We start from the raw sequence: 122,618 nt of genomic DNA, 5'->3' as shown, positions 1-122,618 counted from the left end.
AGAGAGAGAGAGAGAGAGAGAGAGAGAGAGAGAGAGTTACAGTTCCCAATTGGAAATCAAAGGAAGCCCTTGGGGGACTTGGTTCTCTCCTTCCAGCATGTGGGTTCTAGGAATTGAACTCTAATCCTCAGGTTTGTGTGGTAAGTGTCCAAATCAGTGAGCCATCTCACTCCTCCCCTTTTATTAGTTTATTTTACAGATTTGTTTTATTGTCAGTTTTGTTTCTGTGTGTTGGTGTGTGCAGATGCCAGATGCAAGTGCCACAAGGGGCTAGAGGAGTGGAATTCCCCTTGCAGCTGGAATTACGGGTGCTTGTCTGATGTGGGCGCTGGGAACTGAACTTGAATCCTCCGCAAGAGCAGTAAGTACTTTTAACAGCCGACTCATGTCTCCAGTTCTCTATTTTTAAAAGTTTGAGACAGAATCTCGATCTGTATCCCCAGCTGGCCTGGAACTTGCCTTTCTCTGAGTCCCAAGTGCTGGGACGACTGATGTGAGCCACCAAACCTGGCTTTTCTTTAAAATCTTGACTTCCAATATCATACCCTCTGCTGCTAAACTCTTGGGTGATTTTTGCCTTTTTAAATCCCTTTTCTTTTCCATCTCCCTGGTTTTGTCAGACATCTGTATTTGTATAGATAATAACTGGATATTAGTACATAGTTATGTTTCTTAACCCCACTAGGTCTTCAGTAATGCTTGTCTAAGTTTTGAGTCTTGTTTTATCCTTGTTATTCAAATATTTCATGATCATTTGGGAGGCAAGGGCAGGAGACTGTTCTAAGTTTGAGACCAGCCTGGTCGGCATTCAGATCTCCAGGTCAGCCAGTGACATAGTGACCTCTTCCTATTGCTAAGGTCTCCCAGACTGGCTTTGAATTTACGAAGTACTCAAAGAGGGTCTCGAACTTGGGATCCTTTTGTTTCTATTTTCCTTGGCTTCGATATAGGTATGTATCACCATGGCAGCTTGCTGCGGTGTGTTAAGATCCAACCTGTGGTCTTGTATTTGCTAGGCAAGCACTCTACTAAATGAGTTACAGCTCCAGTCCTAGCCTGTCTTAAAAACCAAATAAAATAAAATAAAGTACACTCACGGCTTTTCTAAAACTTCAGCTCCCTTCAAATCCGTGTCCAGTTAGATCTCTTCTTTTTCAGTTGTCCCCCCTCCCCCAGTGTCCTTTGACACATTTACTCTTTAAACACTTCCCCAAAGTCTTTTTGGTAGCCTTCTCTCCTACTTAGAACTCTGCTCCTCCTGTCTTCCTAACTTTGAGCTAAGGAAGTTCATTTACCAATGGACATGTAGAGTTCATTTACCAATGGACTTGTAGATGGGTGGTGAGCTCATTCTGCTTTGGTTTCCTCCTTTCCCACCTTTTGCTGTGGCGGGCCCCTGGGGCACGGTTGCGGGTCAAACGTTTGTGGTGAGTGAAGTTGGCGGGAGAATTAGAGCAAGGGGCTTGGTTTGTCCAGGTTCCGAGCAGGCCCTGGAGCCTTCAGAGGCTGGCCTGAAGCTAGCTAACCACCAGAGGGAGGGGAGGAGGGAGGGGGGAAGGGGGGGAGGAGGAGGGAGGGAGGGGCAGGCCCATACTGTGGCCTGGGGCCAAGGGCGTCTAGAGCAGAGGGTGATGGGAGCTGCCTGTGCTGTAGGAAACACTTTTTTTTAGGCGCTTGTTTTGTACTATCGCTGGACCTCAAGGCTGCAGCACTCTCAATTTCACAACCAGCGTGAGACAGCTGGGCCGGCTGCGGGACGCAGAGGGGAAGGTGGGTGAGAAGGGCTCCTCAGTCCCTGGGGGCAGGCAGGATCGAGTGGTGACAAGAGAGTCCTAGATGCAATCCCTGCGCCCGTAGGACAGGTGAGCGCCAGGCCTGGCTGGCCACTGGGTGGAGCTGCGTGAGCTACCTTCCAGGGTGCCCTCGCCACCGCACAGGTAACACCCCCTGGGCCTCCGTGCTCAGATCGCCATGTGTCCCCCCGTGCCATTTCGGCCTTACTCGCAACCGCAATAAGGGCCTGGGCACTTTTGTCCCCTTCCCGCTGGTGTCCACGCCCAACCCATCTCATACACGGTGAAAAACCTAGGCGATCCAGCGGGCCTTGGAGACCGGGTGGGGGTGGGGTGGGGACGACGCCCACTCGTGCCCAATGCTGTGTTGGAGCCTGACTCCTGGAGGTAGCTAGTGACCCGGTGTCCAAATTGGCGCGTCTCTGGGGTGTGCCTCTCTGCGCTGGATTCCGCGCCTCAAGCTCTATTTTTCTTTGCTTTGTGGAGCCCCGAGATGGCGTTGGCGGAAGTGAAACCAAAGCAGTGTGGGGTGAGGTCCGAGGGGATGTATCGGTTTTTGAGTAGGTTTTCTGCACCAGCATACAGGTTAAACAACAACCCTTTTAGCTGGCCTCAGCGTACTTAGCTCTACCGCCTGGGGGAGGCGGATGACGTTTTCAAAACAATTGATGTGTACTTTATGCTCATGAAATGTTCCATTTCACATCAGGTCTGTGGGGTTTGACCAGATTTAGACCGGTTTCCATCAGCCCACTGAGGTCCTTGGTGCTCTTTTTCTAGTCAGTCCATTTCTCTACCCCGCCCCCTTGCACTGTTTTGATGATCATCGGCTTGGCTTAGTTTTGCTCTTCACTAACGTCATAAATCGGGCTTATCCAGTAAGTACTCTTTTGTGTCTGATTTACATTACTTTTAAAATGAGCATCATTAGAAAGGTATCTCTTGGTGTTTCTGTTGGTGTAGGCCTGCACAGTGGAGTGGGAACGCACGTGTGGCAAGTTAGAACAGAGATGTGTTTTAATGTGCCCCTCCCCCCAAGGCTTAGTACAAAGCTGTGACATATAGCTCACAAGTAAATTGTATCCATTACATTTTTTCTCTCTCCCTCCCCTCTCCCTTCCTTCCTCTCTGTCTCCCTCCCTCCCTCTCCCCTCCCCCTCTGTGTGTGTGTGTGTGTGTGTGTGTATGTGTGTGTGTGTGTGTGTGTGTCTTCTTTTTTTGTTTGAGGCAGGGTCTTACTGTGTAGACACAACTTGTCTGGAACTTGTTTTGTTGACCTGGCTGCCCTTGAGACCTACCTGTCTTTGCATCCTGAGTACTGGTACTCTGGGAGTGTGCCGCCGCCGTATTAGCTAACTTTATATTGTTGTTTTTATTTTATTTTTTGAGACTGGGTCCTACTCTGTAGCACAGTCTGGTTTGGATCTAATTATGTAGCCTGGGCTGGGTTTGAACTCAGAACTGTCTTCTTGCTTCAGTCTCTTAAGGCAGGATTATAGGCGTTGGCTATTTTGTTCAATATTTTTCAACTCTAATGCTTTTTTAAAAAAGATTTATTTATTTATTTATTACATTTACGTACACTGTAGCTGTCTTCAGACACACCAGAAAAGGGTATCAGATCTCATTACAGATGGTTGTGAGCCACCATATGGTTGTGGGATTTGAACTCAGGACCTCTGGAAGAGCAGTCAGTGCTCTTAACCACTGAGGCATCTCTCTAGCCCATCAACTCTAATTCTTAATTTGGTTGTTTCTCAGATTGCATCTGGGTATTGGCAGTCACCCATCTGCCCACCAATGAAGTATATCCTGGTTACTGGTGGGGTCATCTCAGGCATTGGTAAAGGGATCATCGCCAGCAGCATTGGGACGATTCTCAAGTCATGTGGACTCCGAGTAACTGCCATCAAAATTGACCCCTACATTAACATCGATGCTGGAACTTTCTCACCTTATGAACATGGTATGAAAAGGACTTTTTCCCTTTTAAAGCGTTAAACTTTAATTTGCTAAACCAAATACACAGAACTTGCAAGAATTTCTTCTCTATGGGTGTGCTCACGTTTTTATTTTCTGTGCATAGGTGTCTGGATATGCTGTGTGTTTGCAGGTGCCTACAGAGGCTGGGAGAGAGAGGTTCTGTGGAGCTGGGTGGAGTTACAGGTGGATGTAGCTATGGGTACTCTGGGATCTTAACTCTGGGACTCTGCAAGAGCATCAGATACACTGAACTGCTGGACTGTCTCTCTAGCCCCTTGCCTTGAGTTTTGGGTAACTTCTCTAGGATAGGCTTCCAGAAGTAGACTTGCTGGATCATACCTTAGAAAGTTCTTATGGCCATTGATCCATTTTTCAGATCACTGATGGCATACCACATAGTCAGTTCTTCGGAAATAGACCGTTTTCTATGGATTAGGGTTAATTTATTATCATAAAGGCAATACATTCCTCTTAACTTTTCCCACTGCTGGAATAACTGTTATAAATATTGACTTTATTTTTGGTGTCTCGTAGGAAGGGTATGCATGCATGAGTGTTTGTGTGTGTGAGAGAGAGAGTGTGTGTGAATGACACACACACAGAGAGAGAGAGAGAGAGAGAGAGAGAGAGAGAGGGAGGGAGGGAGGGAGGGAGGGAGGGAGAGAGAGAGAGAGAGAGAGAGAGAGGGAGGGAGGGAGGGAGGGAGGGAGGGAAGGAGGGAGGGAGGGAGAGAGAGAGAGAGAGAGAGAGGAGAGAGGAGAGAGAGAGCATGAATGAATACTGAAGACAGAGGTTGATTTCAGGTGTTTCCCTTGATCATTTCCACCTTATACTTTGAGGTGGGCTCTCATTTGAACCCAGAGCTTGCTGATTTAGCTAGTGTAGTTAGCCAGCTTCCTCCGGAGAGCTCCAGTCTCTGTCTCAGAGTGCTGAGGGTTAGAATGCTAGAATCACTGGCAGGGTGCTGTGTCCACCTGCATTCACATGGATGCTGGAGATCAGAGCTATGTCCTTAGACTTGTGTGGCAAGTGCTTCATACACTGAGCTATCTCCCTGGTCCTGACAGTTTTCTTTATTCATACTGTAGCCCAAGCTAACCTAGAATTCTGTAGCCCAGGCTGGCCTTGGATTCACATTAATCCATTTCAATTTCCTGAGTCTGGTATTATAGGGTTGAGTCACCATAGGCAGGCATTTTGATATGTATAAATTAGTTATTTTAAAAGGTCATTAATACCGCGCTTGGTAGCACATGCCTATAATCCCAGAACTTGAGAGATGAGACAGGAGAAATGGGACTTCAGGGCAGAATCAAGGCCAGCTTTAGTCAGCTGTGTAGTCAGAGGCAGGTTTGGGCTACATGAGACCTTGCTTTTAGCAACTAAAACTTCAAGGCAAGCCTGGGCTACTTGGGATCTGATCTCAAAAGAACAAGGACAAAACAAATATAAAGAAAAAACATGGGCTGGATGTCTCTAATCTGTAATGTAATTATATCATCATAGAGAAGTGAGTTTGCACCCCCCAACACTCAGGTAAAAGCCAATCGGGGTGTTAAGCATCTGAAACTTAAGTACTCATGAAGCAGAGACAGATGGATCCCTGGAACTCATTGGCTAAGCAGCCTAACAGAATGGACGATTTTCAGTTTCATCAGGAGACTAATTCAGGTTCAGAGCAATTGAACAAGACCTCTCTGGCCTCCACATGAACGGGCATGCATATACATGCACACTTTTGTGTTTACACGTCCAATATTGACAGGAAACACATACCTACATCACACACACCAAAAAAAAAAGCATTCACTTTAAAATTTTTTGCTTGTATTTTATTTACTTGTGTGCACACACATGGAAAGTATGTGGCAGTCAGAGAACAACATAGCGTAGTTAGTTCCCTTACTACCATGTGGGGCTCAGGCTGAATTCATGTTGTCAGGTTTAGCAGCAAGCACCCCTCCTTGCTGAGCCATCTTGCAGGCCCTCAAACCTTTTTTTTTCCTTACACGCCACCAGAGAAGTACATAAATGTTAAGTGTGTGGCTATGAGGGTGAATTTTATCTACATGAACCTTTTGTGTAACCAGCCCTGATAGATCACAGAACAAAAATCCCCTTTGTGGGGCTGGTCGGATGACTCAGTTGGTAAAGTTGCTTGCTACCCAAAAGGACAAGCCTAGTGACCCTAGTGATCCTCAGACCCCACCAAAAGATGGAAGAAGACAATCAACTCCATATAATTGTCCCTTTGTGTCCCTGGTTCTTGATCCTTAACTCTTAGGGTATCTATCATCCTGTTTTGTAGCATTAAAACCACACATTCATTTTACATTTTTCTCCCTCTTGGAGATGAGTTGTTTGCTTCCAACTACTGGACTCAAGCAGCTCTTGGAGCCCGGTCTTCCCAGTACCCAGAGTTATAGGCTAGTACTACCACCCCCAAAGAGCATTCTAAACTTTCATTTTAATTTTGAAGTTAGTGGAATCTTATAGTTAGACTGTTTTTTCTTTGCTTTGTTTTTAAATAAAAGCAAAATTTAACGCTTAGGCCTAGATTATGATAATCTAGGCCTAAGAGTTAATTTCTAAAAGTAAATTGGTAGGTGTCTATTTCCAGTTTGAAAAATTCGGGTGTTTTCCAAGCTTTTGATACATAATGTGCCCACGTGTACACATACACCACTCCATACACACACAGTTTTTTCAGTGCAGAGATCTAATCCAAATCTTCAAGGTGAGCTACTGCCCCAGCCCACATAATTTATTTAAGAAAATTTATTTATTTATATATTTAATATATAAACATATGTATATATTTATATATGTAATTTATAGATATGTACATCCATATATACATCCATATATATATATATATATATATATATATATATATATATTTAGATGGGATCTCACTGTGTAGACCTGTCTGGTCAGGAACTCATTGGGTAGATCAAGCTGGCCTTGAACTCACATCTGAAATTTAAGGTAAAGTACCACCACTCCTGGTCTTAAGATTTATTTTATTCTGTATGTCAGTATTCCCTACATGTATGTATGTGCACCAAATGTGTGATTAGTACCCAAGGAGTCCAAAAAAGGGACTCAGATCCTCTGGAACTGTAGTTAGAGACAGTGGGTGCTGGGAGTAGAACCCTGGCCCTTTGCAAGAGCAACAAGTGCTTTATTCTGTGAGGCATTTCTCCAGCCCTGTAACGTGTGTTTCGAAGCATGGTCTCACTATATAGCCCTGGATGTCCTGAAACTGCTTATGCCAGTCTGGCTTCAAACTTTCAGGGACCTTCCTCCCTTCACTTCCCAAGGGTTAGGATCATAGGCATACATCACTGTGCCTGTCTTTGCTAGAGTTTTTGAGGTTGATTCTTGTCTACAACTCTGAAATCTGCCAAGTTCTAAAAATGTAAAAGTCTTCACAAATTTATGGCTACTTTTTTTTCCCCCAAAACACTTGAAAATTGAAGATTCTGTATGTTTGTGCCGAGGTGTAGTTTGAGAATAAAACAAGAAAAAAGAGTATCTTGTTAGAATTTTCTTTTGTTTGTAAATAACTTATTAGGTTGTGGTAGCTTGCATTTTTTTGGGGGGGGGGGTAGGTGATTGATAGGTATAGTCACCAAACCTGAATTAGCAGTGCAAAAAGCATAGAAAAGCTACAGATTATAAGAAAAGCTACAAAGTTATAAGGTTCTCTTGGATGCAAAGAAATTGTGGAAACCTTTGGTCCCTGTTTGAGTCTTGAATACAGCTGCTGAAACTGATTGGTGAAGCCGACACACTAGTTCAGCTGCAGTTAACTATGGGTGACAGACCGAGTCATTTTGGACACCCCCTCAGCACCTGGATGCACATGCAAATGTCTTGCCACGTGGACTCCCGTCTCGATCTCTGGATGTAACTTCCGGTTTCAGATGCCTGAGCTTGAAACCTGACATATCCTTTTGGGTTTTGTGTACACAACCACCCACAGTCAGTCAAACAGCACAGGTGTGTGTGTGGGGGGGGTCACAAAGACTGCTGGTGGTAATTAGGCCTGAATTTCATACAGGATAGTAAAATAAGGGAGCTATGAAACCTGAATAGAAACTCAGGACAGGAAAGGGCAAAGTGGCCAAGTTCCGGATGGCTTTCCTCACTGGCAAGGACAAACATATTCTTACTGCAACTCTGTCCTCAGTACTTGGGTGTCACCGAACCTAGTAAAGCACAGTAGTTGGCGTTTATAACAAACTCACATCTGCCTGGAATGTATGCACACAGAACGCTGGCAGGATCACTGTTTGCTCTTCCTTTTTCGTGGTCTTTTTTCCCCCACCCAGGGCTTGCAGATGTTGGCGTCTTTTGCCCCTCTTCTTTCACTGTGGGCACAGGCAGTTTGAAACCAATTTCATTATCTTTATCATCACTGATTTCTGTCATCTGTGATTTTCATCGCTCCAAAAATGTTGGTGTGCCAACTACTGTGGGACCCTGGCTGTCCACAGACTTCTTCTTAGACCTCTTATGCTTCTTACCAAAGTTTCTGCAAATCCCTCTTTTCATCTCCTTTCACCTAGGTACGCCTGAAAGCTTTTCTCTTAGGGTAGGCAAAATCTGGTTAACCTCAGAATCCTCAGGAGTGTCAGGAATGTCGTTTGAAATCCCCATCCCTGTTTTTGAATCAGGTTAGATTATATTGTTTCACTGCCCGAAATGGTAGCTGATAAAATGGAACATCCCACTATTTAAAAAGTTCTTTATGGACTTTTTCTGGTGGCATAACTTTACATGATAGAAGTCTTCCACCAAAAGGTAGTGAGCCATTGCTCCTATCTTGGCAGCATTCTCAGACTCAAACTCCACAAAGGCACAGCCTCTGCGTTGTCCAGTGTGCTTACTTCTGGACAACCTTACCCTGCAAATAGCACCAAACTGGGCAAAGTAGTCATAGATGTGGCTTTCAGAGTGTTGAAGGCTCGGAAAATTTACTGCAGTGTTAAGTTTTTCTTCCTTCGTTTGCTTTTTTTTTTGTGTGTGCACCATTGGACTTGTGTTAGATCCTTCTGAAAAGGAAGGTCCTCCAGCGCATTCAGCACCAGACTTGACTTCTTGTGGCCTGCTAACAAGGCCATGCTGGAGAACTCTGTACAAGTCTGTCCACATGGAGTTCCTAGAAGTGATAGCTTGTATTTTTAAAAGATTTTTAAAAAAACCCTTGTGTATACATTTGTGGATAATACCTGTGTGAGTGTGGGTGTCTTGAGTCCAGAAGGAGGCATCGGATGCCCTGGAACTGAAGTTACAGGTAGTTTTGAACCTCCTGTTGCTTGGAGCCATATTAGGTCCTCTGTAAGAGTATGCATGTACTCCTTTTTCTTTAAAACACACGTACGTGCATGCATGCATGTTTGTGAATATGTGTGTATATGTGTGTGTGTGTGTGTGTGTACATTGTCGCTGTCTTCAGACACACTAGAAGAGGGCATCAGATCCCATTACAGATGGTTGTGAGCCACCATGTGGTTGCTGGGATTTGAACTCAGGACCTCTGGAAGAGCAGTCAGAGCTCTTAACCTCTGGAGCCTCTAGCCCTGAGTATGCGTTCTTAACAACTGAGTCATCTCTCCAGCCCTAGATTGTGTTTTTGTTTGAGAAGTTCATGCTATTTCATGCTGTGGGATAAATTTCCATGCATTGTGACTTTGGACTTTGGCCATTTGAGCAGTCCTACTTTGTTGGGGACTTTCTGGGTATTTTATTTCTTTTGCAGTTCTAGGGATTGAGCCTGGGATCTCACAAAAGCTAAGGAAGCATTTTACCACGGAGTTGCATCCCAAGCCTTGCTTTTCTCTTCTTAAGATAAGGTCTCTAAACATGGTCCATGTTGGACTTGAACTCTCTCTGTAGCTCAGGAAGGCCTTGAACTTGCAGTCTTTGTGCCTCATTTTCTAAGTGCTGGGATTACAGCTGTAAGTTACCTTGTCTGACTGGAAACTCATCTGTTGGGAGTAAGTTTTAATTTCTACACTGCCTTTTGATTGTAGGTGAAGTATTTGTTTTAAATGATGGCGGAGAAGTTGATTTGGACCTTGGAAATTATGAAAGATTCTTGGACATTAATCTTTATAAAGACAATAACATCACTACTGGGAAGATATATCAGCATGTGATCAACAAAGAGAGACGTGGTGATTACCTGGGGAAAACTGTTCAAGGTATTCACTTTCCAACATTATGGACCCTGTGTACTGAGCATCACTCGGGAAACATTTTAAGTGTTGGGATTATAGACATTTATCACTGCACCCGTTTATGCAGTATTATGGATCAAAGTAAGTGTTCATGCAGGCTAGGCAAGAACTCTACTAACTGAGCTATTTTCCCAGGTCCTGCTTTTATTTATTTTTTGTTGATTTTGAGACTGTCTCACTGTGTTGCTCTGATACACAAACACACACACACACACACACACACACACACACACACACACGGATGACTGGATTGGCCTGAAATTTACTTTGGAGCCCATGGTGGCATTAATCTCAAGGCAGTCATTTTACCTCAGGATCCTGGGTGCTAGGTCATACCTGGAATTGTTATTATTTTATTACATTTACCTTTATTTTGTATGTATATGTGTGTATATCTTTGCGGCTGCTTGCATGCCGTAGTGCGTATATCGAAGTCAGAGGACAACTGCAGGAAGTAGTTCTCTTCCATCATGTGGGGGGTCTAGAAATTGAAGTCTGGTCTCTAAGCTTGTTGGCAATCATCCTTACCCACTGAGCCATCTCAGCAGTAATTACTATTGTTTCAATTATTAAGTTCATGAATTGCATGCACACTTGTAATCCCCGCCTTTGAGAGGTAGAAACAGGAAGAGCAGGTATATATGAGTCCTTGCCTCAAAAAAGAAAACCAACAAGGGCTGGCGAGGATGCTCACGGGTTAAGAGCACTTGTTTTTGCTGAAGAAGATCATACTTTGGTTCTCAGCACCCATTTGGGTGGCTAACAACCATGTAGCTCTCCAGTTCCAGGACATCTAGTGTCCTTTTCTAGCTTCCAAAGGCACCAGGCATCATGTGGTACATAGACGTACATGAAGCCAAACAAATATACACATAAATTAATTTAAAAAAACAATTAAATTCATGATATTCTGGGCTGGGCACGGTGATACAGAAAGATGCAGAATGATTGCTATGAGTTCAAGTACAGCCCAATTTACGTAGCAAGTTTCAAAAAAAAAAACCCCACCAAGATAAAAGTTGATTTTATGATAATTACAGAAGCCATAGAAAACTAAAACAATATTTAGCTGGATTTTGATGTCCCCATGCTGGAGCACTGGTGAGTGGGCCTTTCCACGGATTGCTGGTACTCCCAGTTCTTAGGCTCCAGGCCTGTACAGCTGCTGCGCATCTTCTGCCGTGGATTCTAACATCTGCCTAATGGAGCTAGAGTAAGAGGTAATTATGAGCCTTGAGATGTGGGTGCTAGGAATTGAACTCAGGTTCTCTGGAAAGCGGGAAGTACTAATTGCTGGGTCATCTCTCCAGTCTAATGTTTTCTCGTCTTCACCAAAGATAGCACTTCTGCTTTCTGTTTCTTGTTCTCTGCATCTGGACTGCTTCAAGAGCAGAGACCCGTGGAGATGACTAGCCTTAGGTTCCTCAGTCCATACTGGTTCCAGAGATGGAGACAATGGTGTAAGAGCTCTAGCTGGTCTAATTTGCCTGGCGGCTTTCACATTACTTGGCTGGTGCAAATGCTTCGTTTCTTATGAACATGAAGTAACTTGCTGTGTTGTTTGTTCCTTCTTTCTGCAGTTGTCCCCCATATTACTGATGCTATCCAGGAGTGGGTTATGAATCAAGCCAAGGTGTCTGTGGATGGCAATAAGGAAGATCCCCAGATATGTGTTATCGAGGCAAGTATGGGCACTTTCTTCATAAGCTACTATCCTTCTGGGTCCCTAAGCATCCAGTGTTCATTCACTCTCCTCTCCTGGGTTTTGTAAACTAAGCTGGGAGGTGGGGTTCCAGCAGGGAACAACAGAGACGGTCCCAAGTTAGTTATTAAAGAGACAACCACATTTTCCTGAGGCACATAAGTAATGAAGTCAGTTTTGGGGCTCGAACCAGAAATGGATAGTTTTTGTCCTTGAGGGGCCTATAGACCCATTGTTTATACTAATGGAGTATATTATTTATTTGACAACAAGGTTTTATATAGCCCAGGCTGGCCTTCAGTTTGATATATAGCCAATAAAGACTTTGAACTCCTGATCCTTCTGCCAAGTGCTAAGATTACAGAAATGTGCACTCTACCTAGTTTATGCTGTGTAGGGGATTGAATTCAGGGGTTCATGTGTGCTAGGCATGTATGCTGCCAAATGAGTTGCATCCCCATCCTAGAGTGTATTTTAATTCCTTGTGTTGGAAAAATATTTGCAAAGTTCTTAGGGTGGGAAAGGTGGAGGTGGGAGGTGATAGCCGCCATTTTAGCCGCCATTTTGAGAAAGCACCATTGAAGTCGCTACTCATTGACTGACTGCCTTCACCTTTCTTCCATCCCTTTATGTCTGTATAATGTAGTGTCTTGTGCAAACTGTCTTCTACCTAGGCCTTTCTTCTTTCCTGGTTTATACCAAGGAAGTGCTTCCTCTTAAGAATAAAATAAAAGTGTGTATGTGTATCCAAGTGTGTGTTTGTGCATGCATCCCTCTGTGTGTCTGTGTCCCCTGCTCATGTAGAGGTCAGAGGACAACTTTGAGTGTTGTTCCTAAGTTAATACCTTCACCACATTTGAGACGGGGTCTCTCTTGCTCGCTGCTCTGTGTTCCTGGCTAGCTGGCCTGTGAGCTTCTGGTGATCCTTCTGTCTCCAGCCCCCATGTCCTGTTAGGTCATTTTAGAGTTATGTGTGTTTCTGTGTCTGATTTTCATGTGGGCTCTGGGGAGCTGAACTCAGGTTGTCAGGGATTGTATAGCAAGTAGTTACCACCGAGTTATTTTCTTAGCACCAGGGCTCCCCTTAAAAAATGACGTATACCCTTGGCCCCAAATTCCTCTTTGTAGCCAAATTTCTGAGCCCCCTGCCTCTACTGTCCAGATGCTGGGAATTCAGGCATTCATTACCATATCCAGTTTTATGTGGTACTAGGGACCGAAGTCAGGCCTTCAGACTATACCAACGGAACTGCATTCTTACTTCCTTCTCTAAGTTTTTGGTTACTATTGTTATTATTTTGTGAATCAATGAATTTACTGGTTCTGCTTAGAAATCACAGGTGAGAAAAAAAAATGAAGCCTGGCATAGTGACACACACCTTCAATCCCAGCACTCAGGAGGCAGGCTGGTAGATCTCTGTAAGTTGGTGGCCAGCCTAGTCTATGTAGAGAGTTTCAGGATAGCCCTCTTCTGGTATTCAAGTGTACATACTTATTAAGTACTCATATACATAAATAAATAAATCTCTTTTAGAAAACACTGGCTAATATCAAAGCTCATTTTTTCCCATTTCCTATAAATTCCCACCTAGTTACGGACGATAATGTCATGAAAGCTGCATCATGGAGTCCTCTCTTGCAGTTAACCTTCTACCCCCTCCCCAGTCTCTGCAAAACCATATATAGTACCAAACACTAAAGTATATGTCTTGATAATAAATACTGATTGTCTTAGGGTTGTACTGTTGTGACCAAGGCAACTCTTATAAAGGACAACATTTCATTGAGGCTGGCTTACAGTTTCAGAGGTTCAGTCCATTGTCATCAAGGTGGGAACATCTTCATCTGATGGCTGTTAGCAGAATACTGACTTCCAGGCAGCTAGGGCTAGGGTATTAAGCTCACACCCACAGTGACACACCCACTCCAACAAGGCCACACTTTCTAATAGTGCCACTCCCCGGGCCAAGCATATACAAATCATCATACCTATGATCAAGTTTTTTTCTTTTATTTGGGTTTGATTTTTCTAAAAGATTTATTTACTTATTTTATGTGTGTGAGTACATTGTAGCTTCAGACACACCAGAAGAGGGCATCAGATCCCATTGCAGATGGTTGTGAGCCACCATGTGGTTACTGGGAATTGAACTCAGGACCTCTGGAAGAGCAGTCAGTGCTCTTAACCACTGAGCATCTCTAGCCCCTGGGTTTGATTTTTTTTTTTTTTTTTTGTGACCAAGTTTCATACTATAGTCCAGACTAGCCTGGGATTCATTTATTATGTAGCCTAGGCTTGCCTATAACTCACAGCAGTCCTCATGCCAGCTTCCCAGGCGCTAGAATTACAGGACTATGCTACCATTTCAGATTGCATAATAGTTTAATTTAGAAATTGGGTATAGTCTACGGCCATGCCATCCTGAACGCGCCCCATCTCATCTGATCTCGGAAGCTAAGCAGGGTCGGGCCTGGTTAGTACTTGGATGGGAGAAATTGGGTATAATAAAGGTTTGAGAATAACAACAAAGTAGAACAATTGAAACAACACATTATAATGTACGTTATTAAAACTTACGCGTTATCTACTTTCAAATTGTAAATTTAATCAACACAAACTTATGGTAAGAAGGGACTATTTCAAGGCTTTCACAGCCTGGGATAATGCTGACCTAGAGGCAAAAGGAACTTCAAGTGGGTGAGAGGCTACAGTGCCACAATAGACCACACGAGGGAAGGAGTGGATAACATTTGAAGTCGTGAACAACTTGCCTCTTTCTCTAGTGACTTCTATAGGATCCCCATTGAAAACCACAAGAGGAAGCTGGGTTTGGGAGCCTATAATCTAACATTCCAGAGGCTAGGGAAGGAGTTTGAAGCTAACCTGTGCTATATCAAGCTTCAGTCCAATCTTAGCTAGAGTTAGACTGTCAGATCCCCCAAACCCACAAACAAACAAAAACAGAAGAGGGCAAGGGTTATGTAGCTCAGTAGTAGAGCACTTGCTTAGCATATGTGAGACCATGGGCTATGTCTCTAGCACCACCAAAACACAAAGGACAAAATCCTCTAGCATGTTCCCATAAGGTTTGGTTTAAGTGCAGACTTTTTACAGATGGGAACATGTTATGCAGCCATGGCTGGCCTGTACTGGTATGCTAGCTTTGAACTCACAGAACTAACTCCACCTGCCTCACTAGCCTCTATCTTGAGCACTAAGATTAAAGGTGATAGCCTTTAAGTTTACTAATTCGTGTGTGTGTGTGTGTGTGTGTGTGTGTGTGTGTGTGTATGTATTTGAATACCCGTGGAAGCCAGGGCCCTACATTGGTTATCTTTCTCAGTTGCTCACCACATTCTTGTTTGAGACAGGTTCTCAAAGAGCCTGTAGTTTGTTGATTTGCTTAGACTGTCTGGCCAGCAAGCTCCAGGGATTTGCCTGTCTCCACTCAGCACCTTCTTGTCTGAATGCAGGGGCTACAGACACACACTGCTGTGAGTCCAAACCCAAGTCCTCATGCTTACCTGGCAATGCCATTACTGAGTGAACCACTGTCCCTGTCTGTATTTATTAGGAAAGTGTTTCTCCCTGCATTTCAAGATAACCTTGAATTTAGTATGTAATCCATGTTGGCTTGAGTTTACAGCAACTTTTCAGCCTCATTCAGCCTCCTAAGCACTACTGAGATTACAGATGTGTGACACCAAGCCTCCTTCCTCCTCTTCCTGCTGTCGATGCTGGTTCAGTTTCTCCTCTTCCTCCTTCTCCTCATCCCTTCCTCATTCACTTCTTCCCTGCTTCCTTTCTTTCTTTTTGTTTTTAAACGCAGGATCTTGGTCTAGCCTGCCCCCAAACTGCTTCTACCTCAGAGTATTTTTCTTTCAAAGTTGCTTCTGTTTCAATAATTTTTTATTCTGTTATCTTAGAGTTAGTGAGAAGTTATACCATGCTACCTTTCTGATTCCATATGATTTCTTTTGTTAATTTGAATTCTCATGTAGCCCAGGCTGTCCTTACACTTGCTGTGTAGCTGAGATGACCTTGAACTCTTGATCCATCTGTCTCTTCCCAAGGTGGGGGGTTTGAAGTGTAAAGCATCATACCTAGCTTTGTTTTTTACAGAAATTCAAGGTCATCTTTGGCTATATTGTAAATTACAGGCCAGTCAGGGCTACATAAGACCTTGTCTTAAAAAAAAACCTAAGCTTTTTATGAGTATTTTTCCCCTACAATGTAGTTGGCTGGCTTTTGCCTCTGCCTTCTGAGTGCTGGCATTACAGTGTGTTCCATTAATTCTGGCTGCTGTGTATCTAGTTCTTCCCACTATGTTGCCTGTAGTCTTGATCCTGTAGTAGATGGTCAAATGCAGGCAAAGTCATTTTAATCTCTCTGGGATTGCCTTCAGGTTTTTTTTTTAATTAAATTTTTATTGGATATTCTCTGTATTTACATATCAAATGTTATCACCTTTCCCTCCACCCCTATGCCCCCTGCCCATCCACTTGTTTCCATAAAGGTTCTCCCTCTCCCAATCACCCTCTCCACCTCAGTGCCTTAGCATTCCCCTACACTGGAAAACACACTCTTCTCCCATTGATGCCAGACAATGCTATCCTCTGCTACTTATGCAACTGGAGCCATGGGTCTCTCAGTGTGTACTCAATGGTTGGTGTTTGAGTCCCTGGAAGTTCTGGATGGTTTTGTTGGTTGTGCCTTTAGGCTTTTGATCTAATTTTTAACCTTGAGTTGGTAAAGATGAATTTATATCAATCTAAAAGTGAAATGCTTTTAATAACCTTATTGGAAACACATTGTTGACATTGAATGATGACACCACCAGGAACATTCGTTCTGGTACTAATGTATTAGAAATGTTTTAATAATAATAATCAGCATGATTTAATATTAGAAAGTTATTTAAATACATGTAGGTTTGTGTTTGTATTTGTATGTAGAGAGGAAGATGGAAAGAGAATTTGAAAATGCTCATTTTTTTCTCAATCAATCCAACTACCCAAGCAGAAACAAGTGACCATCAGTCTTCCTTAATGCAGGATTTGAGTTCTAACTAGAACCACTGGTAGAAATGTTTTTTCGTAGCTTTTTTTTCCCCTGTAGGCTATGTTTTGGATAATTTTTTCTTTATTGCATTCATTTTATTTATAGTGAACTTTCTATTCTATATTTAGTTATTGTGTGTGTGTGTGTGTGTGTATGTGTGTGTGTGTGTGTGTGTGTGTGTGTGTGCATACATGTCTCACAGTGTGTATGCCAAGGCATGCCTATATAAGTCAGAGGCAAAGTTGTGGGAGTCAGTTCTTTTAGGTCTCGGGGATTCAACATTGAGTCATCAGGCTTGGTGGCAAGTGCCTTTACCCACTGAGACACCTTGCCAGCCCTTGGAGCTTTCTACTTGCTTATGAGTTTAGTGTCCCTGAGCCTCTCTGTTGGGGGTCCAGGAATTGCCTCACAAACCACACAAACACTGATCTCAGACAGACAGGGATAGTTTATTGAGCATAAGCTCCAGGATGGGTTGATCAGGGCCATGGTCTGGATTTAGGAACTGTACTGGCTGGCTTTATGTATCAACTTGACACAGCTGGAGTTATCCCAGAGAAAGGAGCCTCAGTTGAGGAAATGCCTCCATGAGATCCAGCTGTAAGGCATTTTCTCAACTAGTGATCAAGGTGGGGAGGGCCCAGACCATTGTGGATGGTGCCATCCCTGGACTGGTAGACCTGGGTTCTATAATAAAGCAGACTGAGCAAGCCAGGGGAAGCAAGTCAGTAAGTAACATCCCTCCATGGCCTCTGCATCAGCTCCTACTTCCTGACCTGCTTGAGTTCCAGTCCTGACCCTCTCTGGTGATGAACAGTGATATGGAAGTGCAAGCTGAATAAACACTTTCCTCCCCAATTTGCTTCTTGGTCATGATGTTTTGAGCAGGAATAGAAGCACTGACCAAGACAGGAACTGAACTTTGATCTTGAGTTAAGATCCTACAGTGTTTTAAAGCCCCCAAACCACAAAGATCTGTGCCAAGTTATTTAACCAGTCAGGATTTAGGGACAGAGGATTTTCTTAGGAACATGTCTTTGTTGTACATTTATCCTCCTCCCATTGGTTGGGGTTTTCAACTGTGTCAGGAAATTTTGTCTAATATTTGTCTAATATTCACGTTCAAACTTGTCTACAAAGATGGGAGTTGTCTACATTCATGTCTAAACTTGCCAACCAGAATGTCAGCAGGATGCCAGTTCCCACAAGGTCTTGGGAACTTAAACTCTACTTGACCATTATTCAAAATGGGAGTCTTATTCCAAATAGTTTCTTATATTGGTACAGGTGTCTCTCTTACTTTGGAGCCTAAGGGCAGCTTATAACGGCAAATACCATAAAAGCTTATACATAGGTGCAGAAGTGCTGTTGGGTAGTTGGTTTGGGTCCAAACTTTTTTTTTTTTGTGTGTGTGGGGGGGGTAACTATACAAAGCAGTTCTATTGACTTCTATCATTATTGGTTTCCAAGGGCACAGAACAGAACAGAATATGTAATCAATCTTGGAATTAGAAAGTTTCCTAATAACAGCAGAAACATATGAGAAAGTTTTCTTATAATGATAGGCTGGCCAAGTAACTGTTACCTAGGCCTTAACATTTTACCCAGGCCTTAATATTTTCCCTAGGTCCTAATACTCTCCTTTTTCAATTTTTAAAATTTATTTTAGTTTTAAAATTGTGTGTGTGTGTGTGTGTGTGTGTGTGTGTGTGTGTGTGTGAGTGTGTGTGTGGTTTTCCTGCCTGTATGTCTGTACCGTGCATATGCAGTACCTGTAGAAGCCAGAAGAGGGCAACCCCTGTGACTGGAGTTAACATGCTGTTGTGAACAGCCATGTAGGTGCTATGAGTTGAACCCAGGTTCTCTGGAAGAACAGCCAGCGCTTTTTATCTTTCCATCTCTTCAGCCTCTTTTTCTTCTTTTGAGACTCAGTCTCACTGTAACCCAAGCTGGTGTGGAACTCACAATGAAGTCAAGATAGGCCTCAAACACAAGGCAATCCTGCCTCAGCTTCTCTTTGTCACGATACCTATGTCTAGAACTTGTGACACTTCTGCCTCAGTCTTCTCAGTGGTGGGATTAGAGAGATATCTCACCAGTCCAGGCTGTTTTATTAATAGTTTTATTGAAGTTTAACTTAATGTCATAAAATTTTATTCACTTTAAGTGTATAATTTAATGATTTTAAGCATTTATAGATTTCTTATATATAAATATATATGTAAAAATATTAAACTTCAGTTTTTATCCTCAGTTTATTAAAATTATTTCTAATGCTGGGGATGGTGGTGCATACCTTTAATTACAGCACTCAGGAGGCAAAGGCAGGAAGATCTGAGTTCGAGGCTAGCCTGGTTTACAGAGCAGTGAGTTCCAGTACAGCCAGGTCTACACATAGAAACCTTATCAAACCAAAACAAAATTATTTCTAAGCCATGTGAGGCAGCCCATGTTACATATTCAAGACCAGTTTGGCCTATGTAGAAGTCCAGGCTACCCTGGGCTACAGTGTGAAACTCTCTCAAAAAGTCGTTAATTACTTACTTTAGTTGGTTGTCGTGGTACATGCCTGAATCCCAGAACTTCTGAGACAGAAGTAGGCAGATCTCTGTGACTTCAGAGACCACCTGGCTCTATATAGGGAGTTCCAGGTCATCTAGGACTGTATAGTCAGACCCTGTTGCAAAACAAATAAACAAAATTACTTAACTTAAAAAAAACAAGAAAATTCCATAGATTTGTGTGCTGCGGGAGATGTTTGGTGATTTGTGTCTTGTTTTTGTTTCTCACCCTTAGCTGGGAGGCACCATTGGAGACATTGAAGGGATGGCATTTGTGGAAGCATTCCGACAATTCCAGTTTAAAGCAAAGAGAGAGAATTTCTATAATATTCATGTCAGCCTTGTGCCACAGGTGGGTTTTTCCAGATAACTACATGGGTGGTAACTTTGATCAGTGTTCCTCTAATATTGTATGGGACCTACATTTGAAACCCAAGAGCCATGAACTAGATGTCCAGTGGTCCTGATGGGGATTCATTTCTTTTTAGCCCAGTGCTACTGGAGAACAAAAAACCAAGCCCACGCAAAACAGTGTCCGTGCGTTGAGAGGGTTGGGCTTGTCTCCGGATCTGGTGAGTTAAACACAGTGGTGGTAAGTTTGTCGTTAAGGGCCTCCATGTCACAAGCTAAAACCCCCACTAACAATGGCTTATGTACTCTTTTGGTTTTGGTTCTGGGGATGGAGCCCAGAACCTTGCATGAGTTTTGCTTTTTGAACTATATTCCTAGCACCTTAATCTTTAACTACACATCTGAGTCATTTGTCCCTCTCAAAGGTTTCTATGACAGTAAACTGTTTTTTGTATCTGGCAGCCAGAAACGATTCTTTATCCTTAACTTGGCTCTATTGGTAGCAGGCTATATACAATGCCCTGTCATTTATAAGGTTCCCGATTCCTTCAGAGTGAATGTGGCACCTTGGGATTTCCCTGTGACCCTTCAAGGACTGGCTATCTTTGCTCTGAGTTTTAGTCTGAGAAGCAGTGCTGTGTTCCTATAACAGGTAATCCAGTTACAGTCATCAGCTTGTCAGGGGGAGGTGAATAGGGCTTCATAAAGCAGCTGCCTATTATCATAAATAAGAATTTATTGCCAGCACTGTTGGTGCATGCCTTTAATCTCAGTGATCAGGAGGCAGAGGTAGGTGGGTTTCAGTTTCTGTGAGTTTGAGGCCAGCCGGGTCTACAGAGCCAGTTCTGGGACAGCCAGGGCTACATGGAGAAACCCTGTCTTAAAAAAACCAAACCAAACAAAAGAATTTATGGACACACAGTTACTCATTGATTCATTTACATATAGTCTGTAGTTGTTTTGGCACAGACAATTAGGACCCTCAGTGCCTTGCCTGGAAAGCTAAAATGTTTCCTGTCTAGGCCTTTAGTGAAAGTTTGTCAACTCCCATCCACCTCTTCTATTTAATGAGACAGCTCTTTCAAGCTTTAACTGTTCATTAGAGGGGCTGGAGAGATGGCTCAGAGGTTAAGAGCACTGGCTGCTCTTCCAGAGGTCCTGAGTTCAATTCCCAGCAACCACATGGTGGCTCACAACCATCTGTAATGGGATCTGATGCCCTCTTCTGGTGTGTCTGAAGACACCTACAGTATACTCATATACATAAAACGAACAAACCCGTTCATTAAAGACATTGTGATATTTTAAACTATTTCTGGTAGATTTCGGTTGAGACATACTTATGCTAGTGGACGGACCGATATCAAATGGTACAGAGGAATGACCACAGTGAACAAGTGCATTGTAGAAAAAAAATAGTGTATAGTGTCTAACAATGAATGTGATCAGGCCTTCTCCCATTTTCTGATCCACACATAACTGGCTTTTACAGATTGTCTGCCGAAGTTCAACACCCATTGAGATGGCGGTGAAGGAGAAGATTTCTATGTTTTGTCATGTGAACCCTGAACAGGTTGGTGCTTGGTGCTCTTCAGATTAAAATCTCTCTCTCTCTCTCTCTCTCTCTCTCTCTCTCTCTCTCTGCTCTTTAGATTAAAATCTTTCCCTCTCTGTTTCCCTCTCTTGTCCCCTCTCTCTGTCTCTCTCTCTTGCCCCCTCTCTCCCTCACCCCTCTCCCGTGTGTGTGTGTGTGTGTGTGTGTGTGTGTGTGTGTGTGTGTGTGTGACGTGTTCTGCCATGATTTATGTGTGGAGATGAGAGGACAACTTTGTGGATGGAATCCATTTCCTCCTACCTTTATGTTGGTTCTAGAGATCAAAATCAGGTTGTTAGGATATGTAGCAAGTCTTTACTCACTGAGCCACAGGTCTCATATAGTCCAGGCTGAATTTTAAATTCCTAATTCTCCTACATCCCATGTGTCACCACTTGAAGCTCAGGGTGAGCTCAGTGAAACTTGTAGTGAGAGAACTCTGTGCTACCTTTGGCATTTTTTTGTCTTTTTTTTTTCTGGAATACTTACTGCTTTCATTTATTTCTCTTTTGTACCTGCTACAGCTTAACACATCTTAAACCACACAAATATGCTGACATTCAAACCGTGTTTTCTTTTTTTTTTTTAAATTTTCATTACTTTCCTTTTCTAAAAAGTTTATTTATTATGCATACAGTGTTCTGCTTACGTGTATGCCTGCAGGCCAGAAGAGGGCACTGGGTGTAAGCCACCATGTGGTAGTTGCTGGGAATTGAACACAAGACCTCTGGAAGAGCAGGAAGTGCTCTTAACCTCTACATCATCTCTCCAGCTCTCAAGCTATGTTTTCTGATCATCTAAGTGGCCTAGCTGATTTCGTTGCTCCAGAAATTACCATAATCTAGGCTCTGGCCATCTGTTCTAAGTAGGACTTCCAACCTGAGTATTCAGACATTTACATTTCCAGGAGCTGTGGACTAAGACCAGGTACCATCCTGTCACATGAATTGTAAGGCATTGGTGGTTCTAGGACTCCACAGGAATATCAGATGCTTCAGTGCTCAAGTCCCTAAAAGAAAATGGTGCAGGGCTGGGGTGCTTGCTGCTAAGCTTCACAACCTGAGTTCCCATTCTCATGACAGATAATAGTGGAAGGAAAAAAAATCAACTCCACAAGTTGTTCTCTGATCTCCATATACACATGCTTTCTGTCTCTATCTCTCTGTTTCTTTCTCTCAAGAAATGCAAAATACAAAACATGGTAGTACTTATATATAAGCTGTGACATTCTTGTGATTACTGTATGTATCTTTATGACCTATACCCAGTACAGTGTCAAAATTATATAAACAGTTATTTGGTATGGTCTAGGGAAAAGTGTATTGATATGTTCAGTATAGATTTGTAGTTCCTTGAATGTTTTTGGTCCCTTTGGTTGAATATGTCAATGGAACTGATATATATGTCTATATATTTTATTATACCATCATATCATTCTCTCAGGGTATAATAATGAATTCAGAGTTTTATAATTAAAGTAATTTTGTGCTAATTCTGACTCTTGTTTAGGTTACTGGGTTTTTTTTCTTCTTACATTGCTATTTTTTTTGGGGAAGGCAGGTATTTTGAGACAGGGTTTCTCTGTGTATCCCTGACTATCCTGGAACTTGCTCTATAGATGAGGGTGACCATGAATTCAATGATCTGTCTGCTCAAGTGCAGCACCACTGCCCAGCCAGCCTGTCTGCCTGCCCCTCCTTCTTCCCTTCCTCCTTCCTTTCTTTTTTTAGATTTATTTTATGTGTGTGAGTGTTTTGCATGGATATATGGTGCCTACAGAGGTCAGAAGAGGTAGTCAGATCCCCTGAAACTAGTGTTAATGCTTTATTCACTGTTCTATTGCTGTAAAGAGGTATTAAGACCAAGGGAATTCTAATAAGATAAAAGATTTAATTCGGAGCCTGCTTTCAGTTTTAGAGGTTTAGTTAGTCTGTTAGCAGTAGCTGAGAGCTATACCCTGATCCATAGGGGGAGAGAGAGAGAGAGAGAGAGAGAGAGAGAGAGAGAGAGAGAGAGAGAATGAGAATATGAATATGAATATGAATATGAATCAGAGAGACAGACAGACAGAGACACTAGGACATGGCATGGGCTTTTGAAACCTTAAATCCTGCTGCCAGTGACACACTTCCTCTAACAAGGCTCCATCTACTCCAACAAAGCCACGTCTTCTAATCCTTCTAATCCTTTCACACAGTTACATTTCCTGGTAATTAAGTATTTAAATATATCAAGACTCTGAGGGCTTTTCTTATTCAAACCATTGTAGTGATAATTGTGAGCTACCTCTTAGGTGCTGAGAACCAAACCTGGATCCTCTGAAAGAGCAACTAATACTTTTAGGTGCCAAGCCATTTCTCTAGCCCATATCCTTTCTTTATTTAAAGAAAGAAAAACCTTGTGTGGCATCTGTTTATTATGTGTGTAAGTGTATTTCCTGGGTGGGGAGGTCAGAACATACTTCTGGGGGGGTCAGTTCTCTCCCTCTACCATGTGGATCCCAGGGATGGAACTTGTGTTGTCAGGCTTGGGGCAAGTGCCTTTACCAGCTGAGCCATCTTGTCAGCTCTCAGTTTGTTTTTTATTGTTCTTTTTTTGTTTGTTTTTAAAAACAGGGTTTCTCTGTGTAGCCATGGCTGTCTTACAACTCTCTCTATAAACCAGGCTGGCCTTGAACTCACAGATATTTGCCTGCCTCTGCTTCCAGGGATTGAAGATGTGCACCACCACTGATTGGTTTTCATGCTGGATTTTATATGGTGCTGGGAGTCAAACCCAAGGTCTTCATGTATGCTAGGCAAGCACTCTGCCAACTGAGCTGTATATCTAGCTGCCCTAGTTTCCTCTCGGTTCCTGTGATAAATACTCTGTGCCAAAGACAGCTTAGGGAAAAGGGGGCTTTAAAATTATGGTTCCAGGTTACATTATAGTCAGTCATTTTGGGGAGGTTAAAGCAGAAGGATTTGAAGCAGTTAGTCACATCACATCCATACTCAAGAACAGAGAGAAATCAAGTAATACATTTGTACCTACTGCTCTTTCTCTTTTCTATGGTCTTGTATCCAAACACAGAGAAGGGTGCTACCCAGTCTTAGGCTGGGTCTTCCTGTGCCAGTTAATGAAATTAAGAAATTCCAAATACTTACCTGGCAGGGGAGATACCATGTTCATGAATGTAGTTTTCCCAGGACGAGGCTTACCCATTGCACTTGGGGTGTGCTGACCCCTGTGATTTTTCCCAAATTCAGAGAAACTCAACTGAATAATTTGTGGTAGTGAGGGAGATGCATTCTTGTGCTCCCCTGGGGGAAAATTTACAAGCCAGATGTGGTGGCACATGTCTTTAATTTCAGCACTCAATAGGCAGATGCAGGTGGATCTCGGTGAATTTGGGGTTAGCCCTTGTCTCCATAGTGATTTCTAAGCCAGTCAGGGCTGTATAGTGAGAGCTTGTCTTAAAAAAAAAAAAAAAAAACCCAATAGACCTGCTCAAAGGCCAATTTGATCTAGCTGAGACTCTCCCTAGGCAACTGTAGACTGTAGGTTGTAGAAAGCTGACAGTTAAAACTGAACACCAACACTTATGTTTCCCCACTCCTAACCTTCCTTTCTTTTCTAAAATTGTGTCTTGCTGTATACCTGAGGCTGGCTTAGTATTTTTTATGGTCTTCTTGCCTCAGCTTTCTATGAAGCAGGAATTAAGCCTGCACCCCAAAGTGTAGCTTTCTTGCTTTTTGGTTTTTTTTTTTTTTTTTTTTTTAGAATTTTAAATTAAAAAAAATATATCTTTAATCTTTTCTTACAGTCTTTTGGTCTACCCTCCCATAGTTCCTTATCTCATTCTCCTCCTCCTCCCCATCTCCAAGAGGATGTTTTCCCCAACCCTCCCCACTCCATCCCACCAGGCCTTCCCATTGGTTTAATTCATTATAAACAGTCTCTTAATTTCTTATTCCAGTAGTGTATTAAAGAAGATGTTTTATTATCATTGATCAGGTCATCTGCATCCATGATGTTTCTTCCATCTACCGAGTACCTCTCCTTTTGGAGGAGCAAGGTGTGGTTAAATATTTTCAAGAGAGACTGAACCTGCCCATCAATGATTGTTCAACTAATTTGCTTTTCAAGTGGAAAGCTATGGCTGACAGGTACGTGAAAGGAATTATGTATGTAAAAATATTTTTTTAACATAGATAGGATTTCTAGAAAATCACTTCCTAATTCTTTCCAGACTCTTTCAGTCTTTATACATGAATAAGAAATAGGATTGTGGGATTAAAGACCAGCATACTACAGCTTCTGGTTTTATGTGGGTTTGAACTGAGTTTTTCATGCTTTTGTGGCAAGTCCTTCACTGACTGAGCTAACGCCTGACCTTTTCATGTGATCATTAATAATTTCTGGCCTGGAGGTGGCCGTAGGGCCTACTTTAAAACATCACTTGATTAGAATTTTGTATGTGTATGTTTTCATGTGGATGTATCTAAATCTGTTGTTAGACTATTTCTCTGCATTCTTTGAAGATTTTTGGAGCCATTGACTTTGCTGTACTTAAACCCAGTGGCTTGGATTCTTAAAGGAATAATTTTAATTCTCAGAGTATTTTTATTTATATATGATTTTTCTTTTCATTTGCTGAATATTTCCTCCACTTTTTTTTTTCTTTTTTTCAGTCTTGGAGCCAGAACTCAAGGATTTGTACGTGCTGGCAAGTGTACTCTGTTGCTGAGCCACATGCCTAGCCTAATTCATAGTTGTAAATGTTTCAGAGTTGTTTTTTAAGATTTGGCTAACATTTCTTAAAGAAGATCCTTTAAATGGAAACTTTTGGCTCTGCCATTACTATTCCATCTGGCAGCGATTTATTGTTTGTCTTGGTTGGTTTTGGGATAGTCTTATGAAGCGCAGACTGGCCTTGAACTCCTGCTTCTTCTTCCAGGTTGCTGGGTTGTGAGCCATCATGTGGTTGCTGGGACTTGAACTCAGAACCTCTGGGAGAGTAGTCGATGCTCTTAACCATTGAGCCATCTCTCTTATTGACAAGTTCATTGCATATTCTTATATAATAATCCTGTCACCATATAGTTTAATGTATGAATAGCTTAGAGTTTATAAGATAGCTATCTTTTTTTCTCTTTTTTTAAAAAATTAGCTTTTTTTAAACAACTTTATTTTACAAAACAAAGATAAATGTACAGATTTTAAACATTTTTTTGCTTAAAATTATACATTTTTGTCAGTACTTATTTTTCAGATTTTAACAAAATTTTTACATAAAACTATATGAATATATTTTTTAGTTAGTACTTGATTTTTTTTTTCAAGGTTTGATAGTATGCCTTGAAAACTTAATAGTTACAATGAGCATAAAGTACATGTAAAATAAAGTGTAACATGGAAATAGTTAAAGTTTTCTTGTTTTGTAAATATTTTTTTTGTTTTGTTTTCTTTATTTCTTGGACTTCATACAGTCTGTGAGTTGTTTCTGGGGGAGTGCAAGCCTCTGGGGTTAGCATCCCACTATCAGTGACTGCATATTATGTCTGTTCTTTTATGACTGGGTTATCTCACTCAGGATGCAGCCATTTTCTTAAGAATTTGGTTAAGTCATTGTTTCTGGTGGCTGAGTAGTATTCCATTGTGTATATGTACCACAATTTTTGTATCCATTCATCTTCTGAAGGACATCTGGGTTCCTTCCAGCTTTTGGCTATTATAAATAGAGCCGCTATGAACATTGTGGTGCATATATCTTTGTTGTGTATTAAAGTGTCTCTGGGGTATATGCCCAGCAGTGGAATAGCTGGGTCTTCAGGTAGTACTATATCCAATTTTCTGAGGTATCGCCAGACTGATTTCCAGAGTGGTTGTATTAGCTTGCAACCCCACCAACAGTGGAGAAGTGTTCCTCTTTCTCCACAGCCTCGCCAGCATCTGCTGTCATCTGAGTTTTGGATCTTGGCCAATAAGATAGCTATCTTATATCTGAGATTTATGTCTGTACCTGTTTATGTTAGCCAACATTGAGGATTCGTGGGGTTTCTAATCAATTTTGTTTTTTAATTTGTGTGTGCACATGTCCACACATTTGGTGCCACCATTTACATGTGGAGACAGAGGACAGAGCTGGGGAGTCTCCTGCTCCACCTCCTATCTCCTCGTAGGAATGCTGGGATCACAGACGTGTATTACTGTGCCTAGTTTTTTCCTGTGATGTCTGGAGATAAGAGCTCAGGTCCTCATCCTTATGTGTCAAGTGCTTCACAAACTGAGCCATCTCCCCAGCTCTTCTTATGCCATTGAAATCTGTTTGATGCCCAGATGTTGGCATGGAGGAGAGATTTGGGTCAAGTACATTGAGTGTCTTGTCTGTGCCTAAGGTTCTGAAAAGTACCTTGGAATAAGAGCAGTGGCCGCATGGTTATTTGTGATGTTTCAAAGTGTACATATGGACTTTGAACTTGTTTTTTTTCTCTCAGGTATGAAAGATTGCAGAAAATATGTTCCATAGCCCTGGTTGGTAAATACACCAAACTCAGGGACTGCTACGCCTCTGTGTTCAAAGCACTGGAACACTCAGCCTTGGCCATCAACCACAAGTTAAATCTGATGGTGAGTCCCAGCCTTCTCTTCCAGCTCTCTCATTATTTTATTTTTAGTTTTGTGTATGTGTTTCTGGGTGGGTGTGTACATGTGAGTTCAAGTGCATAAGGGAGGACAGAAGCATTGGATGTCCCTGGAGCTGGAGATACAGTGGTTGTGAGCCACCCAACATGAGTGCTAGAAACCCAACAAATTGGCAGGCAGAGGCAGGCAGATCTCTGTGTTCCAGGCCAGCCTGGTCTATAGAGTGAATTCCAGGACAGCCAGAGCTACACAGAGAAACTCTTGTATCGAACAAACAAAACAAATGAAAACCAAACAAAAAAAAGTGTTTTTGGGAGCTGAATGTTGAACTCAGAGCCTTGCATAGGCTTCGGCACTGAGATTAGTCCCTATTTGATCATTTCGTTTTTATCTTTATTAATTTCATGTTTTTATCTCTTCCACTTTTCTGTAGGTAAGTGTTAACTATACTAGCCTTCTGTGTTAGATAGCTGTAGTATTTTTAAAGATTTATTTATTATTTATTTATTATATATATGTATACACTGTAGCTGTCTTCAGATGCACTAGAAGAGGTCATCATATCTCATTACAGATGGCTGTGAGCCACCATGTGGTTGCTGGGATTTGAACTCAGGACCTCTGGAAGAGCAGTCAGTGCTCTTAACCACTGAGCCATCTCTACAGCCCAGCTGTAGTATTTTTGAGTATTCATTTTTCTTAAATGTTCCTCTAACTTGTAGGGGTTTTGATGCTGTTGTTTTGTTTTTCAGTACATAGACTCCATTGATCTGGAGCCAATCACCAAAGCCGAGGATCCTGTGAAATTCCATGAAGCTTGGCAGAAGCTGTGCTTAGCTGAGTGAGTACAGGGGCTGGCCGCATGAAGAGGACAGTGCCATTGTGCTTTCTCTGTACTTAGTCCACTGTTCTAGCTGCTAGTTTTTGTACATGTGGAATAATTAGGAGTCCTGGTGGTCTTTACAGGTAACTACCATGTAAAGGTAACCACCATGCAGCATTCGTGCCACATTGCATTCAGGAGTGCCATATGAGCTCAGGTGACTTGGGCAGTTGATGTGGTTTTATTTCAAAAGAGTAGGGTGAGTGCACTAGAGGGAAAGTGTATTGATCTTACTAAAAGATGCCGAAAGAGGGTCTCACGTAGCCCAGAATGGCCTGAACACTGTGTAACGTAGGCTGTCTCTACCTCCTAAGTTTGGAGTTTATAGATATGCATTGGTTTTTGGGGCACTGGGGATGGCACCAAGGGCTGGCTGCATGTTAGACAAGCACTCTACCAACTAAGCTTTATCCCCAGCCCTTCCATGTGTTCTCGTTTTCCCTTCAGCTCAGCTTCTCTTTCCTTTCTGTAATTGAGAGAACCCCGGGGCAGCATTGTATCTTGAGGTTACCATGCCTTCCTGGTATTTCCCCTGAACTGTTGTCTTTGAACTTGATTACAGCAAGTATATTTTCGTTACTAAAGTGGCTGTTGAAATATTAGTTTTGATTTTTTTTACCAGTTTACCTGTTTCTGATGATGTTAGAGAGCTGAACATTTTTATATAGTAGTTAGGAAAGAATTAAACCCAGCTAGACGGAGGTTGAAGTGGGAGGATCCAGAGTTCAAGTCTACCCTTGGCTATAGAGTGGATTTGTGCCCAGTCTCCACTCCATGAGTCCCTATCTCAAAAAATTAACAACAAAAAAAGGACTTTAACTATTTTTTTAAAAAGTCTTTATTCATTTTATGTTGCTTTCTTTCCCTTCACATTGGTCAAGGGCTCTACTACTAAGTTATACCATTCCATGTGTAGAATCATTTTATTTTGTATTCTTTTATTTACTTGTTTTTGTCTTTTGAGAAAGATCTCATTTTATAGTCTAGGCTTGCTTAGAATTCTGAATCCCCCTGCCTTAGTCTCTGGAGTACAAGTCTGTATGCTCAGCATGCTTACCCACAGTTCTCAGTGTATCCTTTGGTTTTGGTTTTGATTTACTGGTGTAGAGTCTTGCTGTTTAACCATGGTCTTTTAGCATCTTCAACTTCAAGAACTTGTAATCTTCCTACTTTGACCTTCCGAGTATTGGATTAATATAATAGGCATGTACTACCACAACTGGCTCTCAGTGCATTTTCATTGAGTGGAATTTATCAATTCCTCAGAAGTTACTAAGATCTACCAGAAAAAAATATATATTAAAGTCAGTTGTGGGAAACTGTCATAAGTTTCCATAATGCTGACCTTCAAAGATGTTTAATTAGGTAATCTATTCTGAAAACAAACCTCAGGCACTCATTAGTGATTGTCCTCAGCATTGAGTTTAGGAACATTGCACATACTGAATGAAAATGTAAGCTTTAAAATAAAAGTAGTGTGGGCTGGTGAGATGGTGTAGTAAAGGTAAAAGCTCTTGCTGCCAGGCCTGGAAACTTGAGTTCAATCCCTGATACCACACAGGGGAAGGAGAGAATCAGTTACTGTAAGATGTTCTCTGACCTTTACACTGTGGTATAAACAGGCATGCCGGGGAACCCCCCCCAACAAACACACACACTCATACACACACACACACACACACACTCTCTCTCTCTCTCTCTCTCTGTCTCTCTCTCTGTCTCTCTCTCTCTCTCTCTCTCTCTCTCACACACACACACACACACACATTAATTAATTATTTGAAAATATTTTAAAATGGTGGATAGTCAACCTTACTTTCTTTTTTGTTTATTTCAGTGGTATTCTTGTACCCGGAGGCTTTGGAATCCGAGGAACATTGGGAAAACTCCAGGCAATTTCTTGGGCAAGGACAAAGAAGATTCCATTTCTGGGTAATGTTTTTGTTTATTGATCCTATGAGTTTAAGTTTATTTTTAGTGCTGCGAGTTGAACCTAGGCCCTTAAGGGTTAATGCAAGGCAACTCTGCCATTGAGGTACATCAGCAGCCCTACTCAGGTTTCTGACAGAAGGTGAGTATCATACCTTAGTAGGGGTAACATGTAATAGGTTTATTTTTGTAAAGGTGGGAACTTAGATTTAAAAGTCAGGCACCAAATGGCTTACTATAGGGCTTATCAAACTGAATGTGGCTCCTAGCTTGGTTTTGTAAATCAGGTTTTGTTGTAACACATCCACCCACTTTGTTTTGCATATTGCTCATAGTTGCACAATTGGAGAAGATTCAATGACTTTTAAATCTTAGAATTATTACTGAATTGATAAGAAACACTTGTCTTGGGCCAGAATGATGGATCAGTGGTTAAGAGCACTGGCTGCTCTTCCAGAGGTCCTGAGTTCAATTCCCAGCAACCACATGGTGCCTCACAACCATCTGTAATGGGATCTGATGGCCTCTTCTGGTGTGTCTGAGGACAGCTACAGTGTAGTTATATATAATAAATAAATAAATCTTAAAAAAAAGAAAAAAGAGTGTTCAAGTTGAAACTTTGTATGTATGTGTGTGGTACTGGGGATCAAACCGAAAGAAAGCCTTGTATATGCCGAGCTACACCCGTACCTCTGAGTTGAAACTTAATAACATTTTAGAGAAGATAATATTAAAAGATCAACTAATACCACAGGAGCAGCTCTGTTAAAATTTGGTTAAACCAGGTCTTATTAGTTTTCTCTCTTAATGAGATGAGGTCTGACTGTCTTCTTGGTTCAAACTATCCTCCTGCCTTAGCATCCAAAATTTTGGGGCTATATGCGTATATCTTATCGCCGTGCCTTGCATAGAGATAGTCTTTTGCTTAAATTGCAAAGCCTAGTTTCTGTAACAGTAAGGCCAGATAACATGGGGCCTGGATGTGCCTTTGCTGCTGAAGATTCAGGTAGGAAGGACAGTCCCCTACTGTGTTTCAGGTATTTTGGTGGGTTAATGAACTGAAGGGAAGGTTTCCTGTCTTTTACTATCTGAACAGTATTAGATGACAGGGTTTTTTTCCCCTATAACTTCTCTTTTCTGGATACTTCAAACTCTTGGGACTCTTTTCTTCCAAAGAAAAAACTGGATACTTGCTTTGTTTTACCCCGACCTAAGCTCACTTAAGCCACTGTTATTTTTTTAATGGGGTGTTCAGGCTGGAGAGATGGCTCACAGGGCAACAACCATCCTCATTTGATCCCAACACCCACATTAAAAGCTAGGTATGACTGCATACACTTATAACCTTAACACTGTGCGGGGAGGGGCAGGGGGCAATCCAGGAGCATTGCTGAGGTTGCTGGCCAGCTAGCCTAGCTGAATTGAATTCTCAAGCTCCAGGTTCACGGTGAGACCCTGTGTCAAGGGAATAAGAGATTGATAATGCAGGATATCCAACTTATTCCTCTGGCCTCTGCACTTGGGCATGCAACTTCACCCTGCATGTGTATATAATACCATGTACACATACATATATACATATTAGTTACTTCTCCATTGCTATGATAAAACAACATGGCCAAGGCAATTTATAGAAGAAAGGGTTCTGGGGGTGCTTACAGGTCCAGAGGGATGGGAGTCCTCTTATCTCCATCATGGTGGGGAGCATGGCAGCAGCAGGCAGGCATGGCACTAGAGCAGTGCCTGAGAGCTCATATCTTGATCAGGAAACTGAGAAAGTTAATTCAGAACAGCAAGAGTCTTTTGAGACCTCAGTCAGAACCTGCCTGCCTTAACACTTCTTCCAGCCAGGCACACCTTCTCGTCACCCACTAAATAGCCTCCAACTGGAGAACAAATGTATATAAATGTATTAGCCCATGGGGACTATTCTTATTCAAACCATCACAGGGTGTTTTCCTATAGTGTATTTTATGTAGCTAAGGCTGGCCTCAAAGTTGCTATATAGCCAAGGATGACCTTGAACTCTCAGTCCCCCGATCTTCACTTCCCTGGTGCTGGGATTACCTGGTGATAGGTACTTTCTTATGCCGTATTGAGGAGTGGAACCTGGAGTTTTGGGCATGCCAGGCAAACACTCAGTCATCTGAATTGCAGCCCTAGCCCCTTACTTCTTTTTTCTTAAGATGTCTCTCTAAACTCAAGTTTCCATCTAAACTTAGGTAAAGTTCCTGATGTAATTTTCATTGTGCAGAATATTATTGCATGTAGTTCTCTCTCTCTCTCTCTCTCTCTCTCTCTCTCTCTCTCTCTCTCTCTCTTATGTGTATACTCTTTATTCATTTAAATTTTTGTACAGTTAAATGTATGTAAGTTTAATAAAGATAAAATAACCAATAAGTGCCCTGTTATGTTTTCCCTGCATGGATATCTGTGCACATGTGTGTCTGATAGTCCCTGAGGTCAGAAGGCATCAGGTTCTCTAGAAGTAGAATTCCAGAGGGTTGTTAGCTGCTGTGTGGGTGCTGGAAACCGAAACTGGCACTTCTGCAAGAATAACAAGTACTCTGAACTGCTGCGACATCTCTCCAATCTCAAGCGCTGTTTTATACAGTACAAGTTATATCTGATCTCTTAATATATGAGATGGATGTAAAATAGCCAGTGGAATTCTTTTTGCATTTCTATTGTTCTTTGTTTCTGTTTCTTGAGACAGAGTTTCTCTGTGAAGCCCTGGCCATCTAGGAACTTGCTCTATAGAACAGGCTGACCTCAAACTGACAGAGAGCAACCTACCTCTGTCACCCAAGTGCTGGAATAAAAGACTTGCACCACCATAACCTGGTCATTTCTACTGTCTTCATCTTTTCAAGATTTTGCATATGTATATATTGTATGTTAAATGTGTCTTTTTTCCCTATTCTTATCCTCAAATGAGCTGAGGCTGGCTTTGAACTCCTGATCCCCTTGCCTATAACCTCTCATGTGTTAAGATTACAGGTGTACACTTCTACTTCAGACCATCATGTCTCTTTATGCCCTACCCATATGGAACTTTCTGAAGTTCTTGAGCTCTCAGCCATTTCCTACTTATCCCTTTCATCCTGGCATGCTGCTACAATGATGGCTTCTCCCTTTGCATTTCCTGAATCACTTGTATATATATATCTGTGGGAATGCTCATTGCTTTCTCTTTATAGGAAGGGGATGGTTGGCTGCAGTGACTGTGGACATAAAAGCAAAAGCATCTGTATGGCAACAGGGCTCATCTTTATGTTTTAAAATTTATTTTTATTTTATGTGCCTGCATATTGTGTGTGTGCGTGTGTGTGTGTGTGTGTGTGTGTGTGTGTGTGTGTGTGTTTGTTTGTGCAGCACATGCAAGCAGTGTCCTTGGAGGTCAAAGAGGGCATTGGATGTTGGATCTTTGGAATTGGAGTTATAGATATTTTGTGAGCTGCCATGCTGGTGCTGATGATAACCTGGATCCTCTGCAAGAGCAACAAGTGCTCCTAACTTCTGAGCCACCTTTCTAACCCACCTTTGCCTTTCTTGAGTACCTGCTTGTTTTTGTTTCATTTCATGTCTTCTTCCCTGCTTTCTGAGATACATCTGCCCAAAACATGGGTGCCAGCCCCTGCTGCTGCTTTTATCCCTGAGATTAGCAGCCCCACCTCCTTAGGTGGTCATCCTCAGACTAGCCAACCTCAGGCTGCCCTGTGGCCAAAGCCATACTTTGGTTGTGAAATCTCAAGAAGCAGGGATATGAAATCTTAGCACAAGGAGACTTCCTCTCAAGTTGGGGGTAAAATTAGACATGCTCCGAAAGACTCAAGGTCTTTGAAACAGCCCTACAGCCTACATAGGTGCCTTGGTTCAAGAACAGCTAAGGTAGATGGCATATTTGTCTTCTGGGAGCTTGTCATTTCCTCGTCTGCCCTCCAGGTACTTCTTGTTCACTTCTGGATCTTAGATTGTTCCTTTAAAGTTTTAGTTTTAAGCCCTGTTACTTGCTACACTTTCAGGAGCTATTCTGGGTGCCAAGGGGTTGGCAGGAACAAAACAGGAAGTCTTCCTCTCTTGAGGTCTGCATTCCAAGAAACCACAGGGAAACACTTGAACAGAAAGTGTTACTAGATATAAAACATGCTCCTATGTTTCTCCTAATAGGAATTTGCCTTGGGATGCAACTGGCAGTGATTGAGTTTGCAAGAAATTGCCTGAACTTGAAAGGTAAGTCCAAGGATTGCTAAGCACCATTTATTTAAAAACAAAAATGTGTTAGCAATACTGGTAAATCACTAAACTTCTTCTTTGTTCTTAGATGCTAATTCTACAGAATTTGAGCCAAACACTCCAGTCCCATTGGTAAGTAGCTTGGTCATCTTTCTGGGTCTGATTATTTTCATTCTGTTTCAGTTCTTGCCTAAATCCCTAAGGGTAATTACTGTTTTCTCCTAACAGTGCCAGAACTTTAAAAATTACACATGAACTTATTATTACCTGTTATTTTTTGTTTCAAACTGCTTTGTTCTCACTAGTTTATCTTGCCAGCTGTGCTTTGAAGAAACACAGTCCAGCCTGATTCGTCTTTGCAACAGCTTTCAAGTTTAATGTTTAGGAAAAGATTAAATTGACTGTGACAACAATTTATAATGGCTAATATAAATAAATGAGCTGTCGTCTCATCTCTAGACTTGGCCCCAGTCTGCCTATTTTCAACATTGGTGGCCATCTATCTTTATAAAACAAAAGTGACAACTATTGTGGTACTGGTCCTCATTTGTCAAGATAGTCATGGGGCTAGAGAGATGGCCCAGTGGCTAAGAGTGCTTGCAATTCTTCCAGGGGACCCAAGTTTGGTTCCTAGCACCCACATTAGGTATAGCTACCTATAACTCCAGTTCTAGGGATCTGACACTTTCTTCTGGCCTTTGTCAGCATCCATATATGTGTGCACGCAAATAAAAAAGAAGTGGTTGTGGTTTCATTTCTCATTATGTAGCCCTTGTTGGCTTGGAACTTGATATGTAGACCTGTCTGACCTTGAACTCAGAGATTCCTGCCTCTGTCTTTCAAATGCTGGGATTAAAGGCAGCCCCCCCCCATGCCTGACTATAAGCATTTACAAAAAAGTCAGGATCCTTTGCTGGTCTATGAAGGCTCTCCCATTTTATCATTTGTCCCGTGTCATTCCAGTTCCTTCCACACTTAGGCTTTCCAATTTGGACAATTGAAGTAGTACTTTTCAGTTTTTTTTTTTCATGAATATTCCCTATACCTTAGACGTTGCTCTTACGATTTCCTTCCTGGGACCTCAACGAAACCAATGAGGAGTTGAACTAGTTATTTTATTAGGAAGGCTTTATTTCTGTGCCTTTGCTTTCTTGCCATATTCATTAACAGAGCTTGAGTTTCATGCTTGGCATTGGCCTTTGGCTTGCCTGATCATCAGTTGTCTGTATATCCAGCTACACCCCTGCTGCCAAACATACTATCTAATATCAGGGCCCTTCATATAGTGGTTTTATTCTTCTTTGTTGATTTTTTATTTTTATTTATTAGTGTGCTTGTTTGTGTGTTTGTGTGTCAACCATATGGACTGTTTGCAGTTGTTGGTTTTCTTCTGCTTCTATATGTTATGGGGAACAAACTCAGGTTGTTAGGCTTGTGTGGCAGACATTTTTAATCTACTGAGCTATCTCATAGGCCCTTGTTTTGTTTTAGATGTGGTCTCCCACTATCCCAGGCTTACCTAGAACTCACTATGTATCCCAGACTGGCCTCAAGCTCACAGCAATTTTCTAACCATAGCCTCTCAAGTTGAGGGTCACAGGTAAGAGCTGCCATGCCAGTTTTCTCTGCGTGGTTTTATTTATTTTGATTGTGTGTGCAATCACACATGTTTGAAGGTGCATGTGCCACAGCATGTGTGTATGTGTGTGTGTGTAGGGGGGTGTCAGGAATTGCTTCTTCTACTATGTGGATCCCAGGGATTAAAGGCTTTAAGCTTGAGTGTCTTTACCTGCTAAGCCATCTTGCTTCTCCTGATTATGTTGTTCTTAACATTTTACAGATTTGGCTACTTGAATGGCTCATTCAATGAGCTTTAGCATTTTTTACAGATCTCTGTCACTATCCTGGCAATCAATTTTGGATCACTTCATTACAAAAGAAATTCCAAGGCTTAGGATGTAGCTCAGTTGGTAGAATGGTTGTTTGGTATATACAAATCCTGGGTTCCATCTCCAGTGGGTAACTTAGGCGTGGTTGTGCATGTGTGTAATCTCAGCACTCAGGAAGAGGAGAAGGGGGCAGGAAGAGGAGAAGTTCAAAGTCTTCCTCAGCTGTTTGGTTAGATCAAAGAAAACCTGAACTACATGAGATCCTGTCTCAAGAAATAAGAAGGAAAGCCCATATGCTTTAGAGGACATCAACCCCATCCCTTTTCTAGGTAACTGTTGATCTATTTTCTATATCAAGATTTGCTTACTGTAGTTAATTTGTAGGAATGGAGCCCTCTATTCTGTGGCCTTTTATGACTGACTTTCATTTGGCATAACTCCCTCCTCCCTCCTTCCCTCCCCCCTCCCTCTCTCTTTGACAGAGCTTCTCTGTATAGTTCTGGTTGTCCTGGAACTCATTATGTAGACCAAGCTGGCCTCCAATTCAGAGATCTGCTTGCCTCTGCCTCCCAAGTGCTGGGACTAAAGGCGGGCACCACCACTGCCTGACTGCCATAACACTTTCAATGTGTATGTTGTAGCATGTCTCACTAATTCATTTCTTATTATAATTAATTACTGTTCTTTTGTGAGGACATGGGCTTTGTTCAATCTATTCATCTACTGATGGGTATTTGGGTTGTTCCTACTTTTCTCTATTGTGAATAATGTTTCTGTGAACATTCATATTTGGGTGGGTTTTTATTTGGTATGGACATGTTTTCATTTCATCTAGGAGTGGAATTCCTGGGTCATGTGATAATTATGCTTAATCTAGTGAAGAAACTCCAGACTGTTTGCCAAAGGGGCAGCAACATACAGGACAACATTCTGTGAGTGAGGGTCTCCGTTTCTGCATTCCCTGGAGTGCTTGTTACTGTTTGTGTCTGTCCTCACAGCAACTCCAGTGGAAGGGAAGCAGCATCTCTTCTGGCCTTTGATTTGCACCCCACACTGCCCCATAGCTAAGAATTGTTGGATATCTTTCATATGTAATGGCTACTTTTCTTTCTTCTTTGGAAAAATGTCTATTCGCATCCCTGGTTCATTTTAGTTGGGTTGTTTGTATCATGACTGTTGAGTAGTAAGAGTTCTCTGTATATTATAGGTTTAAGTTCCTTTTCACTGACATTTTGGGCTAGATGATTTTTAATTTAATAATAATATTATTATTATTACTAAGATTATTATTTTGTCATGTGTGAGGTGCTAGATGTCACTAGGTTTGTCTTCAATTATGACACTAACGTTTCCTCCAGATATTAGCAAATGTTCCTTGGTAGAAGGGCATGGGTAGAACTGTGTCCATTAAGAATAATTGACTTTGGGCTTAAATGAAGGCTCAGTGTGAGGAATGTATGCTGCGGGTTGGGTGTAGTGGCACATGCTTTTAATCTCAGCACTTGGGAGACAGAGGCAGGCAGATCTCTGTGACTTGAGGCTAGCCTGATCTACATAGTGAGCTCCAGAACAACCAGGATCCTGTTTCAAAAACAAATGTGTACTGGTTGCAGAGGGGCCTTAAGTTTGGATTTCACCAGCTACAGCGGGCAGCTCATAATCATCTCTAACTCCAGCTCCAGGTTTTCCAACACCTTTGACCTGCTCTTGTGTACATACCTACACATAGACACATAATTAAAAATAACATAGTCACTGGTTTAGAGGAATCTAGTTCTGTCTTATTCCTTCATATTATTTTTTCCTCATCTCTCTGATATGATTAATCCCCACTGTAGCAGCTAAAGGGAAGAGTGTTGGCTTGTTTGTTTTAAAATTAAAACAGGGTCTCATGTAACCAAGGATTCTGATTCTTTTGCTGTTACCTCCCAAGTGCTGGAATTCCAGGTATGTATCCTCACTTCTCCTTTATGTAGTGTTGGGGATGGAACCCCAGGGCTTTGTGAATGCTAGGAAAGCACACAGCCAGCTGACTTAGCTACTTCTGAATGGCTTAATTTATAACCCATCACGATAGAGAAGACATGGTGGGTGGGACTGGTTCTTCTCCATGTAGGTGGGAACATGAGGTACTTTGTCTTACGCAGTAGACAGACAATAAGAAGTGCCAAGCAGAGCTGGTCTATTAACCCTCATTCCATCTTAAGCAGTCCAACATCCATCTGCCAACCAAACCCCTTGTCCAAAATGCTTCTCGGTTTTCCTAAACAGCACTATAGCTGGGGAAGAAGTGTTCAGACACATAAACAACAGGAACCTATGGTGTGCATTTCATACCTGAACCATAACACTCCTCCTTTATAGCAACTATTTGTTATTTTTTTCCTTTGTTCATTCCATTAAAAATGACATTTTATTTAAGTGTATGTGCAAGTGTGTATATGTGTTCCAGTTCATGTGTGTGCTGTAGTAGAGACAACTTTCGTGGGGTTTGGTTCTCTCCTTCCACCTTACAGGTCTTGGGAGGGGGGCAGAATTCTGATCATTAGCTTGGTAGCAAGCATCCTTATCCACTAGGCTGTCTTGTTAGCCGCATTGTTCCATTTAAAAAATATATAAATAGGGTCTGGAGAGATGATTCAGCAGTCAAGAGCACCTGTTCTTGCAGAGGACCTGGGCTCAGTTGCTAGCACTTACATAGCAGCCCACAACCACCTATAACTCCAGTTCCAGGGGATCTGATATCTCCTGTGGCCTTTATGGGCACTGCATAGATATGGTACACTTGTATACATGCAGACAAAAGACTCATACGTAGATAAAATAAATCTTAAAATTAATTAAAAACATAGACAAATATGTTTGTGCATCTGTAACTTACTCTTCTTTTAAGATATACTATAGTATATTTTTCTCATTTTTTCCTGATTTTTTTTCTTAACTTAAGGCATTATGTGCTGGAGATCACCTCATGGAAGGATATAGAAATATTCATGCCGTTTTATAGCTTTCAATTCAAACCATAATGAACCATCACTTCCCAGCCAGATGGCACTTTTAAGCCTCATGCTCAGAAGGCCTCATATCAGTAAAAAAAAAAAAAAATTCCTTAGGAGGCCTTAATAGAAATGTATTTCCTGAGTAATAAAGCTGTGGTGGCTCTGCCAGGAAAATGATGGCTTTTCTTTTTCAGGTGCTGTTTGGGATAAGAAGGGATTTTACCAGTAGGTGCCGCTATTAGACAGCTTTGTATAGGTTAAGTCTTTGATGACAGCTCTTAACTCTGTATGCGTGCGTACATTAAAGAATAACGGACACACAGGTAAAACGTCTGTAGAGAAGGTATAAAGTGATTCATTTGTCTCATTTCGCCTCTTCCAGAGGCAACGGCCTTTATTTTGTGGTGTTGTTATTAGTTCAGGGATACATGCATGCTGTGTGTGTGTGTGTCTGTCTGTCTGTCTCTCTCTCCCTGTGTGTGTGTGTGTGTGTGTGTGTGTATGTGTGTGTGTGTAGGCATCTATCCATATCTATATAGATGGATGGATGGACACATACTCTTTTGGGGGCAAGCGGTGTAATGAATGGGAACTCAAGACACTGGACCATACCCACAGCTACCTTAGCTGTCTAGCATCCTTGAGACACTGTTCCTACTTTGTACTGATCAGCTATCATTGTGTAAGGACCTTTTATGGCTTGTCTAGCTGTGTGCACTATGAGCATGAGAGTATTTATTGCATTTATTGTACTGTGTTTATAGTTTATATTTAGGTTGTGCACTTTATTTTTGTAACCTGAAGTCACTCTACATTTTGACCTCTATGTACAAATATGTTCTGTATCCACCCATAAGCACATCTGTGGGATGAATCCATAGAAGGGAAATTGCTAAGTCAGAGGATGTGTGCATTTTACATTTCAATGGCTCCTATACACATAAGCGAGATGAGAACAATAAAACCTAATTGCTATTGAATGTCTTTATGTGCTGAGATCACTTTACTGGAGAAAAATAGCCTTAAGACCAGCAGTTGTGTTGATGGCTGAAAGTCTTATTAAAGGGGGATGGAATCATAATGCAACTAAAACCACAATGCCTGAGGAGTAACTTTACTTGGGTAGATAGCACTTAGTGGGCATGGTCTTTCTTGCTCTTCTAGCTAAAGAAAGTAAACATGTTGGAAATAAGGAGACTCTAATGATATGTCTGCTGCTGCAGTTTGTTTCATTTCATTGGTTGTCATGCCCTCCCTACATTTTTGGCATGCATGAGAAGTGCTATGGTTGCTTGCAACATCGTCAGAAATATTATTATTCAGAATAGGCTCTTAACAGGCACACGCAGAAGGAGAAATAGATTTTTCTGCAAGGGCTAAAGTATATGCTGAGTCCAAGGGTACCCAAGAAAGAGAACAAAAATTTGAAGGAAAAAGAGCTATTTCCCTGATTTATCCACAAGACATAATAGAACACTTTGTAGTGTTGCACAATACTTCTGGATCTGTAGCAACTCTGGTCTCTTTTCTGCTTTAAAGTTGTCTCAGCTGCATTTAGAGGAGGCCTCTCAGAACATAGCTGACTTTCATTCTATGATCTGTCTGAGGGACTAGGTATCAGAGAGCTTCCTGGTAGTCTGACAGACAGGAAAGGGAGCTTTAGGTAAATTAATGTATTTTTTTGAACAACTTTATTTTAAAAAAAAACAAAAATAAATGTACAAATTTTAAGCATTTTGCATAAAAGTATACGAATACATTTTTGTCAGTGCTTGGCTTTTTTCCCCCAAAGGTTTGATAGTGTGCATTAAGGTCTTGCTAATTGCAGTGAGCATAAAGTACATGTAAAACAGGATGTAACCCGGAATTAGTCAAAGTTTTCTTGGTGTGTAAGGATTGAGCATAATAGCTTTTTCTTTTCTTTTTTTTCCTTGAACTTCACATAGTTTGTGAGTTGTTTCTGGGGTGTTCAGAGCTTTCTGGGGTTAGTATCCCACTATCAGTGACTGCATATTATGTCTGTTCTTTTGTGACTGAGTTATCTCACTCAGAATGATATTCTCTAGATGCAGCCATTTTCTTAAGAATTTCGTTAAGTCATTGTTTCTGATAGCTGAGTAGTACTCCGTTGTGTAAATGTACCACAATTTTTGTATCCATTCATCTACTGAAGGACATCTGGGTTCCTTCCAGCTTCTGGCTATTATAAATAGAGCTGCTATGAACACTGTGGTGCATGTGTCTTTGTTGTATGTTGGAGCTTCTCTGGGGTTTATGCCCAGAAGTGGAATAACTGGATCTTCAGGTAGTACTATGTCCAATTTTCTGAAGAACCGCCAGATTGATTTCCAGAGTGTTTGTACCAGTTTATAACACCACCAACTGTGGAGAAGTGTTTCTCTTTCTTCACATCCTCACCAGCATCTGCTGTCATCTGAGTTTTGGATCTTGGCCAATCTGACTGGTGTCAGGTGGAATCTCAGGGTTGTTTTGATTTGCATTTCCCTGATGGCTAAGGATGTCGAGCACTTCCTTAGATGTTTCTCAGCCATTTGATATTCCTCAATTGAGAACTTTTTGTTTAGCTCTGTACCCCATTTTAATAGGGTTGTTTGATTCTCTGGTGTCTAGCTTTTTGAGTTCTTTGTATACCTTGGATATTAGACCTCTATCTGATGTGGGGAAATTAATGCATTTTTCACTTAAACATTTATGATGGCTGACTTGTTCTTTTTTTTTTTTCTTTCTATATAAGACAAAGACTTGTTAGCCTTTTTGGTGGGACTCCCAAATCTCCTGGGAGAGGTTGGAGCTTGTGTAGTGGGGACCATTCAGCTTTCTTTTCTTTGTCTGGATTATCTGATTTTCCACAATAGCCCAAACCAGTCAGTTCAGAGTAAAAAGGGAACCCCTAACATAAAAATTTAAGCTCTCCATACAAACTCAGATTCTGGATTCCAGGTCCCTTCTCCCACTGGAGGCTCTGCTTTTCCTGTTTTTTAGTTTTTAAGTCAGTGGATAAAAAGACTCTGTTCCTGCAATCTAGCCATGGTGGCATCATTGGAATCACACCTGTAATCGCAGCACTAAGAAGGCAGAGACAAGAGGATAGCGAGTTGGAGGATGTTCTAGGGTATCCTCCATCATATAGTGAGATCCTTCCTCAAAACAAAACAAGTCAGCAAACAAACAAACATACGAGAATAGCAAGGGAGATGGTATAGCAGGTAAAAGCACTTGCCACCACGCATGATGATCTGTTTGATTCCTAGAAGCCACATAGTGGAAGGAGAGAACAGATTCTCGGAGGATGCTCTTTGATGTCCATAGTCACTGTAGCACATGCGTCCACATACACAAAATACATAAATGTAATAAAACATTATTAAAAAACAAATGAAAATGTGAATTCACGTACAATATAACATGAAAGCAGAATGCATGTGCTGTCTTCAAAACATATACAGACACTCAAATGGTGTCTTACCAATACGGTAAAAGAAAGTGTGGAAGGGGTGGGAGAGATTGCTCAGCAGTGCTTCTTGCTCTTTCAGAGGACCCAAATTTTATTTCCAGCACCCATATTAGGCGTCTCACTATTAACTTCAGCTCCTGGAGATTTAACTATGTCTTCTGTCCTCTATGGGTACCAGTACATGTCATAGACACAGATGTACAGATATACACATATTTTAAAAATTGAAAAAGTGGGAGATTAGAGGTGTTTTTCCTATAAATTATTTTATTATTACATGTGTACAAGTGTCTTAACTGCATGTGTGTCTGTGCACAGCAGGTATGCCTCGTGCCCTGGGAGGCTAGAAGAGGGTATTAGATCCCTTGAAACTGGAGTTACAGATAATGATAAGCAGCCAGGTGGGTGTTGAGAACCGAACCTGGATCCACTGCAAGAGCAGCAACTGTTCTTAACTTCTGAACCACCTGTCCAGTACCAGGTTAAAATTCTATTACTGAGCCACTCATGGGATGGCTAGAAATGTTTTAACAAGATGCACATGGACATTTGAGATTGTTGTATTTGATAATATTCTCATTGGAGTTCTTTATCATAGTTATGCCTTAAATTATCTCTTTCTAAGCTAGGAAGTTTCAGAGTTAAAAATAATTTGACATCTGATTTGTGAAATAGTTACAGTTAAAAGCTGATTCCTATGAAGTGTAATTTATGTTATGCATTAAACATAATGAATGCATTACATTTTTTTCTACCTTCAGTTGAAGCCCATTTGCAGTATTTCCTTTGGCTTATTTTTCAACAACATTTGATGCTATGCAAATTAAGAGATTTTTTAAAAAAGTAAAAAAAGAACAAGATTCCAACAAGCCAAGCAATAACAAATCTCTCCAATCCCATATACCCATAATCCTAGCACTTGGGAACTAGTGACAGGAGGATCTGAAGTTTGAGGCTGCCTTGGGCTATATGACTGTCTCAAACAAACAAACAAACACCCAGGCAATGTACTCCAGAGGAAATTCTTAGGCAACCTGTATTACTTGGGCATTTGATTTGCTTTAGAACATGTACCTCACACTGGCACCACAGTGTTAGCCTCATCATCCCACCTTCTAATTCATGATGGGCTGTGTTGGTTTTGTCCCTCATGTTGTCACAAGGAAAATAACTAATACACCAATCTCTTCAATCCCCGGGTAGCCTGCAAGTAGAATTGTGTTGGTAGTTCATTTGCAATGCTGCATTCAGGACTCTAAAGTGGACAGCCCCAAACAGCGCCCTTCCCAAAGTATCTCCTCCCACCAACATTCAGTCATTTCTATTAAAGAAAAATCAAATGGTTGAAAAACTTATTTCTAAGGCATTTCCCACTGAGCTCAAGGTACAAAAGCCTGATGAATACATTAGCTTTAAAGCATTCATGGAGTCAGTCATTTATTGTTAACATTATGGATTACTCTTAAAGCTCACTAATGGACGCTCATTTGAAATTACACTGGCCTCTTTCAGACAGCGGCCTTTGTAAAGGGGTCAGAGGTATGGCACAGAAAAAGATGCCTTAGGCAGGGGCCATCATGACTGGGAAAAAATGCTCCTTTTTAAAAATTGTATTTAACACGTACAAAGTGAACTTTGGTGTATATATACATTGTGAGATGATTACTAAAATCATACTAGCATCTATTAGCCATGTAGTTCAGTGAGTTTGGTAAAAACTTTTGAGACCTCTCCCTTAAAAAGTTTCAATTATTCTATAATTGTTTGCTTTTTGAGATGGGTGTCTCATGTATCTTTGGCTTACGTTGAATTCAGTATTCAGCTAAGAATGACCCTGAATTCTTGATCCTCCTGCCTCCATCTCTCAAGTGCTGAGACTGTAGTTGGGTGTGGCTGTGCTGGAATTCAATTACTTGTGTGTGTGTGTGTGTGTGTGTGTGTATGGGGGGTGGAAGAAAGAGAGAGATGAGCTTCCTTAATGGGGTTTGCTAGCTGGCAGCCTAGCTGCAAGTTCTGTGAGAGAACCTGTCTCAAAGGATCAAGTGAATGATAGATAGAGCAGGATGTCCTCTTCTAGTGTCTGCATATACATGAACGGATGCATGCACACATACACATTCATACACACCATATATACATATGCTTCACACTCAAAAGTAAATCTAAAACAAGGTAGATGGCTCCTGAAGAAGCAACCCAAGATTGGCCTCTGGCCTCCACACACAGACACACATTTGTACCTGCTGCACACAGATGGACATACACATGTGTGTGAGCAAGCATACACACAGAAGTGGAGGAAGAGGAGAAGAAGGAAGGGAGGGAGGGGGTAGTGAGCATGTGTCTTGCCTTGGTGGAGCCTACAACCTAGTGAGCAATGGAATTTCATGCCTCAAAAGTTTCTGGCAGTATAGATTATGGAGTAATGTAGATGGACTTTGGTGATGTGAGGATCAGGTCAGCATAGGAAGAGAGGTCAAGAAACCCTTTTCAGGTATTCTCACCCCATTCCCACCCCCATTTTTTTTGAGATAAGGTTACTGTGTGATGCCTCTGAATCTGCAATATTCCTTTGCCTTGCCTCTTGAATGCTGGAATCACAGGTATGAGTCACTGTGCCTTAATTAATTTTTATCCTTTTTGAAGGTTAAAATTGAAACAGTTTTCTTATGCTAGTATATCTAGCAATCATAGAAAATATATTTGATGAAGTCATATCTGCTTTGTCAAAGTCCTGTGTAAGTCTCTCATTTGTCTGCTATGCCCTTACAGAGTGTGCCTACCTCTTCTTAAAGCATGCCTATGTTATTTTGTTATTCATTCCTTTCTCCGTCCCTCCCTCCCTCCCTCCCTCCCTCCCTCCCTCCCTCCCTCCCTCCCTCCTTCCTTTCCTTCCTTTTATTGGCAGTACTGGGAAAGGAACCTAGACCATCATGTTTGTAAGGCAAGTGCTCTGCCACTGAGTTACAACCCTAGTTAGTCTGTGACTCTTGGCACCGTTTTTTTTTTTTTTTTTTTTTTTTTTTTTTTTTTTTTTTTTTCTGACTTTAGATTGGCTACACAAGAATTTCCATGATCTGAAGTCAGGGTGCCCTCTTTATTTCTCATACCCGGCAAAGGCAAAGCACGTGTGATCCTGGAATAGTCTTGTAAATTGGTCATGAAGTGTTTGCCTAGGGTTTGTTTTTTTCTTTGTTCCATTTTATTATATTTGCATGTGCCACTGTTTGTATATAGAGCCCAGAGGACAACTTTGGGGAGCTGATTTTCATGCCATCTTTACATGGGTTTGGGGGATTGAACTCAGGTTTTTAGGCTTATGTGGCATGTGCCTTTGTCCACTGAACCATCCAACTGGTTTTATATGTTTTAAATGTTCTTTGACACCCCTTCTGTGTATCCCCCTCTCAAAGCATCAGGGCACTAGGAACAAGACCCCAATGGAAATGCTGTTTTCTCTATTCACCCTTTCTTTGCTGATCACAGACTTATTTAGAACCTTAGTCTGGAAGTTAGTATCTTTCATAATTATTTGATCATGTAGATGTTTGATATATTTAGATTAACACATTCTCACTTTATTTTGGGTGATTCTGGGGATCGAACCCATAGTTTGGTCATGACAGGCAAACACTTTATGATGAACCATGTTCCATCCTTCTCTCCCCTTTGAAACAGGTTCTCATGTGTACTGCCAGGCTGGTTCAAACTTGCTACATATCTGAGAATGATGAATTCCGGGTCCTCTTTTCTCTACTTCCCAAGTGCTCAGATCACAGGCATGAGACACCGTGGTCATCTTTTGCTTTAGATATTTGGAGCTGAAATAACATGTTTCCTCTGTGAGGGGCTAATTGACATCTAGCACATAAGCTAAAGTGGGAGCTAGTCTGGCCTAGGTAAAAATTTTTAAAAGACACATAAAGAATAAACTTGGAACCATAGACTGCTGTTGCCTGGTATTTATTATGATTCCTATTGTCAACTTGGCAGGATCTGAAATCAATTGGAAGACAGTTACCCAGGCACATATGTGAGGGATTATTTAGCTGTTGGTAGTGTCTGTGAAGGATTGATTATCTAGAGTAGGTTAATTAAAGATAGAAGAACCACCTTGTAGATGGCACCATACCACAAAATGTGGTTTCAGTCTGAATAAAATGGAGAAAGCAAGCTGAACAATGACTTGCATGGCTCTCTGCTTCCTGATTGTGGGTGAAATGTGAACTACTGCAAACTCTAGCATCTAGAATTGCCTTTCAGTGATGGGCCATACACACTCTTCAAATATGAACCAGGATAAATCCTTAAGCTGAATCGTTGGGATACTTTGTCACAGCAAGACAGTAACAAATCTGTTAAAATCTTAAACAAATACTAGAACTTGTTTTTTTGAGACAGGGTTTCTCTGTGTGGCCCTGGCTGTCCTGGAACTTGCTTTGTAGACCAGGTTAGCCTGGAATTCAACAATCCAAATACTTCTGCCTCTGGAGTGCTCAACAGCATTGGAGCATAATTTAGCTGGTGTGGTATCGCATGCCTGTAATCCTAGTACTGGGTGAAAGGATTTATGCAAAGTTTGAGAGTAGCCCAAATTAAATAATGAGTTACAGGACAGTGAAGACTTCTGAGTTAGACTATGTCAAGATCATGACTGATATTGCTTATCCCAGGAAAAAAAATCTATTAGCACAACATATTAGTTGAACAAAAGAGAGAAACCTCATCTTATTTTAGTAGACTGTCTTTAGTGTCTACACCTGGTGTTCACAGTCTCAGAAACAAGCCATGGAGAACCTGTACTTCCAAAACAAAGAAAAGGATGTCTTTTACAAACCTATAGCCAATAATAAACTTGATGGGGAAATGAGATTCCCATTAAAACCAGCATCAGGGTTTTGGGTGTGGTTCAGTGGTACAAGTGTCCTTTCCTACCACATGGAATGCTCTGTGTCCTGTCTCCCAGCTACATAAACACTCTACCATTGCTGGGATAAAACACCATTACCAAAAACAATGGAGGTAGGGTTGGGGGTGGAATGAAGGGGTTATTTCAACTAGTCTATCATCCAGGGAAGTTAGGGCAGGAACTCAAGGTAGAAACCTGGAGGCAGGAACAGAAGCAGAGGCTGCAGAAGTGAATCGCCTCTTACTGGCTTGTTCCCCATGGCTTGCTCAGCCTGCTTGTTTGTACAACTGAGGACTACCTGCCCAGGCATGGCACCACTCACAATGGGCTGGGCCCTCCAACATCAACAACCACATAAGAAAATGTTCCACAGGAGTGGGATGCAGACATTTTCTCAGGTTTTCTTTTCCCAAATTATTCTAGCTAGTGTTAAGTTGACATAAAACTAGCCAGCACAGCTACATACCCAGACATGCTGCTCTAGTTCATGGTGGAAGGATTAGAAGTCACTGTTCTATGTGCTTATTTTTTTTAATGCTTAAATCTTAAGCTCTTATGCTTGCACGTTTGTTTGTTTGCTTATTGGCCTTTCAAGACGGGTTTTCTGTGTAGTCCTTGCTCTCTTGGAACTTGGTCTATAAATCAGGGTGGCCTCAAATTAACAGAGCCTCATGCCTCTGCCTAGGCATGCAGTACCTGTACTCCATCCTAAAGGATTCCCCCTCTCTGTCTCTGTCTCTGTCTCTGTCTCTCTCTGTCTGTCTTTCTGTGTCTTGGTGTCTCCATGTCTCTGTGTCTCTCTCTGGTTTTTTTTGAAACAGGGTTTTTCTGTTTAGTCCTGGCTGTCCTGGAACTCATTCTGTGGACCAGGCTGGTCTCAAACTCAGAGATCCTTGGCCTCTGCCTCCCAAGTGCTGGGATTAAAGGTGTGTGCTACCCTCACCTGGCTGCTTAATTAATTTTTTGTTTGGCTTTTGGGGACAGAGAATCATATACCCTAGGCTGGCCTCCAACTTGCTAAGTTGCCAAGGATGACCTTGGACTCCTGATGCTCAGCCTCCCTCCCACCTTTCAAATACTGAGATGATAGGTGTCTGGCTCTTTTTTTTTGACTGTTTTTATTTTTTTGGGTTTTTCTTTTCTTCTTCTGCTTCATTTTCTATCAGTCAACCCACAATCAGTTGATGTACCTACTCACCTACTTCCCTGTCTATCTTCTTATTGCATTTGTGTGTGTGGGAGGCAGGAGTCAGTTCCCTCCCTCTACCACACGTATCCTGGGGATTAAAGCCATCTTATCAGGCCTGGCAGCAAGTGTTTCCTCTTGCTGCTTAATTTCTTGAATACACAACATAGATTTCAGTGATGTCTGATTATTGGGGAAACTTCTGTAACCACATTCTTTCCTCTGAAATCACAAGTATACTCTCAAGGTTAAGATAGTGTGTTTTCTCACTGTTAGAAAAAGGGAGGGCAGAGGGACTTAATATGAAGATCAGTGGCTCAGCAATTAAAAAACATTCTCTTGTATTTGGGGAGCATAGTTTTTAAACATTTATTTTGTGTGTGCATCCAGATGCATGCTCTCACAGTTACCCCATGACATAGGTGAAGGTCAGAAGACATCTTGCAATAGTTGGTTTTCTTACGTGGGTCCTGGGGGTCCGAACTCATGGCATCAGATTTAACAGCCTTGACCTGCTGAGTCCCCTTATTCTTTTCATGCCAAGTAGGAAGTGGCTCTCTTATCCCTGCCCTCATCTTTCCCAGTCCCCTCCTAATGTGTAGTTGTCTTTGTGTGTGTGTGTGTGTGTGTGTGTGTGTGTGTGTGTGTGTGTTATGGCTAATACCTGACAAGAAGCAACATTACGTCTATATGTTGCTTTACAGTCTGAGGGGGTACATTCCATCCTGTCAGGAAGGCATGAAAGTGAGCAGAAGGTATGCAAGTAGGAGCAGAAGGCATCTAGTCAAAGTGCTCTCTCAGGAAGCAGACGGCATGTTAATTTCTACTGTGTACATCACGTTGGTTTGTTTTGTTTGAGAGAAGGTTTTGCTGTGTAGCTTCAGTTGACCTCTAGATCCTCCCACCCTAGCCTTCTAACTGCTGGGATTTAAGGTGTGCACCATCAGCTGAGATTGGATATGTTAACACATATCTAAGCATATTTGAATATATCCCTCCCTATCCCCTCCAACTCATTAAGCTCTACTCATTTTGTGTCTGGTACTTTGTGGCCCCCGACGCTGTGTGCTATTATCAGACCTTTACACAAATTTGAGCTTCCAGGGTAAAGATACTTACGACTAAACTCCCCAGAGATGAGCTTGTCCCTGCCTAGCTTGTGTCCTCCCATCCAGTCTCTGCACAGACTAGGTGTGGGGTTCACTGCTCACCTCGGGGCTACTAGGGATATGACTGCAGCTAAATTGATGGACATACCCAGTTCGCACTTGTGTGCAGGCATGCACGTACATTCACAGGCATGCCTGTGGACGCCAGAAGACAAATGTTACCCGGTAGGCTAGGCTGGCCGGCCAGTGAGCCCCCAGAGATCTACCTTTGCCTCCCCAGCATTCCTTCCAAGTCCTTGATAGCAATTTATATTCTTTGGCAACCTTATAGAAATATCCTGGAATTTTTTTTTCTCTAGTTTTTATGTTTATTATTTTAAATTTAAAATTTTTGTTTTATGTCTATGGATGTTTTGCCTGCATGTATATCTGTCTGTGTCTGGTGCCCAAAGAGTCCAGCAGACAGTGTCAGATCCCCTGGGGCTGGAGTTATAGGCTGTTAGGAGCCTCCATGTGGGTGCTGGGAATCCAAACCCAGTTGTCTGAGAGAACAGCCAATGCTCTTAACTGCTGAACAATCTCTCTAGCCTCTACTTTTCTTTTTAATTATATGTATGCATGTGTTTGTATGTGTATTGTGTGTGGAGTATGTTCAAATGTGTGCAGGTGCCTGGGGATATTATAGGAGTACATTGGATTTCCCAGAACTGGAATTACAGGTAGTTGTGAGCCACTTGATGTGAATATTGGGAACTTGTGTCCTCTGCAAAAGCAATATGTACTTTTAACTACCAAGCCATCTCTAGCCTATCTGGGATTGTTTTTTTTTTTTTTTTTTTTTTTTTTTTTGAGACAGGGTCCTGCCTTGTAGCCCTAGATAGCCTAGAACTTGTTATGTAGAAAAGGCTGACTATAAATCCAGAGAGATCTACCCGCCTCTGCTCCTGTACTGAGATTAAAGGCACGTGCTATAACATTTGGCATTTTTTCCTGCCTTTTAATTTTGGTGGTCCTAGGGATAACTGAGGGTCGTATGCATGCTAGGGTAACAAACTCTAATAGTCTGTTACAGTACTTCCCTAACCCCACTTTCCCCCCTATTTATGTGTAGAGCTAAGTTTCATCTTGACCTATATTTTAATAGGTGTGAGTGTTTTGCCTGCGTGTATATATATGTGCTGCCACGTGTGCCTGGTACCCACAGACATCAGAAGAGACTGTTGGAGCTGCTGGAACTGGAGTTATAGATTGTTGTGAGCTACCATATGGATGCTGGGAACCAAAACTGGGTTCTCTACAAGTGCTCTTGATTCCTGAGCTATCTTTAGCCCCATGTTTATTATTTTTTTAAAAAGTAAAAAAAAATCATATGATTTGATACATCATACACATTTTGTGTATGTATGTGGCATTGTGTCTTGAGTATAGTTGTGGGACTGGGGACCAGGAAGTATGTGGGGTAAGTGGAGATGGAACCCAGGGTGCCTGGGATTCAGACTTCCGAGTGCAGATAAAACTTTATTGTTTATCAAATGAGCTTATATATAGTTTTTTAGCCAATTAGGGTATATTTATATAGTCAAGGCAAATCCGGGTGCAGCCTGTATTGTTTGGTAGAAACTGACTCACCTGTCTGAGCCTATAGGGGAGGGTTCAGTCCCCCATGGAGATTTCTGTGAAGACAGGACAGAGTCACTGCCCTGGCCTTGGGTCCTTTGTGTATGCCTATGCCAAGAGCAATGTCAGATCATACACTGTGTACAGTAGATCAAGACTCTTCAAAGTGTCGCAGAAGCCAGTGGCTCCTTGATCTCCCGCCCACTTCTTCCTCCACCAAGATTGTGTTCACACACACTCCCACATACCCACCTTCCAGCTCTCCCCAGAACCTTACCACTCCCGACATATTTCTTTTCTACCATCATGCCTTCATATATAATACATATGAATGAATGTATCCCATTTTAAGTCTTTTTGTAAGGGCTGTAGAGATGGCTCAGAGCTACTTGCTGCTCTTACAGAGATCCCAGATTCAATTTCACCTACCCTTATAGCCCTTTGTTTCTGCGTGTAATTCCAGTTTCAAGGGATCTGATGCCCATTATGGCCTCCACAGGCATGGTACAAAGGTGCACATATATCACAGGCAGGGAGAGACACAAAATAAAACTGAATAAAAAACCACAACCCAGCAACAACCCCCCACTCCCCCCCCCTTTTTTTTTGGTGAGACCCAGTCTCATGTAGCTCAGGATGACTTTGAACTGGATATGACCTTGAACTCAATCCTCCTAGCCTCTACCTATCAAATGCTGAGAATAAAAGCATGAGCCACCATACCTGTCAATATACATTTAAAATATTTTACCGTTAAAATAAAAAATTCTTGGATGGCTTTATGCATGTTCACCCCATTTCCCTGTTTCATTCCCTTTTTCTTCTCTCGATGAAATGTATCCTCTTTCCAATAAGCCCCCTTCTACTTTCATGGCATATTTTGTTCTGTATGGCTTACTGAGTTTAGTTAGGGTTCGATGACTTGCCTTTTTAATCTCGAAAGTAAGTGAAGCAGCCAAAAAGGTGGCTCAGGAAGGAAAAGGTACTTTGCACCAAGTCTGAAAACCAGAGTTTGGCCCCCACTCCCACATGATACGAGAGCGAGAGCCTTCTTTCCATGTTGTCCTCTGATTGCCATACATGTACTGAGGTGCATGTACTTGCTCTTACATACATGTGTGCAATAAACACATCAAATAAATAAATGTAAAACAAAGAAAATTTCAGAAAAATCAAGTAGGCGCATCAGGCTAAGGTTCCTCTGAAGTCTAAGTAATCAAGAGTCAGTACTTGACAAGAGAGACATGTCTCAGAATTTGCTTTATTAAGAGGATCTGGAGCTCACATCTAGATCTTTGGGACTATATAGGATTCAATCAGTAGGTGGTGCCAGAGCTCCTTCTTCCTGGCTTCTTCATTGTGATGATAGCTTTTTGAAGAAAGCTTCGAATTCTTCGTAACTAACTTCCCCATCGCCATTCTTATCCAGCTCTTTAAAGAGGTTGTCTAGAGTACTTGAAGCCTGCTTTTAGACAAGAAGAATGGGACAAGGGAAGGAAGAAAATTTAGGGAGGATACGGCAGCCTCGGTTTCAGTTACATGCCACCTACAATATGATGGTGGGTGTGGTGAAACCAGGTTCACCTGGAACCCTGTTTTTATGTCCCATTACTGGGTTTTGTCTTTCCCTTTTATTTTATTTATCTTTTAGACAGAGTCTCATTATGTAGCCCTTGCTGGCCTGAAATCCACTATGATCAGAGTAGTCTTGAACTCAACAGAGATCCTCCTGCCACTGACTTTAGAGTTCTGAGAGTAGATGTGTGCCCCACAGTACTTGGCAAAGTATGTACAAATACCTTCTTACGTGAATATGTGTGTGCTTGTGTGTGGGCATGCATATGTGAGTACAGTTGTGCTCAGAAGTCATTAAATGGCATCACAGCCTCTGGAGCCACAGGTGGTTGTGAGTTATCTGATAGGAGTGCTAGGATCTGAATCCAGGTCTTTTGAAAAGCACGTCATGTGCTACAGATAGTGTTACAGATAGTGTCAGTGGTCATGTGCCTGCTGGGAACCAAACTTTTCCAACCCTCATCTAACCATTTTTATGTGGACACCTCAGTAGTGTTAACTATATATACTCTACTATGCAACAAATGTCCACATACATATCTGAGGTCTTGAGTTTAGGTCCCAGCAGCACACACATAATGTTATTTTGAATTATAAGAAAATTAGAAAAGCTTCCAATCACATGTGTAAGCAGATGTGCAGCTTGCTAGACCCAAAAGCTGTTGTCTGTACATGGGATCTGTTCTAGCTGGGCTGCCTTGTCTGACCTCAGCGGGAGAGGAAGAACCTAGTCTTGCAGAGACTTGAAGTTACAGGGTGGGGGGAATACCCAGGGAGGGCTCCAACTGCCCAGAGGAGAAGGGGAGGGGGAGGGGGACAAATATGGGAGGGGGTGGCCAAGAGGGGAACAGTGAGTGGGATGTAAAGTGAATAAATAAAAAATTAATTAGATAAAAAAATTAAGAAACTATTATAATGTTATATTTTTCATATCTCTCTCTCTCTCTCTGTCTCTCTCTTTCTGTACAAAACACGATAGTTTCGTGGTTTGTGGCTGTAGCTCAGTAATAGAGTGCCTGTTTTGTCTCTGCTAGGCCCTGGGTTCTCTGTGGCCTTGTCCCCACAGGGGTTCCAGAGGCAGCCCTGAGCCCTCATCTCCGCATCTCTCCCACCGCCGGAGAGAGGCAGCGGCCTCCCGCTGCTCAGGTGTACACTCACCTTCAGGAGATTTGGGAACTCTGACTGAATCAGCAGCTTCAGCTCCTCCTTGGATAGCTGGTTTGGATCGCCTTCTTTGGCTGCATATTTTTGGAAAATGCTCTTCATTTCTTCGGGAGACTTCTTAGCGCTCATTTTGCTGTCCTGAATTTGGGAAGAAACTAAGATTTACCACAATAGCTGAAGTGGATCTTTTTATACCAACCAAAGTGTTGCCAACAGAGTTTTACTGACCCCCCACCCCCACCCGCCCGCACTCTTCCTTGGGAAAGACAAGGGGGAAAATAAGGAAAAGGGAGAGGAGAAGAGACGGGTTGGAACAGCATTAGTGGCTTAAAAAGCAGTCAGGTTAGGGGCTCTTAGTAGAGTGCTTGCCTAGCCTGTTGGAAGTCCCACGTTCCACCCGCAGCACCCCGTAAGCTAGAGAGGCATGTTAAGATCACACTGACCTGCTTACCACTCAGCACAACTGCCGTGAGTCAGACTGGAACAGGTGATAGCGGATGAAGCACCGAAGAGGAGCTCTTTTATAGTCTTTGCAGACACACCACCCTGATTATGAAATTTCCCTTTGTTTACTATTTAAGGGTAATGATTAATGGTTTCTGAGACCAAGCTTAAGACTCTCAATTAAGGTCAAGCTCCAATAGAGAGCTACTTCAATAGTTGCTTAATGGTTCAGAGTCCCAAGGGCAAAACCTGGGTTTTTTTTTTTTTTTTTTTTTTTTTTTTCCTTTAGAGTATTTTCCATCCAGTATAGAATGTTGACCTTACACACAGCCCATATTTCTAAAAGCAGTGGAATTGCGGATTTAGTCTTGAAAACATTTTCCTACTCAGAAAAAAGTCTGTCACAGAGGGATAGTTATACATGGCTTTTAAAAAAGCAAAATGGGGGTGGGTGCTGGAGAGATGGCTCAGCAGTTAAGAGTTCATCTTCCAAAGGACCCAGCACCTACATGGCGGCTCACACCTGGCTGTAACTCCTTTTCCAGGGCTTCTGACACCCTCACACAGACACACATGCAGGCAAAATCCCAACGTACATAAAATAAAAAGAAATGATATATATTGAATCTAGAGAGCAGCCCTGGAAGTAATACTGACACTTTGCATGCTCGGCTCTTCAGCATTTGACTACACTGAGTGAAAGGTGGCAGCAGTTGCTTCAGAAGCAGGGTTAAGAACTGGGAGGATAGATAAAAATTTCTGATTTTATTTGGCAAAGTGATTTCTGAGTAACACCATTTTTTCTGTTTTGATTATTTTTCCTGGCTTTTCTTTTTATTTCTTATTATACTTGCATTCCTTCCTCCTTCTCTCTTTCTTCCTCCCTTCTTTATCCTTCCCTCCCAATTGCTATAGACCAAGCTAGTCTTGAAGTCATAAAGATCTGCCTCTTTCTACCTCCCGTGTTGGAATGAGCAGTTTGTGCCACTATGCCCAGCTGTATTTCTCCTGTTTGTAACAAAATATATTTTGTTAAATCATTCTAAAACTCATGAAAACACTGGACATGTACTTAAACAATTAGAACTATTTCAGAACTTTTGGAATAGCCAGGATTTGAAATTAGAGATGATTTTTTTTTTTCAGGAAAGAGTTCTGTCCTTGAAATAAGTAGGACATTTCTAGGGGACATTACTTTAATGCTAATTATAACTCACAGGTAGGGGTTTCAGATTGACTTCAGAAGTTCGTTAATGGCTTTTAAACACTTGGAAACTTAGAATTTTCTCTGACCTACAGCATTTACGTACAAATTCAGGGTTGGAATATTGGGCTGTACTTTGCCCAGATATTTTTTACTTCTAAAATTTTAGAACCTTATTTATATTGGAGAACAAATATGAAATGCTGTGGTGTTTCTTACAAGATTCTGGCCAATCAAGCATTTAATGTTCCATAGATTTTGACTTATTGTAATTTATCTGACTATAGCATACCTCCTCAGTTGTTGAAATAGCACCTTGAAACGTTTGTTTTCTTAAATGATCATTTGGAACTAAAACTGAGGAGAGTTGGCATTAGTCTGTGGAGCCATGTAAAAACTGCATAACACGCAGTCTAAGGACCAGTGTTGAAGTAGTACAGGCCAGCAGTCATTTAGGCCCCATATCGCTCATTTCAACGGACAATCTCTATTTAAAATGGCCCAGTGCTGCCTGTCAGAACTCAGGCTTGGAACAGGTGCCAACAGAACCTGAAAAACACATTGTGATTCTCCTCATTCCTTTGAATGTTTGTCTCCTCTAGTGGTTATCTCTCAGGGCGTATTGTTCTCTTTATCTTTGCACTCAAAAGCACGAGGGTAACCCGGCAGTTAGAAACTCGAAATCCACTAATAGTCCCATGAAACATTAACTTAACAGGGTATGGAAACATGCCATAAATGCAGGGCGTGTTCAAAAGAGTGTGTTTTGAAATGACAGGATGGGAAAGAATGACAGATACAAGATTGCTAATGGAAAAACGGAGAGGCTTGATCTTTGGACAGACTTTGTTTTTTCGCTCCCTCAGGAAGACCAAATGCTCCGGGCATCCATGACTTCTGTGGCCATGTTTTCTGCTTAAAATCAATGGCATGCAATGCAGGAAGAAAAGAGTTCCTTTTTGCTTGCTATGTACTTCAGTTGGTAGAGTGCTTGCTTAACATATATAAAGCCCTGGGTTCTATCCTCAGCACCCCATAAACTAGACATGGTGTTGCATACTTGCAACCCTTGGGAAGTGGAGGAAGAAGAATCCAAAGTTTAAACTCTTTCTCTGCTATATAAGAAGGCCAACCTGGGCTACATGAGACCTTGTCTTTAAAATGTTTTTTAATATTACTAATTATATTAGTATCGTTTATGACCAAGTCTCCACAAAACAAAATGGGTGTGAAATGCTATAGTATGCTATCTTTGACTTTGAGGTTTAAAAGCCCCGGAACTCATCCTTTCTAAGGAAGTTATTTAAAAGGATAGTTTTAGTTGTCCCTAAAACTGACAGCGTACTTACCTCCCTTACTTGACTGTTACTTGGTGCCTGCCCTCCCTGGCCCATCAGAGTTTCTTTTCTTTTTTACATCCAGCATTGCTTTCTAATTCTTTCTCTTCTATTTTGCCTGGGGTGTGCATCTACTGCCTGAGCTAGTCTTTGCTTTGGAGTTCCCAGAGGCCTCTGCATTTGGCCAGTGCTTACTGAGGGCTTTTGTTTTGCTTTCTTTTTAAATTATAGGCACTCAACTTCTACAGTCTCCTGAAATCATTGTAACAACACTATGAAATAGATAGTGTTCCCTTTGGTCTATAGACATAGAAACAGAACAGTATTGGATTCCTGTTGCTGCTTTAATAAGTTCTTATGCAGTACCTGGAAACATCACAAACTCAGTCCCTTTTGGCCTTGTAGGTCAGAAGTTTAAAGTGGGTCAACAGACTGTTCCTTCTGAAGTTTCAGGAAGAGACGGCTTAGTTTTTCAACTTCTAGAGGCTGCTTGTTCATGGATACATACTCCATCCTGAAAGCTAGAAGCTTAACATTTTCCATTCTGTCTGCAATGTCTCCTTTTCCACCTCTGGTTCTGTCCTTTCTTCCCCTGTCAGGGTCCCACATGATTATATGGGTTCACCCTCAGAACCCAGAATAAACATCTGTGGCAGGGTAAATTCCTTAGAAATGAGGAGTTCAGCCTGTCTCTCCTCTCTCTGGCTTATGTTATGATACAGGAAGAAGGCTCCACCCCCTCATCCCCAGGAACTTTAACATAATCACATTTGTAAACTCTTGGGTAACAGGTTCTAAGGTTCCAAGAGCTATAATGTGGACATCTTTGGAGAGGTATGAGAAATGAATTAACAATATATAGGTGATTTATTTGGTGAGGAGAATGTATTGATTATAGAGCAATAAGGAAAATTGGAGGATGATCCCAAATCACGGGGTTTTGTGGTGAAGTAGGGAGAAATTTATGAAGAAGTGGTCTGTGTATGGCACTTTGGTGGGGAAATGAGGGCTGGAGGAGCCTGGATGTGGACTAGCTTACATAGGAGAGTCTAGCTAGCTAGGGTCATGCATGATGTGAGACCGGAGGGCTACTCTGGAGGATTCCACTTGGATTTGTAGTGACAGAGGCTGCTAGAGCAAGTAGCAACACAGCGTCAGGTAATACACTAATGATGTCAAGCTGGTTCCTATTTACACACACACCTTCAACATGATTGATAAAGAATCCAAATCATAGTAAGGCTACAAAAATAAAGACCCCTCCTCAAAAAAGCCCAGTGGGACAGTAGGACAAGAATAGATTGGGGAATCTTTGTAAAGAAAACATGAAGAACACACAAGAAAGTCTTGGAAAATCACTAGAAATAGGGCTGGGGATATAGCTCAGGGATAGAGTGTTTGCCTACTGTATGTGACACTCTAGGTTTAAGTACTAGTCCTAGATAAAGGACAACAACAACAACAACAACAACAACAGGGTGATGAAATGGCTCAGCAAGATCAAGGTGCTTGCTGCCAAGCCTGATCATTTGAATTCTGTCCCTGGTAGTTTCATGGTGGAAGGAGAGAACCAACTCCTGAAAGTTGTTCTCTGACCTCTACACACATGCATGGTACACAAGCACCCACACACAAAACCACCCTATAAATAAATGTATCTTTTTAAATGAAGAAGAAGAGAAGGGGGATGGGAAGGGTCTTCTGGGGGTAGGTGTTCCTGTTTTCTCCAAGTGAAATATTCAGACATGAAACCAGTTCCCAGGATGCAATTAGGTAGGACCCATAAACACTGCCATTAAGGAATTTCATCATTGATAAGAGACTCAGACTTCCTTGGTTTCAGGAACCCTGGGACACTGAAGGACTTGAACTCATTACACTTTTATCGAGAGTGCAGAATACCTTAATAAAGGTTAATTAGTGCCATATTTATCCTTGTGCAGTACTTTTATATTTCCAAAAGCTTTATAATTTATTGATCTTTTTATTTTTTATTTTTTTGTAGTCTGTATGGATGGCTCTGTTCCAAGAATGGACAGAATGGGGGGTTCTGATCACAGTCAACAGTGTTCTATAGCAATGCTTTTTGCAAAGGAAGAAGCCTTTTCCTTTCAGATGCAAAAAAATTGTATTTTGGAAGTGGTGGGGAAAATATAAAGGCACTTGAGGTTTACTAACCTCTTGTCAGTAATAAAATTAGCACACTTTCAAACCATGTTCCTCTCCTTCATAGGCTTTTGGTTCTGTTTGTTACCTTAATTAGGCTGCTTATATAACTAGAAACTATCATTAGCCATCTTCCCCACCCCTCTTACCCTCACCATTGTATCTTTTTTGAGATAGGGTCTCTTGTAGCTCTGGCGGGTCTTGAACTTACTGTGTAGTATGGCCATGCTCTGTTTTATGTGGTGCTGAGGCTCAAACCCAGTGCATCCTGCACACCAGGCAAGAGCTTTATCAACTGAACTACATCTTAGGCCCCAGCTACCATCTTTAGAGCTTGTCATGTTGTCTGAGGACTAAGTCACTGTGTTCTCTGTCCACACTTCCCCAGCCTTCTGCTTCTAGAGTGGCTCCTGCATGCTTGCTCCCAGCTGACATCATTATGTGTGTCTCTGGATGAGGCCTTGTGAACCAGGCCCAGAGAGGGCCTGACCCCTTCCTCCCCAGTTACTCCTTGCAGCCTCCACTATTGTACCAGTGACAGAAATGATATATTATTATATGGGATCCAACTACCTAAAATGTTTGAATGCACATTGCTTCAATTATCAGTGACTATGGTGAGTAAGGACTATATTGTTCTGAACCATTAAGAGCAGAGTAAAATTAACCAATTAAGAATAAGATGGGACAGTGCTAGAGAGATCAACTATCTCTTGTGGGTAGGTTACATTATTGCAGTTCTTATAGCTAGCACATTTAAAAAGTTGTATGTTTGTATGAATGCGCCACATTGCACCAGTGTATGTCAAAGGACAACTTGTAGGAATTGGGGCTCTCCTTCTACCATGTGGGTTCTGGGACTTGAATTCAGGTCATCCGATCATTAGGTCATTAGACTAGTCTGATTACTCACTGAGACATCTCACCAGCCCCTCACTAGAGGTTCACCATTGCTTAAACTGTAGGATTTCTTTATGTGCTATCATTTTAGGAGAGGGCTATTACTGTTTCTGAACATAGCATAGACAATGAGAACTAGTTTCCTTGTAAGGCCTTAGTGCAACATTTCACTATTTGTGCCTTACATTTGTGGTTTCATTAAACTTTTACAGTGGACAGAGTCAACAGTTCCAGAAGGCCAATAAGTGAGCAGTCTCCAGCTCTTTCCTTGACACCCTCATCTCTGCTCCCTCCTGCTCATGGTGTCTAGCATCAGGTTTCTAAATCATCGTTATCACATTGTTCTTTTAAGAATTTTCACATTTCCTTTGGCGTGGGAGGAATACTTAAGAGCCTTGGGTAGCCAGTGTCTTTGCCTTCTCTCCATCCTCCCTCTTACACTTCAGTTTTGGAAATGATTTTTTGGGGTGTCTAGAGGTACTAACAAATTTCATACCTAATAATGAGCACAGAGGCAAGTTAGTTAAGTTCTACCTATCATCTGTCTCTCTCTCTGTGTGTGTCTCTCTTTAAACTTTTTACCTCTTTCTTAATTTTTTTTTTAAATTTAGAGCTAGCCTTATTATGTAGGCTCCTTGTTCCCCCTTAAAAATTCTCTTTTCTCCTTTTTAAAAAACAATGTGTGCCACCTCACCTGACCCTTTTTAAAAAATATTTATTTATATTTTATGTGTCTGATTATTTTGCTTGCTTGCATGTATGTATGTATGTATGCATGCACATGTATGGCGAATACCTGCAAAAGTCAGAAGAAGGCATCAGATGCCCTGGAACTGGAGGCAAGGATGTTTGTGAGCTACCATGTGGGTGCTGGGAACAGAACCTGGATCCATGCTCTTAATTGCTGAGCTGTCTCTCTAGCACTATCCTATCTTGTTCTTAATTGGTTAATTTTACTCTATTCTCAATAGTTCAGAACAATATATTCTTTGATTACCATAGTCACTGATAATGGAAGCAATTTATCTTCAAAGACTTTAGGTAATTGGACCCTATATGATAAATTAGGGCGGATTGCCTGAAGAATCATAGTGCACCTCTGACAAGAAACCAGGGGAGTTTATCACTGTAGCTGGAATTTGAATGGAACCTAAATGGAAACTGAGGATCTCAATATACATAGAACTTTTTTGGATTCTGTGGAAGCTCTTGTGAACTTACCTGCCTTTTCCTAGAAAGGACTGGGCAATTTAGAAACAGTTTGCCTTCCTAAATGGGAAGCTGCCTTTTCTCACTTCCCTTGAGTAACACTTAATCTAGTCCTCATTAACCAGCCAAAGAAGCGAGGGAGATATGCTAAGAGTTAAGGGCAATTCAGAATCAAGGGCAACTCCTTCCAATTAGAGCTATGATCCAAATCCAGTTTACCCCAGTACTTCCCCTCAGTGACTCTTGGAGCTTGCTTGAGTCCTAGGGTTCAGATGGCTCCAACCATTTTCTGGGGACACTGATAAGATCAGTTATTTTCTTAGAAATTTCTTCCTTTCAGAAATTCCAGTTGTCAAAGATTTCCTTTAGAGCTATATATGATATTTGTGTGTGTGTGTGTGTGTGTGTGTGTGTGTGTGTGTAGGGAAGGGACATAAGAGATCTTGTATGAGAAATCTGAGCAATTCTATTAGACTTATTCAACTATACTCTGACCTAACAACTTAAACAAACAGACAAAACCCAACATGGCTGGGTGTGGTCCAACAGGCCTTTAAACCAGCATTCAGAAGGCAGAGGCAGGCACAGCATGGTGAGCTCAAGCGAGCCCATTTTACAGAGTGAGTTCGGGACAGCCAGAACTATATAGTGAGACCCTGTCTCAAAATAAAACAAAACAGACAAACAAACCCCCAAAGGCCCAAAAGTCAACCCCCCTCAAAAAAACTCACGTGAAATCAAACACTGAATGATTGTGAACAGAAGTGAGGAAAAGGAATGACCAGGTCAGTGAGAGCAGATTTGACTCATAAGCATCTTCTTTCTGAGTTTTAGTGGGGTGACTTAGAAGACAGATCGGAAACTGTTTTCTTGGGGTCCCTTGGTTCATTTATTGATTCATTCACTCATTCAGCTTCTGCCTTCTCTCAGCAGACAGCTGAGAGAAGGCCAGTGAGAAGGAAAGGTCTTCTGCAGGGCCATAGACGGAGGCTCTGTGACACCAGCAGCTGAGCAGAGATCTCTGAGTTTGCAAGGGTTTTCATGTAGGACAAGGTGGTCTGGGGGGGTCAATCAATGGGACTTGACAGATTGCATATGAAAAGGAGGAGACATCAGAAGCGATGCTAGGTTTTTGATTCACAGGATGTACAAGAATAGAGGGGAGAGAGATATAGATAGATAGATAGATAGATAGGTAGATAGATAGATAGATAGATAGATAGATAGATAGATAGATAGATAGATAGATAGACAGACAGACAGATTTGGTATATGTATGTGTTTGTATAGGCGTGTGCACATGTGTATACAGCATGTCATAGACTGATATCTAGTGTCTTTTTCAATCACTATTTTTTTGAGACTGGATTACTCACTGACCTTGGAGCTAATTGGTTCACATAAACTAGTTTGCTGTGAGATCTTTGGGGTCACACATATGTATATGTGTGCTACCACATCTGACTTTTATTGGGTACAAGGAAGGATCTGAACTCAAGTCCTCATGCTTGTACAGAAGGCATTTGAACCAGCTCAGTTATCTCCCAAGGTCTCTTCTGTTTCATTTTGTTTCCTGATTTTTATTTTGCTGTTTATTTTTTGAGACAGGGATTCATGTTTCCCAGGATAGCTTCGAATTCCATATGTAGCCAGGGATAGCCTTGGGCGTCTGATCCTCCTGCCTTTTTCTCCTGGGTGCAGGAGTTAGATTGTAGGTGTTTAACTACTATATCTGGTTTATGAGGTACTGGATGGAATTCAAAGCCAGGGCTTTGTACTTGCTGGGCCAATACTTCACCAGGGGAACTATATCAGCCCTTTCTTTTTCTTTTCTTTTTTACCTCCCTTCTTCCTTCCCTCCTTTCTTTCTTCCCTCCCTTCTCTCTTTCTTCCATTCTTAATATGTTACTTTGTAGCCCTAGATGTCCTGGAACTCACTTTGTAGATCAGAACTCACAGAGATCCTCCTGCCTCTGCCTTCTTAGTATTGGGATTCCAGGTGTATACCACCATTCCCTGTTTATGAAATTCTAGGGATCAAACCCAGGGCTTCATGTATGCTAGACAAGAATTCTACCAGCCAAGCTACATTCTTGGCTCACTGATAAATTGTTTTGTAAGTGATTAGAGTGAAAGATGAGACTCAGCCACAAGGGGGTTATCCAGTCTGAAGATATGTCTGATGGCTGCTTCTCTTCTGGAACACTGGCAGAACTGATCAGACACAGTACTCATGGACATCTTTTCCCAACATGTGTTTCTCTAAAACGAAAGCTGGAGATTCGAGAAGTTACATCCATGCAAGATGGTAAAACCAGACTTATTTTGTTACAGGTAATTGACATGCCTGAACACAACCCTGGCGATTTGGGAGGAACAATGAGACTGGGATTAAGACAAACTGTTTTCACAACTGAAAACTCCATCCTCAGTAAGTTTTCCAGAGTCTTGATTTTTATAGAACATTGGTGTGATTTGTATGGCTGTGCCAAGACCATCCCTCATGGAGGATGCTCAACCCTATTCCTTCCAGCAACTGCAGCTCTCACCCAGCCACCTCTTCTTGCTGCCTATCACTTAAGGCATTTTGATCTCTCCCCATTCAAGTTCATTTCCAACAGTGTCCTAGAGATCAGATGACAACAGGGGCCATACTGGGTCCTGTACCTGCGAAAGTTCTTTCAGGAATACTAACACAAATTCAAGGCTTTTTGAGTTCATGGACCAGTGTTAGCAGTGGCTCCTTCTTTCACTGCTTTCTTCCTGTTTGAGTCAGTGTATCGTGTGTTATGCCAGAAGCCTAAATGAACACATTTGTACTGTTCCACAATGTTAGCGTTTATTGAATAGCAAAGTTTAGCAGTTTCAATGCCAGAAATCCTTCATAAAATCTACCTATGCTTGGTTGAAGTGAATGCAAGTTCTTTATTCCAGTCTTGTCCTTTTAAGATTTATTATATTTTTAATTCTGTGTCTGTGTCTGTATATGGGTATATGTATGTGTTAGTGCAAAAAGCCCCTGGAAACTAGAAGAAGGTGTCAGTTTGCTTGGAGCTGGAGGTACAGGTAGTTGTAGATTACCTTATGTGGGTTTTAAAATCCATTGGGTCCTTTGCAAGGGCAACAAGTGCCCTTAACTGCTAAGCTAATTCTCCATGCCCCTTTATGCCAATCTGAGTGATTGGTATTAATTCTCAGATTCTATAGCCTATAGTATACCTCCCTACTTATATATGGTTTATAGAAGGAATACAAGTTGAAGAGGCCATAGCAAAGTTGAAGAGGTTTCAGAGTGGGCGGAGAAAGTCTGTATAGACAAGATAACATCACAAAGGACTGAGTGACTGGGAGTCAGCTGGAGTCAGATTTGGGAGCAAAGTGGCAGAATTCGGCTGAGAGGTAAAATGGTCAAACTGGGTGCAGAGCAGAAAACAAAGCAGGAAGTGGGTGAGGAGCTGATACAGGTCTAGATGGGTGAACAGGTAGACCGACAGGCAGTTGAATAGGCAGCATCAACAGTGAAGGACCAAGAGTCTGTTACTGCATCTTTGCCTTTCAGTTGTTTTCAGTCTTTGAAACTTTGAAACTTTATTCACATAATTGCCTAGGTCACAACAAACCCGAACCAAACCAAACTATAAACTAACCAACCAATCAAAAAACATGAAAAAGATGCTTGAAAATTATGTTCTGTAAAGGATTGGGTAATAATAGTATTAAACTTTTATAAAAACATCATCGTGCTCAATAAATATGTTTTAAGACTTGATGATAGTAAGAGTGACCTAAGATTTATTCTTTTATAGTAAATCAAAAGATGATTATTATAAATCTTAAATTTGTTTTACATTTGTCTTGAGTGTGGCTGATCTCTCTCTCTCTCTCTCTCTCTCTCTCTCTCTCTCTCTCTCTTTCTTCTTCTTCTTCTTCTTCTTCTTCTTCTTCTTCTTCTTCTTCTTCTTCTTCTTCTTCTTCTTCTTCTTCTCCTTCTCCTTCTCCTTCTCCTTCTCCTTCTCCTTCTCCTTCTCCTTCTCCTTCTTCTCTTTCTTTCTCTTTCTGTAAATCAAAGGATAACTTGAAGGAGTTGGTTCTCTCCTTCCTGGTGCTCAAACTCAGGTCTTCAGTCTTGGTTGGCCCCAGGAATCTTTACCTTCTAAGACAGCTCCATGGCCCTGAATTTTATGAAGCTTTAACACAGCACAAAAGATATTTTTTTTACAGAGACCTGAGACAAATAGCATCTAAGTCATCTGTTAGTGTATGGTTTATTGGTTTTCATTGTATGAACAGAGCTGTCGAGCCATCACAAAACTTGTCCTACTATCAGTAGTGACAATTTCAGACCATTTTCATGACCCTCAATGGACATTCTGCACTCTTTAGCTGTTACCACCTTGAACCCCCTCAGATTTTGGCAATCATTGAATCTTTTTTTAAAAAAAAATTACCAATTCTGGAATTTTAGTGCAAATGGAACCACATGAAATAAAGTTTCTTATGGTTTCCATCACTTAGTACACTGTTTTCAAGTTTTATCCATGTTATGGCATGTATTAATATTTAATTTCTTATAACGGCTATGTAATAGTCAATTGTGTGGTTGTACCAGAATTTCAAATGTCTGCTTTTGGGCTTATGGGCTCTTTTTAGTCAATGATTTATTAAACTTGATTGTTTTAATTTTATGTAAGTATTAAAATTTTTTTTGAGATAAGGACTCACATCGCCTAGGCTGGCTTCAGAATGTAGCCAAGGATGACCTTGATCCTCCTGCCTTCCCCCGCTTTTGAGCCACTCCCAGTTTATGCAGTGCTGGAGATCACACCCAGGGCTTGCTCTCCCCACTTAGCCACATCCCCAGTTCCTGATTGCATTTATTTTAAAGTGCATTTCTTTACAAAAGGCAGGTGCCATATGAACCTGTGGGTCTTAGCAAGTGTGAAGTTTTGCCTCTTTTTCTAGTGAGACTAGCTTCCCATGGTTTCTGTGGTAAATGTTGTAAGGGATAACAACACTCTCTCCGTTTTCCTGTAGAATGTCATTTCTTAACAAAACGAAACCAAACCAAACCAAACCAAAACAAAAAACATAAACAAACAAAAAATGTTATAAGGGATTTGGCTCCCTAGTTGGCATACTGACTTTTAGGATCTTTTTTTTTTTTTTTTTAACAAGCTGACACATTTGTTTCAGATGCTTCTTTTCTAGTCAGTACATTTTTGCAAGGCTGGTATGAGCAAAATACATTTGTCTATGCTACCTGTAAAAATGATTGATTATTTTGAGTGGCACATATCTTTGATCCCAACACTTGTGCAGTAGGAAAATTTGTGTAAGTTTGAGGTCAACCAGGACAGACAGAACTACACAGAGAGACCCTGTCTTGAAAATACTAAAAACCAACCAAACAAAACGATTAGCCATTTTAACAGTGTATTGATGCTTGCTTTCTTTTCTTTTCTTTAATTTCAATTTGATTTGTAGGCCTGTATTTGCAGTGCGTTGGATGAGGGAGATGAAGGAAAGTAAAGAGCTCTTTAATAAAAGAGTGCCCTATAGCAGAACAAAGCCTGAATACTCTTTTATTTGAGGGATAATTCCTGTTTTTCTTACGTCACTTGTTAATCCAATAAGAGTTTTGAAAACCGAATTCACTCTTCCTGACTCAGAGGGTTTAAGCATAAATTGATTTGGACAAAGGTACGGGGAGTCATCATTTATTTGGTTTGTAAGAGATGTACTTGCAGGAGCTTGTTTGTGTCCTGTGTCCTCTGAGATTGTTTTGTTTCTTTTTTCTTTTCTTTTCTTTTTTTTCTTTTTTTGTTTCTCCGGGGTGGGCTTTTAAGAGCTGAGAATGTAGCTCAGCTGGTAGAATGCTCGCCTATCCTGCATAAAGCCCTGGGTTCCATCCCCTGCATTGAATGAGCAGGGCCTCCTGGTGTGCATACCTGTAATCCCAGCATTCAGGAGAAAGAGGCTAGAGGATAAGAGGATATAGTGGCATATGCCTTTTATCCCAGCACTTGGGAGGCAGAGTCATGCAGATTTCTGTGAGTTGAGACCAGTCTGGTCTACATAGTGAGTTCCAGGACCATCATGGCTGTTACACAGAGAAACCCTGTCTTGAACCCTCCCTTTCACTCCCCTCCTCCACCCTGACATGGCAAAATATTCAAGGACATACTCTACTGCATAGTAAGTTCGAGGCCTGCCTGTCTCAGAGTGGAGCAGGGGCCTTTAAATAAAAGGGCTAACCATAGTGTGTGTGTATGTGTATGTGTGTGTGTGTGTGTGTGTGTGATTGATTGTCAAAGCTGCCTTAAAAGTCATTAAAACACTATATTTTTATTTTGATTGTCTGTGGACTTCTCTGAACTTTATTATGCTTAATATTTTTATTTTATTTTCATGTATTTGGATTTTGTGCCTATTTTGGGGGATTTAGTGTATGTGTGTGTGTGTGTGTGTGTGTGTGTGTAATTTTTAATTTTTTAATCTTTTGAGATTTATATCATTTTACCTCTCTCCCCAGTCCAACTCCTCCTATGTACCCATGCAACTCCTCTTCAAATTTATGACCTCTTCTTTGAATATTATTGTTTTGTGTGTGTGTGTGTGTGTGTGTGTGTGTGTGTGTGTGTGTAACCTCCTGAGCCTATTTAGTGTTTACTTGTATTTAGGGCTTACATCTTGGGAGTGGATAACCTGTCAAAGAGCTTGTCCCTATAGAAATCTGATCCCCCCTTTCTCAGCAGCATGTGCACCTCCACCTGCCAAAAATAAGATTATCAAATTGCTTGTCATTGTCCCTGTCTCCATCCTCCTTCTTTCCCGTTCCCCTCAGGTCTTGTTACTTAGGTTGGCTTTGGACACTTGGGCTCAAGGAGTCTTCTTGCCTTAGTTTTCCAGGTATATACCAGTGTACCTGGCCCCCGGCAGATAGTGGTTGAGTTAAGGCACCCTAATATGCTGATTCATTTTCTACTGATAATTGTTTCAGATTGGTCCCAGCATTTTATAAGAAACTAAGAGATCTCCACACAGGCTTTGTGTTCCTTTGAATGTTTCCTCAGAACGGGTTTCTAGGAGTTGGGTTATTAGGTTCAAGGATATAAACAGTTTATGGCTGGTAATTCTGCTAGGTTGTTTGAAAGGAAGGTGAATGAGTTCAAAATGTAATTATGTGCTTCAGTCTCTCGTTTTTTGGTTGTCTGCTCACATTCCTAGGTTGCTTGCTAAATTCTCGAGAAGTTACTCTTTGTTGTTGCCTTTGACTTTGCATTTTTCCCCTTGCTACACAGCCCCCTTCCTCTCCAACTGTTGGTTTTTCTCAAGTGTAGACTGCTTTGGTCTCAGGTCTTGTTAGCAGGGAGAAATCTTCCTCTCCCTAAGTCTATCACCCAAATTATCTAAAACAGTGGCTGATACATTTTTCCAATAAAAGACCAGCCATTACAGCTGGAGAGATGGCTTAGGGGTTCAGAGCACATTCTGCTCTTCCAGAGGACCTTGGTTTGACTGCCAGCACCCATGTTAGGCAGATCATAATTGTCTGTAACTCTAGCTGTAGGAGATCTGACACCTCTGGTCCCTCCAGGTACCAGTACTCACGTACATGTGTATTCATGTACACATGCCTACACACAGATATATAGATAATTAAACAATAATAACTACAATAAATCTTTTTTAGAAAAGGATGAGCCACCATGCTGTACAGATAGACAATGTAACTTTATTGATGGACACTGACGTTTAAATCTTTTGTGTGTCTTTTGAAATCTTTTTCAACCGTTTGGGATATAGAAAGCAAAGAAAGATGAGGGGGTCATTGCTGGTGATGGGCTGGACAGGAGGCTGGCTGAACTGTGGTCTGAACAAGAAGCAGTGCATGGGAGGGACAGGAGTAAAAGATGGCATTTCTTCTCTTTCTGTTAAGTATCAGAGAGTAAAGAAGCCATTTATTTTAATCCGACATCTCTAGTTTTTGGTTGAGGAAATGGCGGCCTAAAAGGGAAAAGGCATCTGGGAGGTTGGGAGAGTCAGAACCAGGTCTTATGACACTGCCCATATGTTGACTTCTAGCCTTCTACTGAGCGTGCCTCCCTGTCCTACGGTCCCACTGTTAAAATATTACACTCCAAAACATAACGTTTTATAGTTTCAATTCACTCCACAACCCAGGCATGCCTTGAAATTATAATCTCAGTCTCTGGAGTAGCTGGGTTTATAGTCCTATGACATAAGACCTGACTTTAAAAATGTAATTAAAAATTGTTGTTGTTTGTGTGTGTGTGTTTATATGTATGTTTTCATCCCCGTGAGAGTACTTCAGGCTAGCTGTTCCTAGAACTGCTTCATAGTTCCCACCTCCCATGCCCTCACAGGAACACTGGGATTATGGATGGGTGCCACCACAACCAGCTTTCTGTGAGTTCAGGGGAGACAAACTTAGCTCGGTCCTTACAGTTGCATTGCGAGCACTTTGTTCAGTAAGCCAACTCCCAGTCCCAAAATATAATTCTCAAAGCACACATCGTCCAGATACCAGGGTCACCCAGAGCTCTCTTTTCAGATTTATGTACTTTATTGCATGCTGTTATACGTCAATTACAAAAGTACATTTTATATCGGAACTTAGATAATGTGGTTTTTGTCCTCAGAATAGCATTATTAGTTAATTGAAGTCAGTGAACAACAGCCCAGGGTAGGTCAGTATGAAAGGCAATCCCTCTGGGCTGGTGAGATGGCTCAGCAGGTAAAAGTGCTTGCCATCAAGCCTGATGACCTGAGTTTAATTCCCAGAAGCCATAAGGTGGGTGGAAAGAAAGAACTGATTCCTTCCTGTAAGTTGTCCTTTGACCTCCACATGTGCACTGTGGCACAGGAATGCCACCCCCCACACAGTAAATGAATTAAAAAAATAAAAATAAAATGTGGTGTGTTTAAGGACAAGAAATGCAGAAGGAAGTGTGGTTTAATGAGATGAGAGAGGGCTGCAGGTCTGCTGCTGATGCTGGTTATTAAACCATTGCTTTGCCTGAGGCTCTTCACGGAACACAAACAGCGATGTGATAAAGCACAAAGAATTGACAAAGTTCAGAGCTCATGTAGGGGGATGGGTGACAACTTCAGACCCTAGTCTTAATTAGTTATAGTTAAGTCCCATACATATACCAAAGCATCCACGAAGGGAAGCAAATCTTAGTCTGTGTTGAGTGTGGTTTTTAAAATAAATGTCAGTTCCTAGAAAGAACATCTGTCTGGATTATCTAGTTAGTGGGGTTGAATACTGCTCAGTCTAATACCTCTATCTCCAGCAGGATGACTGAGTTTAGAATGTAGGAGACTGTGTGGCTAAGGTGAAAATTGCATTTCTTTCCTTTGCACTCGCTCTCTCTCTCTCTCTCTGTCTCTGTCTCTGTCTCTCTGTCTCTCTGTCTCTCTGTCTCTCTGTCTCTCTCTCTCTCTCTCTCTCTCTCTCTCTCTCTGTGTGTGTGTTCTGCCTGTAGTCTGAAAAGGGCACCTGGTCCCCTATAACTGGAGTTACAGTTTTGAGCCACTATGTGGGTGCTGGGAATCAAATAGGGACTCTCTTGGAAGAGCACCCAGCACTCCTAACTGTGGAGTCATCTCTCCAGTCCCAGAAGTGTAACATTTTAAGAGAAAACTTTAGGGGACAAGAACATGGTTGAGTCAGTGAAGTGCCTGCTCTGTCAGCATGAAGACCCAAGTTCAGATTCCCAGGCCCCATGTGGTAAGGTGGTATGCATCTGTCACCCCAGCAGTGGGGCACAGGAGGGGTCAGGAAGAGACAGGCCTAGAGCTCATGGCCACCCAGCCTGTCCAAATCAGAGCGTTCTAGAGACAGTGAAAGACCCTGTCACAAAAAGTTAGGTAGAGAGTGATTGAGAAAGACAGTCCCAGAAAAGGACTGCTGGCCTCCACACCCATGAGAAATGTACATATGCATATACCCATCTGAAAATGTATGTATACCATGTACATACTTAACAGATCTGTACGTATGTATATGTAAAATATAATCAGTATTCAGAGAGAGAGAGAGAGAGAGAGAGAGAGAGAGAGAGAGAGAGAGAGAGAGAGAGATTGAGAATTCAAATCAGAGGCAGGTGGATCTCTGAGTTCAGTGTCAGCCTGATCTACAGAGGACAGCCAGGGATACACAGAGAGACCCTGTCTTGAAAAAACCAAACCAAACCAAACCAACCACATCAGAAGAGCTTGACTACAGTGGTTGGTTCTGCTTTATTGTAAGAAAAGGAGGTGGGTTTTTCTCCAAAGAACAGAGTGGAGAGGCCAATTAGGAGGACACTGAGTGAGTGCTGGAGTTGAGGTAGAATCCCTGCCCTGGCACTGTGGAGTGGTTAAGTCTGAGAGCTGAAAGAAATGGGGATATGAAAGAACAATATTTTAGGGGCTAGAAAAAAAAAGACTATTCCTTTATTTTTTTTTTTCCTGTCTAAGCATGATACAACAAAACTGCCTCCTCTTTCTAAAGTGATTAGAGTGTTAGGAAGTTAAAAACAAACAAAGAAACAAAACTACAAAAATCCTTGTCTGAGTTAGTTAATGAGATGATTTACTAAGGAGTTTTAAGTCTACAACAGAGTAATTTGTGATTATGCAGAGACCTGTGCAAAATGAAAACAGTGGAGTCCATGGCTGGGGCACACTGCTGCAACTCTCCACAGACCCCCACCAGGGTTCATATCCCCAGGGGTGGGGAGGTAGGTGAGGTATTTGTGGGGGTAGGTGCTAAAAAGCAAGAAGCTCTTTTCCTAGCTTCTTGCTTTTGTTTGCTGGGAAATCCTGTGCTAAAGTGTGCTTGTGAATATAGAGGCTCATAAGTCCCTCCTTCATCTTAAAAGAATAGGATGTCATGTCCTTTTCATCACACTGGTTCTGTCTAGTACAATGACTAGTATAATGGTTCTGAGACACTGTGTTCTCAGAAATCCCCTTGCTTCTCAGTTTTCAAGCACTGGAGGTGCTTACTTACTTGTGGCTACAACTTCTGCCTTGGAATCATTGGATAAGAGGAATGCCTCCTTATAGGGTTCTTATGAGAGTAAGCTGGATTCCATGTGGAAGCCCCTAGGCCACTGTCTAGCTCATAGAAGGCATTGCTCTACTGGGGCTGTTAGCACTTACTGTATTCATCTGTGATCCTGTCATAGATTGCTCCCAACTTCAGTCTGTGACCTGTTGTTAAGACTCAGGATCATCTGGGTATGGTGGCACATGCCTTTGATTCTAGTACATGTCAGGCAGAGGCACTTGGAGCTCTGTGAGTTTGAGACCAGCCTGGTCTTTATAGCAAGTTCTAGGCTAGCCAGAGTTCAATAATGAGATTCTGTCTTAAGGAAAAAAAAAAAAAAAGATCGGTGGTCAGGGGCTAGGAATGTGGTGGCTCAGTTTTTGAGTGCTTGCCAGAAATTTATGAGGCCTTGGGTGTGATTCCCCAGCAGTAACCAAAGCAGCCATGGGTATACATATCTGAGCTCTCAGCATTCAGGAGTTAGAAGCAAGAAAATCAGGACTTCAAAGTTATTCTCAGCTCCATAGTGAGTTTGAGTTTGGGCTGCATGAGACGTGGTCTCAAGAAAACAAGAAACCCACAAAAACAAATAGATCCTGGGTGGTGCATGTCTGTGCCATTGGCACTTGGGAGTCAGACACAGAAGAACCACTACAAATTTCAGGCCTATCATGGCTACAGTTAAGAACAAAAGAAAACAACAACAATAAAGAATTGGAATCAGCTGAGCTGGGGGTGTAGCTCCCTGGTGGAATTCTTGCTGATCTTGTATAAGACTCTGGCAAACCACAGCACGGGGAGGGGGGATAGGGGTGAGACTGGCTTGAGGAGAGGGGAACAAATAACCTTTGTGCTTTACAGGTGCTCGCTTTTTCCTCTACACCTGTCTTCTTAGCCTTTCTTAGACAAAAAGGCTTGGGTGGAGTATAACTCAGTTGTAGAATGCTCGCCTAACACATGACCTCAGCACCCAACAAGCAAAATCCAAAATCCAAGACAGAGAACAAAGCATTGCAATGCAGGGTTAAAAGCAGGGATGCCATTTAAATTATGATGTTTTAACCTTGAAAACTAGACAAACTAAGCTGGAGAGATGCTTGGGAGGTTAAGAACACTGGCTGCTTTCCCAGAGGACATGGGTTAGATTGCCAGGCACCGATAAGGTGGCTCACAACCACCTGTAACTCTAGTTCCAGGGGATCAGATGTTCTTTTGGTTCCCTTTGGCCCTAGGCAGTCATATGTATGCACTTAAATGCCTGCTATGTATGCAGGCAAAACACCCATACACATAAAATAGAATTTAAAAGACACATAAAGTTGGCATAAAATATGACTGTAAAAATATAAAATTAGGGCAAGGGAAGCTGTTTAGATATTGAAAATTACTGAGCTGTTTCATAAAAATGGAAATGACATTAAAGTACAAAGGTTATAAGGAAAGGAGAAAGCTGGAAGCAGGCCCTTTTTCTAAATTTTTGTTTTCTTTTTTTTGTGATGCTGGAGGTAGAGGACTTTGTGTGTGAGGTACACCTTTAGCCCTTGGGTTTTGAGGATGCCTTTTACTATGTGGCCCAGGCTTGTCTAGAATTCTCCATCTTGCCTTTACCTTCAAGGGGCTGGGGTTCTAGGCATATGCTTCCACCCTCAGCTCCTGACTGGGTACAGTGTCAGGAATGAAGACACCATGTGCAGCATTTCAGTTATTCTTCTCACACCCTAGGACCCATTGACCGTTTTACATAGAACAGTAGCTTTGTCATCCAGGTCACTTGTTAGAAAGCCACTGAGCCAACTGTCGACCTCCAGTGTAATTTGGAATGGCTGAATTTTAGAGAGGAAAATTCCACAGTCTCTTTTGCTTTGAATAGCCTTCAAATAAGGTTCTGTGCTCTCTGTCTTGAACAACGGGAGGAGGAGGGGGAGGAAGAACAACAGTAACACCACCAACAAGAAGAAAAATGAGAGCAAGAACAAGAAGAAAGTGTCTTTGTCTACAAGTGCTAAATCAATATTGGCTAGAGGGCTCAAGAAATCTCTCATTTGCTAAAGTGCTTGCCTTGCAAGTCTAAGTGAACGCACAGTAAAACCACTGAACTGGATCATTCCATGGGTAGAAAGAAAGGTTTATTGGAGATCAAGATGCTAAGGCTGGGGGCAGGGAATGGGCAGGGAGAGAAACAAAATGTGGAAAAGCAAGTGGATTTTATATGACAGGGTAATAGATATAACCTGTTGAATGTCTCTAAGGTTACTTGTGCATGTTTTCAGGGCGACTGACACCAGACAATCGTTGTGCTCTTCCCACTCCCCACCGTCCTCAGTTGGCTATGGGTCTTTATAAGGTTGACATGCTCATTGTTGTTGTGAGCCGTTGTAAGTGTGGCTTTCGGTATTAGTGTTTTAAAATTGAATTTTATGCGTATGAGTGCTCTTAACTGCTGAGCCACCTCACTAGCCCCTAAGCTTATCCTTAGTACAGAACTATGAGAATATTGCCATGGGTTGCTTTTTCTGAATTTGTTTCTAGTAGGTTTGTAACCAATTGAGAAGGATTCTTGGATGCATAAAATAAAAATTGCAAATAGCTGGATGTGCTGGCTCAGACCAGTAATCCCAGCTACTCCAGAGGCAGAGGCAAGAGAGTCACAAATCCAAAGACTGGATGGGGCTGCAAAGCAAGTTTAAGGCCAGTCTAGGGAATTTTGTGAGACCTTGTTTCACAATGAAGTCATTTTTAAAAATTGTAGTGTAGCCGTCAATGATATAGCACTTCCCTAGTGTATACAAGGGCCTGGGTTTAATTTTCAGTACCAATAAATAAATAAATCAATACCAAATTTCCCAGAAATGTTTCATCACACACTATACACATAATATATTCATGTGTCATTTGTTCAGGACAAACCTGTTACTACTTGCTGTATCCTAAATGTTGCTCTTAAGAATCAGACAGGTCCCTATTTTGTCTTCTGCCACATAGAACTTACAATCTATATCCTTTCTTTCTGCCTCTATTTCATTAGCTAGAAATAACAATAATGGTTATATATTTGATTTCCTCACTGTTCTAATACTTCAATTTATTTAATCCTCATAACGATCCTGTGAAGTAAGGATTATCATAATTCCCATTTCACAAATGGAGAAAACTGAGGTACTGAGGCTAAATCATTTACCCCAAGCAGATATCTCTTAAATAGTGTAGAGGGATTTAAAGCCATTCAGTCTGGCTTCAGAGTATCTCTCTTCTCTCTCCCCTTCCTATCATCTGTGAAATAGACACCTTAGCAGATACAGCGTGCCTTAAGCTGGATACTAGTTCTCAAACCGTGCAGTTTCTGAACTTCACACAGTTGATATAGTGCCTCCATGCTTTCCAGCTGTGTATCACTCTGCCATTTGTCTTTGTTTTTTATGAATCAATCGTACAAAGTGATCCCGAATGACCCTACCCTTTGGTAGTAACCTCAGATGGAGTTCTCTCAAAGGCACTTTTTGCCCCAACGCTCCCCACTAAAACATCCGACTATTCACTATTATTCACTTCATCACCACACTCTGTCTGTGTGGACAGAACTGCAAATAGAATCGTGACTATGGTCATCACAAACACAGAGGCATGGAAGTGGCATTTTTTTCGGTTCTAAGTCAAAAGCTCAGATGAAGTCACAGGCATTGAAGTGGTCTTTCTCAGTTGAGACTTTCTATTCCAGCTTCATAATGTCTTTGAGAATTCAATAGTCACCCTCTATACTGAATGGAGCCTGGCTCCTGATTCTGAAGAGTTTGACAGTAACTGCAGCACATTTTGTCCCTTGGATGTGTGCTGGGGTCTGCACCATGACGGCTGCCTTCTTGGTGTGTTCCACTATTGTGACCTAATTGAGTGGAGTTTGCTGATGGAGCTGGCTCTGTCCATATGATCCTGTGGTCACTGAGCATCCATCGTATAGTTACTGTGCCCAGGGTCTTGCTGAAGGCACTGCTCTGAGCTGCAGTGGTGCAGCTTCCTGGCTGTTTACCTCCTTGCTTGATTTGCAGCCACACACTTCTGGTTAAGAAGCACAGGGAAATGAGGTGCTCTTATTTAATCCACCACTCTTATCTTGATGCTCAGCTTGTTTCCCTCTGTTCTCTGTTACTGCAGCAGTGAACATCTTTGAGGTTAAATCTTCATCTTCATTTCAGTCCCACCTCAAACCTCTGGCAGTACTAGAATCTCTGAAAGTTGTGTGTGTGTGTGTGTGTGTGTGTGTGCATGTGTGTATCTGTGTTTCTCTGTGTGTGTCTGTGTTTATAGGTACATATGTGCCATAGCATATGTGTGTTTATATAATTGTGTGTGTATGCACATATGTGGCACAGAGCATGTATGGACGTTAGAGAACGTCTGAGTCCATTCTGGCCTTTGACTTCGTTGAGGCAGGCCTGTCTTGTTTTCTTTGCTGTGCTGTGTACTTGAGGCTGGAAAGCTTCTAGTTGGTTTCCTTGTTTCCTCCCAACGTCTTGCTGTAGGAATGATGACATTTCAGATATGCACCACATTTGGTTTTTCGCATGGGTTCTGGAAACTGAACTTGGGTTGTCAGGCTTTATGATGTGTGGATGCTTGCATGTGCTGAGCCATCTCTCAGCCCAAACTCAGGATCTTGTGCACGCTACAATAGAATGTGCACGCTACATTCTACCACCAAAAATTCCACCAGTGAACTACATTCCTTGTCCAAAAGTCATATTTTAGGGTCAAAGTATACTTTTAGGGCAGACTATGCAGAAATGTGGACAGTAGTGTAAGAAAGTATGCAGGTGGTTGTGGGGACATGGGTCAGTTGGTAGAGTGCTTCTTTTGTATGCACAAAGCCCTGAGCACCTTTCCAGCACCTAATAAAAGTTGGGCCTAGGTGCTGCGGAGATGGCTCAGTGGGTGTAATACTTGCCATGAAAGCATGAGAACCCGAGTTCAGATCCTCAGTACCACATGAAGAGTTGAGCATGGTGGTGTGTTCTTAAAATCTTAGTACTGGGTAGGCTGGGACTAGAGAATTGCTACAGGGTTTTCTACCAGAAGATAAAATCTAGATTGTTCTTGGAGTCTGATCCTTTCTATGCCTCTGCTGGAGACCACAGAGGCGTTCTCTACATTCTTGCCATTGGTGTGCTTCTGAGGTTTATCACTCAGTGCTAATTCTATTCTTCTGTCTTCACAGAGAAGCTTTACGGTGATGTTCCTTACATAGAAGAAAGACACCGACATCGGTATGAGGTATGCCTTTCATCTGAATTACTGAGGGATGTGTATGCCTGGTGCAGTGAATCCCAGCAGTTCTAAGTGGGCCCTTTGGGAAAAGTGCCCAGCTCCTAACATCTGCAAGGAAGGCTGCTAACATTTTCCTAGCATGCAGAGAAAATAATCAAAGGAAGCTATTGTGATGAAAGAGTAGATAATGGCAGAGTATCATAGAACCGGAATGCATTTGGACAGGCACAGCAGAAAGACTACCGTAAACCAAAACAAGCTCACCATTTCCCTTAACTCCTGCCACTTGTTTCTCAGCTTTAAGAAAGATAGATAGCATCCAACAAGGAGCCAAATGCTGCTGGCACTGGAATAGGTGTCTGGATTTTGTATGGTGGATTATAGCTTTTGGGAGCCTCTTCTGAAATTCACATTGAGCTCGAGGTTTAGTGCCCTCAAAGGAGTTAACTGCTGAGATTGTAACAGATATGACATCTGGAACTGTATATGGTCATAATGTATTACTTAGTTAATCATGATCTATTTGGTATTGAAGAATAAGAATTATTTTTTGTTGTTTATTCAAACCAATTTAAACAACAAGGAAAGTTATTCGCTCAGATCATCGGTAGATTTGAAGCATGGTACAAGAGGACTCTTGTTTCCGTGGTTCTCTCAGCCTCCCTTTTCTGTGTGCCTAGTTTGCCCAGAGTGGTCTCTCTCATCATTGTGAGGTGGTTGCCAGTGGCAACTAAAGCATGGAATTTTTCTTCAGTCTGATTAGGTCATGCTCTTTTTAAAAATTGGTCTGTTGGTTTTGTTTTTTTGAGACAGAATCTTACTATGTATCTTGGGCTGGCCTGAAATGCCTATGTAGACTAGGCTGGCCTTAAACTCACAGAGATCTCTCTGCCTCCTACTCCCAGGTACTGGGATTAAAGGCTTGTGCCACCAGTCAAAAAAATACACACTCTCATGTATCCCAAGTTGGTTTTAAATTCCATAGATACCTGAGAATGCCTCACATTCCTGATCCTCCAACCTCTACCTCCTCAGTGCTAAGATAACAGGCATGATGTGCTACCATACCCAGTTTTATATGGTGCTGGGGATTGAACTAGTTTCATGCATGGTAGGCAAACACTCCACCAACTGAGTTACATTCCCAGCCCTAATTGGGTCCACTTTAATTATCTGTCAGCCTGTGAATTCATACCATTGCCAGTGTCATGCTGAACATTGGTGGCCTTAAACTTGAGTTTTCACAATATCAGCTAAGAAGAATGGGTGTCTTAATCACTGTTCTATTGCTATGAAGAGACAGCATGACCAGGGCAACACTTATAAAATAAGACACTGTATTGGCGACTTGTTAACAGTTTTAAGAGGTTTAGTCCATCATCATTATAGCAGGAAGCACAACTGCACACATGGAGCTGGAGCAATAGCTAAAAGCTGCATCTTGATACATAGGCTAAGAGAAAGAGCTGCTGGCCTGTCTACCCCGCTCTCCCCCAGTGATGATGGCCACGAATCTATGGAGGGCTGTGGCTAGTGATGGCAGCCTGGTTACCTAGGTGTTCTTTTTAGGGAAGCACCTACAGTCCCTTAGGGTCCCCGGGTCTTCAACCTCTCTCCACCAGGAACCGGGGTGAATTTCATGGTCTTACAGTCACAGATTGTTAAGGGTGTTTAAGTTGGGGAAGCAGGAGATGCAGGATGTCTATAAGGAACTGCTATCACAGTTCTGGTTCAGAATATTTATATTGCCACAGTTCTTGGTTTTGAGTCCTATCTCTGAGTGATACAGCATGAACCTTCCAGGTTTATGTTATTTAAATTAGACTTCATACCTCAGGTTCATCATGAGTTTAAAATTAGATTTGGGATGTTGAATGTAGACATTAAGTAGAAGATGCAGTGGAAAAGTCCAGGACCTCTTTAGAAGCTGCTTAATTTTTTTTTAAATTGCTCTATAGTTCAAAGTCTTGCATTTCTCACTTTTCCAGGTGAACCCTAACCTGATCAACCAATTTGAGAATAAAGACCTTTGTTTTGTCGGTGAGGATGTAGATGGGAAGAGGATGGAAATTATTGAATTGACAAGTAAGTAGGTTCTTTGTTTCTACAAAGCTCCACGATGACCTAACACCTTTTTGTCTATCACAGACTAATTTGGGATCTACTTCATAACCTGGGCATGGTGACATAGTCCTGTAAAGTAATCCTGGCCAGAGAAGCAGAATTTGGGTTACATAGTGTGGACTGCCTAGGCTATGTGAAACCCTGTCTTAAAACAAACAAACCACAAAGCACTAGACTCCTATTGAGGAGGAACACAGAAGGGAGCCTGTAATCCCAGGACTTGGAAACTTTTGATTCAGGAGGATTTCTTTGATTTAAAGGCAAGCCTGGGCTTGTGGTGCCTTTGAGGCAGGTTTGGGTTACATGAAATAAATAAGTAGCACAGAAATAGTTTATGGCTGAGCTAGAAGACCCTGGAATCACAGACCCAAAAGCACACATTTGTTACTGACAAGACATAAGGCAAAGAGCAATCTTCACATTCATTCAGCCCTATACCTAGCTTTTTGTCTTGGCCAGGGGTTAGCTCCAGTCTGCTCACGTGTGTGTGTGTTTGTGTGTGTGTGTGTCTGTGTGTGTCTGTGTGTGTGTGTGTGTCTGTGTGTGTGTGTGTGTGTCTGTGTGTGTGTGTGTGTGTCTGTGTGTGTGTCTGTGTGTGTGTGTTGAACTCTAATACTTTTTCCACATTTTCAAATGATTAAAAACATTTAAAAGAATATTTATTACATGAGAAAATAATTCTTTAATTATGTGACATTTGAGTTTCTGTGTTCATAAATAGTCTTATTGGAGATTGGTGCAGGGGTGGAAAGGTATGATCTTTTCCTCACTCATCATAAAGGTCACAGCTGACATTCCTGTGATTCATGATTAATAAGAGAAAAGCAAGGGATAAGGATTTGGCTTGCTGGTAGGAGGCCCTTAGTTCGGTCCTCCACTCTGGAAGAAAAGAAACAAGTAAATAAAAAACAAAAAACAAGTTCTAGTTAGCGTTTCTGTTATGATACACCACTATGACCGAAACAGCATGGGAACAAAAGAGTTTATTTCATCCTACAGGATATACTCAATCATCAAGGGAAGCCAAGGCAGGAGCTTGAAGTACAACCACAGAGGAAGACTGTGAATTGGCTTGCTTTCAGGCTCATTTCCAGCTAACTTTCTTACATAGCCCAGGACCACCCGCCTAGGGATGGTATTGTCTACAATAGCTTACCCCCACTGCATCAATTAGCAGTCAAGAAAATATTCCACAGACACAACCAGAGGTTAATCTGATGGAGGCAGTTCTTCAAATGAGAGTCTCTTTTCCCAGGAGTGTCAAGTTGACAACTAAGATTAGCTATCACAACTCTACCCCTTGCCAATGTGATACTCAAACACATCACTGTTAAACCATAATTTTTCCTATCTTGTGTTGGGCTCACAATATACAGCAGTCCAGTTTTTAAAGTATCCAGTCTTAAACAATTTTAATGCTTTAAAAGTTCAGTGTCTCTTTAAAAATCCAAAGCTTCTTAACTCTGGGATCTTGTAAAATTAAAAACAAACAAACAGATTATATACTTTCTTATTTGAAGAGAGAACCAGGGCACAGGTATAATCTTATCAAAGCAAAACCAAAGTCTTAAAAGAACGTTCCATGTCCACAATCTAGGACTGATTCTTGATCTTCTGAGATCCCAAGGATTTGGTAGTCCCATTTCTCTGACTCTCCCACTTGCAGCACACTGCTTATGCTATATATCCTGGCTGGCATCATTCCACACCTGCCACTGTCCTTGGCTGTTGTTACAAAGTCCTGGAAATTCCAGTAATCTGTGTTCTCCACCGCAGCTGGGGTTGCACCTTCATCAGTGGCCTTTCATGGTGTCTTTTCCAGGATTCCAACTCCGACACATGGCACCAAGCTTCATCTTCTCTCCACTACACTCTGAGTTCTTCATCTTTCCTGCTGCCTCAACCAATGCCACTGTCAGGTAGTGGTGACACACACCTTTGATCCTACCACCTGGGAGGCAGAGGCAGGTTGATCTCTGAGTTCCAGGACTAGAGAGTGAGTTCCAGGATAGCCAGGACTGCACATAGAAACCCTGCCTTAAAAACTAAAACCAGACACCCAGACACACAGACACACAGACACAGACACAGACACACAGACAGACACAGACACAGACACACACACACACACACACACACACACACACACACACACACAGAGAGAGAGAGAGAGAGAGAGAGAGAGAGAGAGAGAGAGAGAGAGAGAGAGAGAGAGACCATGTGGGCTACTCTTATACATTAATAAGATAAACAGTGACCAAAACTAACTTAGGGAGGAAAGAGCTGGTTTCATCTTACAAGTTACAGTCCATCAAGGGAAGCTAAGGAAGAACTCAGGGTAGGAACTTGAAGCAAAAACCATAGAGATATGCTGTTTGCTGGCTTGCTCCCAACCTTACATTCTGCTATCTTTATTATACAGCCCACCCCCACCAGCTGTGGTTCTTAGGTGCTGGGCCTCCTCTATCAATTATCGATCAAGAACGTGCCCCACAGATATGACCACAGGCCTCTTGGATTCAGTCAGGTCTTCAACCAAGGCTTCCTCTTCCCAGGTGTGTCAGGTTGACAAGATTAGCTATCACAAAGAGTAACAAATTGAGTTAGTTTTATAAGACTGACATGGGGGTCTTCAGAAATGAAGATCTAAAGATTCAGGGAAACCTTTTAATTCTTAGATTTGAAGAGGATTAGGAAGTTTTGTGAAAATGTGATGAAGCAAAAAGGTGTAATAGACTGTCTAGGACAGATGCAAGGTAGAATCACTCTGAAATGAACATTTCTTTTCCCGATGTTTGTTTTATTTTGTTTTTCTGAGACAGTCTCATGTATCCCAGGCTAGCCTTCTTCAACTCAGTACCTAGCTGAGGCTTGCCTTGGATTCCTGATCCTCTTTGGCCTTACCTCCCACGTGCTAGAGTACAGGCGTGGGCTATCATGCCTGTCAGGCAAGAGGGTATTATGACCTACTGTTTGGCAGGGTAACTCCAAGATTTTATGCAGGCTCACAAAGGCAGGGATGGTCAGAGTGACCTTGCTTCTGACACAGCCCTTTATGTTACAGTAAGAGAGAGAGAGATGAGGAGTTAGGAAAGGAGCGTCATGGCCTGCAGTGCTTAAAATGTTTGTTATTCAACCCTTTATAGAAATATTTGCAACCTCCAGTCTAGACCACACTTCATTTGACAAACTTGAATACTTCGGGACTTTTTTTTTTTTTAAAGATTTATTTATTGTATGTATGTGAATACACTGTAGCTATCTTCAGACATACCAGAAGAAGGCATCAGATCCCATTACAGATGGTTGTGAGCCACCATGTGGTTGCTGGGATTTGAACTCAGGACCTCTGGAAGAGCAGTCGGTGTTCTTAACCACTGAGCCATCTCTCCAGCCCCCGGGGGACTTTCTTCTTGATTGGTTTGTCTTAATGTTCGCCTGGCATGTTCATCTTATGACAAACTAAAGATAAATGTTCTCCAAACCCTTCCTCAAGATGATTTTTGTTACTGTACCATCAGTCTCCTCTCCTTGGAGTTTCTACCTTCTTTGCCATTGGTATTTGGCGAAAGATTATTGTTGAGCTGTCCTGTGTTCTGTGTGGTAATTGTCAACATCACTGACCTCTGGTCAATGGATACTAACAGCAGACCTGATACTCCCTACCCCTTAGTTTTAGCACTTCAAAAACATCTTTACAGAGTTAGGGAGAAAAAGTTTTTCTTCCTGGCAGAGTGTTTGTCCAGCACACACAAGATCCTGGACTCAATCCACAGTGCCTCAGTGCCAGGTATGATGGAGCATGTTGGTGACCCAGTACTTTGAAGGTAGAAAGGCAAGAAGATCAGGAGTTCAAGATTCTTCTTAGGTATATTGGGTTCTACCTGGGCTACAGAGACCTTGTCTCAAAAAACAAGCCAAACCCAAACCACCCAACCAATCATCCAACAAACCAACTAAACAAAAACAACAAGAAGAAGGATCTGTAGACACTGGCAAATGGACTTGATCAAGAACTACTCTTCTAGATTACCAGGCTTGAACTATTAAGCTCTTTCTCTCCTTGACATACTCAACTTGTAATCAGTTGTCAAGTGATTCTACTAATACAAAGAAAGTGTTTGAGATTACCCTCCCAGTCCCTGCCACCTTAGTCTCCCTGCATGATGGCTTCAACTGACTTGTCCTCACATTTCTCCCTGCCTCTAGGTTCTCCCATCTCTTCTACTTCCTAAGCAGGACAAGGCTCTGGCTTTGTAGGCCACTCATACTAATTTGCTGGAGAAACCACTCTAATTTGTTGGATGTGAAATACATGTTAGGTACTCCAAAAGGGTAGCCTAACCTGGGTGTACTGGTGCTTGCCTGTAATCCCAGGACTTGGGAAGTTGAGCAGGAGGATCCCTACAAATTTGAAGCTTGTCTGGGTTACATAGTGGACTCCAGACCTTGTTGACATAAAAATTAATAGCCAGGCATTGTGGCCCATGTCTTTAATCCCAGCACTTGGTGGGCAGAGGAAGCTAGATCTCTGAGCTGAAGACTAGCTTAGTCTACATGATGAATCTCAAGCCAGCCAGAACTATACAAAGAGGTCTTGACTCAAACAAGTAAACAAGCACAGATATACACAAATACCTGGACCCTTTGCCTGCTCACTAGATGCTTAACCCTGAAACCCCTGCTAGGGACACACACATATATGTGCCTGTGTACCTCATAAAGGGATGTTAATTCCCTTCTATAGAGGAGGCTGGACTGTAGAGAGGTTAAATAACATGTCTAGGGCCATTGAACTAGGTATTGGGAGGTGGAGAGTAACTCAGGTTGTAACCTCCTTCTGTTAGCATAGCACCATGAAAGCATGTTAGTTTTCTCTATTTCCATTGGGTCCTCTGCCTAGAGTCTATTTTGTGGTGGTTATTATTAATTTTGTTTTCTTGAGTCACAGGATATCATCCCATAGCTCAAACTGTACTAAAATAATACTGTATAGCTCAGTCTGACTTCCAACTTGAGATGTTTTCTGCTTCAGCTTCCCAAGCCCTGCCATTACAGGTGTGAGCCACCCTGTCTGGTTTCTATGTAGAGTTTTTTTTTGTTTTTTTATTTGTTTTGTCTTGTTTGTTGTTGTTTTGTTTTCTTTTTCCAAGACAGGGTTTCTCTGTATAACAGACCCTGGCTATCCTGGACTTGCTTTGTAGACCAGGCTAGCCTAGAACTCAGAGATCCACCTGCCTCTGCCTTCGGAATGCTGAAAAGCACTCTAGGCCCTGTGTAGAAATTTGAATTAGGATAGTAATGCTGTTTTAGGGGTCTTTAATGTAGAATTAAAGTGTGACCATGTGGGTTTGAAGGGCAAAAGTTGGAAATGTGAGAGGTTGAGGTCAGTAGAAGCCCTAAAGACAGGTAAACCAGTAGGTGCCAACCTGTAGGTGCTTTCTGAACTCCCGATTGCAAATCCACTTTGCCTGGATGCACCACAGTGGGGCAGATGTACAAGGCTCTAGGCAAACCCCAAACCCCACCTCCACAGGAGAGAGTGACATAGACTCTAGCCAGATCATCCACTCCCTAACACACACACACACACACACACACACACACACACACACACACACACACACACGTAGCATTAGAAAAACAACTATGGCCAATCTTAGAGGCAAACATATGGGAATCTGGTGGTTGGATACCGGGCTGTTTAAAAAGGACAGAACAAAGGAGAGAAGTGGGAGAAAATAAAGACACACGTTGAAACTTTCTCTTTGGTCCTGGCTCCTTTGTGGTCCTGATTCCTTTGTCCTCCGTGAAAGCTCTATTCCAGATCCTTATCACAGGCTCTGCACTTTTCTAACAGGTAGGCAGGGGTTTATGGCCCTGGCCAGCAGGGCTATAATCTCAGCACCAGGCTGAGCATTGGCCTGCCAGAATTCACAGGCCTAGCAGCACTCCCCTGGGATTTTCTCCCATGATTCCTAGCCCGAACCCCTACAGCCCAGGCAGAGTGTGCACCAGAAGCAGCCTTCCCTGGGACCTGCAGTGTGGAGCTACCTTCCCCCAGAGGAGTAAAGTGGGGCCCCCAGCCGCATAGTACAACATGACCACTGATCACTGTTGAAGGCTAGCAGCCTCTCTTGGCTTGTGAGAAGAGGGCAGAGAATTCCTTAAACAGTAACTGCTTGTTTACTTTGTTCAAGTATTTATTCTTTTTTCCTTCCCCTGCTTCTCTTATTGTCAGCAAACACCGAGAGGCCTCTTTATTCACAAAGATTTAGATTCCCATCGACACCTCGGATTTAATGAAGGCTGGAAAGGAAATGAGAGCTGCTGTAAAACCTTGCAGTTTTTAAAAAGCTCACTACGAGGGAATTCATTTTATGAAGGAAAATTCCCCAGAAGATTTTGATCTTAAGTACCCTTTAGAAGCATATTCAGGAGTTTCTACTGTCCCGCAAGGATTCTGAGAGGAACAAGGCTTGAGATTTGTTAGAATGTCAGAATCTGCTTTAAAGTGATTAAGAGCATTATTTTTAAAGGTACTTTGCTTGACTGATAGGACATCATCAAAAGAAAACCTCTTTCATCATTCTTCATATCCACATAGAGAATTTGTTGGAATAAAATGATTCTGAGCAATGATCCGTTCATTTAAATAGTCAGTTTCCGGCTGTGACATGATCTGTGTCACAGCTTTCCTCTGGAGCTCTGCAGAAACACAAGGACTGTCTTTTTCCTTTCTAACACATCCCCAGATATTATGCTATAATGTTTAATGTGTTTCACTTTAAAATCATTTTGCTCAATTTATTCTCTAAGTGTGGAAGACTTTTCTTCCTTTTTAAAATAAACTTTTTTCTTTCTTTTAAAAAAAAACTTGTTACATTTGTTTACTTATTTGTGGGTGTGGGCATGAAGGATAGACCTCATGCTATGGCTTGTGTATACAGAGGTTAGTAGACAATTCATGATTCATTCCTTTCACCACATGGACCCCAGAAATGGAATTCAGGTCAGGTTTGGTGGGAGCATGCAATTTTACCTGCTGAGCCATTTTCTACCACCCTTGTTTTGTTTGTTTTGTTCTAGTCTTTGCTTTACTGAGACAGGATCTTACTAATAGCTGAGGCTTACCTGGAAGTTGCACTGTAGACAAGTTCACCTTCAGACTTGTGGTTATCTTCCTGTCTCTGTCTCCTGAATGCTGGACTTACACAGACTTATACCACTATGTTTGAAGGTTCTAGTTTGCTTTCTGTTGTTATAAACATTATGGCCAAAAGCAACTAAGTGAAGTTTCTTTTTGGCTTATACTTCCAAGTCACAGTTCATCAATGTGGAAAGTCAGGGCAGAAACCATAGAGGAATACTGCTTACTGGCTTACTCTCCAGATCCTGCTCAGTTTTCTTATACACCCCAAACCAATTTACCTAAAGTTGGTGCCACTCATTGTTAGCTATCCTCCATCATCAATAAAGATAATCTCTTACAGACCATAGGCCATGTCTAGATGAGGCAGTTCTTCATTTGAGGTTTCCCCTTTCCTAGGTGGCTCTAGGTTAAGCTATATCATATTAACAATAAGAACTAATGAGAACATTGACTTTTTGTGGTTGTCTTTGCTTTGAGACAGGGTCTCTTGTAACCTAGGCAGGCCTTGAACTTTAAGTGTGGCTGAAGATAACCATAAACTCCTGATCTCCTTGCCTCCACCTCTGGGGTGCTGGGATTATACCCCTGTTCTAACACATTCAACTCTTCTCTTCTTTTGTTGAGAGAGAGAGGTAACCAGGCTTTCATATCTGAGCATTCTTCTAATTCAAGGAGGCTTTTGCTTAAATATAGAGTATTCCTCCACTGGATTTTCCGAGCTCAGATCTGAGATCTGTCCAGTAGAATTTGCTTTAATGAAGAAACTATAGTGGCTACCAGCTATTGAATGTTCAGTTAATTTGCATGTGCATGTATGTGTGTGTGGGGGGAGTTGCAAAGGCCAGAGTGTCCAAAGACATCAGTGTCTTCTTCATAGTAGCTAGTCTGCTACTATGTGGGTTCTTCTTTTACCCACCCATTATATCCTCTGGTTTCACCTCTCAACATTAGATAGGAGACAAACAAGTATAGAGGGGAGAGAGAGGAGATGGGAGAGAAGAAAGATAGAGAAGAAGAAAGATTCCTGCATCTAATTTCCTTCCTTTTTTTTCTTCTTTGATCACTGCTACTAACAAACTACAAATAACCTTAAGTGACCAACAACTATTCACCCCACCTCTCAGGGCCCTTGAACTTATGTACCCTCTGAAAAGTTCCCAGAATTCCAAATGTGACAGAAGCTCAGAAATTATTTGCAGCTGGCAAAACCACACTTCTGTTAGAGCATGAGGCAAATCATAGTCAGTTCAAAGCAGACCCTTATCCCCACAACTGGGATTAAAACAATAACATATACTTGTAATATTTCCGTGTTTTTTTTCAAGAAACAAAAATTCCAGGATTCTCAAATATATCATTGTATCTATCACACAGTATCTTATTGCATTGAAATGAGGCTCATTTAGTGAACTGAAAACTCTCCATTTTCTGCTAGGCTGGCTGGCCATGAAGTTCCCCAAATACTCCTGTCTTTACCTTCCTATGGTAGGACTACAGGCACCAGCAGAGGTGCCCAACTTTTTTCTACATGGATGCTAGGGATTTGAATTAAGACCATGCTTGATTAGAAGATGTTTTTATCCACTAAGCCATTTCCCCAGCCTTCAATTTTAACGAATGTAGATAACTTATTGTGGTTGGTAGTTTGGGTCTCTATTAGTGACGAGAGTTTGTGATTCTTAAATACAAAGCTTTTTTTTTTTTAAGATTTGGTATTTGTGGGTGTCATGTGGGTTCAGGAGTGTCATCACACATGTGTAAAAGTCAGACAACAGGTTTTCAGGAGCTAGTTCTTTCCCTTTCATCATGTAGCCCCCGGGAATTGTACTCTGGTTGTCATGCACACTGACCTATCTTGCTGGCCCCATACTAGATTTCGGTATCATTTGATACAGCATTGCACTGAATGAGTTGAATTTACCTTTACTTTTGTCTATAAAACATTTAATATTATTATCTTCAGTTTGATACATACTTCAACTTTGGTAGTGTAGCACAGTGAGCATGCTCTACTATAATAATTATGGTAGTAGACACAAGTTCAAAGTATGTGTTCCTAAACTGGAAATAGACATAGATTTATTTTGAGTCCTAATTTGGGGAAGAAATTGAGATCTCAGAAAATTCCTATCCAGATTTGGAAATGCTTCCAGGTTAACTTTGGTTGTTCCAAAACAGAGGACTCTGGCAATCTGGGAAAAGGCACTTTTCTGTTTATATCATGAATTTCTGATATAGGAGCTTCTTAGGAGCCTTAAACTAAAAATCACTTCTATTTCCCCTATGATAATATATACTCACTTGTAAAGAGCTGATCAATACAGGAAGCACAGGAGTTAAAAACTAACTCGAGGTGCTAGAGAGATATCTCAGTGGTTAAGAATATTTGCGGAGGAGTCGAATGGAGCTAGTCAGGATAAAGAAGGACTTGCAGCTCACCATCTTTGACAACATGCTGGGCATGTCACTTTTTTTTGCTTGTGGTCCTCTATCACTACGTGGCCATAAACAACTCCAAGAAGCAGGAATTAAAGTGGCACTTTCTCTTCCCCAGTGTTCCAGGACATAGTCTGAGGCAAGATGGTGGGTGTGAGAGGCCTTCACACTTCACTTCATCTCACACTTCACTTCATCTCTCCTACCCATCACAGCATACAAAGCAACTACACCTGGATTTTTCCAAACAACTTTTATTTCCTCAAGGTCTTCTTTAACCCCATGGAATAAGAAGCTGCCACTGAATAGTCCTAATATAGGGGCTGCTCTCTTTTCTGTTCCCTCCCCCAATATATATATATATATATATATATATATATATATATATATATATATATATATATATTTTTTACTATATATATATTTATATATAAAACATTTACTATTCTTGGAAAGGACCCATGTTAGAAGTTTCCAGAACCTACATGGTGGCTGACAACTGTCTGTAACTCCAGTCCAGTGGATTCTTCTGACCTCCATGGGTTCCTGCATATGCATGATGTACAGGCACATATACATAAAATTAAATAAGTGTTACAAGATATAAGGAAAATGAACTTGAATGCTGGCTGCCTTAAGCTGTGATCCCATTGCAATGTTGAAAGACAAAGCTTTAGTTACTCAGACTACTTCAGGGGAGATGTTGGCATAGGCTTCATATGCTGGTACCAGTTCTTTTTTTTAATGGTGCTGTGACTACTCCCTAACAAGAAGCCATTACTAGAAAGGCTTCTGTCTTTGCCATTTCCATGCACAGAGGGCTAGGTACGTGATTATCCTGGGAAACCTTGCCGGTGAAATGGAGAAGACTTTTTAAGAAGTGCACTGAAGCCATTTCAGAGAAAGAGGGCTGGACCTGGTATGTAGCTGTAATTCCAGTATGGGAGGCTTAGGCAGGAGTATTGATACAAGTTTGAAGCTAGCCTGGGATACACAGGAAGATTTGGACTTGGGTCACCGGAATCTTGAAGTGTAGGGACACCATAGAAATTGAGACAACAATGAAAGCCTTCTAGAATCAGGCTAGGATTGGGGATGTAGCTACATTGGTAGAATGCTGGCCTAGAATGCAGGAGGCCTTGGTTCATTCCCAGCACTGCATAAACCCCATGTAGAGGCACTCACCTATAATCATAGATAGCACTTAGGAGCCAGAGGTAGGAATATCAAAAGTTCAACATCATTCTCAACTACAGAAAAGTTCACAGGTAGCCTGTGCTACAATGTCACCCTGTCTCAAAAGAAGAGAAAAGCAGGCTGATGTTTAAGGAGACTATCTTTGCACTCAAAAAGCTTTTGCTTCATTTTCCTTAGTCTGACATCATCACCATCCTCACCCCCCACCCCCCCAGAATTCTTGGTCTCTAATATAGTGAACTTTGTTTTACAATTTGGAATTTTATTACAAACATAGATCATAAAGTAACTCTGTTAGCAGGGCTGTCATGTCAGTACTTAGTATGTTTGATGATACGCCAACCTTTGTAGTCAGTCTCCTGCCTGTTTGACTCAGTCACTTTGTATTTGCTTTCATTTCAGGTCATCCATATTTCGTTGGTGTCCAATTCCATCCTGAGTTTTCCTCTAGGCCAATGAAGCCTTCTCCTCCATACCTGGGGCTCTTACTTGCAGCAACTGGGAATCTGAATGCCCATCTGCAACAGATGAGCAAACTGTCATACAGGTAACCAGCACAATGCTCTTAGCAATAGGCCAAGACATATGGTTACTAACATGTTAACTTTTCAAAAATTTACTATTGTTATGGAATTTAAGTTTTGAAAAAAAAATGTAGTCAAGCCTTTTATTTTTCTGCATTCTACCTTTAGTATCATACCTAAAGTTTTTCCTGTGGAGAAGTCTTATAAATCATAAGCCCAGTGTTTTCTTTTAGCACTTTCATAGTTTAATATTCAACAGTACATTTAGACTCTGTTTTCAGTTAAATGTGTAAAGTAAGGGATTTTGTTTTCCCCAAAAGTTGTTAAGTAAATTGGTTTTTATTTCATGAATTTCTGTTTGGTTCAATTGATGGTCCCTTATACTTAAACTTTTGCTATTTGTATTATCATAGAATTAATGGAAATCAAGATTATATCTACCTTACTAACATTATCATTTTAAACTTTTAAGGATATATTTTGCTTGTTGTAGTGGTGTATACCTGTATTCCCAGTATTTGAGAGGCTGAGACAGGAGGATCATGGATTCCAGGTCTATCTAGTGTACATAGCAAGATATCATGTCTTTTGCTTTTGTTTTTAGAGACAAGGTCTCATATAGTCCAGGCTATCCTCAAACTTGCTATATATATAGCCAAGGAGGACCTTGAACTCTGTATCCTTCTGCTTCTAACTTCTGAATGTTAGGCTTACAGATATGTGTTAGCTGTCCTAGGCATGGAAACCAGAGATTCATGTATGCTAGGCAAGTTCTCTTATCTATTGAACTATGAATCTCCAGTCTAAGATACCCTGTCTTCATAAAACACAAAACAAAAGAAGATATAGGGGAGGAGGGAAGGAATTGCTCTGTTCTCCTAATTTTGCAGATGAGTGGTACAGTAACTGTTAAGATCAATAATTCTGCCATAATTCTCAGTGAAATTTCATTACATTTAAATAATAATTTGGACAGAATTTTATATCTTTATTTTATTCTCATCTAAGAATATTGTATGCATTATATGTGGAAAGTTTAGAAGTGGAATAAACTACCTAGAATATTCCAGACTTAAGAAAGATGATTGTCAGAGTGATGCTATATGTTGCTCAGACTCTCACCCTTGTAAACAACCATTGCAGGATTTCCACTGAGATCAGGGAGCATTGATACAAGGGGTGTCTGTGAGTTTGTGTTACATAGGCCTTCTTTTTAAAATATAACTGATTTTTATTTTATGTGTATTGGTGTGAGGGTGTCAGATCATCTGGACTTAGAGTTGCAGACAGTTGTGAGCTGCTATGTGGGTACTGAGTATTGAACTTAGGACCCCTGGAAGAATATCCAGTGCTCTTAACTGCTGAGCCATTTCTTCAGCCCCTGTAAAACTTCTTATAGTGGCATTATTGTTCAGAAAATCTTGCAGCTCTAGTACTTTTCTTTTCTGTGGTTCATATGGGAGCAGATTCATGTCTGCTGCCTTGCCAAATTAACAATCATTTCTTGCTGTCTTTAACCAGAGCAGTGGCTTTCTATCTTTGTCTGAGGGCTACTACCATAAGGAGCAGGCCGAGGGAACTCCAGATTCTTCCTCGCTTCAGCTGTGGTCTCCAAATAGATTAGCTTTGTGCTGTTGTTGTGCACAAGAGATTTCATATATAAAAACATTCCTGGGTTCTCAGGCTGGAATGTGTTACATATTGAAAATTCCAGTGTGGAATTCTAAACCACATGTGCTGTGACATTTTATGACTATCTATGTCCTCTATTATTTTAGGTTCTCATGTAGGAAAAGAGGTAACAATGGAGCAAGTCAGTTGGCTGAGAGAAATTATACACTCATAAGTATTTTGCTGTTTGCAAGCATCAGCTAACAAATGAATGCTGTGTGGTTTGTGTGGTCTAGCTGTCCTTCTCCCCACCTGTTATGTGAAGACTATTGATTCCTGCATGGAGGATGGGCATTTCTTTCTTTTTTAAAAAAAGATTTATCATATATAAGTACACTGTAGCTGTCTTCAGACACACCAGAAGAGGGCATCAGATCTCATTACAGATGGTTGTGAGCCACCATGTGGTTGCTGAGATTTGAACTCAGGACCTCTGGAAGAGTAGTCAGTGCTTTTAACCACTGAGCCATCTCTCCAGCCTGAGGCTGGACATTTCTGAGTGAAGCTTTATCTATGGATGAATGAATGAAACTCCTGCTCATTGAAGTTTCATCCAACCTGTAGGCCTCCCCGGATCTTCATGAATCACAAGCTGGTGCCTTCCCTTATGGACAGGCAGCATAGCATTTATTCTTGTCTGGCTGGTTATCTAGCATACAGGTTTCTATCCACTAAAGTGATAGGTGCAGGCAGCAAAGGAAGATGGTTTAAACCTGATTGGTTACAGGGATCTCAAGAATGGTGACTCCTGGCAGGTGTGGTTGCACATACCTTTAAATCCCAGCACTCCAGAGACTAGAGGTTTACTGAACATTCAGTGCTGATCTAGTTTCCACTGTTGATTCTGAGCCAGCCAGGGCTACGTATCAAGCCCCTGCCTCAGTAAATCAAAATAACGCACTAAACAGCCTAGGAAGTGCAGCTCAGTTGTGGAATGTTTGCCCAGCATGTGTGAAGCCTGAGGTTTGAGCCCTAGCACCATACAAATCAGGCATGATGATGCATGCCTATAATCCCAGCACTTTGGAATTAGAACCAAGAGGGTCAGAAGTTCAAGGTTATCAAGACTAACCTGGACTACATGAGACCTTGTCTTAAACAAACAAACAAACAAACAAACAAACAAACAAACTCAAACCTCCATAAAACAACAAATGAATTCCCTATAATACAGGAATGGTGACTAATAATCTCATGACAGACAGCAGGGTTACAATGACTGTTGGCCCCAGCTGCTCCCTGGCACCTCTGAAGCATTACTGAGTGTTTGAAAGGCAGGTGGCTGCTTTGCTGGCCACTCTGATATGAGTTCACTCAGAGCACTTAGATATGTTTTTTTTTTTTTTTCAAACATGATTACTTGTAATCAGTGTGAACACGAAGGCTGGGAGCATGATTTCTTTCCCTTGCAATTGTCTCTGATGGTGCTCAACACTATGGCACTCAGAAGCCTATGTCTTCAAGGAACAAAATCTTTGGCTTTAGTAAGAACACTAGAACTGTAACCTCTGCATTTTGTCCAGTGGAGAATATTTAGCATTCAGCACTTGGGAATTGTAGTAAGAATATTATTAGGGACTTAGAGCTGGTGAACTAAAGTGTCAGCTACTTGGTTATCTGCAGAATGGCAGAAGTTCTAAAGGACTGTTTCCTCTTAGTTTTAGGCTCCCAGTAGTTGGTTCAAGGGCATAATTGATACACAACTAAGGTAGTACTTCTTTCTTTTTTTTTTTTAAGTTTTTTAATGAATTGCTGAAAAGTACATGCAGAATCAGGCCAGAGAGATAGCTTAGTGAGAAAAGGCGCTTGCTGCCTAACCCAACAGTCTGAATTTGGTCCCCAGGACCCATCTGATGGAAGGAGAGAAATGACTCCTACAAACTGTCCCTTGACCTCCATGCATGTACCCCTCCCCCAAATGTAATATAATAGTACATCAGCTCTTACTTTCAGGCTACCCTTGTCTGCTGTTCAGTTCAGGCCAACCAGGGCTACATAGTGAGACCCTGACTCAAAAAGGGGGGGGGGGTGGAGGAAAAATAAGAAGTAAAAAGAAAAAAAAGGAAGAAAGAAAGCCATCACCACAGATTGTGGTGGTTCACACCTATAATCCTAGTACTTGCAAGCTTGAGGTAGGTGAGTCATCATAGGTTGAGGTAGGTAAGTCATCATGGGTTTCAGGCCAACCTGAGCTAATTGTTTTGAAATACAAAACAAAAACCCTCAAACTTAAGAGCCTTGTTTTGAGAGTCCCACCTAAGAATACCCAAATGCTCACTAATTCTTGAGTCAAAATCAGAATGCAGTTGTAGTCACAACTAGTATTTATTTATGACAGTGACATCGTGTGCATGCACACAGAGATCAGTCAGGGACAAAATGGAAGCAGAGTTTTTACAAGTCCATTTGTAGGTTTCCTAGGCTCCCTTAGCACACTCATGTGTGCATGCGTGCGTGTATGTGTATATGTGTATATGTATGTGTGTGTGTGTATGTATGTATGTATGTATGTGATATTTCTGCCCATAGAATTTCATTTTAACTTGGAGTTGAGATGTTTTTACTAAGGGCTGGTCACATAGATGTTCTCTGCCTAATATCTATCAAAATTCTAGACTCCCAGAAGGAAAGCAGTGTTCATCATAAATCACATTATACAAACAATGTTGTCCACCCCCAGCAAAAGCAATCTGATTCAATTTAGTAGCAGAGAATTAATTCTAAGGCAGGGTTTCATTCTATAGTCCAGGCTGACCTCGAACTTGGTTGAATGTCCTTGTGTCAGCTTTAGAATTATGGGGATAAAGCACAGCTTGTGGGTTGTGATAACAATATTTTATGGCTGAAGTATCTAATGAGCCCTACCACAATTCAGATTTTATATGACATTAAATTGGGGAAGTGGAAGACGTTATTTGGAGTAAGATAGATCTAAGAATATTTTTTAATGTGTCGACTTGGGCTCAGGCTGTAGCTATGTTCCGTGCTTGTTTAGCATATACAAGGCTTTGGGATTGAGCCCCAGTATTGAATAACTAAAAAAAAAATTAATCCATGAGAGAAACAAATATCTTTGTTTTTTTTATCATTATGAAGACCATTTATTGTGAGTCCATGTTTAGCACCAATGCTCCCATGAAGTGTGCTTGACAACAAATTATCCTGCCCCATAGCAGTTGGGTACTGAGGTTTAGGATAACATTAAAATACTTTGCAGGGAAGGAGAAAATGTAGCCTAGGATGTAGGAAGCAGAAGGTGTGGCTTGCAAGTTCCCAGGCATTGCATTGCCACCAGAAAACCACACAGAGAAGTTGGAAATAGGGGATCCACAGGCCAGAGACAAGACCAGAACTGGAGACTCCCAAACTTCTTGACAACCGAGTATTGCTGAATCGCCGGAGTTGGTAAAAGAGTAAGGGATCTGAAGACTGAGGATGAGCTCATATCCAGAAGAATGGGGACTCTGTTTAGACTTAGTTTGGCAGCAGTTGTCTGAGAACATAGAGGGGTCTTCTTCAGGCGGCTTAGGCTGTAGTTCTGTAAGCAAAGACCATTTCCATGCTCGTCACAGTTGTCTTTGATGAAAGAGACAGTCCATGTATATCCATTCACACTGTTATAGACTATTCATCATAAAATATGGATGCTTAATAACTCCTCAGAGTGGATCACAGATTAAATACATTCGCAGGACAGAATGTCCTGGAGGGAAATTTTACTAGATAAACCCTCATTAGCATGGAGAATTGTGTTCTGGGGTACATGTTCATATGTCACATTTTCTTTTCTTTTTAAAAATATTTTATTGGATATTTTCTGTTTTTACATTTCAATTTGAAATTACATTTCAAATGATATAACCTGAACTCCACACTCTCCTCCCTCCTCCCCTTCAACTTGCTTCCATAAAAGTGCTCCCTCTCCCAATCCCTTTCAGCACCTCAGTGACTTGGCTGGTTGATGATATTGTTCTCACTTTAGGTTGCAAATCTTTCAGTTCCTTCAGACCCTTCTCTAGCTATTTCATTGGTTTCACTGTGTTCAGACATATGTTTAGCTGCAAGCATCCTCATCAGTATCTATATGACACTGGCAGAGTCGCTGACAAGACATTCATATCCTCTGAAGAGACATCCAGTCAGTAAATACTTCTTGGAATCAGCAATAGTAATTGGGTTTGGTGGCTTCATATGGGGTGGTTCTCCAGGAGTGGCAGTCTTTGTAGATCTTTTTATCAATCCTTGCTCCTCTATTTAACCTTGTATTTCCTTCCTCCCATGATTTGTTCTCCTGTCTAAAAAGGACTGAAACATCTGCATTCTGGTCTTCCTTCTTTTGGAGCTTTATAAGTTCTGTGGAAATTTTCTTGGGTATTCTGAGCTTATTTGGGGGGGGTTGGAAGTTCATATAGTCTGTAAGTTGTTTCTGGGGTGTTCAGAGCTTTCTGGGGTTAGTATCCAATTATAAGTGTTGCATACTATGTCTGTTCTTTTGCGACTGGGTTACCTCACTAAGGATGACATTCTCTAGATGTATTCATTTTCTTAAGAATTTCGTTAAGTCATTGTTTCTGATAGCTGAGTAGAACTCCATTGTGTAAATGTACCACAATTTTTGTTTTCATTCATCTACTGAAGGACATCTGGGTTCTTTCCAGCTTCTGGCTATTATAAATAAGGCTGCTATGAACATGGTGGAGCATGTATCTTTCTTGTATGTTGGAGCTTCTCTGGGGTATATGCCCAGAAGTGGAATAACTGTGTCTTCAGATAGTACTATGTCCAATTGTCTGAGGAACTGCCAGACTGATTTGCAGAGTGGTTGTATCAGTTTACAACCCCACCAACAGTGGAGAAGTGTTCCTCTTTCTCTGCAACCTTGCCAGCATCTGCTGTCATCTGAGATTTGGATCTTGGCCATTCTGACTGGTGTGAGGTGGAATCTCAGGGTTGTTTTGATTTGCATTTCCCTGATGACTAAGGATGGCGAGCACTTCCTTAGATGTTTCTCAGCCATTCGATATTCCTCGATTGAGAACTTTTTGTTTAGCTCTGTACCCAATTTTTAATAGGGTTGTTTGATTCTCTAGTGTCTAACTTCTTGAGTTCTTTGTATACCTTGGATATTAGGCCTCTGTCAGATGTGGGGTTGGTAAACATCTTTTCCCAATTTGTTGGCTGCTGTTTTGTTTTCTTGACAGTGTCCTTAGCCTTACAGAAACTTTGGAATCTTGTTAAGTCCCATTTGTCGATATTTGACCTTAGAGCACAAGCCATTGGTGTTCTGTTCAGGAAATTTTCTCCTGTGCCTATGTGTTCTAAGGTTTTCCCTACTTTCTCTTCTAATAGTTTCAGTGTACTTGGTTTAATGTGGGGTTCTTTGATCCACTTTTTCTTGAGCTTTGTACAGGGAGATAAGAAAGGGTCTATTTTCATTCTTCTGCATGCTGACTGCCAGTTGGACCAACACCATTTGTTGAAGAAGCTGTCCTATTTCCATTGAATGTTTACAGCTCCTTTGTCAAAAATCAAGTTACCATTTATGTGAGTGCTCATTTCTGGATCTTCTATTCTATTCCATTGATCCACATGCCTATATCTGTACCAGTACCATGCAGTTTTTAGCACAATTGCCTTGTAATATAGCTTGAGGTCAGGGATGGTGATTCCTGCAGATGTTTTCTTGTTATTGAGGATGGATTTCGCTATTCTAGGTCTTTTGTTATTCCAGATGAATTTGCACATTGCTCTTTCCAACTCTATGAAGAATTGGGTTGAAATTTTGATGGGGATTGCATAGAATCTGCTTTTTGTAAGATGGGAATTTTTACAATGTTGATCCTTCCAATCCATGAGCATGGGAGATCTTTCCATTTTCTGAGATCTTCCTCAATTTTCTTCTTTAGAGATTTGAAGTTCTTGTCATACAGGTTCTTCACTTGCTAGTTAGAGTCACACCAAGGTATTTCATATTGTTTGTGACTATTGTGAAGGGTATCTTTTCCCTAATTTCTTTCTTTGCATGTTTGTCTTTTGAGTAGAGGAAGGCTACTAATTTGTTTGAATTAATTTTACATCCAGCCACTTTGCTGAACTTGTTAATCAGCTGTAGAAGTTCCTTGGTGGAATTTTTGGGTTCACTTACATCTCTATCATATCATCTGCAAACAGTGATGTTTGAACTTCTTCGTGTCCAAATTGTGACCCTTTGATTTCCTTTTGCTGTCTAATTTCTCTGGCCAGGATTTACAGTACTCTGTTGAATAGGTAGGGGGAGAGTGGGCAGAATTGTCTAGTCCCTGATTTTAGTGGGATTGCTTCAAGTTTCTCACCATTAAGTTTGATGTTGGCTATAGGTTTGCTGTATATTGCTTTTATTATGTTTAGGTATGGGCCTTGGATTCCTGTTCTTTCCAAGACTTTCAACATGAAGGGGTGTTGAATTTTGTCAAATGATTTGTCAGCATCTACTGAGAAGACCATATGTTTTTTTTTCTTTGAGTTTGTTTATATGGTGGATTACATTGATGGATTTCCGTATGTTAAACCATCCCTGCATCTCAGGGATGAAGCCTACGTGATCATGGTGAATGATCGTTTTGATGTGTTCTTGGATTCGGTTTGCAAGGATTTTGTTGAGAATTTTTGCATCATTGTTCATAGTGAGATTGGTCTGAAGTTCTTTTTCCTTGTAGGGTCTTTGTGTGGTTTAGGAATGAGGTTTATTGTGGCCTCAAACGTGAGTTAGGTTGTATTCCATCTGACTGTATTTTGTGGAATAGTTTGGAGAGTATTGGTATTAGGTTGTCAATAAATATCTGATAGAATTCTGCACTGAACCTATCTAGACCAGGACTTCTTTTGGTTGGGAGGCTTTTGATGACTGCTTCTATTTTTTAGGTGTTATGGGATAATTTAGATGGTTTACCTAGTCCTAGTTTAACCTTAGTATCTGGTATCTGTCTAGGAATTCATTCATTTCCTCCAGAATTTCCAGCTTTGTTGAGTATAGGCTTTTGATGACTTTTTGAATTTCCTCAGTTTCAGTTGTTATGTCTCCACTTTCCTTTCTGATTTTATTAATTTGGATACTCTCTCTTTGCTCTCTAGTTAGTCTGGCTAAGGGTTTATCAAACGTATTAATTTTCTCAAAGAACCAGCTCTTGGTTTTTTTGTTTTTTTGAATGGTCATTTTTGTTTCTATTTGGTCAATTTCTGCTCTGAGTTTGATTATTTCTTGCCATCTATTCCTCTTGGGTGTATCTGCTTCCTTTTGTTCTAGAGCTTTCTACTGTGCTGTCAAGTTGCTAGTGTATGCTCTCTCCAGTTTCTTTTTGGAAATACTCAGAGGTATGAGTTTTCTTCTCCGTGCTGCTTTCATTGCATCCCATAGGTTTGGGTATGTTGTGTTTTCATTTTCATTAAGTTCTAGAAAATCCTTAATTTCTTTCTTTATTTATTCTTTGACCATGATATTGTTTAATAGAGCATTGTTTAGTTTCCATGAGTATATGGGCTTTTTGTTGTCTTTTTCGTTATTAAAGACCAGCTTTAGACCATCGTGATCTGATAGGATGCATGGGAGTATTTCAATCTTCTTATACCTGTTGAGGCTAGTTTTGTGACTGATTATATGGTTAATTTTGGAGAAGGTGCCGTGAGATGCTGAGAAGAAGGTGTATTCTTTTGTTTTAGGATGGAATGTTCTGTAGATGTCTATTAATTCCAATTGGTTCATAACCTGTGCTAGTTTCCCTGCGTTCTTGTTCAGTTCCTGTTTCCATGATCTGTCCATTGATGAGAGTGGGGTGTTGAGGTCTCCCACTATTATTGTGTAGGGTGCAATGTATTTTTTGGGCTTTAGTAGGGTTTCTTTTATGAATATGGGCTCTCTTGTATTTGGAGCATATATGTTAAGAATTGAGAGTTCCTCCTGATAAATTTTCCCTGTAATGAGTAAAAAGTGTCCTTCCTTATCTTTTTTGATAACTTTTCATTGAAAATCTACTTTTTTCCACATTAGAATGGCCACTCCAGCTTGCTTCTTGGGGCCGTTTTCTTGAAAGGATTTTTCCCAACCTTTTACTCTGAGATAGTGTCTGTCTTTGTCTCTGAGTTGAGTTCCTGTATGCAGCAAATGCTGGATTCTGTTTATGTATCCAGTACAATAGCCTATGTCTTTTTATTAGGGAATTGAGCCCATTTATGTTAACAGATATTACCGAATAGTGGTTGCTGTTTCCTGCTATTTTTGCTTTTAGAGGTAGAATTGTGCATATGTGTCTTTCTTCTTTTGGTTGTCTTGATTAGGCATTTTCTTGTTTTTACTAGGATGTAGTTTCCCTCCTTGTATTGGGTTTTCCACCTATAATTCGTTGTTGTGCTGGGTTTGTGGTCAGATATTGTGTAAATTTAGTTTTGTCTTGGAATATCTTGGTCTCTCCATCTATGGTGATTGAGAGTTTTGCTGGGTATAGCAGCTTGGGCTGACACTTGTGTTCTCTTAGGGTCTGCATGATATCTGTCCAGAATCTTCTAGCTTTCATAGTCTCTGTTGAGAAGTCGGGTTTGATTTTGATTGGTCTACCTTTATATGTTACATGACCTTTTTCCCTTACTGCTTTTAGCAATCTTTCTTTGCTTTGGGCACTTGGCATTTTGACTATTATATGTCGGGAAAAATTTCTTTTCTGGTCCACTCTATTTGAAGTTCTGTAGGCTTCTTTTATGCTCATGGCCATCTCATTCTTAAGGGTAGGAATGTTTTCTTCTGTGATTTTGTTGAAGATTTTTACTGTGCCTCTTAGTTGATATTCTTTGCCCTCTTCTATTCCTATTATCCTTAGGTTTGGTCTTCACATTGTGTCCTGGAATTCCTGGATATTTTGGTTTAGAAGCTTTTTGGCTTTTGCATCTTCTCTAACTCTTTTGTCTATGTTTTCCATGTTGTCTTTGGCCCCCGAGATTCTCTCTTCCATCTCTTGTAGACTGTTAGAGATGCTTTCATCTGTGACTACTGATTTCTTTTTTAGGTTTTCTACCTCCAGGGTTGTCTCTTTTAGTGTTTTCTTTATTGTTTCCATTTCCATTTTAAATTCCTTCTTCAATTCCTTCATCTCTTTGGTTCTGTTTTCCTCTAGTTCTTTTATTTCTTTGAGTGTGTTTCTTGTTTCCTCTTTAAAAGCTTCTATTTCTGTATGTTTTTCCTCCCGTTCTTGTTTAAGGATCTCTATCATCATCTTGAGATATGATTTCGGGTCTGAGTTTTCTTTTTCTGGAGTGTTTGGCATTCTGCTGTTTGCTGTGATGGGAGAGCTGGGTTATGGTGTTGCCAGGTTGTCTTGTTTTTCATTGGGTAAGTTCTTTCGCTTTCTTCTTGCCATCTTGTTGTCTGTGATTATACGTGGTCTTGTCAGTGATTGGTTCCTGTCTCTCGTGTACATTGCCTGTGTCCCTGGATCTTCGCTGTTCCTGGTGACAGATGGCCTGAGTGTTTCACAAATATCTTTTAAAATAGAGAGCTATGCATTTTTCATGCACTTTGTAACTTCAAAAAGGATGTGTCAGTTTGGGGTATAAGGAATTGCTGGCTAGATTTATTTTTTTTTTTTGTAATCATGATTTTCCTGAATCCTCTTGATTTTAATCTTCATTTATTCTGCAAATATGCCCAACCTTTTGACATTGTGATAAGACTTTTTGAAAAACTGGCGAAAAATCATGTTTTAAAAGTACATTTATGATTCCATATTAGGCTGAATTTACAGCTCTCTTTGACCACAGGTTGGACACCCCTACAGTATGAGTATTAAAACCTAATGATTCCTGATTTAGAAAAACAGAAGGAATTACTCTTTTAGAGAAAAACACTGAAAATTTTGCTAATACAGACACTTAGAAGTATATATTGTTGGTGTTAGATAATGAAAAATCTGGAACAATCAAGAGTAAGCAGAAAATCTGCAAGTATACTTCTGTCACAGTGATAGTTACTTGTAAATAAAGGTCTTTACTTGACCTTGGGGATCAGCTACCAAAAACCCCAACAGAACAATTTCTCTGATAAGATACAATAAGATACTTTACACCAAGGCTTAGAAGACAACTATTTCCAAGACAAGCTTTATTTATTTTTTTATTTTTAAAATATTATAATATAAAGACATTTGTGATTGAGATATGTGGTCTAAAAATCTAATATTTACTAATATTTGAAAAGAGTTTGCTGACTTGTTTTTATATCATCGCTACCTTTGTGGAGAAAGAAAAAAAAACATGGTTAAGGAAAAGAGAAATCATTTTTTCATAGCAAAACAAAAGGCAGGGTGGTATTAAAAATAACAGAGAAGGTACTTGTTGATGCTTTGTATTTGCTCCACTGTTGCAGACCAAATTCAAAAGTCAGAACTACTTCATAGTTAAAAGGGTTCTTAAAGGGAGCGTGTTACTGAATTCTAGCTCTTCCCTTTCCTTATTCCCTCTGGACTGGATTCCTAGTGTAGCATCTATATTGTCTTCTTCCTATTCACCCTTGCTACTTAATTTTTTTGAGTGATGCTGAGGACTGAATCCAGTCAGGGCTTTATACATGCCCCCCTGCACCCCTGGACTTCATCCCCAACCTACCATACCTTAATCTTTGAATCCTGGAGGCAGTCAGCCAGAGAAGGAACCTATTTCATTCATATTGTCTTTTTCTTTCTAAATCACATGCTGACTTCTAATCTGAGAAGAGTTACTTTCCTGTTGACTTCTAGATATAATGTTACAAAAATAATTGGGAAAATGAACCTCTAAGCTCAACAACCTAATATACTCTCTGTATTCATATTATCTTTTAGCTTTGCAGGAAGGTCTAATGTATACCAGACTAACTTCCAACTCAATATGTAGCTGAAAATTACCTTGATTTCCTCCCTCTAACTCCCTGTGGCTAGATTGCAGGCTTATACTACCATATTTGGTATGTGGTGCTGAGGATTGAACACAGGCTCTGCCCATGCAAAGCAAGCATGGTATCATGCTATGAGGAAACATGACCCGAGCTTTCAGGCCCTAAACCTTAAGGTTGGGGTAGGACTTGCTGAATTCAAACCCATGTCTTTGTTACTGAATGGTTCTCTGTACTAGTTTCTTTATAAAACATTTCTCTGGAGCCAGGCAGGTAGTTCTCTGTGAGTTCAAGGCCAGCCAGGGACACACAGTGAGACCTTGTCTCAGAAAAGGGGACTGAAAGCTGTGAATTAACGAGGCCTAGACTGTACCTTAACAGTATACATGACATACAGTCCACCCACACAAGATAAAATTCCTTAGTTTACATGGTAATAATGAAGATTACGTTTCTCATTGCACATAAATCATTAAGCACAATGTTTACTGTATAGTAGGACCTTAAATGTTGTTGTTGTTGATTATGATGATATTAGTATTACTAATTATAATCTTAGTTCCAATCACCTTCATCTTTTATCTAATATGAAGCCTCTGGCTTAAACTTACTGCCTCTAGTTTTTCTCCTCCTAATCCTCCTAATCCATCTTCTGCCATTAGAATAGTCTCCCCACATGACTTTGCCACTCAAAGCCCTCAATGGCTTACCTTGGCTTATGGGATAAAATGCATATAAATCCATACAGAACACCCGATGTCTCAAGAACTCTCCAGAGGGGTTTAATGCCTTTGCCTTCTAGCTATTGATAAGTATTCTGGACCTGCTTAGTGAGAGGGATTTCAGATCTATATCCAATTAGGATGTCAGCTCCTGGGGTTTGTGAAGGTGGGCTTGGGGCTGAGGGGCCACTGCTCCCTCTAAGCCTTAGAGTTTAGGGCATGCCTGCCTCACTTTGCTCTGAACCAAAGAGTGACATATGCTCCCCTGCATCAGTGTGCTGTTCCGATTCCAGTACTCTCTGAACTATCTGTGGGGTGGTTTTGATGATGGAGTTGGTGCTTCTGGATCTGCTTTTCATTGGAGAGTTGTGGCCAAGTTGCCATTGCCTATCCATAGGGCTGCTGTGAAGCAGAGTAGATGTGAGGCTTGGTACCTTTTATCAAAAGACTATTTGCCCTGTTTTTTTTTTTTTTTTTTTTTTTTTTTTTTTTTTTTGTACTCTCTTTTCTTATATTTCAAGCAGAAGGGAATTGGGAAACAAAGCCCAACTTAGATGTTTTCAACATCTTTTCAACCCCCATCCCCATAATTGTTTTGACTTCAGCCCATACCTTGAGGGTTTTTTTCCCTCCCAGGTAAATTATTGTTAACAAGTCACATCTGAGTACTCCTTCTTTGGGGGATTATGCGTTGGTTAAAAGGTGCACTTTATAGATTGTGCTTCACAGTGGTGTTGATAATATGGTTGTCAGCCAGGGATAGAGTTCATGGTGATACAGACTACTGTGTTTTTAAAGCCCTGCCTGGGTTATAGTCTCCTGTTTACTATGAGATGCAAAACTCATTTAGAGCATACTAAGTTTTTATTCCCTTGCTCTTGTGTTTTATGGCTTCCAGGGGCCTTTCGAGAAAGAAGTAAGTATAGCAGTAACAATGCCTTGGGGAAAATTGTGCATGGCTGTGTGTTTTGAAAACACACTTTTTCACATGAAATGGCTTTTGATACAAAGCACTATAGGAGGGAAAGCATGCTTTGAGTCCGAACTATGTCATTAAACTTGTCTTTAAATTCTATTCACCTCTTTCTATTAATAGAGAAGATGTGATTTAATGGTCACTTCAGGGTAGCATAAAAGGTAGAATCTATGGAGCACTTCCACACCCCTTCCCTAGTGTCTGGGAATGTTTTCATATACTTACTATCTATTAGGAGTCAGGAGTCATTGACAGACAGGTTATCCGTTGGTTTTAAATCAATACTGTACACTAAAACTTTCTCAAATGACAGACGCGTTTTGTCAGTTTGTGGAGTGCTTACCTAGCATGTATGAAGCCCTGAATTTCCATCCACAGCACCACATAAACCAGGTTTGGGAGATAACATGGGCAAATCTATCACTTAGGAGGTAGAGAAATTCAAGGTCATCCTTGACTATGTGGTTGATTTGAGACCAGCATGAGCTTAAAAAAAAAAAAAAAAACAAAACCAACCCCCCCCCCCAAAACAAAACATGTTTCAAAAACAAATTAACATGGAGACCATTGTGGTCAAGCCTTGGAAGTCAAAGTAGTGTCCTAGGATAGCAATTCCCATCTATATTGAAACTGATGAGTTTTATTTTGCCACTGTTAGAACCCAGGCCTGAAGCAGAGAGGGCTGTAAACAGGGCACCCTGTCTTTGTGCTACTTGGAGGTGGAAGGCAGCCCTCCTGCTTTTACATTACCCAAGGCCCCCTCTCCTGTCTTCTCACATAGCCTTCACAAATGTCCCAGTCCCTGGCCTTGGTCAAGTATTACAGGTTATATACTATCAAAGCCTGCTTCTTCTTAATGCAAGGCCTCCCATTCCCCAGGAAGCCTTTAAAAGTAGATTTATTGTTCTGTTGATGGAACTGAAGCTTCTTCAGATCCCCAGTGAAATGTGTTGAATAAAAGATGGTTTGACTCAGCCTCCCTCCTTTCCTCCCTCCCTCCCCCCATCTCTTCTTTTCTCTCTCCTTGAATCTAACAATTATTAAAAGAAATGGATTCATAAACTACTTTTTTAAAGGGAGTTTTGGGAGACATGCATATGAGAGATATTTGCTGTGATTTCAATTAACCATACATAGCAAGGCCCTTCAAAACACTTCTTTTTTGAGGAAATAATGACAATCATGACTACTACAGTGATTGTAGTTGTTTAGAAATAATGTATTCATTTTTATAACGTTTACTTAATACACTTTTATTTTACACGTGTGCAGGCCTGTCTTGAAAGGACAGCGTTCAGGAGCCAGTCCTCTTGCTTTCACCAAGGGGTTCTTGGGACTGAACTCATGTCCTTACGGCTTGCTGGCAAGCCCTGTAAGTTTTACGTCAGTACTATCCATCAAAACTTTCTCAAATGATAGAAATGTTCAATAATCTGCCCTATTAAAAATGGCAGTTGTTAACCACACATGGTTATAAAGCACTTGAAGTGAAACTAGTAGTACAAGCAAGGGATGGAAGCTCTAATTCCATTCAGTTCTAATTGGTTTAAATTCAGATAGCTGTGGCTTGTACTTATATCAGACAGTTTTAAAACTTTGCCTTCCTTAAAGATAACAAGAGATACACATGTCTGTTTTGTGACCCTGGTATTTCGTTGGGCATAGTGCTGCAACAGAAGGATGGTGTGTGTGAGGCTTCATGACGTACACTGTGAAGTCATTTTCCATAGATGACAACAACAGACCCCAATATCCATGTCAGTGTACTATTCAAAAGGATAGGCTGAAACTGAGCCAGTATATCTTTAAGTGAAATATACCTGTGTGCATATATCTAGCTTATGACTGATTTACGACATTTGTTTTGTGTGACATGGAAATAATCCCCTAAATCATACAGGGTCCAGAGTGTTGCTCACATTTTCTAGTTTGATGCAGGAGCCAGTGTTGCTTTGTGTTTGTTTGATGACCTGCATTTTATTTCTAGCACTTGTTTTTCTGCCCCCAGATGAATGCCCCAAATCAGCAAGTTTTGCAGTGATGCCTATTCTGATGATTCTGTTCTTGGGGGTCATAGTTTATTGTCCTAAATACTCTCGGAACTCTTGGGGGGGGGGAACTATTAACCTTAGAGATGAATAAACTCGAGCTGAGCCTCAATTTGTTTGAATTGGGTTGTTCCATTTTAATGGCATTGGCAGTTTGGGAAAGACAACCGTCAGCTAGGAAATGAGAGTTGATCCATCCAAGACCAGTGCTAGGGAATTATCTTTGGTCCAGGAAATAATTCTTTCTTAAAGTAGTTTTACGGTTTTAATTAACTTTAAACATTATTTCTATGAAACAATTCTGAAACTCATATGCTTAATAGTTTTTCCTAATCCTCTATATTTCCATAATTTTGATAGGATGTCACAGGAACATGGAATCTTCATGAAAAGCAAAAGTTTATTTTTATATAGTTTTTCAGACTAGGGTTATACATCTCTGGCCAATCCCTGATTAAGTTGTAGATGATATCTTTGTTTTTTTTTTTGTTTATTTGTTTTAAACTAGTCAATTACTTTTGAGACAGACTCTTGCTCTGGAGCCTACCACATCTTGGAACTCACATTGGAGTCCAGGCTGACCTCAAATTCATGGCATATCTTCCTTTCTCTGCTGTTTGACTGCTGAGATTACTGGCATGGACTGCCATGCCCAGTTTAAGCAATGCTAAGGATTGAAGGCAATCACTCTGTTAACAGCTATATCCTCAACCCTTGGGTCAATTGAAAACACAAACAGGTAGAACAGGCTTTCAGGCATCAGGTAGCCGTGCAAGTGCTTTTTCCTAACTAAAAAGTGTACCTAGGAGATGTTTCGTAATTTTAGTAATAATAAGGATGGGTTGTTTTATAGCTCTAGCTAACATATATTCTATTTTGACCAATTCTTAATCTTTTACTCTCTGCTTTCCCTGCTTACTAATGTTAATTCCAAAGGTGGGAGGAGAAAGCTACTGACCCAAATCTTCATGATCATATTAATTAAAGCAAGCAATTAACTAAAGGAAGCTTTTTAAATGTATGTATGTGGGCTGCCCCTCCCTAAGGTGAGGTTTGAGAGGTCAGGGTTCCAGAGGTCAGCATTGGATATGAGGAACACAAGACTTTCATTTATAGCTCGGGGATAAGGGGTTTCTAAATGGGAGATTTGGCAGTCAAAATGGGGGTTACAGGAGCTGAGCACAGGATAACAAGGTAACCCTCCTGAAACAAAGACGTGGTTGGAGGAGGGTAGGACAAGGTAGTCATAGCAACAGGTGGTCATAACAACATAGTTAGGGGTGCTCTTTGAAACAAAGATAGGGCTGCAAGATGGTTATCAACATCTTTATGAAACAAAGACCTGATCGTCATTCCTGGAACAAATGGTACAGAACCTTTTGTAGTTAAGGTTACAGGTGGGCCATAGCCTAATCCTTCAGAAACACAGGCTTAATCATAAACAGGAATGAACCTAGTTGTCTTTACTATCAGATGGCTTTTAAGCCTAAGGTAGAGGAGATAGGCTGGTTATTGACTGCCTTCACACCTCTGCTATTTTGTCAAAAAGTCAAGAAGGAGAGTGAATAAACAAAACAGAAACTTTGATGATTTGGTATAGCTGTTTGTTGATAATTATTCAGTATGTATAGATATAGATTGTATGTTTCTAGCCTTTATCTATAGACCTTCTCAAGTAACTTCCCTCTTACTTTTAAAAGAACAAAAATGAAATTTTACCAGTTAATGAATTCATAATTTTATTGTTACGAGGTCAGCAAGTGCTTGGCGAAAGTTTGGGATGGGTCAGGCATGCATTAAAGAGTTGCTGTTAAAGTAATTGCTATAGATTAGTTGACTTATAGTAAAGTTTGCTGACATACTGGTTTATTTGAAACTCAATGGGGCAAGGAGAAACCCAAACAGAGTTTGCTCAGAGCAACCTTCAATTGCAGAGCTAACTTACAGAGATGAGGTAAGGTTCTGTTCTTTTGAAAAAACTATGTGTGGCTGAAGGTAACCTGTACATCCCATATATTTCTTCCTTAAATTGATGTATTATGCAGATTGTTTTTCAACCCCCCCCCCCCAGACCTATAATGAATATGAGAATAGAAAATGCTGATGATTCTGACTATAAATCATAGTAATGCTGTGATCCAAAGTAGTTAGGGTTTCAAAGCCAGTTTAGAAAGTACATTACCATGAGTGTGTAGACACTGCTAGGTGTTTCCTGGGTCTTGAGATAGCACTCGTGTCTTCTGCCTAATTAGTGCCAAATTCAAGTTCTGTGGAATGTGTTTGCAGAAAATGACCAATTTTTTTCACAGTGAGACTTCTATGATGTCATGTACTGATATTAAGCAGTACATGCATATTGGGAGGTGCTGTGGTCCTTAAACACTGAAAAGAATCTCAACAGCTCAACAACCCCAGCATTGCCTTTGACTAGGGAGCAGGAATATACAGTTGAGTGTTTACCAGTGTCTGCTTCTTTCTTGTGGCTGATGGTGGGTAGAGAAGCAAACTCTGCCTTTATTCAGGTAAATCTTCTGGTTGAGGCTTCCAGTGCAAAAGAGAGATGACTAATAGAAATGCATGACATAGCGAAGTCTAGTGGCACAGCATCCCAGTTGCTTGGAGAAGGTGAGACAGGAAAGTGAAAGTTCAAGTCTAATCTGGGCAATTTAGTGAGACTGAATTTGTTTATTTTTGAAGAGAAAATGAGAAGTTTGGGAAGAGAGTGATAAATGCCTGTAAGGCCAGTACTCTGGAGGTAGAGTTGAGTCTGGACTACAAGAGTATAAGCGACCTTGCTTCAAATAAACTAAATGAAACAGGGATATAATTCAACAATAAAATACTTGCCTCCTGAAAACAAAGCTCTACATTCCAACCCAAGTACCAATCCAAACACCCTTCCCTAAATATACATCTATCCAATATGTTTTTTACAACACAGGAGTTATTTCAGGAAATAAAGATCCAAACAGAGAAACCTTACCTTGTTCTTTCTTTTTTTAATCACACAGATCAAGAATAAAAATACCACCATAATTTAAAGCCAAATTCGAAACAAGCTTTAATTAAATACTGGCCAGGACCACTCTGGGGTTCCCAGGAAATGGCAACAAGTCACATTTTTCAGGGGCTTAAAAAGACACAATCCACAATTCATTGTATTTCTCATCAGGTCAAATCAGGGGCAAGCATACATCCTGATATATTCCTGTCACACACCCCCTGCACACATGTGATCAAGCACATGAACATATCCAGTGTAGATGGGTCAAACAAACTTGTTTTAGGGAGTTATAGCTTCCAGCATTTCAGGAGATATCTGTTCTTGGGCTTACAAACTACAGGCATTTTTGTTTCATGGATCTCTTAGGCACAGTAATTAAAACTGAAAACGTAACTTTGGCTTTCATATTTTCTTATTCTTCCCTCCCTCTGTCCCTCCATCCCTCCCCCTCCCTCCTTCCCCCTTTCTCCCTCCTCCTCTCTGTCCTTCTTGTGTACATCAGAGGACTACTTTATGGAGTTGTTTCTCTGCTTTCACTTTTTATGTAGCTTCTAGAAATTGAACTCAGGTCCTTATCTCGCTGATCTCTTTAGTTATTTTTTTTTAAAGATTTATTTATTTATTATATATGAGTACACTGTAGCTGTCTTCAGACACACCAGAAGAAGGCATCTGATCCTATTATAGATGGCTGTGAGCCACCATGTGGTTGCTGGGAACTGAAACCAGGTCCTCTGGAAGAGCAGTCAGTGCTCTTAACTGTTGAGCCACCTCTCCAGCCCAGTATTTTCTATTATAACATATCTGATGAACAGCAGGAGAGGCATGGAGAAATATAAATGAATAAACAGGATGTGATGTCAGGATAACTGGGAGAACTCAGCAAAGCTGTCTCTCTCATTCAGCTGCTTTTGTGTCTTCAGAGATGCCTTTCCTGTTCAGGGGGGCATTTTTCATTTTAGGGTCTCATGATCTGCTTCAAGGGAAGGTCAGATTACCTGTTTTAGGGCAGAAGATCAGATGAAAGCCAAGAGACATTAATATATGCTACTGTTATGGGGGCCCATCAGAGACCATTCAAGCACAATTTATAGCTAATTGAAAGTCTTTATTCCAGCTTATGTGACTACTCAGGTATTCAGGACTCAAGTGTAGCCCATAGATTTTAGAGTAAGAGGCTTTGGGAAACAAAACTCACATCCTGTTATCTTGTTGGGCAGCTGCATGGGGAAAGTTTTGCACAAGTAAGCAGTTTAACTAAAACTAAGCTAAGCAGTAATGGTGAGGGAGGTTTACACAAGCAGGTGTTGTTTAACAGAAGCCAAGATAAATCCTGACCTTGGGTTCCTAGAATAGAGTTGGGTAATTTTTCTTGGGAGTTCTTATCAAGGAGATCAAATTCTAGTCAAACCTAAAATGGCCTCATCAAGAATACAAGATGGAGGAACCTCTGCACTGTCTTGCCCTGCCACACTATCTTAGATTCCTTCATTTTTAAATGTTCACTATGCCAATGTGTCATTTTAGAGTAGTGTGTCCTGAGGCCTCTCATTGCCATAGAAAATGGTTATTATTAGAGGGCTGAAAAAAATGAAAAAACCCAGCCTGGAACTGATGGCTCTTGGGAATAAATTGACTTAAATAGGAGCAGGAAGAACTAGTGCTCAACCTCAGATAGAGTGAGATTTAGCTACATGTCTAGATTGACATGAGATAAAAGCATCAACTACGCTGTTCTTTTTCTAAAAACAAACAAAGAAAGAAAGAAACAAACAAACACATGTAAGGGTTCTGGCTGTGGTCTGCTGGTGTGATGGTTTGCATATGCTTGACCCAGGGAGTGGCACTATTAGAAGGTGTGGCCTTGGAGAAAGTATGTCACTCTGGGGGTGGGCTTGGAGACACTCCTCCTAACTGCCTGAAGATTCTCAGTCTGTTCATGGCTTCCTTTGGATGAAGATATAGAACTCTCAGCTACTCCTGCACCATGCCTGCTTGGATGCTGCCATGCTCTTGCCTTGATGATAATGGACTGCACCTCTGAACCTGTAAGCCAGCTCCAATTAAATGTTGTCATTTATAAGACTTACCTTGGTCATGGTGTCTGTTCACAGCAATAAAACCCTAACTAAGACAGCTGGCTCCTTGCTTTTGGTCCCATGGTGAGGCAGAACATCATGGTGGAGGGCACATGGTAAAAGAAAACATTATGTTGACTAGGAGGCAAAGGGGAGAAGGGCTGAAGTCCCAATAGCTCCTTCAAAGTGTGTCCATAGTGACCTCATTTCCATTTGTCTCATTTCTTTCTTTTTTAAAAGAATGTGTGTGTGGGAGGTTGTATGGGGGGTGGTATGTATTTGAATACATGTCTGCCACACTGCTGAGAGTGGAGCGCAAAGAACAGCTTCAGGAGTCAGTTATCTGGGAATCCAGTACATGCAGGTCTCAAGTCTCTAGAGCAAGTGCTTTAACCCACTGAGCCAACTTGGTGGTCCTTTCTTTTCAAAATAATTAAAATTAAACAAAAAATGTAAGGTTTCTCTACAAGTATATATTGAGTACCAAGCATAGTTCCCGTTAGATCCTCACCCTCCTTTCTCTTGTCTCTCCTTCCCATTAGTTGTCTTTGTTCCCTTAGTTTTACTTCTTTTCTGTCATATATACATACATGATTTTATGTTTCCTGTAAAATAATAGGAGTCACAAATAAGATAAAATATACATTTGTCTTTCTTATGCTGGATTATTTCACTTCATATGATCTTCTCAAGTTGCATCCATTTTCCTAAAGGTGTTCTCCCTGCCTCTCTTTCTCTCTGCCTGTCTGTCTGTCTGTTTCTGAGACAGGGTTTTACAATAGCCCAGGCTGGCCTAGATAGAAGTCTTTGGCAATTTTCCTGCCTCAGCTTTATAAGTGCTTTGAAAACAAGTGTGAGCTACCACACCTGGCTTCAGGCTTTCATATGAAATCAGTTTGTTAATCGTAAAAACCAAGTCACAGGCAGGTTGCAGAGCTGTCAAGGCTTTGTAGAAGTGAGCAGCTGATCGATCCTCTTCATATTATGTTTCAACCCATGAAACACATTCCCAAATTTTTTAACAACTTGTGATGAAGGTAAGTGATCACTTTCTCTGAGCCAAAAAGAACCACTGCATGTCATTGGGCTACAGAGTAATCAGAGAATATCTCTTGGTATTTCCTCTACATGGATTGTAATTATGGAACAGGTTTGGAGCTAAACCTTGAATAATTACTTGTGGCATTTTTCTTTTTACCATCTTGCTGAGTAACTTTTCTCTGTTAATCTAGTGATGTATACAGTGACGTCAGTGATGACAGCTTTTCAGAGGCAAAGCTTGCTGAACTGGATATCAACTGAAGCTTTTTCTTGCCTCAGGAAGCGCAGAAGACACCCAAGAGGGTAAGAATTCATTGTTGGAAGGGGAAAACTGATCCTGGAATTTGTTCTCTGACCTTCAAACACATTCTGTGGCAAAGTTGTGCTTACTCTGTCTCTCTCACACACATATACATACATATTAGTAAAAAAAAAAAACAAAATAGGGGCTAGAGAAATGGCTCAGTGACTTTATAGCATTGGCCAGAGAACCTAAGTTTGATTCCCAGCACCCAAATGGTGGCTCATGACTATCTACAACTCCAGTTCGAAGCCATCTGATTGATGCCTTCATCTGGCCTTTGTGGGTACTAGGCACATACATGGTTCACAGACATGCATATAAGCAAACACCCATCACATAAAATAAGTCCTTAAAATTTTTTAAAAACAAAGCTCAACAAAAAAAAAAAAATATCTTGCTGAATGTGTCGTGGGTCACTCATAGCAGAGCAGTTTCTCTTGGCTTTGTATAAAATAAAATAGTATTGGGGCTGGAGAGCTGGGTCAGTGCTTAAGAGTACATGTGGATCTTGCAGATGGCCCAGGTTCCATCCACAGCACCCACAATGCAGTTTACAATGAGCTGTAACTGTAGTTCCGGGGGCTCTGATACCCTCTTCTGACCTCTGACAGCACCAGACATATATGTGTTGTATAGACATACATGCAGTCAAAACACGCATACACATAAAGTAAATCTAAAAAATTAAAATTAAAAGGTAGTATTGTTTTCTTGCAGAAGAGGCTAGAGATAGGATTGGTGTTGAAGGACAGCTTATTTCTTCTGGTACTATATTCTATATTCTAAGAGGACAGTATCATGGGTACTGATACTAAGTTTATACTTGGAGACACATGTAACTTGGGATGACTAGAGGTTATGTTGGGCCTTGAGTTGATATGCTAGTATTTAGATGGAAACCTGCTTTTGGACAACTCATCAAGAGCTCGCTGCTCTGTTCAACTGGGGCTGTTGCACAGTGATAGAAGGCTTGCCTAGGGCCCAAGTTCAATTCCTAGAACTGCAAAACAAGAACAAAGGAACCATAAAGAGTTGTGTCACTCTATTGTGAGCTCTCTGTATATTGTTTTCTTTATCTGAGGGATAAATGGGATGACCTTATAGATGACAACCCTCAGGAACAAACTAAAATGTTGTAAAGATTATCAGGGATGATTTTAAAGGTGCGTCTTTTTTCACTGTTTGATGTAACTAATACTTACCCCCCCCCCTTTTTTTTAAAGCCTCTGAAGTAATTATACTTAAGATGAAAGAATTATCTGAAGAAACCACCACACTGTTCCCTAGACATGGGCTGCGAAGATTCAAAGGGAATCTGAAAATGTTTACTTCATGAAACAGAACCAAAGGGATCCTTTTCTTTTCCCTCCAGAGGCAGCCTGTACTATCCACACATTTCTATACTTAATTAAATGTAATTCAACAGCAATGGTGGGGCAGAAAGTGTTTTTGTTTTGTCCAGAACATAGTGAGTTCAAGGTGGTAAGCAGGAGCTGGGGGAACTTTGTCTTTACAGTATTGCATGGATAAGGCGGAAGGCATGTGCTGTAACCAATTTTGGGTTTAAAATGAGTTGTTCTCTTACCTGGATATGAACTATAAGTTAATGTGGGGGTTGTTCTGTTTATTCCCAGTAAATCTTTTCTCAAATATAAAATGTAAAGGGGAATCTGAAAACTCAGGAATCAGGATAAGCTGGGCTGAGTTCCATATCTTCAACCTATACAGAGGAAAAAAAAAAAAAAAAAAAAAAAACAACTCCCACAAGTCTTCTGATCCCAGAATGTGCACACACAGAGACACACACTAAAAAAATCCTTTAAAAACTAAACAAGCCGATAATCATTATCTTTTTAATTCAAATTACTTTTTATTATTTTTGACAACTTCATATATATATATATTTAAAATTATTTTGGTTATTTTAACCTTTTTCCAGTGTTTCTTTCCTTCCTTCCTCCCTCCCTCCCTTCTTCCCTCCTTTCCTCCTTTTTTCTTTCTTTCTTTCTTTCTTTCTTTCTTTCTTTCTTTCTTTCTTTTTCTTTCTTTCTTATTTCTCACATCCCAATGGCCACCCCCTCTTCTTATTACAGTCTCACCTCATTCTTCATGTCTTTTCTGTTGCTTTGTCTTTTTCTTATTGAGACAGTAAGCATCTCATACCATAGTACAAGCTCACGTGGCACTTACTGTGTAGTCTCCTATAGTCTCGACTCACTGTGCTCCTCCGGCCTCAGCCTCCCATGAGTTAGGAGTATAGGTGTGAGCTATTCTACCGTGCTCAAGGTCAGCATTTTTGTTTATTTTTTTGAGACAGATTTTCTCTACATAGCTCTCTCTGGCTGTCCTGAAACTCGCCATGCAGACCAGGTTGGCCTTAAACTCACAAAGATATGCCATTCTCTGCCTCTCAAGTGCTAGAGTTAAAGGCATGTACAAACACACTTGGCTAGCTTTTTTTTTTTTTAAATTGGAAAAAGAACAATTTTAAAGTAAATTATGCAGTGGCATTTATTGATACTTCACAACTCTCAGTTTTACGGAATAACTCAAGAATTATCCTCTGTTCCCATTGGCAGTCACTCCAGAGACATTTTTCTCTGTTCTCATCCCCTGGCAACTGTTAGAACCAGATGATCAAGGCAAGGTGGAAATTAAAGAAAGCACAGACCAACATCTACAAGAGCAGACTTGTTCCTTAACCAGAATGACTGAAGGACACCTGTCTCCACTTGAGAGTGGACCCTGTGTGCACGTGGCACAGAAGGGTTGGGGACTTCATAGGACAGAAAAGAGGACTTTGGGCATGGAAGATTCCACCTGCAAGCTCAAAAATCAGTCTCCCCACCTCCACCTCAGGCTCAAAGTGGTAGATAGCAGGGGAGGTTGGTATGCTGATCCTCTTATCTGGAGAGCCCTGCTTCCTGACCCCACCCCCCCCAGGATGTTTATCAGTAAAGTCAACTTTCCAGTCCAGAGTTTCTCAGCCCACCTGATACTTTTTAAAAAGATCATTAACCCTTCATTTCAGACCTTGAGGACTGATTAGAAGTATGGAGTTGACATATTCTGCCATTGGCTGTTTCCAGCAAGAAGGAGGACAATAGGGACAGGGGAGTGTGGATAGGCTTTGTGCCCAGGATCTAAGGGGGTAGGGTTGACATTTTGTACTATAAAAAACATTTTAACTTCATTGGCTACAGTGGGTTCTGTGGTTTACTTTACACAATCCTATAGGACCCTTGAAAGACAGTTAATTAGCTGGGGTGAGGGTGAGAGCACATGGTAAGATGAGACATTAGACTGGGTGACCCAGTAGGTAATCTTAGGGGGAGCCATTTGTCCTAATGCTAACCTAGGAATGGCAGTGATTTAATCCAGGAAGAAGTTCTGTAGAAAGTTTAAAAGCTAGGGTAAAACATAAGTATGTGGATAATTAGAATTAGGGGGAAAGAAGTGATCAAGGGAATAGTCAGTGTGGAAGAGAACCAAAGGCCCTCTGTAGTAGTGGCATTGTCTTAGATAGGATTACTATTGCTATGATGAAACACTGTGATGAAAAGCAACTTGGAGAGGAAATAGTTTCTTTGGCTTATACACTGATTCATAGTCCATTGAGGGAAGCAAAAGTAAGAAGTCAACTGGGAATTTGGAGGAAGGAGCTGATGCAGAGACCATGAAGGATTGTTGGTTACTGACTTGCTCCTCATGGGTTGCACATCCTACTTTCTTGCTTGCACATCCTACTTTCTTGGAGAAGCCAGGACCACTAGCCGGGCTGTGTGTGTGACACCATCTGCAATGGGCTGGGCCCTCCCCATTAATCACTAATTAAGAAAATGCCTTACTATGATCCAGAGGAACATCAGGCTGTCAATTGCCCTGTGTCACGCAGAACAGAGGGACATCATGCCCAAATAACCCTCCAGCCTTCTAGGCTTGGCTATGGACAACTGAAGAGGCCCAGGCTCCCTTGACCTGACCACTGCCATCACAAACAGGGAGCCACGGGTAGCTATCATGGTATGTGGACAGCCCATCTCCTTCCTCTTGGATGCTGAGGCCACTTACTCGGTCCTGACGGAGTTTTGGGGACCCACTTCTCCCTCCCGTTTTCCTATTGTCAGGTAGGAGGACAACTTTATCTCCCTCACCAGACCCCACCACTTAGTTATATCTTTAGGGGCGTACCTCTCAGTCATTCCTTTTTAGTAGTGCCAACATGTCCTGTCCCCTTATTGGGAAAGAGATCTAGCTAAGTTGGGAGCCTCTATTTCCTTTGCTCCCCCATTCGCCTGAACCCAAGCTCGCCAGCAACCCCTCTGGTCTTTCTCCTAGCCAGTCAACCTACTAATTCAAACATGTTTCGTTTACCAGCTTCTCAGGTAGACCCCTGAGTCTGAGATGTCAAAAATCCCTTTGTTTCTAAACATCATTCTCCTGTTGTCATCCAATTACCCTCCCAGGACACTTTTAAGGTGATTCTCAAGACACCTACAGGTCTTTTTCCACATATAAGATCCATGAGATCCCAGGTGGGAGACAGAAGTTGTTGGTAAGCTCTACTGTAAAAAATAAGCCAGGGTCCCCAGTAAGTACTATCAACATTCAGCTGCCCTGACTCTGACGTTGCCATGACTCCACACCTTTCCTCTATCTTTCTTCATGGCAATAGCAAACTATTCTAAGACATCCAAGACACATTCTGTAAAAATTTGCTTTCTGCCTTATCAGTCTTGTTTCTACATTCCTTCAATGACAGACACAAATATTTCTAACCAAACTATTAATTAGTTCCTGTTACAGGATTACCAGCCACTGTCCATAGCTTGATGTGAATGTTTGCCAGGTGGATCCCGATGGTGAAAGCCAGCTGCACTCCCCACGACACCCCAAGACAGCAGGAAGTAGACAATGAGACTCTCGCCACCCCTATTCCCCTTTCACCATCGGCCTCCCCATTCCCCTTTTTCTCCTTTTTACAATAAGAAAAGGGGGGAGGAATGGTAGCATTAGGACCGCTCCTGCAAGATTTTTATTTCTTCCAAATGTACTACTTAATCTCTACCTATAATGTATACATGTGTGTGTTCCAGCATGTTGTCAACTCCAGGCATTCATTACATCTAGAACAGCTCCAGAGAAGCAACCTACAGATGCTTCAGCCTTCTTTCACAGACATAGACACTTATACTGGACCTGTTCCTTCTGACCTATCCTCAGGTGGTTCCACAGACCCTGGACAACAAGGGAACAGCCAACTCTTAGACTGGACAAACATCCCTACCCCCACTTTTCTGGACACTCTAGAAATGTCGCCCCAAACAAGTGTGAAGCAGTCAAGAGATCACAATGACCCTATTCCTGGTCCACCATCACCTCTAATTTTTCTTTTTTAATTAAACCAAAATGGAGGAATGTTGGGATTCGGTAAATCCCACCCCTCAGTTACCTGGCAATAGCCAGGTATGCTCCACTCCAGTGACCTGACACTATAAAAGGGGCTGCTTGACCCCTCTTCTCTCTCTTGCTCTTGTAGCCTCACTCTCCCCTCTTACCCCTCCTCTTCCCTTTCCCTTCCCCCTCTCCCTCCATGTGCTCATGACTGGCCTCTTCTCCTCTATCCCTCTACTCCTCTCTCTCTGCCTCTACTACCCTTTTAATTCTCCCATGACTTGAATAAACTCCATTCTGTACTAAAAAAAAAGAAAGAAAAAAAATGACTTACTGGCTGATCTTATGGAGGCATTTTTGTTTTCAGTTGAGTTTCCCTCCTCTCAGATAACTCTAGCTTGTATCAAGTTGATATAAAACTAGTCAGCACACTCGTCATTGAATCTTTTCTGGTCTCTATGCCTTTGAGCCCTATCATATAAGCAGTTTCTGTTTGTTGCTATAGAAGCAGCAGTGTTCCTGGAGGAGGATGCAGGCTTCAGCAGCAGTTGGGATTTCTAGTCTGCTATAATTTTGAAGTACTGAAGCAGTCAAAGAACCGAGTTAGTCTTGAAAGATGTTCAGATGATCTGAAATTGCTTTAAGTTGCTGAGAGCTGGTGAGACAGGTTAATTGATACACAGAAGCCTTCAGTCTACTGTTTTAGCTCTGAGTCCCTAAAAATGTGCCCAGAGTGGCAAGAAGAGGGATGAGTTGGATGGCTCATTAGTCCCCTTTTTCAGAGGTCACCCCGACTACTTTTATGAGGTTGGGTGCACAAAACTTTTAACTGATTAGAGCTGACAAAGGGGTGATGTAGGAAGGGAAGCTTAGTCAAGTGCCTCAGAGGAGGGTCTATTTAAGGGGCCACCGTAAACTTAACAGATGACAAAGATTCATAATACAAGACAGCTATTTGATGACAACATTTTATCTCAGTTAGAGGAAAATGGGCCTAGAGATTCCAGGCAGAAATAGTAGGCATCAGGACTCAGCTTCTCACTGACAGCAGCTTGCCTAGCACTTGGCAGATTATCCTTTGAGTCTCAACTGGGACCTGTAAATCTCAAAGTGTTAGCTCCTTTTGTTGGTATGCCAGTATGTTGGTATGGAGGCATGTGCCTGGGAAAAATATGTCCTCTTTAGAAGACAGTAAATGTATCATTCAAAGACTGTATCAAAATGAAAACAAAACATTAAAATCAGAAAATGACACCTTAGAGTCTGATTTTTTTTCTAGTATAAAGGAATGTAGTGATGGCTCATTGGGATCATGAAGTTTTATGGGTGCTGCCATTTTGACTCATATCATTTGGCAACATTACCCAGGATGATGGTGAATGTCCCATTTGCCCTTATGATACAAGCAAATATGTGGCCAAGTTACATCATTTCTTCCGTCTTGATGAGGTCACCAGCCAGGAAGGCAGCAAACCATTTGGTTGTTTTCTGCTCAATGTGAACTCAGCCCTATGGTAAAGTGAGCCCATCCCACATGGGTATTCCAAGTACCTGTGGAATCCGCCATTTCAAAGATCAAATGTAGATCATTACACCCTTTTCTTTAAAAAGTTAATATAGTTAGATGGGCTAGTATTGGGTATAGGAGGAGATGAGCATAGGCCCAACATAGTAAAATGAAGAAGGGGCAAAGAATTTCATGACTCCAGCTCAAGGAAGCTGAGTCTGTAAGTAGCTGATGAAGTAGCCAGAATCACCACATGCTATTCCTCCCAGAAGCTAAGAAAAAGGGGAGATAAAGGTGTCCTGGAGATGAACTTCCTAAGGAATGTTACCAGCCAGTTCTAGAATCCGGGAGTGTTGGGCTGTTTTGCTGTCCTTTTTCCAGTCACAGGGCCAGCCTGACCCAGGTCAGGGGTTTGGAGGACTTTGAGTCTGGAGTGGGAATGGTAAATTAACTCCAGAATCAGCTTCTCACTGAACTTAAATAGCACAGGACAATCTGCTAACAGAGTTTACTGTGGCTTGTTTTGCTAGGGAGGGGGTCTTAATAAGAATCTGAGCTGGTAAAACCTGATGTTCAGAAATGGAGAAATAAAACAAAGGACGGGTAAGAGATAAAAAAAAATATTTGCAGGTATTGGCTTTAGATATTTTGTCAGTCTGTTTTAAGTTATTTACATTGTTGAGGATTTTAAAGTTTAAAGTACTAGCCAGTTTGTTATTGGGACTAGATCTCAGTCTCCAGGCCTACTAATGCCTTGGGGCTTAAGACAAGCCAAAAGCGTAAGGATGGATATCTTGGACACCATTTTAGGCAATGTAAGGGCTCATAAGTTTCTTTCTGATAAGTTGTCACCTACAACCAGAAAATGGCCAGAAACAAGTGACCAGAGACTGGAAATGAGCACCCCCAATTTCAATATCCTGGAAGCCATAGGTAAGTGCTGGAAGAATCCCTGGTGTTCAAAAATTCCAATGATCTGGAAGGTAAAGCCAGAGGATCCCTACGGCCTGGACAAGGGTGTCAGTCTAGAGCACATGTGGATGGAACCTGGGCCTTACCTTGGAGTGTGTGTTGA

At 41.2% G+C, this 122,618-nt stretch overlaps 2 protein-coding genes across 3 annotated transcripts; one reads left to right on the top strand and one right to left on the bottom strand.

Moving 5' to 3' along the window:
* Positions 1-1,631: 1,631 nt before the first annotated feature.
* Positions 1,632-116,035, top strand: CTPS2 (CTP synthase 2). 2 transcript variants are annotated; one of them, XM_080910970.1, is made up of 19 exons: positions 1,632-1,770; positions 3,555-3,759; positions 9,818-9,988; positions 11,605-11,705; positions 19,585-19,701; positions 19,838-19,921; positions 21,193-21,273; positions 25,291-25,442; positions 27,774-27,906; positions 28,674-28,762; positions 30,642-30,736; positions 34,904-34,966; positions 35,058-35,101; positions 64,487-64,583; positions 78,424-78,479; positions 80,462-80,558; positions 91,786-91,930; positions 114,530-114,641; positions 115,866-116,035. In XM_080910970.1, the coding sequence occupies exons 2-18, from the start codon at positions 3,594-3,596 to the stop codon at positions 114,597-114,599; spliced, it is 1,761 nt and encodes a 586-aa protein (XP_080767096.1). In that variant the 5' UTR covers positions 1,632-1,770; positions 3,555-3,593; the 3' UTR covers positions 114,600-114,641; positions 115,866-116,035. The 2 variants fall into 2 exon arrangements, with proteins under 2 accessions (XP_080767096.1, XP_080767097.1); XM_080910971.1 differs by having other exon boundaries at positions 1,728-1,862.
* On the bottom strand, positions 53,508-55,021 carry S100G (S100 calcium binding protein G; the record flags this gene model as incomplete). Its single annotated transcript, XM_080910849.1, has 2 exons — positions 53,508-53,615; positions 54,887-55,021. 2 exons carry the CDS (start codon positions 55,019-55,021, stop codon positions 53,508-53,510), a joined length of 243 nt encoding a protein of 80 aa, XP_080766975.1.
* Positions 116,036-122,618: the final 6,583 nt, after the last annotated feature.

This window comes from Micromys minutus (genome assembly GCF_963924665.1).
Source record: "Micromys minutus genome assembly, chromosome: X".
In the NCBI taxonomy this organism is placed as follows: Eukaryota; Metazoa; Chordata; class Mammalia; order Rodentia; family Muridae; genus Micromys; species Micromys minutus.
Note: the sequence above shows the minus strand (reverse complement) of the source record. Positions and strands in the feature narration are given on the sequence as shown.

Bases quoted from the DNA above. Each gene is read 5' to 3' on its own strand.
- CTPS2 (XM_080910970.1), top strand. From the start codon at position 3,594: ATGAAGTATATCCTGGTTACTGGTGGGGTCATCTCAGGCATTGGTAAA. The intron at 19,702-19,837 runs GTGGGTTTTTCC...ATTTCTTTTTAG, and splicing joins ATGTCAGCCTTGTGCCACAG to CCCAGTGCTACTGGAGAACA. The intron at 64,584-78,423 runs GTAAGTTTTCCA...CTGTCTTCACAG, and splicing joins AACTGAAAACTCCATCCTCA to AGAAGCTTTACGGTGATGTT.